At 41.5% G+C, this 144,179-nt stretch overlaps 1 protein-coding gene, 1 long non-coding RNA gene, 12 other non-coding genes and 1 pseudogene across 29 annotated transcripts in view; all 15 read right to left on the bottom strand.

Annotated features, from left to right (window-relative positions):
• Positions 1-29,178: 29,178 nt before the first annotated feature.
• Positions 29,179-84,794, bottom strand: LOC123582616 (collagen alpha-2(I) chain-like). Of its 16 annotated transcripts, none has more exons than XM_045448900.1 (20): positions 84,665-84,794; positions 82,256-82,390; positions 81,887-81,979; positions 79,478-79,612; positions 79,109-79,201; positions 76,700-76,834; positions 76,331-76,423; positions 73,922-74,056; positions 73,553-73,645; positions 71,144-71,278; positions 70,775-70,867; positions 68,365-68,499; positions 67,996-68,088; positions 43,418-43,550; positions 42,793-42,975; positions 41,216-41,333; positions 32,734-32,817; positions 32,046-32,187; positions 31,180-31,283; positions 29,179-30,517 (listed from the first exon to the last, which is right to left on the bottom strand). In XM_045448900.1, the coding sequence occupies exons 1-14, from the start codon at positions 84,731-84,733 to the stop codon at positions 43,518-43,520; spliced, it is 1,470 nt and encodes a 489-aa protein (XP_045304856.1). In that variant the 5' UTR covers positions 84,734-84,794; the 3' UTR covers positions 29,179-30,517; positions 31,180-31,283; positions 32,046-32,187; positions 32,734-32,817; positions 41,216-41,333; positions 42,793-42,975; positions 43,418-43,517. The 16 variants fall into 16 exon arrangements, with proteins under 16 accessions (XP_045304856.1, XP_045304860.1, XP_045304859.1 ...); XM_045448904.1 differs by lacking the exon at positions 42,793-42,975 and adding an exon at positions 40,763-40,835; XM_045448903.1 differs by having other exon boundaries at positions 43,436-43,550.
• Positions 57,373-57,457, bottom strand: LOC123584628 (annotated as a pseudogene).
• On the bottom strand, positions 68,020-68,113 carry LOC123584625. Its single transcript, XR_006705580.1, has one exon. It is a non-coding gene; the product is annotated as a small nucleolar RNA SNORD116 (small nucleolar RNA).
• Positions 70,799-70,892, bottom strand: LOC123584624. The gene has a single exon (XR_006705579.1). It is a non-coding gene; the product is annotated as a small nucleolar RNA SNORD116 (small nucleolar RNA).
• Positions 73,577-73,670, bottom strand: LOC123584623. Its single transcript, XR_006705578.1, has one exon. It is a non-coding gene; the product is annotated as a small nucleolar RNA SNORD116 (small nucleolar RNA).
• On the bottom strand, positions 76,355-76,448 carry LOC123584622. Its single transcript, XR_006705577.1, has one exon. It is a non-coding gene; the product is annotated as a small nucleolar RNA SNORD116 (small nucleolar RNA).
• Positions 79,133-79,226, bottom strand: LOC123584621. The gene has a single exon (XR_006705576.1). It is a non-coding gene; the product is annotated as a small nucleolar RNA SNORD116 (small nucleolar RNA).
• On the bottom strand, positions 81,911-82,004 carry LOC123584618. Its single transcript, XR_006705574.1, has one exon. It is a non-coding gene; the product is annotated as a small nucleolar RNA SNORD116 (small nucleolar RNA).
• On the bottom strand, positions 84,689-84,782 carry LOC123584626. The gene has a single exon (XR_006705581.1). It is a non-coding gene; the product is annotated as a small nucleolar RNA SNORD116 (small nucleolar RNA).
• Positions 84,795-87,340: 2,546 nt separating the features above from the next.
• Positions 87,341-87,433, bottom strand: LOC123584616. Its single transcript, XR_006705572.1, has one exon. It is a non-coding gene; the product is annotated as a small nucleolar RNA SNORD116 (small nucleolar RNA).
• A 2,543-nt stretch (positions 87,434-89,976) lies between these two features.
• LOC123584617 lies at positions 89,977-90,069 on the bottom strand. Its single transcript, XR_006705573.1, has one exon. It is a non-coding gene; the product is annotated as a small nucleolar RNA SNORD116 (small nucleolar RNA).
• Positions 90,070-92,607: 2,538 nt separating this feature from the next.
• LOC123584615 lies at positions 92,608-92,700 on the bottom strand. Its single transcript, XR_006705571.1, has one exon. It is a non-coding gene; the product is annotated as a small nucleolar RNA SNORD116 (small nucleolar RNA).
• Positions 92,701-95,241: 2,541 nt separating this feature from the next.
• On the bottom strand, positions 95,242-95,334 carry LOC123584627. The gene has a single exon (XR_006705582.1). It is a non-coding gene; the product is annotated as a small nucleolar RNA SNORD116 (small nucleolar RNA).
• Positions 95,335-105,399: 10,065 nt separating this feature from the next.
• On the bottom strand, positions 105,400-105,466 carry LOC123584733. The gene has a single exon (XR_006705678.1). It is a non-coding gene; the product is annotated as a small nucleolar RNA SNORD109A (small nucleolar RNA).
• Positions 105,467-133,791: 28,325 nt separating this feature from the next.
• LOC123582622 overlaps positions 133,792-144,179 on the bottom strand; it is a 14,355-nt gene continuing 3,967 nt past the window's right edge. Inside the window, exons 2-4 of the long non-coding RNA XR_006704485.1 lie at positions 136,553-136,681; positions 135,846-135,885; positions 133,792-135,100 (exon numbers count right to left, since the gene is read on the bottom strand). This is a non-coding gene — a long non-coding RNA (uncharacterized LOC123582622). The remainder of the gene's footprint in view (positions 135,101-135,845; positions 135,886-136,552; positions 136,682-144,179) is intronic.

The raw sequence follows: 144,179 nt of genomic DNA, 5'->3' as shown, positions 1-144,179 counted from the left end.
TTTTCCAATAATCTACAAAGACAAATAGATCATTGAGATGACTATGAACATTGTTCTGTGTTTTTTACATTTTACCAGGTTTTGATAGTGAGATGAAAATGCTACCCTTTACTAAATGACATTATACATACGTACAAAATTATCAGCAAATTCTGCTATCACCCGAAAAACAGGATTTCCCAGTACTCAGGAAGCTACTAAAAAGGTCAAAACTTGTTTTAGAAAAATCCCACCGCAATCAGCAAATACTACTTTAACTGACCTACTATATAATTGTTTCAATGATCTCCATTTGCCTTTGATGAAATAAAACCAATCCAATCAGCTCCATCCTTATTGTACCTAACCAAAATACTGCTTATTATAAATTTAACCTAAATTCCACACTTTCTCAGGATTCTATATAATATTGCTTCTTTCTTCAAGAAGCAAGAAGTTGAAATTTTTCTTGCAGTTTCTCCCTTACCTGATCAATAAATGGAACTAATTTAGCTCCTGATTTTCAAAGTTGAGTTAATTTTTATTTCTTTTGCAGAGTCAGGAAATTGGGATTCATGCAGGAAAAGTAACAGTCCAAAATCTGTATTCTCAGCATGCTTACACTCTAGTACAAGTAACCAATAAGTTAAAAATATTAAATATACTTTATACTAGATGATTAGTGTCCAAAGTCATGGAAAGACATATAAATAAACTTAGGAAATAAATAGAGGATTTAATATGCAAATAAAAACTAGAATGAAAATTTGTGACATTATCAGATCTCCTACACCTCACTAAACATATTGAAAGAGTTTTATAACACAAACAAAATCAGAGATGAAACTACACCCTCCCATTCCAGACAGTTGTAAACACTAAGTACACTGGAAAAATAATTTGTCCTGCATTAGTTGAAAATCTAAAAGAAAAAAATGAAATAGAAAATCTAGGTGCTTAAATCAAGAACTTAATTATCCATTTTATTTTAAAAGTCAAAAGAAACTTTATTATTAAAGTCAAAAGAAAACTTTCTTTAAATATTAGAGAATAAATTTACAATTTTTCCAGTTGATATGGGTGCCACAATGTTAATTTTAAAAACCCATTATTACTCTTCTTCCTCAGAAATTACAAATAATTTAGGTGGTAGATTTATCCAATAATCCTCAGCTGTTCCCCATGTCCCAGACTATCAGAAATTACCCTCAGATTTTAAATTGAATTATTTTATTATACTGTAATACCATAACTACTTACTTGATAGGTAGGTGCTTACTGTGAAAATGGAATTGCAAATTAAACACTCTGGATGGTATAGGCTTCAAGACTTTGAAGATTCCCTTCTTCATAAAAAGTCCATAGATAATTGGCAATTGATTTACTACTACTTTTGTATCTAAATCAATCCCAAAATTACGATCTCCAGGAACTGGGGTGCCTGGGTGGCTCAGTCAGCTGAGCATACGACTTCGGCTCAGGTCATGATCTCACAGTTCATGAGTTCCAGCCCCGCATCAGACTCTCTGCCTTCAGCGCAGAGCCTACTTCAGTTCCTGTCTCCTTCTCTCTCTGCCCCTTCCCCAGCTCGTGCTTTCTGTCTGTCTCAAAAGTAAATAAAAATATCAAAATAATAAAAAAATAGGGCGCCTGGGTGGCTCAGTCGGTTAAGCGGCCGACTTCGGCTCAGGTCATGATCTTGCGGTCCGTGAGTTCGAGCCCCGCATCGGGCTCTGTGCTGACCGCTCAGAGCCTGGAGCCTGTTTCAGATTCTGTGTCTCCCTCTCTCTGACCCTCCCCCATTCATGCTTTGTCTCTCTCTGTCTCAAAAATAAATAAAACGTTAAAAAATTTAAAAAAAAATAAAGAAAGAAAGAAAGAAGAAAGAAAGAAAAAAGAAGATCTCAAGGAAATACTCAATATTTTTGTGCACAAAAATTTCTAATAATATAAGTAGGGTTATCTGGAATAAACACAGTAAGGTTTAGATTTATCTATATAAACTGCTACCCAAACTTGCAAAACATCATCTATAACCTGGAACTAAAAGGGACTAAAAACAAAAGCCAAAAACTTGTACCAGTTCTTATAATACTTTTACTCTCCAATTTCAAAAACCCATTAAGTGGATACATTGTTCCAGACCTCATAGCAATGTGCAAAAATAGTCATTTCTTGTTTCCCTACATCACACCAAAATACCATTTTATTTTCAGTGACTCCTTGAGGCTGTACATGCTATAGTGGTAGATTTGTGTTCTACCTTTTTTGTTAGTTTCCCTTTGGATCAAAATAGTCTATACTTTTTGTAAATCCAGGAAAATCAACAGTATATTTGTACTCAAAGGAAAATCTTCCCAGATGGCAGAAGTCATTGTACTCAACAAATCTGGTCAGAGATAAGAATGTGATTATACACAATGATGTTAAGTATACTTTGACTGTAGTCCATGGTTTTGGAATGCTTTGTAAATAAACACTGTTTTTCTCTCAGGAGAAGATTCAATGAAGAATAGTCAGCAAATCTACAATAGCCAAATTATGGAAAGATCCCAAATGTCTATCAACTGATGAATGGATAAAATTAATGGTATACATACACACACACACACACACACACACACACACACAATGGAATACTACTCAGCGATAAAAAAAAATGAAATCTTGACATTGGCAGCAATGTGAATGGAACTAAAGTGTATTATACAAAGTAAAATAATTCAGAAAGAGAAAGTCAAATATCATGATTTCACTCATATATAATTTAAAAAACACAACAGATGAACATAGGGGAAACGAAGGAAAAATAAAAACAGGGAGGGAGGGAAACCATAATAGACTCTTGAGAACAAATTAGGAGTTGCTAGAGGGGAGCTGAGTGAGGAGATGGGCTAAATGGGTGATGGGAATTAATGAAGGCACTTGTTGGGATGATCACTGGGTGTTTATGTAAGTGATGAATCACTGGGTTCTACTCCTGAAACCAATACTACACTGTATGTTAACTAACTTTAATTTAAATAAATAAATTTTAAAAAAGAATGGTCAGCAAAATAACCTTTTAATCCTCTGAAAGTTTCTGAAGAATTGGCTATAATAAAAAGGAAAAATTCATAAAAAGGGATACCATGAAAGCTAAAAAAAAATGCCCCACCAGGTACTAAGACCCATTCTTCATTATTAAATATTTTGAGAGGCTCAAACGGGTTATTATAGAATACCATACATTGGTTCAAGTGTCAGTAAAGAGTTACCAGAGGTAAATTACATGAGAATAACTTCTGATGCTCTCAGGATGGGCGCTTAGTAGTGCCAGAGGACCTCAAACGGAAAATTGCAAAAATTTAATATAAACTTATTCCCCATAGCAAGGACAAGTTGGCTATTGTGCTCGGTCAACATTGGTGGATAAAATGTACTAAAATTACTAAAAGTGTGTGTGGTGTATGTCTCATGTGTCATTATTTATAAAACTGTAGAGGTGAGACATGGGCAAGAGCTAAATACTCCGGGTTCTTTGAACACTTCCAGATTTCATAAATACCTTCTGCAATGCATTTTGATTATATGTTGTAATTGTCTGATTCTTTGGGGGGGGGTGGATTAAAACCTTGTTGGAGACTTCTAGATTTGCTAGTAGCAATATATTACATTGGATTTTGTGTTCCCCAAATATCCCTATAATAGTGGGCACAAGCACAACCATTTTACTGAGACTATTACTAGAGAGTTCTGTACAGTTCTGCCAGTCATATAGTAACCTTATTGTCCATACCACTCAAATCTTCATGAAAGGTAGAATAAACAGAAGTCTTAAGCTCATATTCACAAAATTCTCAGAGACTCTCAAACTCCCATTGTCTAAGATTTGCTTAAATGGCAATAAATGTAACTTCTGGACTTCATTGAAGTTTTCCTTTTGAGTTAACAAGACAACCTATGAGTCTAGGAATACTACCTCTGCTTCTAGACTCTGCACTATTCTAAGTAATCTTGGCCATATATCGCAGGCAACTTAGTGAACCATCCAGTTGTAATTATAAAACTTTCTACAAATTTGTAAACGAGTAATGTGGACAAAGCTCTTGGTGTTATGACAACTTTATTAGAATCCTCAGAGACCAGCTTACTAAAGTATCTGTTTTGACTCAGTGGCAATAGCCAGAGTAACTAAAATAGTGAAAACTGCTGGCTTGATTTTAGATTAGGACCTCCTATAAAACCATGAGGTACAAATAGCCCTTCCTCAATATTCTCCTAAACAATGATTAAATTTTAAAGATCTGGTTTAAAACTTAGGAGAAAAAGCCTTCAAACTCCGAAAGGACCAATTAGGCATGGTTAAAACTAGTTCAGAAGTAAAATTTCATCAGGCTGTTACTTAGATCAATGTCTCTCATTCAAAGAGGGATACACCATCTTAAATCATTGCTGGAGGCTTCAAGCTGAGAAATCTTAGGAAGTAGATGGTCTTTGGAGGAAAATGACTTTTACCTAAGACCTTGAAATTGAGTAGATGATTGTATGAAATGTAGACAGTTTCCACTCAAGACCCACAGAACAGTATTATAAATTGACATGTTTTAATCTGCATTCTTTCATTCTTTTCTTATTTATTTTCAGGTTACACTTAACTATGTTACTTATAAAACATTTGTTATTTATACTTTTTTATTTTGCATTTTAGTTACTTTTTAGTATAAGTCTAATGATTTATGATTTATGGATGAAGTGGTTAATGCATGCAATAAATTGTTGGGTTTGTACACATTTTCCTTTGTGAGACACCTAATTTCTCTTTTTTCCCAATTCCTGAAAATAAATCAGTAACTGAGACTTAACAAATATATGGCAAGGCAAACACATCAATATGATAGACAGAAATTTAAAAATGCCTATCCTATACCTGGAAAATAAGTTTCTTGTGTCTACCTAAAAGTACTGGATGATCTCTGGTGGAAGTCAGTTTTTGTAACTAAACTTTCACAGAACTAGAACTTGCATGAGAACTTGAGAGCAGATAGTATTTGTATGGAGGTATCTAAATTTCTCAGATCTTATAAGATCCACTGCAATTTCTTTTGTTTTAGATCTACAAATGGTATTGATAAGATAAAATTTATTGTCTGGCACTAAACTTTTCTTGACAAATAATACTGAAACATTACAGCATTACAATCCATAGAAATATTTTGGTTTTAAACAGATCATTGGGTAACTCTGAAAGACTTATACTGGATTAGTGAAACAAAAGTCTTCTGGGCTATGTCCTCTACTCTAGCATATGTGCTGCTTAAGTGAGCACATGTGTCCTGTACTCTGCACTGGAGCTTGTTACCTTGGTAAATTAAAGTCTGCCTTCAGGGGTGCTTGGGTGGCTCCGTTGGTTAAATGTCTGACACTGGATTTTGACTTAGGTCATGATTTCACAGTTGTGATTTCAACTCCTGCATTAGGCTCTGCGCTGACAGCAAGGAGCCTGCCTGGGATTCTCTCTCTCTCTCTGCCTTTCTCCCACGTGCCTTCTCTTTCCCTCTCCTTTTCTATAAATAAATAAATAAATAAATAAATAAAAAGTTTTTAAAAAGTCTGCCTTCATTATAGTCTCTGACATCACCAAAGTTCTATTTTGGACAATTAATTTCTCTTTTAAGGAGAAGAGAGCCTTATATAACGTAATTCTAGAGAAGGAAAAATTAGTCCTTAATGTGAGATCTGAAGACATACCATTCAAGGGGAATTCTGTATTTTTTTCTTTTCTCTTCAAGCCCCTCCATCCCTGCACCCCAAATGAAAGACCCACCTTCAGTGAAACTTCAAAATGTGCATTCTTTTTTGATATACTGTTGGGACTCTGCCAAGGTGGACTTTCTCTTGCTATCAAAAGACAGCATTGTACTTTTGATGATATTTTTCAGGAGCCAGCATTTGAAATACATAACATAAATAATTATTTTTAAATGTATGTTTCCACAAAGAGTCACAAGTAATATTTATTGAACACATAATGTACCAGATACTGTTCTAAAATAAATCTTTCACCAACAAACCTCATTTAATTTTGGTAATTGTTAACAAATCTCACCTCTCACCACAGAGACAACAAGGAAGAGATGGTAAATGGGACTTTGAATCTAGACAATGCATTCTAGTATCCATTTCCTTAAAAGTATGCATTTGCATCTATTAATACATTTTATTTTCATGATTACAGAGAGTCTTACCCTTTTGCCCATGCTTTTTTCTCCACTGCCTAAAAAAATTTCTGTCTCATACTACAGTAACCACAAATACTTTAGGGTGAATAGATTTAAAACATATTCCACGTTGGTACACTTAGTGATATCTGAGAACAGAGATTTGAATCCAGTAGACAAAATTAGACTAATACGTATGCTACTTAGTAATTATCTTGTGTTTCTTATATTTGTAATGAAGGAAACATTTAGGTTCATGCTAAAGGTTATATGGCAGAATTACACAAATCAGCAACCACAAGTACTAGAATAGACTTGCTACCATAAAGTGTGTCGTTGATGATGATGATGATGATGATGATATTATTCTTATATCACTTTCACCCCAGTTCTTTTCTTTCCTGTATGATTTGTTAAGTGGTATATTCCCTAACTTTCTTCAGCTTGTTCCTGGTTATTTAGTAACATAAAAAAATCTGTATTATGGTTTTAGTTTTGTTTCTTTTTTTTTAATGTTGAAAGTTGTTCTCTGAGTTTCTGGAGCTTATAAATAAACACTAAGTGTTTAATACATCTTACCCAGAAGTAGAAATTAAAAGGGAAAAGGAAAAGTAGGTAGAGTTTATGAGGAATAAAATCATATTATTATTCTAATGGGAATTCTTCTCAAATGTTGGAGGTAAGCTTATCTGCCACTAGGTCAAACTACGTTCCAGATCAAATTTTTGACCTCTAAATATTGGAGTTTTTCTTTAATTAGATGAATTTAAGCCCTGGGTGTGTGTGTATGTGTGTGTGTGTGTGTGTGTGTGTGTGTGTAGATAGATAGATGATAGTAGATGATAGATAGATGCATATTAGAAAGATGACAGATGGGGATAAAGTATGTGGCTGGGACAGGACCTCAACAAATGGTAATAATAGGATAGTTAGTATTATCACATTTACCTCTGCATCTATTTGCTTATTCAATATAGAATATAAATCAAACAATAATCAAATTAATAATAATTAAACAATAGCAAAAATAAAATAATTGCGTCAGTTTAAGCACACATAGTATTATGTTTTCAACTTTCTTCCCTTATAATTGGTTAAAAAAAGATCCATTTTTGGCTTAAAAATTAAGTCTCATCATGATTTTAGCTATGGTCTCTCTCCTGATACAACTCTTTCTTTCATAAAGATAATAACTATGAGAAACTTCAGGCAGAAGGTAGGCAAAAAATTATTTTGCCCATTTATTCAATCATTTATATATTTTTGGTGATTAATTGAACAAACATTGCTGTAGCATCTCTTCTATGTCTGGTATTGTACCAGACACAGGAAGAATACAACTCTTTCTCTGGCTGCTTCCATGGAGTTTAGAATAGTGTTGATAGCCAATATGAAGCTGTTGATGCCATTTTACTCTATATATCACTTGCATCTCTGATACTCACTCCAGGTAAGTTTTTTTATTCTATCTTTTGAACTCACACTTTTATGCATACTCACTAAAACACTAAAGAATGGAATATATATATATATATAGCAATTGCACATTTATGAATTTCTATACAGCTTTTTATTTGTTTGTATGTATAATATATATATTACTGAATATATATTATATTATAAATAATTATGTATATATAATTATGTGTATGCAATTGCCCATTCCTTCAATTATTCAATAATAAATCATCCAAAGTACTAAAGTTGCATTTATTAAGAACATATCATGATCACAAAATGTGGGAAGCACTTAGAATGAAAAAAAGACTATAAAGGAAGCTTATAGATTACCTAAGATGATAAAAATGTTGACAGTAATTTAAATAAAAAAATGACAACTGGGTGAAATTACAAACAGCTCTAAAAATAATGATTTGAATTTTTGCTGAAGTTTTATTTAGAGGATATATTTCTAATTTTTTAAAAAAGTTTTATTTGCTTATTTTGAGAGAGGGAGCATAAGCAAGGGAGTGGCAGAGACAGAGGGAGAGAGAGAATCCCAAGCAGGATCCATAATGTCAGCCGGAAGCCCAACATAGGGCTCAAACTCATGAAACACGAGACTGTGACCTGAGCTGAAATTAAGAGCCACTTAACCAACTGAGTCACCCAGGTTCCCAAATATTTTTTTTAATTTATATCTTTAATTTCGTTAATAATGAATGTAATTTTTCTCCAAACCAGAGTAGAGGAAGGTTGGTCCTTCCCAGAAGAGTGTGGAACATGGTGAAGTGAGTTTCCCATGGTCTCACAACAGATATTGATGTCTTTTACATAATTTTCAGGAAAGGAACCAGAGACAAAAAATACTCAGCAATACCACTTTTAATTGTATAAATAAAACATTCAATTTATGCCATTTCCCATGTGGCCAACCCAGGACACAAGTAACTCCTTCAAGTTGAAACTTGATAATATTGCATTTATATGCCTGCCACTAAAATTTTAAAACCTATACTCTAACTACAATTAGAGAAATGGATGAGGCCCCAATATTTTTCTTTAATTGGTACTGTTTTCATTTATATGTATGAAACCCTTCCATTTGTAGTACAGGCTAATAGAATAGCCTATTTATTTTTAAAAATTTTTTAAATATTTATTTCTCTTCGAGAGAGAAAGACAGAACGTAAGTGGGGGAGGGGTAGAAAGAGAGAGGGAGACACAGAATCTGAAACAGGCTCCAGGCTCTGAGCTGTCAGCACAGAGCCTGACGTGGGGCTCAAACCCAGGAATGGAAAGATCATGACCTAGGCTGAAGTCGAATGCCCAACCGACTGAGCCACCCAAGCACCCCACTAATAACCTATTTCTATATCAGATATGTGGTTTCCTTCTCAAATTCTTTCATTTTAAGTGTTAGAATATGAAATGGTAATTTAATTTTACACACACGATTCTACAACTGCCTGAAAAGTATCACTGAAGTGGAAAATGGGGAGATATCAGGGCTCACATAATTAAATGCAAAATAATCAAAGGACAGAATAATAATTTATGTGTCTCATACACATTATTTTCTTCACTCCTCTCATTCAATTGAGGAAGTTCTACCATATTCTAATATCCTATGTCTAACTGAATAGCCTTTCCAGTGGAAAACTGGTAATTATTTTGAAATAATGCCAAGCAGTGCATTAATATAGCTTTTTGGATATTCATGGATTGGGGCCTTAGAGTCTTTATCAAAATATATAATGTTATTAAGGGTATGTTCACTATTCATGAGGGTGCTGACATGAATAAATAAGTGTCATTCCAAGTTGCTTTTCTAAATTCAGACAATAGCATACAAATTTCTGGAGAAGCCTTTTCTTTCTACAAAATGTAAGAAGCCTGAGAACCAAATGGTCATGGAGATAGAAAACTTTCAATAGACATATTCTCCCCCAAAAGTGAGATTAGAAATATTTATCAATATCTCCCTATACATGATCCTTTCTTTAATGGAAGGTATACATCACTAGCCCTTAAAACAGTCCACTTAGTAGGTTATTGCCCCAGAAATAAAGTGATGTTTAAATACTATCCTTTAGGGGCGCCTGGGTGGCGCAGTCGGTTGAGCGTCCGACTTCAGCCAGGTTACGATCTCGCAGTCTGGGAGTTCGAGCCCCGCGTCAGGCTCTGGGCTGATGGCTCAGAGCCTGGAGCCTGTTTCTGATTCTGTGTCTCCCTCTCTCTCTGCCCCTCCCCCGTTCATGCTCTGTCTCTCTCTGTCCCAAAAATAAATAAACGTTGAAAAAAAAATTTAAATAAATAAATACTATCCTTTATTACCCATTTCTACACCCTGAGTCCAAGGCAGAAAGAACCACTTTCTCTCTAAAGATGGAGTCATAATTTAAGCACCATCATTGGTAGTGGTGCCTAATGATGTTTCCTATCCCAAGGTGTTTCCTCAAACCACCCATTAGCCTGGAGCTGTAAGGGAATTGTATATACAAATTAGAAACCTAAAGCCTAACCACAAAAGAATATCAATTCCTTGATTCATTGATAAAATGAATTTCTAAGTCATTATAGTACACAAAGAAGGAACTCTCTACCACTGTCACTATACATCTTCTAAGCCCACTAGAAAACTAAGTTCTTCCCCCAAGGCAAAACAGGGACATCTAGATTAATTGACCAATTAATTCATTTCAGTTGAAATTCATTGCTGTTGTCTATCAGGTGGTATGTGGATTTGTTTGATCATGTAAGCTGGTAGTAATTATTAATGTAATGTATATGGTCACAAAGACTTGTATTGAGCACTTGGCACACTAATGGTTGGTGGTGGCACTTATACACTATAGTTGCCCTATCATGTTTACAACTCACTTCCTTTCCTTTTCTGTTAGGGAACATTCTTTTCCAGACTATGAAATAGTGCTAGAGAGCTGATAATCATGGGGTGCCATACCTGTACTGGGGTTATGACCAAACTATGCAGAGTCAGTAAATATCTTTCTGAATCAATCTAGGTCCATTCCTCCATTCTTGGACTTCTATATAGTCAAGGGAAGAGAAAAGTTCACATTTTACTATGCTTACAAAGAAGATAACTAAACCTAGAGCTTCAAATTGCTTTTCCAATAAGATAATTAAAAAAAATACTGTAGGATTAAGCAAAGCCAAGAAACATAGAACTAAGAAATGGAAAGAAAGCACTAAGCCAGATTATTCTTTAGATCAAACTCCTGTATTCCTCTGAGACTGAAGATAGACTCAGTATGGTTAGAAAAACTTATGAACTCCCTTGTCCTTCTTTAAGATATTGGATTGTATATCTTTCATTAATAACTGAGAGATATGAATGATAAAACAATTATGAGAAAAAGCAAGTGGCAATAATATTAAAGCTTAAGAATGATGTTATTTCCAGAGTTCTCCTTGAACAATTTTTCCTTAGAACATCATACTGGTAATAGAGAGAGAGAGAGAAAGAGATAAAATAGTGATATGAAGGTGGTACCATAGAGCAAGAGGATCAAATTCTCTTTGATATGTAATTAATTGCTGATCATATGGCATCTAGTGCTGCGAAACAGAATCAGATGAAATAATTTTAATAATTTAACTTTGTGTAATTTAATGTAGTTGTACAAATAACTGAATAAACTTGTACAAATATAATATGTGACCATGGGATTAAACTTTCTGTTTACGCCAACAAAGAGAAACTAGAGTGTGGACAGCATCAAGGTATAATGATTAGGTCAATAGTTCTTCAGTTAAGATATATATAGATAAAAATATTGCCTCAACCAGTTACTATAATAACTATCATTATTGCTGCCATCCCCAGCATCTGTTCGCAGCAGCATTATGTCCCAAACTTTCTAAGCTGCTTTATTTACATAAAGTAATTTACTATTTAAAAGAGCAAATGGTGGTATGAGTGTCCTCATTATTTAGCCATATATAAAAACATGTATATGGTATCAAATGTATAGTATTATAATATATATCTTCTGGGATAATTACATACACCAATATTCAATTATAAATAGTGATAATGTCGATATCTTGGTTTAGTTTTTTAGTTATTTTTACTTATTCAACTTCTGCCTAGTTATGAGTCACAAAAGATAATTATGTTTTTAAAATTATATTTAATGTCCTTTGTTCTCTAGCACTTGAAATGTACAAATGTACTCAAAACTTTCTGTAGCATCCTCATGCAAATATTTAATTTAGAAACATCTTTGTGCATTCACTTTTTTTTAAATGAAATTTATTGTCAAATTGGTTTCCATACAACACCCAGTGCTCATCCCAACAGGTGTTCTCCTCAATCCCCATCACCCACTTTTAAAATGCAAGTTTTATAAACATTTAAAAGCACAGAATCTACCAGTTTTAAGTGTGCCACAAAAACATTTATCATACTCATTATTACATAAATAAGGAATTTGTAGACATGTGCTATTTCCTTCTTTCAAACAAGGAAGCCTCTATGAAGTTGATCAACTAAAAAATTTGTACAGTGAAGGAAACAATGAACAAACTAAAATGTAGCCTATGCAATGGGAGAAAATATTCGCAAATGGCATACCTGATAAAGGGTTAGTATTCAAAATCTATAAAGAACTTATCAAACTCAACACCTCAAAACCAAACAACCCAGTTAAGAAACAGACTGAAGACATGAATAGACATTTTCCATAGAAGCCATCCAGATGGCTAACAGAGACATAAAAAGATGCTCAACGTCACTCATCATCAGGAAAACACAAATAAAAACCACAATGAGATACGACCTCACACGATTCAGAATGACTAAAATTAACAACACAGGAAAAAAAAACTGGTGTTGGAGAGGATAGAGAGAAAGAGGAGTCCTATTGCCCTGTTGGTGGGAAGCAAACAAGTGCAGTTACTCTGAAAAACAGCATGGAGTTTCCTCAAAAAAAACCCTAAAACTAGAACTACCCTATGATCCAGAAATTGCACAGTTAGGTATTTACCCCAAAGATACAAAAATACAGAGTCAAAGGGATACATGAACCACAATGTTTAAAGCAGACTTATCAATGATAGCCAAACTATAGAGAGAGCCCAAATATCCATGGACTGATGAATGGATAAAGAGGTTGTATATATATACAATGGAATATTAACCCTCACAAAGAATGAAACCTTGCCATTTGCAATGATGTGGATGGAGGTAGAATGTATAATGCTAAGCAAAATAAGTCAACTAGAGAAAGACAAATACAATATGACTTCACTCGTATATGGAATTTAAGAAACAAAACAGATGAATATATGTGAAAGGGGGACATAAAAGAGAATAGAGGGAAACAAATCACATGTGATGATTAACAATAGAGAACAAACTGAATGTTGATGGAAGGTTGTGGGTGGGGAATGGGTTAGGTGGTGATGGTTATTAAGGAGGGCATTTGTTGTGATGAGCACTGGGTATTGTATATAAGTGATGAGTCACTGAATTCTACATATGAAACCAATATTGCACTGTATTTTAAGTAAATGAAATTTAAATTAAAAATAAAATAATAAAAAAGGAGCAAACAAACATTGTTTCACCATATAATTTAAAGGCATGTAAGCAGCCTAATCAAAACACACAAGCAACATATTTTCTTTTTTTTTTTCAACGTTTATTCATTTCTGAGAGAGAGAGACAGAACGTGAGCAAGGGAGGAGCAGGGAGAGAGGTTAGACACAGAATCTGAAGCAGACTCTAGGCTCTGAGCTATCAGCACAAAGACCAATGTGGGGCCTAAGCCCACAAACCCTGAGATCATGACCTGATCTGAAGTCGGATGCTTAACTGACTGAGCCACCCAGGTGCCCCAAGGAACCTATTTTTTAAATGAATAGAATGGAGGAAACATAAGTTATATAAAAATAATCAAAGTGAAATGAAATATCACAAACCACTTAAAAATAATTATAAAATGGCAAATGCAAATAAAAATAATATCCCCTATTACATAAGAATAATAAGTTATTTAAAAATCATATTAAATAAAAAAACACAAAAAATGTTTTATTAAAAAAAGACAAGTCTGAGACTAACAGGATATTTATTTTTTTTTTTCCAACGTTTATTTATTTTTGGGACAGAGAGAGAGAGACAGAGCATGAACAGGGGAGGGGCAGAGAGAGAGGGAGACACAGAATCGGAAACAGGCTCCAGGCTCTGAGCCATCAGCCCAGAGCCCGACGCGGGGCTCAAACTCACGGACCGCGAGATCGTGACCTGGCTGAAGTTGGATGCTTAACCGACTGCGCCACCCAGGCGCCCCGACTAACAGGATATTTAAACAGAAAAATAAGGTACTCTTGATAAAAGGTATAATCAAGAGTTGCCATCTTGTGTCCCTGTAGGTGTGCACCTAATCTCAGCTAGTCTGCCGGAGACACACTGAGCATCAATCCTAGCCCCTTCCTCAGTTCCATTTCCACTCCAAGATGAAAGAAACTATCATGAACCAGGAGAAACTCCCCAAACTGCAAGCACAAGTGTGCATTGGTGGGAAGGGAACTGCTCCCCCAAAGAAGGTGGTTTGTAGAACAGCTACAGCAGATGATAAAAAACTGCAGTTCTTCTTACCTTTGTTAAGGTAAGTCATTATGTTCACAACCTAAGGATCCACTTTAACAACCCTAAAGTTCAGGCATTCCTGACAGCAAACACTTTCACCAATACATGCCATGCTGAGACAAAGCAGCTGACAGAAAAACTATTCAGTATCTTAAGCCAACTTGATGCACACATTCTGTCTAGTTTAAGAAGACTGGATGAAACTCTACTCAAAAAAAATCCATGGATGGAAAAGCAACACTTGCTGCCAGAAAGGATGTTGATGATGAAGTTCTAGATCTTGTGGAGAATTTAGATAAACCTTCTAAGAATGAAACAAACTGAATTAAGTCACCTTCTGAAGAAGATAAAAATTGAAGAAGTTACTGGGAGCTGCTATTTTATATTATGATTGATTTTTAAATTTTTATTAATGAATCTGATAAAATCTAGATCTTGAATATTTTTAAGCCCCCACCCCTTGAACACTGCAGCTCGTGGCAGTTTTTGCTTATACACATTTCATTCTTCGTAGGTACTTAAGCTGAAGAAGCCTAGAAATAAAGCTTGAATCAAGGTTAATAAAGTTCTTTGCCTAGCATATAGTTTTATTTTTTAAAATTTCATTGACACTGATTTGTGCAGAGATTGCAAAGTTGTTTATAGAAAGCTAATCACAGCATGCAATATGTCTAGTAGACTTCGGTGACATTTGATTAAAGATTTTATAACTTATTTTTAAGTTTATTTATTTGAGAGAGACAGAGAGAGTGCAAGCAGGGGATGGACACAGAGAGAAGGAGAATCCCAAACAAGTTATTCACTGTCAGCACAGAACATGCTGTGGGATTCCCTCCCATGGACCATGAGTTCATGACCTGAGCTGAAACCGAGTCAGTCACTTAACTGACTGAGTCATCCAGGTGCACCTAATTAAAGATTTTGAATGGCAGTATAATGTAACAAAGGTGGTATAAAATTCTCATATTTTAAAACTTCCCTCCAGAAGTCCGCAGGCTACTGTGGTTTATCTAATGAGTATAATTATAAAACGAGGATGGACAAAAAGGTATAATACACACACACACACACACACATACACACACAAAATTACTGACCCCATTAAAGATAAATATTACACCATCAAATTTTATAGAGCAAAAAATCCATGGGATTTAAGTAAAACAACAGAGAAAATTTAAAACACTACTCAGTTTTTGACCAATCAAGGAAATTACAAACAAGAGTATAGTTAAAGTAATTATCACTATAGTTTGCTTTAGGGCCACCATGTTGCTATTTGTTTTCTATAGATCCTTGTATATTTTGTTCCTCCCTTTATTATTTTCTGATTTAGTTTTGGTTAATAAATTATTTTTATCCTTATATTTTAATCCTGCTATTGGCTTTTTAGCTATAGTTCTGTACAATTTTTTGTATTTGTTTATGGGTATAGTATGCATATTCAGGTTATCAGGGTCCGCATAGAGTTTATGTAGTACAGCTTTATGTAAAATATGAGAAACATGCATTACTATAGTTACATCATCCTTGCTCTATCTTATGTACTATTGTGATGCAGATTGTATTTATATATGTTACAACACCCACAAGCCATTATCATAATCTTAGGTTTTAATGATAATAATAACATAGTTTTCAAATATTGAAAGAAAAGATAAAAACATGTATTTTATTAACCAACATATATCTTAAATTATTTTTCTCCTTCTTTTTCCCTTTTCCCAAGATTCCAATGACATTTATGTCAATAGAAAAATATCTAAGATGGCTCAGATGTGGTATTAACAGATAAGGACTTTAAACAACTCATTAAAATGTATTTAAATATTTGAAGGAAAAGATTCTCATAATGGATTAATATATAGGAATATAAGTAGAGAAACGGAAATTACAAAAATGAACAAAATTAATATTCTAGAACTAAAAAAGAAAAATACAGAAATAAAATATTTAAAGCAAAATTGGAAAATGGATAATAAATAGACTTTTATTTCTAGTGAAGCAGAGAATAGTGAACCAGAGGCCAGATCAATAGAAATAACTGAGTTGGAAATTTCAAAAAAATATTTAAAAAAATGAACACAACATCACTAATGTGTGCAAAAATAAAGTAGTATTCTAACATAGACATAGTTGTAGTCCACAATGAGAAGAGGGCCTGGTAAGGGGGAAAAATACTGGAAAAAACAATGGCTGAACGTATCTCAAATTTCAAGAGGAACATCAGTCTACAATCAAAAAGTTTGGCGAACACCAAACAAGATAAATACAAAGAAAACCACACTTAAATACAAAGATAAAGAAAAACCTTAAACAGATACACAGGAACACAGATACAATAAATAAACATAAATAATGATTCAAGGATGAATGAATTCTCAAAACATCGGAGGCCAGAAAGCAATAAAATGCCATGCTTAAGGTGCTAAAAGAATAAAAAAAATGTCCAACTATAATTGTATACTCAATGAAAATGATATTAAAATATTTTTCAAACAAATGGAAGGTGAGAAAATTTGTTGTTAATACACTACCACTGCAAAAATACTAAAAGAAGTTCTTCAGGCTGAAGAAAAAGAGCAGAAGATGGAAACAGAAAAAAAAGAAAAAGTAGAAATGACAATCATATAAGTAATTACAAATATATTCTCAATTTACTTAAAATACTGATTGCAGAAAGGAAAATTTTAATATATAGATTTGATAGCATATGTAGACATAAAATATGATGAGAACAAAGGACAAAGGAGTACTAAGTATAACTACTTTGCTGAAAGTTTTTTACACTTTAAATTATACACTTTAAATATTATACAATATTAACTCTAAGACTAACATAAGTTTAGCCACATATTATAATCCATATGGGAACCCCTAAACAAAAATACATAAAAGTAGAGCTAAAATATAAGAGTACCATGTCATCTATGAAGAGTGAAAGTTTGACTTATTTACCAATTTGTATGCCTTCTATTTCTTTTTGTTGTCTGATTGCTGAGTCTAGGACTTCCAGTAATATATTGAACAACAGTGGTGAGAGTGGACTTCTCTGTTATGTTCCTGCCCTGCTAGAACTAATATATGAATTCAGCAAGTTCACAGGATATAAAATCAATGTACAGAAATTGGTTACATTTCTATACACCAATAATGAAGTGGCAGTAAGAGAAATCAAGGAATCAATCCCATTTACAATAGAACTAAAAGCATAAGATACCTGGGAATAAACCTAACCAAGGAGGTAAAATATCTGTATGCTGAAAACTATAGAGAGTTTATGAAAGAAATTGAAGAAGACACAAAGAAATGGAAAAGCATTCCATGCTCATGGACTGGAAGAATAAACATTGTTAAAATGTCTATACTACCCAAAGCAATCTATACATTCAATGCAATCCTATCAAAATAATTCCAGCATTATTCACAGCTAGAACAAACAATACTAAAATTTGTATGGAAACACAAAATACCCTGAATTGTCAAAGCAATATTGAAAAAGAAAAACAAAACTGAAGGCATCCCGATTCCAGATTTCAAGTTGTATTACAAAGCTTTAATCATCAAGATAGTATGGTACTGGCACAAAAACAGACACATAGATCAATGGAACAGAATAGAAAACCCAGAAATGGACCCACAACTGTACAACCAACTAATCTTTGACAAAGCAGGAAAGAATATCTAATGGAAAAAAGTATCTTCAGCAAATGGTGCTGAGAAAAGTGGACAATGACTTGCAGAAGAATAAAAGTGGATGGCTTTCATACACCATACACAAAAATATATTCACAATGGATGAAAGACCTCAGTGTGAGAAAGGAGACTATCAAAATCCTAGAGAAGAAAATAGTCAGCAACCTCCTTGACCTCAGCTGTAGCAACTTCTTACCTGACATGTCTCCAGAGGTAATGGAACCAACAGCAAAAATCAAATATGAGACTTCATAAAGATAAAAGCTTCTGCACAACAAAGGAAACAATCAACAAAACTAAAAGCCAATCGATGGAATAGGAGAAGATATTTGCAAATGACCTATCAGATAAAGTGTTAGTATCCAAAATCTACAAAGACTTTACCAAACTCAACATGCAAAATTCCTCCAAATAATCCAGTGAAGAAATGGGCAGAAGACAAGAATAGACACTTTTCCAAAGAAGACACCCAGATAGCTAACAGACACGTGAAAAGATGCTCAACATCTTTCATCATCAGAGAAATACAAATCAAAACCACAATGAGGTACAATCTCATACCTGTCAGAATGTCAGAATGTCTAAAATTAACAACTCAGGAAACAACAGATGATGGCAAGGAGTTGGAGAAAGGGGAAACTTTTGCACTGTTGGTGGGAATGCAAACTGGTGAAGCCACTCTGGAAAACAGTATGAAAGTGCCTCAAAACATTAAAAATAGAACTAGCCTATGATCCAGCTATTGCACTACCAGGTATTTATCCGAAGTATACAAAAGTGCTGATTTGAAGGGGCACATGCACCCCAATGTGTATAGCATCACTATCAACAACAACCAAAGTATGGAAAGAGCCCAAATGTCCATCAACTGATGAATGGAGATATATATGTATATACGTATATATACATACACACACACACACACACACACACATATATATATATATATATATATATATATATATATAATGGAATATTACTTGGCTATCAAAAAGAATGAAATCATTCCATTTGCAACAATGTGGATGGAACTAGAGAGTATTATGCTATGCAAATTAAGGCAGTCAGAGAAAGTCAAATATCATATGACTTCACTCACATGTAATGAATGTAAGAAACACAACAGGTGAGCATAGGGGAAGGGAAGGGAGAGGGAGACAAACCATAAGAGACTCTTAAATACAGAGAACAAACTGAAGGTTGCCAGAGAGGAGGTGGGTGGGATGATGGGCTAAATAAATGATGGGCATTAAGGAGGGCATGACATTGGGTGTCATATGTAAGTGATGAATCACTGGGTTCTACTCCTGAAACCAGTACTACATTGTATGTTAACTAACTTGAATTCAAATAAATAAATTTTAAAAAGAGAGAAGTAACAGGTAAATAGAGATGTTGATATAGAATACTAATATACATTCAATTAGTTCAATAATTTTGTAATTATTTAATTATTTGCAAAAAGAAGGAAGCAAAGCAGGGAGAAAGGTGTAAACTAAAAGGGACAAATAGGGGAGAAAAGTAGGTAAATAATAGGCATAAATCCAAATATATCAACAGGTATATTTAATGTAAATAGACCAAAAGATTTCAAAAGATTTAAAAGGCATTGATGGTTAATTAAACTAGATAAAAATTAAGACCCAGCCATATGCACTCTACAACAGTTACACTATAAATATAAAGACACAGATTAAAATAAAAAAGGTGGAAAGACATATCAGACAAGTGATAATCATAGGAAAGTTGGTATTACTATTCTAAGACAAAGCAAACTTCAAGACAATGAATATATCTAAAATAAAGGGAAACATAATAACAGGAAAAAATACATTAAGAAGTCATGATAGTCATAAAAGTGTAATAAATAAAACGTCTTCAGATACATAAGAAGCTAATGAGACTTCTTAGTATAAAACGTCCCCTGTGCAAGGGAATTAGAACAAAAATAAACTATTGGGACTTCATCAAAATAAAAAGTGTCTGCACAGCAAAGGAAAAAATTCAACAAAACTAAAAGGCAACCTATGGAATGGGAGAAGATATTTACAAATGACATATCAGACAAAGGGTTAGCATCCAAAATATATAAAGAATGTATCAAACTCAATACCACAAAAATTAATAATCTGATTAAAAATTAACAGAAGAGATAGACATTTTTTCAATGTCTAGGAAAATAAAAATCAAAATTACAATGAAAAATCACCTCACATCTGTCAGAATGGCTAAAATTAACAACACAAGAAACAACAGGTTTTGGAAAGGATGTGGAGAAAGGGGAACACCCACACTTTTGGTGAGAATACAACCTGGTAGAGCCACTGTACCCACTGTAGAAAAAAGCATGGAGATTCCTTGAACTACCTTACGACCCAGCATTGCACTACTAGGTATTTACCCAAAGGATACAAAAACACAGATTCAACAGGACACTCTGATGTTTATAGCAGCATTATCAGCAATAACCAAACTATGGAAAGAACCCAAATGTCCATCAATGGATGAATGGGTAAAGATGTATTGTGTGTGTGTGTGTGTGTGTGTGTGTGATGGAATATTACTCAGCCATCAGAAGTAATAAAATCTTGCCATTTGCAATAACATTGATGGAGCTAAAGTATATTATACTAAGTGAAATAAGTCAGAGAAAGACAAACACCATATCATTTCACTCATATGTGGAATATAACAAACAAAACAGATGAATATAGGGAGAGGGGGAGGAGAAAGAGGGAGGCAAATAATAAGACTGTTAACTATAGAGAACAAACTTAGGGCTGATGAAGGGATGTGGGAGGGAGATGGGCTAAATGGTTGATGGGTAATAAGGAGGGCAGTTATGATGAGCACTGGGTGTTACATGTAAGTGATGAATCACTAAAATCTACTCTTGAAACCTATACTACACAATATGTTAACTAACTAGAATTTAAATACAAACTTGAAAATAAATGAATAAATATAAACAAACGTGGAAGAAAAAAATACATTAGGGGGTTAAGAAGGTGGAGGAGTAGGGAGACCCTAAGAATGTCTCATCCCTTGAACACAGCTAAATAGTTATCAAATCATTCTGAACACTTAATAAATCAATCAGATGTCTAAATGAACAAAAACTTTGAGACTACGTATAGGAAAGAGACCACCATTTGGAAGGTAGAAAGTGTAGAGAGTTTACAAGGGAATATATTGCTCTGGGTGCAGCTACCGGGAGGGAGACTGCTTACAGAGGCAAAGTAGTAAAAGCATCTGAGTACTTCTACTTTCTTCTGCATTTCTCTATTAGTGGGAAGTGCCAGGCGTAAGTGTTCAAGTGGTAAAGAGGTGTAGAATACCAGGAGTGACAGCATGGTCTGAGAATCCCTTGAGTCACAAGAAAGATGGGATATGCCAACATGCTGTGCTGTTTCCAGGGATAAGAGAGGGGACTCATTCTGGCTGACAGCAGTAAGCAAGTGTGTCGGCCTTCTTCTTTGTTTTGACATAAACTCTGAACAGCCACACAGGCCCACCACTGTTTTCACTTGGTCAGGCAAAAGTATGGCAAGACTCTTCCCAAGAGGAACAGTGTGGGTCTACACTGTGGGAATCCCTAAAATTTGGAGTTTTGAAACTCAGACATGCTCCTGAGATTAAAAAAAAAAAGCTTGGACACAGGAAAGGTGAATGTGGGGTTCTGATGAAAACTGGGAACACAAGAGGGGTAATTAATTGCTCTTCTGTGAGGACTTCCTGACTGTGGATGGTGCTAACTTCCAGCTCCAGAGATATAGAGCAGGGCACAGCCAAAGTCATTCTGCCCTTCAGAACTGAAAGCATTCAGGGAGCAAAATGGCACCACCTAGTGTAGGCAAGAGCCACTTAAGCCAAGCCCTGCCCCACCTGCACCCAGGAGGCACATTTCCACTGATACAAGACAGCCTGAAAATCAGCGTCCCACACAAATACATCCCTCCTGCAGAAGAGCAGCAGAAATAATTTGCATTCACCAAGTCTACTGATAATAGACTTCAGCTTTAGGGGAAATAGGATCTAACTTCTGTTTTACTTTTATTCTTTATTTTTTTTTTTTACTATTAGTTTTTCAATTATTTTCTTAGTTTTTTTATATTCCTTTTTTTAAATTTCTACTATTATTATTTTTATTTTATTCATTATTTTATTAATTGTACTTATATTTTATTATTTATTATTGTTAATATTGCTTGTGTTTATTATTTCATTAATATTGTTTTAATTTTAATTTAATTTAATTTAATTTAACTTTATTTTATTTATTTTTGGATCTAGAATCTTTTAACAAGCAGACCAAAACACACCAAATATGTAGTTTTGCTTCGTTTTGTTTGTTTCTTTGCTTTTTGTTTGTTTCGTTTTCCTTTTCTTTCTTTGCTCTTTTCTTTTCCCGAAAAAATGATCAGATGGAAAAACTCATTCCAAAAGAAAGAACAGACAGAAGAACTCATGGCCAGGGATCTAATGAACCCAAATATAAATAAGATTTCTGAACTAGAATTTAAAAGCACAATTATAAGAATACTAGCTGGGGTTGAAAAAAAGCATAGAAGACACCAGAGAATCTCTTCGTACAGAGATTAAGAACTAAGATCTAGTCAGGTTGAAATTAAAAATGCTATAAATGAGATGCAATCTCAAATGGATGCCATAACAGCAAGGATGGATGAAGTAGAGCAGCAAATCAGTGATATAGAAAATAAACTTATGGAAAATAATGAAGCTGAAAAGGGAAACAAAGGCACAAAGGTCACAGTACAAGGTCTAGAGAACTCAGTAACTTATTAAAGAATAACATTTGTATCATAGGAGTCTCAGAAGATAAAGAGAGAGAAAACGTGGCAGAAGGTTTATGTGAGCAAAGTAGAGCTAAAAAATTTCCCTAATCTTGGGAAGCACACAGATAATAAAATCGAAGAAGCACAGAGACCTCCCATTAAATTCAACAGCAGCTGACCATCACCAAGGCATATATCATGGTCAAATTTACAAAATACACAGACAAGGAAAGAATTGTGAATGCAACAAGGGGAAAAAAGTCTTTAACCTCCAACGGAAGACAGGTCAGCTTTGCAGCAGATCTGTCCACAGAAACTTGGCAGGCCAGAAGGGAGTCACAGCATATATTCAACGTTCTGAATGGGAAATATACAGCTAAGAATTCTTTATCCAGCAAGGCTATAATTTAGAATAAATGGAGCGGTAAAGCGTTTCCACTAAACTAGCTTTGCAAGAAATTTTAAGGGGAACTCCTTGAGTGAAGAAAAAAATAAAACAAACAAACAAAAAATACCAAAAGCAAGAAAGACAAGACCAGAAAATATTAACATTACCAGAAACACCAACTCTACAGGCAAGACAATGGCACTAAATTTATATATTTCAATATTTGCTCTGAATATAAATGGACTAAACGCTCCTATCAAAACACATAGGGTTTCTAAACTGATAAAAAAGCAAGATACATCTATATGTGGCCTACAAGAGACTCATTTTTGACCTCAGGGACCTGCAGATTGAAAAGTGGGGAGATGAGCAAACATATATCACACTAATGGATGTCAAAAGAAAGCTGTAGTAACCATACTTACATCAGACAAAGTAGACTTTAAAACAAAGATTGTAACAAGAGGTGAACAAGGGCATTATATCATAATTAAGGGGTCAATATCTAACAATTGTAAATACTTATGCCCCCAATTGGAAAAGCCAAATGTATAAATAAATTTAAAAAATAACATGAAGAAATTCATTGATAACAACACAACAATAGTAGGTGATTTTAACACCCCACTTACAGCAAGGGCAGATCATCTAAACAGAAAATAAACAAGGAAAGAATCTCTTTGAATGAAACACTGGATCAGAATAATTTAAGACATACATTCAGAGCATTTCATCCTAAAGCAGCAGATTACACATTCTTCTCAAGTACACATGGAATATTCTCCAGAAGAGATCCCATACTGGGTCACAAATCAGCCCTCAACAGGTACAAAATGATCAAGATCATACCATGCATATTTTCAGGTCACAACATTATGAAACTTGAAATAAACCACAAGAAAAAAAATTTGGAAAGCCCTAAAATACATGGAGATTAAAGAACATCCTACAAAAATGAATGGGTTAACCAGGAAATGAAAGAAATTGAAAACTCATGGAAGCAAATGAAAATAAAAACACAAAAATCCAAACACTTGGGGATGTAGCAAAGGCAGTTTTAAGAGGAAAGTATATTGAAATACAGGCCTATCTCAAGAAGTAACAAAGTTCCCAAATACACAACCTAACCTTATACCTAAATGAGGTAGAAAATGCCAGCAAATAAAACCTAAAACCAGCAGAAGAAGGGAAATAATAAAATTAGAGCAGAAATAAATGATATATAAACAAAAAATTACAGTAGAAAGTAAGAGCTTGTTCTTTAAAAGAATAAACAAAATCTATAAACTTCTAGTCAAAAAGAAAAGAGAAAGGACCCAAAAAAGAAAATAGAAAGGACCAAAATAGATATAATCATGAATGAAAAAGGAAAGATCACAACCAACACCACAGAAATACAAACAATAATAAGAGAATACTATAAAAAATTATATGCCAACAAACTGTGTATCTGGATGAAATGGACAAATTCCTAGAAACTCACAAATGACCAAAACTGAAACAGGAAGAAATAGACAATTTGAACAGAAATTCAAAATTCTAGAGAGGAAAATAGGCAGCAATCTCTTTGACCTTGCTCATAGCAATGTCTTACTATTCTTGTCTTCAGAGCCAAGGGAAACAAAAGCAAATATGAACTATTGGGACTTCAAAATAAAAAGCTTCTGCACAGCAAAGGAAACAATCAACAAAACCAAAAGGCACCCTACAGAATGGAAGAAGATATTTGCAATATATCTGATAAAGGGTTAGTATCCAAAATCTATAGAGCTTATTGGGACACCTGGGTGGCTCAGTCTTTTGCATCCAACTTCAAGTCAGGTCATGATCTCGCAGTTTGTGATTTTGAGCCCCACTTCAGGTTCTGTGTTGACAGCTCAGATCCTGGACCCTGCTTCAGATTTTGCACCTCCCTCTCTCTCTGCCCTTCCCTTGCTTTCTCTCTCTCTCTCTCAAAAATAAACATTATAACTTTTTAAAAAAGAGCTTATCAAACTCAACAACCAAAAAAACCAAAATAATCCAGTTAGGAAATGGTCAGAAGACATGAATAGACATCTTTCCATAGAAGCCATCCATATGACTAACAGACCCATGAAAATAGACTCAACATCACTCATCATCAAGGAAATACAAATCAAAACCACAATGAGAAATCACCTCATACCTGTCAGTATAGCTAAAATTAACAACACAGAAACAATGGGTGCTGTCAAGAATTAAGAGAAAGGGGAACCATCTTGCACTTTTGGTGGAAAGCAAACAGTTGCAGCCACTCTGGAGATTATTATGAAGTTTCCTCAAAAAACTAATATAGAACTACCCTATGACCCAGCAACTGCACAATTAGATATTTACCCAAAGGATGCAAAAATACAGATTTGAAGGTGTACATACACCACAATGTTTATAGACGAATTATCAACAATAACCTAACTACAGAGAGAGCTCAAATGTCCATCGACTGATAATGGATAAGGAGGATGTGGTATATATATCAATGGAATATTACTCAACCATCAAAAAGAATGAAATATTGCCATTTGCTATGACATGGATGAAGCTGGACTATATTATGTTAAGTGAAGTAAGTCAATCAGAGGAAGAAAAATACCATATGATTTCACTCATCTGAGGAATTTAAGAAACAAAACAGATGAACATATGGGAAGGAGGGAATAAAAGAGAAGAAAGGTAAACAAACCACAAGTGATGATTAAAGATAGACAAAAAACTGAGGGTTGATGGAGGGATGTGGGTGGGAGATGGGTTATATGGGTGATGGGTATTGAGGATGGTGCTTGTTATGATGAGCACCGGGTTTTGTATGTAAGTGATGAATCACTGAATTCTATTTCTGAAACCAATATTGTACTGTATATTAACTAACCAAAATATAAATAAAAAGTAAAATTTGGAAAAATAAACAGAAATTTTACCAAGAAGATTTATAACTGGCAGCTAACCTCATGAAAAATTGTTTATCTTTTTAAATGACCAAGTTGAAAATTGAAGGCACAATAAGATACCACCTCACACCCACTGAAATAGGTAAAACTTAAAAGAATAAGAATATTTAACTTTAATAGTGATGGATATTAGCTGAAAATATCACAGACTGTCTGAAAGTCTAAAATACTTCCAAATATTTAATATACATTTTGGCAGTTCCTTATGAAGTTAAACAAAATCTATCCTATAATCAATCACATTCCATTTTTAGGCAATTATGGAAGAGATCTGCTAATATATTCAAAGTAGCTAAAAACCGAAAAAAAACCCCACAAATGACCATCAACAGGAGAATGGGTATGCCCATTCAATGAATGTTTTTATGCAATTAGAAAGAAAAATTTAAAAATATGAAGAATTTGAAAAAATATGAAAAATTTGAAATATGCCCATTCAATGGAATGTTTTTATGCAATTAGAAAGAAAAATTTAAAAATATGCAAAATTTTATGCAATTAGAAAGAAAAATTTAAAAATATGAAGAATTTGAAAAAAATATGAAAAATTTGAAATATGCCCATTCAATGGAATGTTTTTATGCAATTAGAAAGAAAAATTTAAAAATCTACTGATACTGGGAATAACATGGATGAATTCCAATATAAATATGATGAGTGGATGGAGCTAGACACATACTGTGTGTTTCCATTTATATTAATCTCAAGAACAGATAAAACTAATGTATAACACTAAAAATCAAAACATTGTTTCCTATGAGAATTAAATGTGGCTAGAAGGAGGCAATAGGGAGGTTCTCAAGTAATAAAAATATTCTACCTCCTGAATAAGGTACTAATTACATGGGCATATAATTAACATGAAGACACTTTGGCAAACTATTGATAATGGTGGAACCTGGGCTCCTGGTGCAAGTTTATCATTCTTTTCTCCTTATACTCTGCATGTTTCCCTGTGTTCACAGTGAGTAGTTTTATAAAATTCACAATAGAACATATCTTCATTACAAAAGAAAACAAGTGAATAAGTGGATTATACATGTTTAAGAATTTATTTAGAAAACGCAAAGAACTACAGAAAAATATATAAATAAATTAAAACAGTTAAAAAAACACACTGATAAGTTGTACCAACAAGCTGATCGGGGGAGAAGAAAAGGATCAACTAATGATGCTAAAAATCCACGAGTCAGACTTACTTCATTTAAAAAAAAGGCACAGCAAAACAAACAAAAACTGGAATGAAAATGGGTATCAGTTGAAATGAGAAATTAAGAGAGTGATGAAAGAACCCTTTGTATAACTTCACGTTACTTTGTTGGAAAATCTGCTTGGATTGTGATGTTCTAGGATAAACCAAGTTAAATATAAGATGCAAGACATAAAACAAGCAGTCACTACAGAAAAAAGTGAGAAAATTTTATAGATAGCCTCAGTTCTACTTCAAACCACCAGAAGAAAGGACAGTTCAGATTATTTAATTGATGTTCACTTAGCCATTCATATTAATGCTAAAGGTTTTCAACCCATTCTATAGCACAGAATATCCTCAAAATTAATTTAACACAACCAGAAAATCTGATATAAAACCATGACAAAAATAGGACAGAAAATTATGGATCAACTTCATTTAATAGTATACTTGCAAAAAGTCCAAATCAAATTAAGATATTCATAATTTAGTAGTAAATTTAGATCAAAACATTTTTTACCAAAACATTTTTACCAAATTATTAATTCAATGAATAAAATAAAGTTTCAATAATATAATTATTTCACAATAATAAAAGTTTAATTGAAGAATAATACAATTTTTTTAGGAAAAAACATTTATTACATTACCACCTGGTTTTGATGAAATTTCTTAAAAATATAAAAGGTGGGAAACTTACCTAATATGATACACAAAAATATCTCAAACTTAAAATTCAAATATTGCATTAATGATTGAGACCACCTAAATAAAAATAACTTACCTATTAAGTTTAGGACCTGATACCACCCCTAGCAGAGTCCTATACACAAGATAGAACTACAAACCAATAAATACATTGACAGTTTTCCCATCTAAGCTATAGCTCTTCTATTATTGAAAATATCTTACTCATGTAGGCAAACAGCTTATTTATCGACAAAAACTTTGATTATCTACACTCCCATCAAGGACCTCATGTTACTCTTTTACCAATCTTAAACTATTGTATGCCAAATTTTGTCCATTCTTAACCATTTCCATTTTTTGAAAAACCCACCTCAAACCACATCAACCCAGACCCCAAAGCCTACTTTTGAAACACTACTAAATGTTGTCAAAGTGGTGTTTTCCCTTGCTGCAGTAAGTTTACTTAGTCACTCAGCTTTTCGTGATCATCGTTCTTTCTTGGAGTCTTTTTGGTTAATAGACCAGCAACAATATACTGGTCAAACCCAAGGTTTGATTAAATCAAGGGTGGGTAAAAGTTCCACATTTGTTTAAGTGCTCTGAAAGTACCAGTCAGTGAACATTATCAACATAATTAAATCAAGATCACTTGGAAGGAGAGAATCAAAATGATCAGTATTTGCAAATGATTTGGTATGTACTTTGACAAAATCTGAAAAGTCATGAGAAGAGTAAGGTGACCACCTTCCCCCCCAAAACAAAATTTTCAGATTTAGAAAAAATATCAAGTAAGAAAATAAACTGAAAAAAAAATCACAAATTGAAAATGTTAACAGTAATTAAAATTGCTGAATAAAAAGAAAGACATACCTTGTCCTTGGATAGGAAGACTTATATTACTAAAAACCAATTCCGCCTAAATTAATTTACTTAAGTTGATGAAATTGCAGTCTAAACTGTAATTTCTTCCAACGAGAAGACACGTGAGACAGGAGGCAGAAGAAGAGACACACATATCCACAGAAAAAAAATGGTGCCAGTCACAGATGAAATACAGCATATGTGCAAGATGGCATTACAGATAAATGGGCAATTATTGGCAAATAATCGCAAGTAATGGCAAATAACTTGGCAACTTTAAGATTTCAAATCAAAAAAATTTCTCATGATTTAAGAATTTGAATAAAAGAAACACAAAAGAATAAGAAGTTAACATAGGTGAACGGTTTTATGAAATCAGTATAAATATTTTTTCCAAAATGACATGAAACTCAGAAGCCATAAAAGCAAACATGGTTATACTTGGACATATAACAATCATACACATTCTTACAACAAAAATGAAGTATAAAAGTGCATAAAAATAGCTATAATGCTTCACAATCCAAAGCTTATTCTCCCAGTAATAAATGAGCTCTTCAAAACCAGAAATCTAAACCCCCACCCCCAAAATTGGACATAAAGAGGAAATTAAAGAATACAGATGGCTAATAAACATGAAAAAATGATCAAACTCAAAAACAAAAGAAATACAGTTTAAGACAATAGTTTGGGCTATCACATTGGAAAAAATTTAAATATTTATAAAATCCATTATCTGTGAAGTTGTGGGGAAAGCTGGCAATCTCATTCATTGCCATTTGAGGATAAAGTTGTCACCACATTTTAAGGAAATCTTGTAATAATTTGAAATGTGCATATCCTTAATCCCAGTATTTGAACTGCTAAGTAATTTATTATGATATAATAGACAAGTGCAGAATTATTGATAGGGAGTTTCATTGCACAGAAATTTGGTGCTAACATAAATATCTATGAATGAGAAATGCTTATAACATTTAATTATAGTTCACCTACAAAACAGTCGTGCAGTCATTCAACAAATGACACAGATGTGTATTACTGAAATAGAAAAGGGTATTAAAACTGTTAAATGAAAGACAATTTGCAGAAGAATGTGTACAATATGGCCGTACTTCCAGAACCCCTCAAAATAGTTTGTGTGTGTCTGTGTGACTGTATGTGTGCATCTATCCACTTAAAGAATGCACACAACTCCCTTAATAGAAGAAAACTTTGGGGGGGGGTAGAATTGGGAGGGAGGAGGGAACTTAATTTATATATTAGATATTTAGATACACTTTGAAGTTTTGAAAAAAAATTGTGTAGTTTCTTTTCAATATATCCAATATTTAAATTTTACCATATGGCAAATGGAAATTATAAATGTATATTTATGGGAGCACTGAGCAATTCCATCATTTTGAGATTCTTGTGCAATAATATTTCCTCTACTGAGGCTCCTGGGATTGAGTCAAGTGGCAGCAAGGGAAACAGTCACCATGCCCAAATTAAAGTCTCATCGATGATATCCCAACATGAGCATTTCTCAGTTAAGCATTTCTTATCTGCAGGAGGTGTCCACTGCAACACAGGAAAGAGACGAGTCTCCAAGCATAAAGAAGACTGTATCATTGTTTTGGTGAAGCTTGTAGTAGAAGTAATGGCACCCTCAGTAATAAATCCACCTCACATTTGTGGTCATCACCTGCAAGGATACAGGAGGGAAAATTGGCAAAGCTGTGGTACTTTTCTAAGGAGCTTATTGGGGGCTATGAAATTCTTATATACTCTACCTGTACATATTCTAGAATGAATCTACCCAGGGGACACACAGAAAGCCACATTTTCAGCTGCTGAGTCCACATTGACCGGACAAATTACTTTAAATCTTCCTAAATCAAACATCAGTGCTACTTTTTCTTCCTTGCTGGGCTAAAAAGTGATAGGCACCTCCAACTATCTCAGATTTTTACCTCTTTCCCTCTGTATTGGCTTCTTAAAGTTCTAGGTCACTCGTTCATTTGACCAATTATTTCAGAAGAAAATAGTTGTCTTCCCTCCAGTCTAATGGTTTTTGAGAACCACTGAATCTCATGAAACTGACTCTGTTAACACATTGGATCCAGCCAATTAGGAGCTTAGTTTATTGGATAAGAAAAGTTAAGAAAATCTTTCTTATTAACCATAACTATACTAACTGAAATGTATATAAGAAAAGCTGTATCTCTTAACTCACTATGCATTCTGGCCCTTGAAGTCAACTAGAATATAACCAGAAGTCATTAATCTTCAGAAAATTAACATCTAATTTTCTGTCCAGACATGGTTGCTCCTAGAAAGCAAGGAATATTCTGAAAAAAATCTTACCTTCAGAAGGTAGCATTTGGACAACAGCCCCTTTGTCTGAAGAGTCTTGTTTCAAGGATTTACTGGTATCATTCACTTCAAATGAATTCCCAAGAAGTGATCTTCTGAGGGGAAAAAATGAAAAAATTACACTTCCAATGAAAAAGGTAATTCAGCTGGAGGCTGGGAAGTTATTCTTTGGTACTCTTTACTGATTTTATTTGGAAGCTGCTTCTTAACTCTCACACAACTCAGAAACTATAGCTAGCTGCACCATAGCTCTATACATTTCAGTATAAGCATATTATATCAGAGACCTTATCTCTTGTGCATTTCCAAAATTGACTGGATTGCCTGAATCCCACTGAACATTATGTCTCTTTTCCCCCCATCATTTATTATTTTCTGCTTATTTGGCCAGGCTACTTACAAAATCACTCAGTATAATCTATTTATGTATCTATTCTCAGTGAAAGTTTATTAAGAACATATTCCATGCCTGGAAATCTATAATTACTTGTACCACAAAAGTAAACTAAAAATGTCAGGCCATAAGAAATTAAAAGCCCATTTGATGAATCAAGCACAGAAATAAAGACCTGAGAAGTAACTTAGTAAATGGTCTCATAGAGGTAGATACAGTTTTAGGACTGTTGAGGGTTTAGAGTTGTTGAGAAAGTCCTCCATTTAGGGATACCTGTTATTACCCACAGCTATAACTCCTAGTTACTGTAATGCCCACTATTAACTGGATATTAGATGGGCTTTTAATAATATTTAGCTACAACCAAATGTTATCAAGCTTAAGAAGAGGGAGATCTATCAGATCCTATCCATCTTGGGTTTTTTTCCAGTAAACATGATATTCCCTGATAAAACAGTCATACCTGCAAGGGTGTCCAAAAGACCACAGGTAGGAATGGAGAATCACTGACTTAAAATTAAGTTGTTATCTTACTCTCTGGAGATAGAATTCAAGAAAGGCAAAGGCATAGACAATTTCTCTTCCCTTTTAGGCCCCATCATTACCTGGCAGGGGGAAACAAGAGGAAAAATAACATTTTAAGACAAAATATGCATACATAGTATAAATTTTAAATATATGTACATATAAACTATATATATTTTTAAATATTACACAAACACATGTACATGTCATCTAATTTAACAATAAAACATGCACAAATTGTGGGTATAGTGCTATACAGACTGGAAAGAGTGGATATTGCTAAGTTCTTGTGTGTCACATGCACAACCTTCAAACATGCATTGCTCTCCCTTCCACCTGACATTGAATAGACCCAAACAATGGGTGGCTAGTAATTATTTTATCAAGGTAAAATATTCTTTTTCTATTAAGGCTAAATGTTATCAAACATTTATATATATATATATACACACACACACACACACACACACACACACACACATATATATATGTATATATGTGTGTGTGTGTGTATATATATACGTATATATGTATGTATGTATATATATATACGTATATATATACATACATATATATGTATGTGTATATATATATATATCTCAATAAAAACATGGTTTTTCTATTACCATCTCATGAAGTCCAAGAGAAGCTCCCACAGTTCCATTGGCAAAAGAAAATTGTTTCTAGCTTATCAATTTTCACAAGACCATCTTTAAAAGAAAATATGCATGTCAATAACATCTAAATATTTGGAAGGATTGGATTAAACCAAATATCTCTTTTATAATAACAGTCTAATATTTACTCCAAAGCAATAATCTCGTGAAAGGATACATTCCTGTGCAAGAATCATAAATGTTCTAACCACTCTTCATCTAAAAGAATTCATAAATACAATATTTTTATCTATGATTGTGAAGAAAGCTCATACTGTAAATCATCAGTTTTATTTATTTATTTATTTATTTATTTTTTCAACGTTTATTTATTTTTGGGACAGAGAGAGACAGAGCATGAACAGGGGAGGGGCAGACGGAGAGGGAGACACAAAATCGGAAACAGGCTCCAGGCTCCAGGCTCCAGGCTCCAGGCTCCAGGCTCCAGGCTCCAGGCTCCGAGCCATCAGCCCAGAGCCTGACGCGGGGCTCGAACTCACGGACCGCGAGATCGTGACCTGGCTGAAGTCGGACGCTTAACCGACTGCGCCACCCAGGCGCCCCAAGTTTTAAACAACTTCAATAAAACAATAAAGTATAGGTGTTATAAAATGAAGAGTACACTTCATTAATATATTCAGGGTATCCTCAAAAATGCACAGAACAATGGCTTACATTTGATTTTCTGATCTCAAATTTGCTGATTACTCAGTAAAAAATAAAGAATTGTGTGTATCCTAAAGCAATGTCCTAACAATGTCTTTCTGAAGTCATCTGCAGAACACCATATCTCAACTTTAATCAAATGTATTTAGGTTTCTTTTTCATCATGTCAACCATTAAAATATCTTTAAATACTAGCTTTATGTAAAGGTATAAAATTTTTAAATTTACATTAAAGAAAAAAGTAGGCAAAAAACATAATTGTTAAAACATGCTTTTGTCTTCAGAATATAAACATGCTGATGTAATATCGTCTTATTTCATTTCGTTTCCTGACAAGTTTAGAAACATTTATCATAATGTAGCAGCTTATATTTCTATTTTCAAACACATTTTCCCCAAAATAATCTTACCTAAATTTTCAATTACAGATATTTTAAAGATGCTATTTTTATAAGATCTACATATTTCATCATACATTGGCATACATGTTAGTAGCTCTAGATAATTTGTTTCCAATAGAACTTTGGCTCCTGCTGAACTAAGGTTTATAAATCCCGGGGCCAGAGTAATAGTATATCACTGTGCATACATAATTCTCTCGTCTAAGAGTAAATTTGGTCCCGAAAATTGCTGTTGGAAAATGCATGAATATGGACGTTAGAGTTTTCTTAAAGTCCTAATGGAAGACAAGTAGACTTTCCCTTCAAAGGAACCATAGAGACACAGTTCTTCAAAAAGTATTAATATCTAAGTACTTCAAAAAGTATTAATATCTAATGATAGGATAATGTATCATGGAAGAGAAAGATATTAGGTGAATCTAAATGGGAAAAGAAACACAATCTTCTAAAATTACTGTCTCTGCAAAGCCTGTTACTACTGAGGAAATCTTGGCAAAGTATAGCAACTGCTCTGGCTTCTATTACACTTGATTCTTACACAGTTAGATGACAGAAATATATTAATTTCTTTAGACTTGTATGACAGTGTGTCTCAACCTTTTTTTATTATCACGTGATTGGATATCCTTTTTAGACATTTTCCCCTAGTTTTCAATCCTCCCCCCCACCAATTTTAATACCACAAGTATTCTGTATATCTGCTTAAGTGTGTATGTGCATGGTGACTGTTTGGAGGGCCATAAACCACTATAATATTTAAGATTTCTTTTGCTCCCAAGAATTACTTTTCACCTCAGAAGTATGACATCAACTATGTTGAGAATCATGGGGTATAGTAATTTGAGAAAAATAACTAAACAGGTAGGAAGCATATAGAGTCTTCCAGCTTATCATGAAATGTATTTGGGGTAGTTTCCCATTCTCTTCTAATGCTCGTACTCAACAGGACACACTACTGAGGGCTCAGGGATGTTCTCTCAGTCACATATCTCACTTTGGTCCAATATAATCTTTATGCCCGAAAAAGGAACTGTGCCTTTATGCTTTGGGCTAAGCACATAAATGTCAAAAATTCTAGAATACACAGGAATGAAAATCATGGAGGACTCACCATATTATTAATGTATACATGTGATGTGATTACAAAAGTTCTCATAAAATAGATTAAATTATTGGCTAGTTAAATATTGGCTAAAAACATAGATAAATATGAATGAGTGATATTATATTGTCAAGGGAACTTCTGGAAGATTTGCAGAGATAACCATTGTTGAGATGGAAATCTAAGTATCAGTGTTTAGTTCCTGAGTCTTAAGTGCAACTAAAACCTTGGATTCCTCCATATCCATCTCCCTTCAAGAAAACACGAGACAAATAACATTTCTAATGGAGTCCACAGTCAGTAGTGATGGCCCTCTTTCATTCTTAACTAGTTATTTATGTCTTCTCACTTTGTTTCGTGTTCAGTCTAACTAAAGGCTTGTCAGTTTCATTAATCTTTGCAGAAATCCAGCTTTTGGTCTCATGGGTTTTCTTCCTAGTAATTCTGGGTTTTGTTTTTATTTCATTGATTTTTGCTCAAATATTTATTATTTACTTCCTTTCACTTGATTTTCTAGTTTAGTCTTTTTCTTATTTTTTAAAGCGGAAGTTTAGGTTATTTATTTGATGTATTTATATTTACTCTTTTCTGATAGTCATTTAAAACTATAAATTTTCTAGGGCACCTGGGTGGCTCATTTGGTTAAGCCACCAACTTCATTTTGGCTCAGGTCATGATCTCACGTTTTGTGAATTTGAGCCCTGAATCAGTCTCTGCACCAGGCTCTGCACTGATGGCACAAAGCTTGCTTCAGATTATCTTTCTCTTCCTCTCTCTTCCCCTCACTTGCTCGTGCTGTCTCTCTCAAAATAAATAAACTTAAAACAATTTTTTAATGTTTATTTTTGACAGAGAGAGAGGCACAGAGTGTGAGCAGGGGAGGGTTATTTTTGACAGAGAGACAGGGAGACACATAATCCAAAACAGGCTCCAGGCTCTGAGATGTCAGCACAGAGCCCAACGTGGGGCTCGAACTCATGAACCATGAGATCATGACCTGAGCCAAAGTCCGAAACCCAACTGACTGAGCCACCCAGGCACCCCTTAAAAATTTTTTTAAAACTATAATTTTCTTCTAAGCATCTCTTTTTATGTATCCCATTCAATTCTAAATGTTTTCTAGTTTTTTTTCATGATTTTATCTTTGACCAATTGGTTCTTTGAAGTATGTTAATTTTCAAATATTTGGTGATTTCCCAGATTTATTTGTTTTGATTTCTAACTTAATTCCCCTATGGCTATAGACCATACTTTACATGATTTTAATATTTTTAAATTCATTGAGTCTAGTTGTATGATGTAGCATATGGTCTATGCTGGAGAATACTCCAGATGTTTTTGAAAATAGTTTGTTTTCTGCTGTTGCTGAGTGTGTGTGTGTGTGTGTGTGTGTGTATCAGATCAAATTTATTGGTAAGATTGCTCAAGTATGCTATAACCACACTGATTCTCTAATTGGTCTGTCAATTATTAAGAAGAAGGTACTAAAGTGTCCAGTTATTATTACTGAACTATCTACTTATCCCTTCAACCATGTCTGTTTTTCCTTTGTTATTTGAGGCACTGTGGTTAACTGATTATGTTTTATATCTATCTATCTATCTATCTATCTATCATCTACCAATCTATCATCTATCTATCTGATTAATTAAACCATCTATCACTATATAATATTCTTTTTCATTTCTAATAATAGTTTACATTAATGTCTGTTTTCTCTGATGTCAGAATAGCCATTCCAGTTCCTTTTTGGGTATTCCTTGCGTAATACAGCTTTATCCATCATTTTAGTTTCAAACTGTTTTTGTATTTCATTCTAAATTGTATCTTTCATAAATAATATATAGCTATTTAATTTTTGATGGAATCTTTCAGTTTCTGTCTTTTAAATTTAATATAATAGTCATAGGGTGGGATTTATGTTTGCCATTTTTCTTTTTTTGATGTCTTACATCTTTTTGGTTTCTATGTTCATTCTTAGATGCTTTCTTTTGTTTTAAGTATTACACTGTTTAAATTCTTTGTACTTCTTTTAATATTTTTGAGTTATTATTGAAGACTCATCCTACTCTTTATAAAGTATATTTTAAATTATCATAATTTCAGGTTAACACTAACTTCGTTATATAGCATTTATATGTCTTGAACTCAGTTTCAGAAAAGTGCTTCTGTCACTCATGTTTTCCATATATTCCAACAGATAAATTATTGATGCTATCGTTTATCCAGGCATGTTTATAACCATGACTATGAGCATGAAATAGGTGACAGAAACTAAACACTAAGGATTCTGACATCACTGGACACTGTGATCATGTTTTGAAGTCAGAGAGACCAGCAAACACAATCAATAACTGGCTAGCATAGACAGAATCTCACTGTCATTTGGATCATTATAGTTCCTTAAAAGAATATCAGTATTCATGGGACAAAATGCATACCTACTGCTTAATTTTCATATATTTGTTATCACATAACATAGAAAAGAAAGGCAAAAATCCATAATCTCTTTTAATTTTGACCATCTAACAGCCCTCAAGGAATCAATAATCACTGAGAAAATTATGCAGCTCAGACAAATGTGTAAATGGCTCATGTGTAGGCACAACCATTTCTCAAATTTTCAGAACTACCATGAGAGTGCATCATTGCATTTCTTCTCAGATAAGAGAGCTGGTAAAAGTGACAAAATCAACTGTTCTTTGGTGAGATGTCAAGAATTCCATGAAATTACTATCTTAACCTCCAACCTACAAATCACAAGGACAATCAGAGGAGCTGAAAAAGAAAAACTTTTATATTCAGTGTTTATTGATAAGAGGTTATAAGTAATTATATACATTCATTGACCATGACAAGAAAAAAGTATACTTGTTCCATGGAATAGAATAGTATACAAAGTTATTTGTTCTAAGACCTAGTCAAAGTTTCTCCAAAGAATTCTAAGCATCATTCGTCAAAACTAGGATCTCCCTTTAAACAGAAATGAACAGACCAAAGTAATATGAATATTAACGATTAAAATTCTAAGAACTTGAAATGCAATAATTTCACCATTAAAAATATTTAATGCAGGGGCACCTGGGTGGCTCAGTTGGTTAAGCATCCAACTTCAGCTCAGGTCATAATCTCATGGTTCATGAGTTTAAGCCCCGTGTCAGGCTCTATGCTAACAGCTAGGAGCCTGGATCCTGCTTCAGATTCTGTGTCTCCCTCTCTTTCTGCCCCATTCCCTGCTTCCACTCTGTCTTTCTTTTTCAAAATATAAGTAAACATTAAAAAATTTTAAAAATATTTAATGCAGTATGTACTTGACTCCATCACTCAAATGTCTAGAAAAATTCTCTTTGGGTGACAAGAAATCAAACACTATGAATTCTTGTGACTGGATTAACAAGCAAATTAAGATACTCTCTGAGAAATTCTCATACATAGAAACCACTGTTCAGCTTCCATTATGTTTCCTTTATCTAAAAAAATAATTGGTAACTAATGACTTAATATCTTTTGAATTGACTATCTAATTTACCTCAATGGACTATGCCTTACAAGATTGCAGCATATAAGGAAATCAGGTGAATGGCTTAAGGGTAGACAAAAACATAACTCATTGGTCTCAGTACTCATGTGCTGGTCCCCCAGTGTCTGATTATCATGAGTCTATGGTTGCTGCCAGCCAAGCATTCACAGAGTACCGTGTCATTCCTAAATTAGATATTTATAGATCTCCGTACAACTCAATCAGCTTAGGTTTCAAATACCACAGACCTGGCTTGTACTACTACCTGACAAATATATGTATTTGCCTTACAGGATCCTTCAGCAGACTTCAACTCACAGAAGTGATTTTGTCACTCATTTTGTTCAGATTCCACATTTATAAAAGGGACGTTGATCCTAAGATATGTGGTAGACACTGAGTACTCTAGATTCCGTCTCCCTGGGACACACCTATACCATTTAATCATGGAGACTGGTCATCACAGTCAATGACTCAATTTCACAACTGATGAGTACAATCAGAGTTTTACTGTCATATGAATGTTAGAATGTCCTAAGAGGAATGACAGTATTTTCAGGACAAAATACTAATGTTAGAATTCCTGTTGGAATTCTTTCAAGAAAAGGGAATAAACTCATATGAGACCCAGATAGTGTTCTTGTCAACCTGTGGAAACAGAGTAAAAATATGGAAAGATGTGTATACACATCCTTTTGTCAAACATTCGTAACACAGAAAGGATTATAATACACCTTCATATCAAAAGAACTCATGTTACTTAACTAGGATGTTTCTGTTGTTATTCAAAAAGAGAAGTCATAAAAATCTTGGAAATAAAAGAGACAAAATATTGGACGGCTCACTGATAATTAAGAAGTCACATTGGATTAACAGCTACTTCACAAAACCAATTATCTACTTAATTACAGATAAGTATTTTACTTAAAAAGCCATAAAAGTACATTTATTTAAAATTGATTATAACCCTTGGAGTGCATTGGTTTGTTCCATTCCAGAGAAAAGGAACAGATAAAAATGACAAAATCAGCACTTCTTTGCTACAATGATGAGTATTCTATGACATTCATAAAATTATTCCATTCTACAAAAGCACAAAGGAAATTTAAAAAGTTGTGAAATAACCTTCCCAGATGAATGGTTACTGATAAGAGGTAGTTAAGGAATTAACCATATATTCCCTTGACTACATAACTAGAAAAATGCTTTTCCTCAGAAAAGGTGGTAGAGAAAGTCAAATTTCTAATACATCAGTCTCAAGGTATTAGATCCAGAGCACCCCCAGCATTACTCACTACGATTATAACTTATCTTTATGCATATAAACCTATTGATGGAATATAAACATTAGCCAATTATATCAACATAAAACTTCAATAATTAGAAATTTAATAATTTCATGTTAAAATGTTTAATGAAATACCTAGTTTAATCCATCATGAAATATCTAGAAAATTTCTTCCTGAGTGACAAGAAAAAGAAAAAAAAGTTCTAATCCCTGCAACTGGGCTAGCAGGCAAATTAAAACATATAAGATCATCCAATAAATATAATCTATTCTTCGATTTTCCCATAATTATTCTATTTAAGAGATAAATGACTAGCAAAAATGAATAATTTCTAATTGACTATCTAATAAGACCTAAACATGTTGATACTCACAAATGACTATGACTAAAGAAATGGTGTAAATAGCTCATGTGTAGGCACAACTATTTCTCACAGTGTTCACTACTCATGTGCTGGTTCTCCACAGTCTGTTTACTGTGGGCTTATGAGGGCTACCAGTCAAGCACTCAGAGTTGCCATGTCATTCCATAATAGTTATTTATTGCCTCTGTACAATTCATTTCCACTAGCATTCATCAGCATGCTAATTTTCCAATGCTATTGTCTTTTTTATTTGGTACTATGTCCTGACCAAATTGAATTCTCTTACACATTTTTTTCTTTTTTTTTTTTTTTTTTTTTTTTTTTTTTGTCTAGCATTATGGTCCCTGTGCTGGATCTCAGCTCACAGAAGTGATTTTGTCATTCATTTTCTTCTGATGTCAACAAGACCCATTTTTGAAGTCATCACTGATCCAAGCACATTTGCAAAAGGGATTTTGATCCTGATATAAAAAGGCAGACATTAAGAAATTAGGATTGTCTCACTAGGACACACTGAATCATACTATTCAATTATGGAGACTAGCCACTACTGTCAAGGACCCAGCCTCATGACTAACTAACTTAGCCAAATTCTTATCATTAGAGTGTTATAATTCACTGAGAGGAATGCCAGTATCTTTGGGGAAAAATGCTTACCAGCAAGAAAATTCCCACTGACGCTTGAGGATGGGAGGCAGAATTTTTCCTAACACTTTCTTTCATTTCATGTCTCAAGGGGAAGAAATAAAAGATTTTATATGAAACTGAGTTCTTAGTCCATGTTGATCTGCTAGCATAGAATAAAATTAGGGAAAAATGAGAAGCATACATATCCATCTGTATCATGTACAACACAAGAGGTTTACTATACATAAGTATATATAATACTATCTTTCAAGTAAGATCTTCTGATATTATTTAATAGAAGAAGCATACAAATTCTGGGGGTAGGGGGAAGTACACAGAATCCTCAGATGACCAAGGTTATAAAGGCCTTACATTGTTTGTATTAACAGATTCTCAAAATCATTTGTAATTTTGTTTTTTAAAGATAAATCATAGAATGTAAATAATAATAAATAATAAATTTTATTAAACATGCAATGTTACCTCTGGAGTGCACTGTTCTGATTATTCCCATAAAAGTGAGCTGGTAACAAGTAACAAAATCAGTAGCTCATTGGAGCAGTAATAGGAATTCCATCCAATTCCACTATCACCTCTAAACCTATAAAAAATATACAGGGAAATTAGAAACTTTGACAAACAAAACCACCATAATTGGAAATTTACTAATAACAAATTATAAAAAAATAAACTATAGTCACGTGACTATCTATGTAACAACAAAATTTATGCTCAGTACTTGAAACAGGGAAGCATTGAAGGTCATAAGACCTTGGTCTCAAAGTTTCCCCAAATGGCCTCCATCAGCATCAGGCATTAAAACTAGGATGTCCCCCCATCTTGCACTGTTGGTAGGAATGCAAACCGGTGCAGCCACTCTGGAAAACAGTGTAGAGGTTCCTCAAAAAATTAAAAATAGACCTACCCTATGACCCAGCAATAGCACTGCTAGGAATTTACCCAAGGGATACAGGAGTACTGATGCATAGGGGCACTTGTACCCCAATGTTTATAGCAGCACTCTCAACAATAGCCAAATTGTGGAAAGAGCCTAAATGTCCATCAACTGATGAATGGATAAAGAAATTGTGGTTTATATACAGAATGGAGTACTACATGGCAATGAGAAAGAATGAAATATGGCCCTTTGTAGCAACGTGGATGGAACTGGAGAGTGTGATGCTAAGTGAAATAAGCCATACAGAGAAAGACAGATACCATATGTTTTCACTTTTATGTGGATCCTGAGAAACTTAACAGAAACCCATGGGGGAGGGGAAGAAAAAAAAAAAAGAAAAAAAAGAGGTTAGAGTGGGAGAGAGAGCCAAAGCATAAGAGACTCTTAAAAACTGAGAACTGGGGCACCTGGGTGGCTCAGTTGGTTAAGCGTCCGACTTCGGCTCAGGTCACGATCTCACGGTCCGTGAGTTCAAGCCCCCCGTTGGGCTCTGGGATGATGGCTCAGAGCCTGGAGCCTGCTTCCGATTCTGTGTCTCCCTCTCTCTCTGCCCCTCCCCCGTTCATGCTCTGTCTCTCTCTGTCTCAAAAATAAATAAACGTTAAAAAAAAACAACAACTGAGAACTGAGGGTTGATGGGGGGGTGGGAGGGAGGGTAGTGTAGGTGATGGGTATTGAAGAGGGTATCTTTTGGGATGAGCACAGGGTGTTGCATGTATAATAATAAAAAAAGAGACCAAAAAAACCAAAAAAACCCAAAAATAAATAAATAATAAAACTGGATGTTCCCTTCAATGTTAACTATGAAGCTTACTAACAAAATATGAATATTAGGCAGTAAAATCTACCTAAAACACCAAGAATTAAAAATGTAATCATTTTATAATTAAAAATGTTTAGTGCAGCATCTACTTAAGTCCACAGCCCAAATGTCTATTAGGGTGACAGAGGGAAAATGTGTTGCAATTCTTGTGATTTCATCAGCAAGGAGATTAAAACATGCTTTAAGAAGTTTTGACAAATATAAACTACTCTTCAATTTACACATTTCTTTTACTTAAAACATAAATCAGTAAACACTCATATCCTTTACGTTAATTACCTAGTTGATCTCAATCAACTTCTCCTCACTCTGAAGATTTTGGCATGTAAGAAAAATGTTTGAATGGCTCAAGGGTAGGCATAACCACTGGTCTCTCTCCTCACATTCTGGTTCTCCAGGGTCTGGTTATTATGAATATATGGATGCTGCCAGCCAGGCACTCAAAGAGTTGTCATGTTATTCCTAAATCAGAAATTGATAGATCTCTGTATAGTTCATTATCCTTAATGTATGCAATCAGGATAGAATTCAATTACTATAGGCCTATTAGTAACATCAGCTGACCAAACTGAACCCCTTCCACATTTTTGCCTAGTATGGTGTCTTGTGATGGACTTCAGTTCACAGAAGTGACTTTCTCACTCATTTTGTTCAGATTCCAATGAGAATCATTGTTCCAGGCACACTTAAAAAAAATCTTGATCCTGACATATATGACAGACATTGAGTACCCCAGATTATTTCACCCTGAGACACAATAAACCATAGTATTTAATCATGGAGACCAGTCATCACAGTTAATGATCTGGCTTCATGGCTGACAAGCACAGGCAGAGTCATAATGTAATAGGAGTGCTACAGTGTATTGAGAGAAGTGTCAATATCTTCAGGACAAAATGCTTACTGGTGGTACAATTCCTACTGGTTCTTGAGGATGAGATGGTAGAATTATTCCCAATACTTTGTTCCTTGTCACATCTCAAGAGGAAGGAGATACTTTTTATTCATATGAAACCAAGGTTTTGTTTCACATTAACCTGTGGAAATAGAGTAAAAATATGGAAATATTAGAAGTATACATGTCCATTTGTCAACCGTGGAAAAGACTGGATGGTTCATCATGTACCTGCACGTAAAATATACTAATTGATTACTCTACTAGGATTTTTCTGATATTATTAGAAATGAGACAGAAGCCTCAGATGACTCAGCAAGTTATTAAACTTCACATTTGTTGGATTCATAGAGTTTTTGCAAAACCAATTACATTATTTATTAGTTAAAAAGTGTTATTAAAGGAGTGCACTTGCTGCAATGAGCACAGGGTGTTGTGTAGAAGTGTTGAATCACTATATTGTACACCTGAAACTAATATTACACCATATGTTAGCTAACCTAGATTTAAATCAAAAGTTAAAAATAAAAATGATTCATGAAAAATAAATTTATTAAAAATTGCAATGTTAACCCTGGAAATCAGTGTTCTGAACATTTCCAGAAGAGGAAATTTGTACAAGTAACAACATCAGCAATTCAAATGGTGTAGCAGGAACAATTTCAAGCAATTCCAATGTAATTTCCAACCTATTATGCTTGGAGTAAATTATGGAAGTTGAAAATAAAAACTTCCTAATTGAAAGTTTACTATTAACAGGTTACAAGGAATTAACCATAGATATGCACGTGACAACCTACATGACAAGAAAATTATAGTCACTCCTGAAGCAGAAGTCATCTTTTATTTAGAAGATACTGAGGTCAATGTTTCACCAATTATTTCCCTTAGGATCATTCATTATAACTATAATCCATCTTTATTTTTTAAATTTAAATTCAGGTTAGTTAACATATAATGTAGTATTGGTTTCAGGAGTAGAATTCAGTGATTCATCACTTGCATATAACACCCAGTGCTTATCGCAAGTGCCTTTCTTAATGCTCATCATCCATTTAGCCCATTCCACCACCCAACCCCCTCCAGCAACTCTACGTTTGTTCTCTGTATTCAAGGGTTTCTTATGGTTTGTCTCCTTCTCTGTTTTTACCTTATTTTTTCTTCTTTTCCCCATGTTCATCTGTTGTGTTTCTTAATTTCCACATATGAGTGAAATCATATATTTACCTCTGACTTATTTCACTTAGCATAATACACTCTAGTTCCATCCATGATGTTTCATATGGCAAGATTTCATTCTTTTTGATCACTGAGAAATATTCCATTACACACACACACACACACACACACACACACACACACACCTTTATATGTTCATAAGTCTATGGATATTTGAGCTCTTTCCATAATTCGGCTATTGTGGACAGAGTTGCTATAAATATTGGGGTGTATGGGCCCCTTCAAATCAGCATTTTTGTATCCTTGGCATAAATATGTGGTAGTGCAATTGCTAGTTTGTAGGGTAGTTCTATTTTTTGAATGTTTTAAAATTTATTTTGAGAGGGGGGAGGAGCAGAGAGAGAGGGAAAGAGAGAATTCCAAGCAGGCTCCATGTTGTCTGTATAGATCCTGATACAGGGCTTGATATTATGAACTGTGGGATGATGACCTGAGCCGAAACCAAGAGTCCTGAGCCACCCAGGTTCTCTGGGGTAGTTCTATTTTTAATTTTAATTTTAATTTTTTAATTTTTTTTTCAACGTTTATTTATTTTTGGGACAGAGAGAGACAGAGCATGAACGGGGGAGGGGCAGAGAGAAAGGGAGACACAGAATCGGAAACAGGCTCCAGGCTCTGAGCCATCAGCCCAGAGCCCGATGCGGGGCTCGAACTCACGGACCGCGAGATCGTGACCTGGCTGAAGTCGGATGCTTAACCGACTGCACCACCCAGGCGCCCCTCTATTTTTAATTTTTAAGAGAACCTCCATACTATTTTCCAGAGTGGCTGAGCCAGTTTGCATTCTCACCAACAGTGCAAAAGTTTTCCCTTTTCTCTGACTCCTCGCTATCATCTGCTATTTCCTAAGTTTGTTTTAGCCATTCTGACAGGTGTGAGGTGCTATCTCATTTTGGTTTTGATTTGTATTTCCTTGATTGATGAGTGATGTTGAGCACCTTTCCACGTGTCTGTTAGCCATCTGGATGTCTTCTTTGGATAAGTGTCTATTCATGTCTTCTGCCCATTTCTTCACTGGATTATTTGGGGGTTTGGAGGCTGATGAGTGTGATAAGCTCTTTACAGATTTTGGATACTAACCATTTATCTGATAGGTCATTTGCAAATATCTTCTCCAATTCCATCACTTGGCTTTTAGTTTTGTTGACTGCTTTGTAGTGCAGAAGCTTTTATCTTTATGAGGTCCCATTGTTGATTTTTGGTTTTGTTTTCCTTGCCTCTGAAGATATGGCTAGTAAGATGTTGCTGTGGCTGAGGTCAAAGAGGTTTCTGCCATTTTTCTCCTCTAGGATTTTGATGGTTTCCTATCTTACATTTAGGTCTTTCATCCATTTTGAGCTTATTTTTGTGTATGTGTAAGAAAGTGGTCCAGTTTCTTCTGCATGTATCTGCCCAGTTTTCCCAGCACCATTTGTTGAAGAGACTTTTTTCCACTGGATATTCTTTCCTGCTTTGTTGAAGTTGGCCATACATTTGTGAGTCCATTTGTAGGTTCTCTATTCTGTTCCTTTGGTATATGTCTGTTTTTGTTCCAGTACCACACTGTCCTGATGATTACAGCTTATGGTTTGCCTCCATATTGTGATGCCTCCAGCTTTGGTTTTCTTTTTCAACATTACTTTGGCTCTTTGGGGTCCTTTCTGGTTCCATACAAATTTTAGAATTGTTTGTTCCAGCTGTGAAGAATGCTGATGTTATTTTAACAGGGATTGCATTAAATGTGTAGATTGCTTTGGGTAGTATAGATATTTTAACAATATTTGTTCTTCCCATTCCTGAGCAAAGAATGTGTTTCCATTTCTTTGTGTCTTCTTCAATCCTTTCATAAGCTTTCTACAGTTTTCAGCATATATATCCTTTACCTCTTTGTTTGGTTTATTCCTAGATATTTTATGGCTTTTGGTGCAATTGTAAATGGGATCAATTCCTTGATTGCTCTTTATGTGGCTTCATTATTGGTGTGTAGAAATGCAGTGGATTTCTGTATATGTATTTATATCCTGTGACTTCATTGAATTTGTGTATCAGTTCTAGCAGTTTTTTGGAGTCTTTTGGGTCTTCCACATAGAATGTCATGTCAACTACGAAGAGTGAAAGTTTGACTTCTTCTTTGCCAATTTGGAAGCCTTTTATTTCTTTTTGTTGTCTGATTGATGAGACTAGGACTTCCAGTACTATCATGAACCACAGTGGTGAGAGTGGACATCCCTATTCTGTTCTTGACCTTAGGGGAAAAGCTCTCAGTTTTTTCCCTTTGAGGATGATATTAGCTGTGGATCTATAATCCACATTTAAATACATATAAAATTGGCTGGGGAAATATTAGCAAATGAAATCTACCTTGAATACCAAGAACTGGAAATTAATTATTTCACGATTTTAAAATGTTTTATGTAGCATCTATCTGAATGCTTTACTCTAATGTCTAGAAAATTGCCTCCTGGCTGATAGCAAAAAACAACTATTCCACTTCCTGTGACTGCAACATCAATCAAATTAAAACACTCTAAAACATTCACAGGAATAAAACCAACTTCAAAATTACCAATTGTTTATTTTATTTAAGAGATAAATGCCAAATAAGAGTCATAAGTTCTTCAAATAAGCTATCAAATTGACATCAATAGACTGCTTCTTATTAAGCATATTGTAGCATCTAAGTAAATAGCATGAATGTCCTACATAGGCACAACCATTTTCCACTCAGATAATTACTCATGTGCTTGTTTTACATGGTCTGTTTAGTATGAGTATATGGATGCTACCTGTGAAACAAATAGAATTTTATCATTTTACCCAACAATTAGATATTTATAGACAACTATAATTAACTGCAATTAACTTTGCTTAATATGTAGTCAGGTTAGCTTTCAAGTACCCTGTTGGTACTACTACCTGACCAACTGAATTCTTTACACAGTTTTAGCCTTGCATGGTCCCTATTCTGGAGCTCAGCTCATAGAAGTGACTTGTTATTCATTTTCTTCAGATTTATATAAGATCCACTTTTTTTTGAAGTCTTTATTGATATGGGCATATTTATAAAATAGATCTTTAGAATGGATATGTGACAGACACTCAAGAACTCAGGATTCTATCACCCTGAGAAATGCTTACCCAGCCCCATGGCTGACCAGAGTAGCCAGTATTACTGGAGTGTTACTGAAGTATTATGATTCCCTAAGAGAAATGTCAGCACTTTCAGGACAAAATGATTACTGATGTTAGAATTCCCACTGGCCCTTGAGGACGGGAGGCATAATTATTCCCAACAGTTTCTCTCATGTCATACATCAAGGAGAAGTATTAAACTCATATATATGAAACCTAGTTTTTGGCCCACACCTACCTTTGGTTAAAAAGTATAAATGTGGAAAGATGAATGGCATATATGACCATTTGTCAAAGTTGCATTAGGCAGGGGTACTCACTATGTACCTTTCTGTAAAAATACACTAATTTATTATTACTATAGGATATTTCTGGTTATTCAAAATAGAAGAAAAATCTGAAAAATAAAGGAGACTGAAACTTCACATATTCCCACAATTATTAATGCTAATAATAGTTTGTATTAACCAACTATACACTAATTGAATTAAATTTGGATTACTTAAAAAAAATAATAAGACAACAAAGATACATAAATTTGCTACAAGTTTGGTGTTAAAATTAGGAGTATATTGTTTTTTCCCTTCCCAGATAAGGGATCACTTCAAAATCAGCACTTCATTGGTGCAGTGATGAGATTCCATGGAATTCTGATACTACACTCTATCTACAAAGTATATAGGAAGTTAGAGAAGTTGCAAAACAAAATTTTCCTAATGGAATATTTAGTTATAAAAAACTATAAGAATTCTTCATGGATATTCATTGGGCCATCTGATGACAATTGTTATGCTCACAATTTTGATCTCAACAGTACAGAAATAATTTTTTCTAAGATATTTGCCTAAAAATTTCCCCAGTAAATTCACTGAGAAATGATTTATTATAACTATTGTGTTTCTCTACACACATTAGAAACCCATTTATGATAAATGAAAGAGGCTAATGTAATTCATGTAAGCATACAAGAATTTAAAATATAACTGTCTCACATATAAAAATGTTTAATCTACCATGTAGTTGAAGCCATCACTCAAAAGTATATGAAATTTCTTGCTTAGATCATAGAAAAAACAAAGAAAACAATATGTAATCAACTGTTCCAATCCTAATAGGTGGGTTGACAAGGAAATTAAAATATACTGTGAGGATTCAACATAGAGTGCCTACTCTTGAAACACACATTGTTTTACTTAATAGAAAATGATAAGTAAAATTTCATAATATCTTTGGATTTTGACAATCTAAGCTCACTAAAGACACCCATCATCACTCAGAAGTTTCCAGCAGCTCAAACATGTGAATAACTCAAGTGTAGTCACAAACATTTCTCATGGGACTCATTATTTATGTGGTGGTTCCCCAGGGTCTACTTATGACACATGTGTAAACACTGGCAGTCAAGTACACAAAGAGTAGTTATATCATCCCACAGTTGGTTATATACATCTTTTTACAACTCATTTCCTCTAGAATATGCCAGCATGTTTGTTTTACAATACCATAGCATTTTTTAAAATAACATTTGCTGACCAAACTGAATTCCTTTACACATTTTTACTCAGCATTATTCATGGACTAGACCTCAGCTCATAAAATTAATTTTTTCAACGTTTATTTATTTTTGGGACAGAGAGAGACAGAGCATGAATGGGGGAGGGGCAGAGAGAGAGGGAGACACAGAATTGGAAACAGGCTCCAGGCTCTGAGCCATCAGCCCAGAGCCCGATGTGGGGCTCGAACTCACGGACTGCGAGATCGTGACCTGGCTGAAGTCGGACGCTTAACTGACTGCGCCACCCAGGCGCCCCAAAATTAATTTTTGTTACTCACTTTGTTCATATTCCAACAAAATCCATTTGTGGAGTCATCATTTATCCAGGCACACTTATAAAAGGTACCATTATAATGAGATACATGGCATACACTAAGAATTCAGGATTCTGTTATACTAAGAGACATTGATCAACACTAAATTAATCATGGAGGCCAGAATCACTGGTGACCACATTTCTGAGTAGAATAACCAGAGGCTGATTGTCACTGAAGTGTTACAATACCCTGAGAGGTATTCCAGTATCTTCAGGACAAAATGCTTACCAATGTGAGAATTCCCACTGGCCCTTGAGGATGTTTTGGCCTAACTATGCCTGAAGTGCTTCTTCATGTCATATTTTATATGAAACCCATCTCTGTCCACCTTGAACTATATAGTAATAAAGTGTATATATATACATATATACGCATATATATATGTATATATATGAGAATAATGACTATTTTTCAACGAAGCAAAAGATGGTAAGATTCACTGTTTACCTAAATTTAAATTTAACTTTATTAATTAACTTGCTTGGATAGTTTTAAATACTATATTAAGAAGAAAAGAGAAAAAAAATTCTGGAAATAAAAAAAGACAGCATGAATGGCTCACCAGATTATTAATGCTTCACAGTATAAATAGAATGAGAACATAAAATAAACATATACCAATAAAAGATTAAAACAAGGATTTAGTTGTCTAACAAGTATTTAAAATTAGTGATGATAAACATGTTCATATTATAACTAAAAAATATGTGGAACAAAATAAAATTAAGCCAATGTCACATAAGTAATAAGAATCTTAAAAAAGAGAGAGAGAAACTTTATAAATGAAAATGATATAAAAATCTCATAGGATAGTCTCATTATTAGTCTTGACATAAGAGGAATATATTAAGTGAACTTAGTATGAATCAATAGATTTTATTCAATCTTGAAAAAAAAAGAAAATAATCTAAAAACACTTGGGGTACCTGGGTGGTTCAGTTGGTTAAGTATCCGACTTCGGCTCAGGTCATGATCTCACAGTTTGTGGGTTCAAGCCCCATGTCAGGCTGTGTCCTGTCAGCTCAGAGCCTGGAGCCTGCTTCATATTCTGTGTCTCCCTCTCTCTCTCTGCCTGTCACCCACTCATTCTCTCTCTCATTCTCTCTCTCTCTCTCTGTTTCTCTCTGTCTCAAAAGTAAATAAACGTTTTAAAAAATTTTTTTTAAAACTTATAAAATCACAGTGCAGAAGATGGTGGTGTAGTAGGGGGACCCAAATCTAGTCTCATCACTTGAACAGAGCTAGATCAACATCAAATCATATTGGACACCTAAAAAATTGATTTGAGGATTAAGAGAACATTCTGCACAATTTTAGGGAGACAATGTGGCAGGTGTATGGTGCAGAGAAGGGAATTGGGGAAGAGAAAAAGTGTGGTGCTGTAGAAGGGTAGGAGCCATTTTTGCAGAGAGGAGAAGGAAACAGAGTGAGAGAGAGCAATGCATTGAGTTTTCACAAGAAAAGCACTCCCTCAAAACCATTGATGGGGGAATAGTGAAAAACTGACTATTACAAGCTTTTATAAACAGTGGAACTCAATTTCTGAGTTCTTCAAAGTCTGCACCATTTGCTGGAGTGTATCCAGGCTGGTTGTGGTTTTCCTGGGGAGAAAAAAGGGGATGCCCAGGAGTGGATATCAGACAGTGTGGTGTGGGGATCCCTTTGGTTGAACTGGGGGAGAAACTTACCCTTCTTGGAGAGCATTTGAAAGAGGGTATAATGCCTCTCCAAGGACAAAAGACTTGGCTGGTGCCTTTAAGTGACCATTCAACCACAGGGTACACAGGTGTGTGCAGAGGGCAGATAAAGTGGCTGCAGCTTTTTACTGTGTTTCACCATAAGCTCCAGGTACCTGTGTGGCCATGCAACGGATTTTCTGAGACAGAACAGTGCCAAGCACAGTGCTGTAGGGATCTCCTCTGGAGGGTAGAGTGGGTCCATGTCTTTCTGGGTCCCATGCCTTGCTGGGTCCCAGATTGGGGTGTTGAACCCTACCACTGCAAGCAAGGAGGATATCTGCAGAGGACTGACCAGTCGGGAAGAGCAGCTAAAACACATCAGCAGAGCCCACACAGCATGCACCATAAACACTTCCTGAACTGACAGGCACTGGACAGTGTATAAGCCATTTTTAATATAGCAGTGCTCTCAGGTGCAGGAAACATAACAAGCATTAAAAACATGCAGACACAGAAATTTATAAAAAAATGACAAGACAGAGAAATTCTCCCCCAAAAGAAAGGTCAAGAAAAAAACATCCAGGGACTTGCTCAAAACAGATGTAAGTGATAAATCTGAATAATAATTTATTTATTTTATTTATTAAACAATTAATGTTTATTTTTGAGAGAGAAAGAGAAAGACAGAGTGTGAGTGTGAGAGGGACAGAGAGAGGAAGACATAGAATTCAAAGCAGGCCCAGGCTCTGAGCTGTCAGCATAGAGCCTGACATGGGGCTTGAACCCATGAGCCACAAGATCATGACATGAGCTGAAGTTGGACACTTAACCGACTGAGCCACCAAGGTGCCCCAAATCTGAACAATAATTTAGAACAACAGTCATAAGACTGCTAGCTTGGCTTGAAAAAAACATAGAGGGCACCAGAGAGTCACTTGTTACAGATATCAAAGACCTAACAACTAGTCAGGAAGAAATAAAAATTGCTAAAACTGAGATGCAAAACAAACTGAATAAAGCGACGATGAGGATTGAAGAAGCAAAAGACAGAATAGGTGATATGGAAGATACAATTATGGAAAATAATGAAGCGGAAAAAAGAGGGAATGGAAATTATTAGGTCACAAGGGGAGAATTAGAGAATTAGGTGATTCCATGAAATGAAATGATATCCATATCATAGGAGTCCCACAAGAAGAAGAGTGGGAAAAAGGGGCAGAAGTTTTATTTGAACAAATTATTGCTGAGAAGTTCCCTAATCTGAGGAAAGATACAGGCATTCAAGTCCAAGAGTCACAGAGAATTCCCATCAAAATTAACAGAAACAGGTCAACACTATGATATATCATAGAGAAACTTGCAAAATACAAAGATAAAGAGAATTCTGAAAGCAGCTAGGGACAAAAAGTTCCTTAATCTATAAAGGTAAATACCTAAGGTTACCAGCAGACCTATCTACTGAAACTTCGCAGGTCAGAAGGGAGTGGCAGGAATATTCAATGTACTGAATAGAAAAATTATGCAGCCAAGTATTTTTTACCTAGCAAGGCTGTCATTCAGAATAGGAGCGGTAAAGACTTTCCCAGACAAATGAAAACTAAAGGAATTTGTGATCACTGAAGCAGCCCTGCAAGAAATTTTAAGGAAGATTCTCAGTGGAGAAAAAAAAAAAGACAAAGGCAGCAGAGACAATAAAGAACAAGAGAAAAGCACCAGAAACACCAACTTTATGGGCAACACAATGGCACCAGCTTCATCCTTCAATAACCATTCTGAATGTAGATGGACTAAATGCTCTAGTCAAAAGACATAAAGTTTCAGAATGGATAAAAAACCAAGGTCCATCTATATTGTACCTGAAAGAGACTCATTTTAGACCTGAAGACATCTGCAGATTGAAAGTAAGGGGATGGAGAACCATCTATCATACTAATGGATGTCAAAAGAAATCATAGTAGCCATACTTATATCAGACAAACTAGACTTTAAAACAAAGACTGTAAAAAAGACAGTCTCTTTAACAAATGGTGCTGGGAGAACTGGACAGCAACATGCAGGAGGTTGAAACTAGACCACTTTCTCATACCATTCACAAAAATAAACTCAAAATGGATAAAGGACCTGAATGTGAGACAGGAAACCATCCAAACCCTAGAGGAGAAAGCAGGAAAAGACCTCTCTGACCTCAGCCGTAGCAATCTCTTACTTGACACATCCCCAAAGGCAAGGGAATTAAAAGCAAAAATGAATTACTGGGACCTTATGAAGATAAAAAGCTTCTGCACAGCAAAGGAAACAACCAACAAAACTAAAAGGCAACCAACGGAATGGGAAAAGATACTTGCAAATGACATATCGGACAAAGGGCTAGTATCCAAAATCTTTAAAGAGCTCACCAAACTCCACACCTGAAAAACAAATAACCCAGTGAAGAAATGGGCAGAAAACATGAATAGACATTTCTCTAAAGAAGACATCCGGATGGCCAACAGGCACATGAAAAGATGTTCAACGTCGCTCCTCATCAGGGAAATACAAATCAAAACCACACTCAGATACCACCTCACGCCAGTCAGAGTGGCCAAAATGAACAAATCAGGAGACTATAGATGCTGGAGAGGATGTGGAGAAACGGGAACCCTCTTGCACTGTTGGTGGGAATGCAAATTGGTGCAGCCGCTCTGGAAAGCAGTGTGGAGGTTCCTCAGAAAATTAAAAATAGACCTACCCTATGACCCAGCAATAGCACTGCTAGGAATTTATCCAAGGGATACAGGAGTACTGATGCATAGGGGCACTTGTACCCCAATGTTTATAGCAGCACTCTCAACAATAGGCAAATTATGGAAAGAGCCTAAATGTCCATCAACTGATGAATGGATAAAGAAATTGTGGTTTATATACACAATGTAATACTACTTGGCAATGAGAAAGAATGAAATATGGCCTTTTGTAGCAACGTGGATGGAACTGGAGAGTGTGATGCTAAGTGAAATAAGCCATACAGAGAAAGACAGATACCATATGGTTTCACTTTTATGTGGATCCTGAGAAACTTAACAGAAACCCATGGGGGAGGGGAAGGAAAAAAAAAAAGAGGTTAGAGTGGGAAAGAGCCAAAGCATAAGAGACTGTTAAAAACTGAGAACAAACTGAGGGTTGATGGGAGGGTGGGAGGGAGGGGAGGGTGGGTGATGGGTATTGAGGAGGGCACCTTTTGGGATGAGCACTGGGTGTTGTATGGAAACCAATTTGACAATAAATTCCATATATTGAAAAAAATAAAATAAAAAAAAATAAAACAAAGACTGTAACAAGAGATGAACAAGGGCATTATACCATAATTAAGGGGTCTATCCATCAATATCTCACAGTTGTAAATATTTATGCCCCAACTTGAAATACCCAGATATATAAATTGATTAATAATAAACATAAAAAACCCATTTATAATAATAATACCATAATAGTACAATACATTAATATCTCACTTATAGCAATGAACAGATCATCTAAGTAGAAAATAAAGAAGGAAACAATGGCTTTGAATGACATACTGGACAATATGGTCTTAACAGATACATTCAGAAATTTCATCCTAAAGCAGAATACACATTCTTCTTTTTTTAAAAAAAAATTAACGTTTATTTATTATTGAGAGACAGAGAGACAGAGCATGAGTATGGGAGGGGCAGAGAGAGGGGAAAACACAGAAACTGAAGCAGGCTCTAGGTTCTGACCTGTCAGAACAGAGCCTGATACAGGGATTGAATTCACAAACTGTGAGACCATGACCTGAGCCAAAGTCAGATACCCAACTGACTGAGCCACCCAGGCATCCCTTGAATACATATTCTTCTGGAGTACACATGGAACATTCTCAAGAATAGATCACATACTGGGTCACAAATCAGCTCTCAACAGGTACGAAAAGATCAAGATCACATCATACATATTTTCAGATCACAACAGTATGAAAGTTGAAATCATTCACATGAAAAAATTTGGTAAGCCCTCAAATATATGGAGGTTAAAGAGCATCATACTAAAAATGAATGGGTTAACTAGGAAATTAAAGAATAAATTAAAAAATACATGGAAAGCAAATGAAAATGAAAACACGACAGTCCAAACCCTTTGTGATGTATCAAAGTCAGTCTTAAGAAGAAAGTACATTGCAATCAGGCCTATCTCAAGAAGCAAGAAAGATCCCAAATATACAACTTAACATTATGCCTAAAACATTATGCCTAAAACATTATGTGAGGAAAGGAGCAGCAAATAAAGTCCAAAGCCAGCAGAAGGAAATAATAAAGATTAGATCAGAAATAAATGATACAGAAAGAAAAAACAGTAGAATCGATCAATGAAAGTAAAAGCTGGTTTTTTGAAAGAATAAAATTTATAAGCCCTTAGCCAGAATTATCATAAAGAAAACAGAGAGGACCCAAATAGATAAAATCACGAAGGAAAGAGAGATCACAACCAACACACAGAAATACAGTTATAAGAGAATACCATGAAAAAATTATATGCCAGTCAACTGGACAATCTGGAAGAAAGGGAAAAATTCCTAGACACTCACACACTACCAAAACTCGAACAGGAAGAAATATATAATTTGAACAGTCCCATAACCAGCAAATAAATGGAATCAGTTATCAAAAATCTCCCAACAAACAGAAGTCCAGGGCCAGATGGCTTCCCAGAGGAATTCTACCAACCATTTAAAGAAGAGTTAATATGTACTCTTCTCAAACTGTTCCAAAAAAAAAATGGGGGGGAAAGCTTCCAAACTCATTCTATTAAGTCGACATTAACTCGATTCCAAAACCAGAAAGCGACTCCACATAAAAGGAGAATTATGGGCTAATATCCCTGATGAACATGGATACAAAAATTCTCAACAAGATACTAGCAAAAAAAAATTCAACAGTACATTAAAAGAATTATTCACCATGATCAAGTGGAATTATTCACCATGATCAAATAGGATTAGGTCTCTCATGCCCCTATTCCATGAGCCATTCTCATGGCAATGGTTTCCCTGCTTTCCATGAGGTGGTGCCCACTGCCTTCCAGCAGAAAATCCCTTCCCTTAGGGAAGTGGATTGGGATGGCTACACAAACGAAACCCAACTCTCCCCAAAACACCTTCAGCCCCACACCAATGGGAGGCAGGTGGTAGGGAGGGAAAGGACATTTGTTCACAGAATCAACCTGCCTGTTGGATCACAGCCAGGCACCATGAAAGCAACCACCTGCTGGTGTCATCTACACCCACAATGAAACAATTCACACCCCAAGATAATAAGCATCCTGCGTGATCGTCATTGAACCTACATCAGGGATCCTTATCTATTATGGGCCTCCCATCAGGGAAAATCTGGGACAGTAGAAGAATCACCCACCCATCCTTCCCTGAGGAGCCATACAGAAACCTTCCTGAGAAGTGTCTAGCCATATCCATCTCTGCCTCAGACTGATAACATCACCCCTGGCCATAGCCTCATGATGTCACTCCCATGTCCCTGTAACCATGATCATGGCCACCTCCTATAGGACCCTCTCTCCCAAAAGGTTCAGTCAGCTTAGTTGGTGTCAACCTCCCAAGACCCAAAGCTCCCTGAGTCTGCCCAACTGACACAAGAAGCTACCTGTCCTAATCTCAGGGAGAAGCTGTGAAGGGGGAATTGTCTGGGATTGGCCTCATACCCTTCTCTTATCTATATAAACCTTCCGAGCCCTTAAAAGGACAAGGAAATAAAGCGGTGGGGATAGGCCCTCAATGGCTTAAAGGCAGCCCAAAAGCGGGCTAGTGGGTAAGCTGAACTGTCATATGTACTCTCACCAGCTCCTCTAAGGGGTGCCAAATGTGTGCACTCTGATGGCCCTGGTTCCCCCAGATAATCCCTTACAGATGGGAGCAGGGTCTCGCCCTGCCAGTGAGCCTTTCCTGCCTAAAGGGGGCCACTTGCATACATTATACACACTCGCAGCTGCCACCAAAGCTAATGAACGGCATGTGTCCCTCCTGTGTGTTCACTGTCAGACTCACTTGCTAGACATCAGTTTCAATGAGGGTGATGGTAAGGATTCCTCACTTATTTCGTTCAAATGTCCAAAGAATGCATATCATCATCAATCCAAGCACATTTAAGGGCATTGAACATTTAACATTGCTGGACTCCACCCAAGGACAGCTGAGGAGTTCAAACATGTTGGCCCTTGGGGGAACCCCAGGGCCAAGCCCCCGGGGAACAAGAGGAGTCAGGCCTAGGAATGGGTAGGCAGCTTGGTGTGCCCTGGAAAGAAAACCAGTAGGATTTGGCAGAGAAGCACTGCTTAACACCACGATGACTGTGCCCACATGACCACACAAAACATGCCGTGTGCCTACTGGGGAGTCATGGCTGGCTGGCATCACATTTTACACAGTATAGGCCTAGCTGACTATCCCTGATATCTGCATCCTGCTTATTCCACCTGGGAAGTGATAAGAAGAGACAACACAAGCTTCAGAAAGTCACACAGGTCCATAGGCATCCAGGGGAGTGACACCCACTGGGACCACTCTCTCTATCTCTCCCTATGATTCGTGGGCTCCTTCCATGCATGTGGGGCATGTGTCCAAACATGGATGTATCCAGGCATGGGTTTGGGCTGATGCACCAATCCCGGGCAAAAGTGCTGTGCATAGAATCTATTCCTATCCTCACACACCACATATCGGCTCCCGAACCCAATACCCAAGGCCCAATGTGGACCATGTCTACCTTGTCCTCCCATGGGATGTTCCCCAGACCAGAGCCCCTCTACCCAAAAGCAACTCCCCTCCAAGGAAGTACCTAGCAACTTGCATAACCAAACAGGAAACATTTAAATAGCTTCGGGACATAAAACCAGTCAGCTCTTTCCCCCAATCTGAAATTTCTCATGCCACCATTTTAAGAGCCTTTCTCATGGCACTGAACTCCCTAATTTCCACTTCCCCACTGCCTTCCAGTGGAAAATCCCTACTTTAAGGGAACTGGACAGGGACTGGCAACACAAACTAAACAATTGTCTCATCAAAACACTTTCAAGGGATTCCAGGAAGATGGCGGCGTAGGAGGACGCTGGGCTCACCGCGCGTCCTGCTGATCAATTAGATTCCACCTACACCTGCCTAAATAACCCAGAAAACCGCCAGAGGATTAGCAGAACGGAGTCGCCGGAGCCAAGCGCAGACGAGAGGCCCACGGAAGAGGGTAGGAAGGGCGGCGAGGCGGTGCACGCTCCACGGACTGGCGGGAGGGAGCCGGGGCGGAGGGGCGGCTCGCCGGCCAAGCAGAGCCCCGGAGTCGGGCTTGCAAAAGCGGAGGGGCCTGACGGACTGTGTTCCAACAGCAAGCGCGACTTAGCGTCTGGGAGGTCATAAGTTAACAGCTCTGCTAGAAAAGCGGGAAGGCTGGAGGACAAAGGGAGGGAGAGCTGCTGAGCCCCCGGACGACAGAGCTCAGTTTGGTGGGGAACAAAGGCGCTCGCCAGCGCCATCTCCCCCGCCAATCCCCCAGCCAAAATCCCAAAGAGAACCAGTTCCTGCCAGGGAACTTCCTCGCTCCGCGCAAACACCCAACTCTGTGCTTCTGCGGAGCCAAACCTCCGGCAGCGGATCTGACTCCCTCCCGCTGCCACAGGGCCCCTCCTGAAGTGGATCACCTAAGGAGAAGCGACCTAAGCCTGCCCCTCCTGCCCCTGTGCACCTTGCCTACCCACCCCAGCTAATACGCCAGATCCCCAGCATCACAAGCCTGGCAGTGTGCAAGTAGCCCAAACGGGCCACGCCACCCCACAGTGAATCCCGCCCCTAGGAGAGGGGAAGAGAAGGCACACACCAGTCGGACTGTGGCCCCAGCGGTGGGCCGGGGGCAGACATCAGGTCGGAGTGCGGCCCCGCCCACCAACTCCAGTTATACACCACAGCACAGGGGAAGTGCCCTGCAGGTCCTCACCACGCCAGGGACTATCCAAAATGACCAAGCGGAAGAATTCCCCTCAGAAGAATCTCCAGGAAATAACAACAGCTAATGAGCTGATCAAAAAGGATTTAAATAATATAACAGAAAGTGAATTTAGAATAATAGTCATAAAATTAATCGCCGGGCTTGAAAACAGTATACAGGACAGCAGAGAATCCCTTGCTACAGAGATCAAGGGACTAAGGAACAGTCATGAGGAGCTGAAAAACGCTTTAAATGAAATGCAAAACAAAATGGAGACCACCACAGCTCGGATTGAAGAGGCAGAGGAGAGAATAGGTGAACTAGAAGATAAAGTTATGGAAAAAGAGGAAGCTGAGAGAAAGAGAGATAAAAAAATCCAGGAGTATGAGGGGAAAATTAGAGAACTAAGTGATACACTAAAAAGAAATAATATACGCATAATTGGTATCCCAGAGGAGGAAGAGAGAGGGAAAGGTGCTGAAGGGGTACTTGAAGAAATAATAGCTGAGAACTTCCCTGAACTGGGGAAGGAAAAAGCCATTGAAATCCAAGAGGCACAGAGAACTCCCTTCAGACGGAACCTGAATCGATCTTCTGCACGACATATCATAGTGAAACTGGCAAAATACAAGGATAAAGAGAAAATTCTGAAAGCAGCAAGGGGTAAACGTGCCCTCACATATAAAGGGAGACCTATAAGACTCGTGACTGATCTCTCTTTTGAAACTTGGCAGGCCAGAAAGAATTGGCACGAGATTTTCAGTGTGCTAGACAGAAAAAATATGCAGCCGAGAATCCTTTATCCAGCAAGTCTGTCATTTAGAATAGAAGGAGAGATAAAGGTCTTCCCAAACAAACAAAAACTGAAGGAATTTGTCACCACTAAACCAGCCCTACAAGAGATCCTAAGGGGGACCCTGTGAGACAAAATACCAGAGACATCACTACAAGCATAAAACATACAGACATCACAATGACTCTAAACCCGTATCTTTCTATAATAACACTGAATGTAAATGGATTAAATGCGCCAACCAAAAGACATAGGGTATCAGAATGGATAAAAAAACAAGACCCATCTATTTGCTGTCTACAAGAGACTCATTTTAGACCTGAGGACACCTTTAGATTGAGAGTAAGGGGATGGAGAACTATTTATCATGCTACTGGAAGCCAAAAGAAAGCTGGAGTAGCCATACTTATATCAGACAAACTAGACTTTAAATTAAAGGCTGTAACAAGAGATGAAGAAGGACATTATATAATAGTTACAGGGTCTATCCATCAGGAAGAGCTAACAATTATAAATGTCTATGCGCCGAATATGGGAGCCCCCAAATATATAAAACAACTACTCATAAACATAAGCAACCTTATTGATAAGAATGTGGTAATTGCAGGGGACTTTAACACCCCACTTACAGAAATGGATAGATCATCTAGACACACGGTCAGTAAAGAAACAAGGGCCCTGAATGAGACATTGGATCAGATGGACTTGACAGATATATTTAGAACTCTGCATCCCAAAGCAACAGAATATACTTTCTTCTCGAGTGCACACGGAACATTCTCCAAGATAGATCATATACTGGGTCACAAAACAGCCCTCCATAAGTTTACCAGAATTGAAATTATACCATGCATACTTTCAGACCACAATGCTATGAAGCTTGAAATCAACCACAGAAAAAAGTCTGGAAAACCTCCAAAAGCATGGAGGTTAAAGAGCACCCTACTAACGAATGAGTGGGTCAACCAGGCAATTAGAGAAGAAATAAAAAAATATATGGAAACAAACGAAAATGAAAATACAACAATCCAAACGCTTTGGGACGCAGCGAAGGCAGTCCTGAGAGGAAAATACATTGCAATCCAGGCCTATCTCAAGAAACAAGAAAAATCCCAAATACAAAATCTAACAGCACACCTAAAGGAAATGGAAGCAGAACAGCAAAGGCAGCCTAAACCCAGCAGAAGAAGAGAAATAATAAAGATCAGAGCAGAAATAAACAATATAGAGTCTAAAAAAACTGTAGAGCAGATCAACGAAACCAAGAGTTGGTTTTTTGAAAAAATAAACAAAATTGACAAACCTCTAGCCAGGCTTCTCAAAAAGAAAAGGGAGATGACCCAAATAGATAAAATCATGAATGAAAATGGAATTATTACAACCAATCCCTCAGAGATACAAACAATTATCAGGGAATACTATGAAAAATTATATGCCAACAAATTGGACAACCTGGAAGAAATGGACAAATTCCTGAACACCCACACTCTTCCAAAACTCAACCAGGAGGAAATAGAAAGCTTGAACAGACCCATAACCAGCGAAGAAATTGAATCGGTTATCAAAAATCTCCCAACAAATAAGAGTCCAGGACCAGATGGCTTCCCAGGGGAGTTCTACCAGACGTTTAAAGCAGAGATAATACCTATCCTTCTCAAGCTATTCCAAGAAATAGAAAGGGAAGGAAAACTTCCAGACTCATTCTATGAAGCCAGTATTACTTTGATTCCTAAACCAGATAGAGACCCAGTAAAAAAAGAGAACTACCGGCCAATATCCCTGATGAATACGGATGCAAAAATTCTCAATAAGATACTAGCAAATCGAATTCAACGGCATATAAAAAGAATTATTCACCATGATCAAGTGGGATTCATTCCTGGGATGCAGGGCTGGTTCAACATTCGCAAATCAATCAACGTGATACATCACATTAACAAAAAAAAAGAGAAGAACCATATGATCCTGTCAATCGATGCAGAAAAGGCCTTTGACAAAATCCAGCACCCTTTCTTAATAAAAACCCTTGAGAAAGTCGGGATAGAAGGAACATACTTAAAGATCATAAAAGCCATTTATGAAAAGCCCACAGCTAACATCATCCTCAACGGGGAAAAACTGAGAGCTTTTTCCCTGAGATCAGGAACACGACAGGGATGCCCACTCTCACCGCTGTTGTTTAACATAGTGCTGGAAGTTCTAGCATCAGCAATCAGACAACAAAAGGAAATCAAAGGCATCAAAATTGGCAAAGATGAAGTCAAGCTTTCGCTCTTTGCAGATGACATGATATTATACATGGAAAATCCGATAGACTCCACCAAAAGTCTGCTAGAATTGATACATGAATTCAGCAAAGTTGCAGGATACAAAATCAATGTACAGAAATCAGTTGCATTCTTATACACTAACAATGAAGCAACAGAAAGACAAATAAAGAAACTGATCCCATTCACAATTGCACCAAGAAGCATAAAATACCTAGGAATAAATCTAACCAAAGATGTAAAGGATCTGTATGCTGAAAACTATAGAAAGCTTACGAAGGAAATTGAAGAAGATTTAAAGAAATGGAAAGACATTCCCTGCTCATGGATTGGAAAAATAAATATTGTCAAAATGTCAATACTACCCAAAGCTATCTACACATTCAATGCAATCCCAATCAAAATTGCACCAGCATTCTTCTCGAAACTAGAACAAGCAATCCTAAAATTCATATGGAACCACAAAAGGCCCCGAATAGCCAAAGGAATTTTGAAGAAGAAGACCAAAGCAGGAGGCATCACAATCCCAGACTTTAGCCTCTACTACAAAGCTGTCATCATCAAGACAGCATGGTATTGGCACAAAAACAGACACATAGACCAATGGAATAGAATAGAAACCCCAGAACTAGACCCACAAACGTATGGTCAACTCATCTTTGACAAAGCAGGAAAGAACATCCAATGGAAAAAAGACAGCCTCTTTAACAAATGGTGCTGGGAGAACTGGACAGCAACATGCAGAAGGTTGAAACTAGACCACTTTCTCACACCATTCACAAAAATAAACTCAAAATGGATAAAAGACCTGAATGTGAGACAGGAAACCATCAAAACCTTAGAGGAGAAAGCAGGAAAAGACCTCTCTGACCTCAGCCGTAGCAATCTCTTACTTGACACATCCCCAAAGGCAAGGGAATTAAAAGCAAAAGTGAATTACTGGGACCTTATGAAGATAAAAAGCTTCTGCACAGCAAAGGAAACAACCAACAAAACTAAAAGGCAACCAACGGAATGGGAAAAGATATTTGCAAATGACATATCGGACAAAGGGCTAGTATCCAGAATCTATAAAGAGCTCACCAAACTCCACACCCGAAAAACAAATAACCCAGTGAAGAAATGGGCAGAAAACATGAATAGACACTTTTCTAAAGAAGACATCCGGATGGCCAACAGGCACATGAAAAGATGTTCAGCGTCGCTCCTTATCAGGGAAATACAAATCAAAACCACACTCAGGTATCACCTCACGCCAGTCAGAGTGGCCAAAATGAACAAATCAGGAGACTATAGATGCTGGCGAGGATGTGGAGAAACGGGAACCCTCTTGCACTGTTGGTGGGAATGCAAATTGGTGCAGCCGCTCTGGAAAACAGTGTGGAGGTTCCTCAGAAAATTAAAAATAGACCTACCTTATGACCCAGCAATAGCACTGCTGGGAATTTATCCAAGGGATACAGGAGTACTGATGCATAGGGGCACTTGTACCCCAATGTTCATAGCAGCACTCTCAACAATAGCCAAATTATGGAAAGAGCCTAAATGTCCATCAACTGATGAATGGATAAAGAAATTGTGGTTTATATACACAATGGAATACTATGTGGCAATGAGAAAAAATGAAATATGGCCTTTTGTAGCAACGTGGATGGAACTGGAGAGTGTGATGCTAAGTGAAATAAGCCATACAGAGAAAGACAGATACCATATGGTTTCACTCTTATGTGGACCCTGAGAAACGTAACAGGAACCCGTGGGGGAGGGGGAGGAAAAAAGGAAAAAAAAAAAAAAGAGGTTAGAGTGGGAGAGAGCCAAAGCATAAGAGACTGTTAAAAACTGAGAACAAACTGAGGGTTGATGGGGGGTGGGAGGGAGGAGAGGGTGGGTGATGGGTATTGAGGAGGGCACCTTTTGGGATGAGCACTGGGTGTTTTATGGAAACCAATTTGGACAATAAATTTCATATATTATAAAAAATAAAAAAAATAAAAAATAAAAAAAAAAAAAAAAAAAAAAAAAAAAAACACTTTCAAGTCCATGTCAATGGTAGGCATGTGGGGGGAGAGGGGAAGAGTGGAGGAAAAGACATATGTCCATAGAATCAACACACTACTCAAACCACAACTGGGAACCATGAAGATGATCACGTCCTGGTGCGTATACCCACTGTGAAACACTGTACACCCCAAGATAACAGGCAGCCTGCATTATTTTCACTGAACACACACTAGAGATCCATGTCTATTACAGGCATCCAGCCATGGAATGCCTGGGACAGAGGCAATTCACACAACATTCCTAATAGAGGAGCAATATAGGTATATCTTACCCAGATGTGTCTAGCAGTCTCCATATATGCCAAAGTCTAATTGAATCACCACCAACAATAGCCCTGTAATATAAATCCCATATCCCTGTAACCATCAAGATGGCTAACTCCTTCAGGAACCTCTTTCAGAAAATGTGCAGGCTTCCAAAATACTCTCTGTGAGAAAAACAAAACAAAACAAAACACTACACTTGCCTAACCAAAAGCCAGGGTAAAACTCGACTGAACCCAGGGCTCATTCCACACAGGGAACTGACATGGCCATAGGAAGCAGGTTTGGGAGCCCCAACCTGGAAGGAAACATGCAAAACCTTAGCTTCTTGGTCCACAGGAGGCTGCTCATGCCTACACCACAGGTCCCGCTAGCACTCTCCTCAAAATTGACTCCTACATTGGGGGCAGGATCCTTCAGCTAAGACAGCCACCAACACTTTGGCCTTTGCAGGGATCCAGCCTGTGGCATGTGATGTGGGCTCTGTCCTGCCAATAAGTAACATCAGCATGGCCCACATAGAGCTCAAGGGCTGCAGCCCCACAGGCGAGGCACAATGATAGGAGAACACATCTCCTTCACAAGGAAATGCGGACCTTCTCCAAGTTCCTGGTACAGCTGGGGCACTGAACCTCTCAGGAGATCACTCAGGTGCCCGTCCTGCTGGTAGGCTCCCAGGAGAGATGTCTCCACCCCACCCAACAAGATGTGACACACCTGTGTCTGAGTCCAATGGACTGTCCCAGAGTAACACTTGCACCTCGCCAGATCCCTGCGTGAGGAGAAAAGATCTCCAAAGTAAAGTTTGACTGAGACACCTGGAGCAAAACCAGCCAGATATACGTTTTCAGCTAGCCCCAGTTTCAGGCATGAAGAACACCACCACTGACCACCATTCCATGGGAACACAGATGCCAGGAGCACACACAAGTCAGGGACCTCTGCTCCATACATATGCAACCAGAAGACCTGAGAATGCACCTGAGAAGGGTGGAGAAATCACATTCACGTGTGAGAAACATACCCAGGTGCTCAGCTTGCCACACCGGGAAGAACGAATTTGTCACTACACCTTGCGTCTGCCTGTCCTGTCCCTCTGTCCCTTTGGGCTGCCTTCAGATGGGCAAGATGCCACGTATACAGGGCACTATGTGAGCAGGTGCATGTGCCTGTCTGTGAGTTTGGGTGTGTGTGTGTTTGTGTGTGTGAGTATACGGGTTGTGTCTGAGTCTGTTCAGTGGTGTGGTTGAGAGAGGGTGTTTTGCTCATCTAGGGAGGTCTCCATGCATGCAAGAGCTTACTCGGTGTGCAAATCCATAACTTGATGTCCTGCCACAAAACAGCACAAGACATGTTTCCTTGTAAGTCAGAGTTCACCTTTGATCTCTAGGGATCGCTGAAACTGGCCAGTGATTCCCTGTCTTAAAGCACTGTTGCCAAGCATAGCGCACCAGTATCTACACCCCTCCTCTCCTGCCGCTAGTAACCATGACAACGTGGACTGTGGAGGCCAGCAAGCCATCACACTGGAAGCACACTTGAATGAACCTCAGCAGTCAGTGGAAAACCGAAACATCCCAAAGTAAGGCTGGCAAACCTCCAGTGCGGGCAACTAGGCAGAAGCCTAGGCATAGCCATGTGAGTCGGCCAAAGGATTATAGGCCAGGTGCCCATACTTATCCATTTTGACAAAACACCCTCTGCAGCAACGAAGCACATGCCTTCCCCACCAAATGTCAGTATACAACCCCAATGAAACCAGGGTGCAATCCCAGCCAGAGAACCGGCATGGCTAAGGCCAGTGGACTTCAGGGCCTAGAGCTGTGAAGAAATGAGCAATCTATTGGTTGCCTGGTCCACAGCAGCCTGATCAAGCCTACATGGATAGTCTCTTCAGCACTTCCAAAAAACAGACCCACACATTCGGGGCACAATTCTTCAGTGAGGAAAACCACCAATGCATTGGTCTTTGAAAGGACCCAGGCTATGGCATAAGACGTGCGCCCTCTGCCTACGACCAGGAACAGTGGAATGGCCCTCACAAAGCTCAAGTGCTGCAGCCCCGCAGGTGAGAGGTACACTGCACTTGTTGGAAGATAACATGTCTTCTTCACAGGAGGGGGGACCTCTCTGAAGATTCCCATTCATCAGGGGCATTGCGCCTAGCATCACAGAACATAAGCCCCCAGTGTGCTGGTAGGTTCCGGCAGAAAAGTGCCCACTCCACCTAAAAGTATGGGAGACACCTGTGCCCAAGTTCAACAGAAACTCCCAGAGTAACACTGTCACGTCAGCAGCATTATAACAAAGGAGACATTGTCACAAAGCAGGACTGACCAGAGATAGGTCTTCATCCAATGCCACACTTACACTCATGACGAACACCACCAATGAACGCAGATCTTTAGGGCACAAAGGGAAAGGAGAGCACACAGCAGAAGGACTACAGTACAAAAATCATGCACACTGAAGCTGGGACATTGAGCCACAGTTTGCCATCCAAATCAAAAGCCAGATATCAATCAGGAAACCAGGAAGGAACTGGGAACAAAATGTGACACTAGGGAAGAGAAAGCAGATAGAATGACCAAGAATGTGGGACCCTGCTTTCCCTACCATTAGTATCCGGGCAAAGGGCAGAACAAAGACATAACGGGAATCAGAGGCATTAAGAAGTGTAGTAATAGACACATTGTGGAGAAAATTGAAAGAGATTCCCAAGAAGTTACCAACAACAAGAGGGTCGAAAGACATGTCCAACAACCGAGACGTGAGCTGCTCCACATACGACAGGGAGAGAAAGGACTCGTCCAGGGATGGCCGCTGGTTCAGACTGGGGTTGACAGGCAACCCACGGCCTGCGAGGCTTGCCACGCTCGGCCCCTCAACACACACCGCCGCGCGCTAAGGCCCGCACAGCCGTCCGGGCCCTCGCAGGCCCCAGCCCTCGACTCCCAAGGGCCGGTGCCACAAGACACGCCGTTGAAGCCCTAGGCCTTGGGGGACCAGCTGCCCCACTCGACCCCAGTCGCCAGCCACCGCCCGCAGGCCCTGCCAGCCAGGTCCCTGCCCGCGGCTCCCAGGGCCCGTGCCACAGACACGCCTTTGAAGTCCTAGGCCTTGGGCACCAGCTGCCCCACTCGACCTCAGATGCCGCTCATTGCCCTCAGGCCCTGCGAGCCGTGGGAAGCCTGCTAAGGCGGGGAAACGGCTCCCTGACCCGGAGACACCCCGCGAGCCTCTCCCAGGCGCAGGCCGTGGGTGCTGGTGCTTGAAGCAGTGTGGCCAATGGGAAGCCTGCTGTCCCTGACGCTTACCTTCCCTGGGGCGGACAACGTGCTGGACCTCAGTTTCGATGAGAACGACGGGAGGGAGTTCTCACTCATTTTGTTCAGCTTTTCCAAGGAATGCTGTTGAGGGAGTCATCATCGATCCGAGCACATTCAGGGCCGCCTGGCCGGCTGACCCAGGCGGGCCGGGTGGCTCAGCGGGGCAAGCCGAGGGACTCAGGGTCCTCCCGGTGCCCGGGCCGTGCAGAGCCACGCCACTGAGCCAGAGGAACGGACAGGCCCCTCTGGCAGCAAAGCCCCACACGCCCAGCGGGCCACCTGCACTAGCGGCCTCTCGGGCAGCCCCGGGAAAGCCTAAAGCCAAGGGGCACTAGCGGACACCCAGGGAAGGCTTACCGTCCGGACGCTCCCGTCAGCAAGGTGCCCGTTCCGGGCCACACTTCTTCCGGCCGTACCGCAAACCACAGGCACTCGGGGGCCAGGGAGGCCTTCTTCTCTCGGCCGACCGCGAGCCTGGCGTGGCCACTGCACCTGAGAAAGGGGGAGCAATCGCCCGCGGGCGTGACCAAGCTACCCAGGGGCTCCGCTCGCCACGCCGGGCAGAACGAATCCGTGACTACGCCTTGCGTCTGTCTGCCTGTCCTGTCCCTCGGCCCCTTGGGGCCGCCTGCGGACGGGCAACAAGCCACGGGCGCAGGGCACTGTGGGAGCAGGAGCGCGTGCCTCTTCGTGCGCACGGAGGGTCGTGTGTGCTGGGAGGCTGGGCTAGGGGGTGTAGGGGGCTGCTGAGCCGGGCGGCCTGGGTGGTCCCTGCAAGGGCAAGGGCACGCGTGCCTGGTGCGCAGGTCCTGGCCCCGGCGTCGCGCCAAGCGACGGCACAGGCCCGGTGGCCTTGCACCCCACGGAGCCGCGCTGGACGCCTCTGGGCCACTGACGTTGGCCAGGCTTTCCCGCTCCCAAACCCTCTCTGGCCACGCGGTGCCCACCGACCTCCACACGCATCCGTTCCCGCCGCTGCCCACCCGTTCCACGTGCACCCTGGAAGCCAGCGCTGGATGTTCCGGAACCTCAGGGGTCCCAGGAAAACCCAAAAACTGCCCACAGGGAGTCTGGCCGCCCTGGCCCGCAGGCTACGGGGCAGAGGACGAGGCAGAGCCCTCCCAGGCGGCCACGGGACAAACGGTGCCCCCACCTCTCCACTCTGCCAGAAGGGCCGGGGCGGCTAGGCTGCACGGGCCCGGCCCCCAACTAACGCCGGCGCCAAGGCCCCGGCCCGCGAGGGAACGAGCATTCCCTGGGCTGCCCGCTCCGTGGGAGTGTGTTCCCACCTGCATGGAAATCCCCTCCCGCGAACTCTGCCAAACGGACCCCGCCGCCGACGGCCGGAAGCTGCAGGGAGGGCAGCCGCAGACGGGCTTTGACCTCTGCAAGGTTGCGGCCCGCGGCAGGCGACGCACGTGGCCCCCGCCCACGGCCCAGGAACGCCAGCGTGGCCCTCACAGGGGACGCAAGGGCTGCAGCCCCACAGGCCAGGGCCACAGCGAGAGGAGATCACGTCGCCCTCGCAAGGGGAGACGGACCTCTGCCAAGCGGCCCGCGGGGCCGAGGCACCGCGCCTGGCCTCAGGGCTGGCAGACCCGCACCTGCCTGCCAGGCCACCGCAGAGGAATCTGCGGCCCACCCGAGAGGACGGGAGACACACTGTGCCCGACTCCAAGGGACAGTCCCTCCCGGGGTGTCACTTTCGCCTCACCAGCTCCGTGCCCGAGGAGACGATGCCTCCGTGGCAGGCCCTGCCCGGGGCGGGGGGTAGCTTCTTTGGCCGGGGCCCTGTGGAAAGCCCCTGTTGAAAGGCCACCACCCCTGGGCGCCCTTCCTCCGGAGACCAGAGGCCAGGAGGGCCCTGAGGAGGGGGACCGCCGTGCCACACCGGTGCACCCTGAAGCCGGCCCTGGGAGCCCCTAGCTTTGCCATCGACGGGAGGAGGCCGCAGGCCTCCGCGTAACCCACGACTGACGTGGGAACGCAACAAGACACCAGGGCTGAGCAGGCCCGGGCACTCCCCCAGGGCGCGGTCCCCTCCGGACCGTGCCATTGCCGTTCTGGCCTTCGGCCGGCACGGCATGCCGACTTCACCCTGGGCCCGAAGCGCCGGCGCCACTCGCCGCCTTGTGTGGCCGCCGGGCAGGGCCGATGTTTCCAACCTGGCCGGTGCCGCAGCCCGGCCTCTTGCCCTGGCCCAGAAGCCCGAGCCAGGGGCCGCTCCACGTAAGTCAGGGAGAGAAAGGGCTCGTCCAGGGATGGCCGCCGCCTCGGGCTGGCTGGGGCTCCCGCGCCCCCCCACGGCCTGCCAGGCTTGCCACGCTCGGCCCCTCAACACACACCGCCGCGCGCTAAAGCCCGCACAGCCGTCCGGGCCCTCGCAGGCCCCAGCCCTCGACTCCCAAGGGCCGGTGCCACAAGACACGCCGTTGAAGCCCTAGGCCTTGGGGGACCAGCTGCCCCACTCGACCCCAGTCGCCAGCCACCGCCCGCAGGCCCTGCCAGCCAGGTCCCTGCCCGCGGCTCCCAGGGCCCGTGCCACAGACACGCCTTTGAAGTCCTAGGCCTTGGGCACCAGCTGCCCCACTCGACCTCAGATGCCGCTCATTGCCCTCAGGCCCTGCGAGCCGTGGGAAGCCTGCTAAGGCGGGGAAACGGCTCCCTGACCCGGAGACACCCCGCGAGCCTCTCCCAGGCGCAGGCCGTGGGTGCTGGTGCTTGAAGCAGTGTGGCCAATGGGAAGCCTGCTGTCCCTGACGCTTACCTTCCCTGGGGCGGACAACGTGCTGGACCTCAGTTTCGATGAGAACGACGGGAGGGAGTTCTCACTCATTTTGTTCAGCTTTTCCAAGGAATGCTGTTGAGGGAGTCATCATCGATCCGAGCACATTCAGGGCCGCCTGGCCGGCTGACCCAGGCGGGCCGGGTGGCTCAGCGGGGCAAGCCGAGGGACTCAGGGTCCTCCCGGTGCCCGGGCCGTGCAGAGCCACGCCACTGAGCCAGAGGAACGGACAGGCCCCTCTGGCAGCAAAGCCCCACACGCCCAGCGGGCCACCTGCACTAGCGGCCTCTCGGGCAGCCCCGGGAAAGCCTAAAGCCAAGGGGCACTAGCGGACACCCAGGGAAGGCTTACCGTCCGGACGCTCCCGTCAGCAAGGTGCCCGTTCCGGGCCACACTTCTTCCGGCCGTACCGCAAACCACAGGCACTCGGGGGCCAGGGAGGCCTTCTTCTCTCGGCCGACCGCGAGCCTGGCGTGGCCACTGCACCTGAGAAAGGGGGAGCAATCGCCCGCGGGCGTGACCAAGCTACCCAGGGGCTCCGCTCGCCACGCCGGGCAGAACGAATCCGTGACTACGCCTTGCGTCTGTCTGCCTGTCCTGTCCCTCGGCCCCTTGGGGCCGCCTGCGGACGGGCAACAAGCCACGGGCGCAGGGCACTGTGGGAGCAGGAGCGCGTGCCTCTTCGTGCGCACGGAGGGTCGTGTGTGCTGGGAGGCTGGGCTAGGGGGTGTAGGGGGCTGCTGAGCCGGGCGGCCTGGGTGGTCCCTGCAAGGGCAAGGGCACGCGTGCCTGGTGCGCAGGTCCTGGCCCCGGCGTCGCGCCAAGCGACGGCACAGGCCCGGTGGCCTTGCACCCCACGGAGCCGCGCTGGACGCCTCTGGGCCACTGACGTTGGCCAGGCTTTCCCGCTCCCAAACCCTCTCTGGCCACGCGGTGCCCACCGACCTCCACACGCATCCGTTCCCGCCGCTGCCCACCCGTTCCACGTGCACCCTGGAAGCCAGCGCTGGATGTTCCGGAACCTCAGGGGTCCCAGGAAAACCCAAAAACTGCCCACAGGGAGTCTGGCCGCCCTGGCCCGCAGGCTACGGGGCAGAGGACGAGGCAGAGCCCTCCCAGGCGGCCACGGGACAAACGGTGCCCCCACCTCTCCACTCTGCCAGAAGGGCCGGGGCGGCTAGGCTGCACGGGCCCGGCCCCCAACTAACGCCGGCGCCAAGGCCCCGGCCCGCGAGGGAACGAGCATTCCCTGGGCTGCCCGCTCCGTGGGAGTGTGTTCCCACCTGCATGGAAATCCCCTCCCGCGAACTCTGCCAAACGGACCCCGCCGCCGACGGCCGGAAGCTGCAGGGAGGGCAGCCGCAGACGGGCTTTGACCTCTGCAAGGTTGCGGCCCGCGGCAGGCGACGCACGTGGCCCCCGCCCACGGCCCAGGAACGCCAGCGTGGCCCTCACAGGGGACGCAAGGGCTGCAGCCCCACAGGCCAGGGCCACAGCGAGAGGAGATCACGTCGCCCTCGCAAGGGGAGACGGACCTCTGCCAAGCGGCCCGCGGGGCCGAGGCACCGCGCCTGGCCTCAGGGCTGGCAGACCCGCACCTGCCTGCCAGGCCACCGCAGAGGAATCTGCGGCCCACCCGAGAGGATGGGAGACACACTGTGCCCGACTCCAAGGGACAGTCCCTCCCGGGGTGTCACTTTCGCCTCACCAGCTCCGTGCCCGAGGAGACGATGCCTCCGTGGCAGGCCCTGCCCGGGGCGGGGGGTAGCTTCTTTGGCCGGGGCCCTGTGGAAAGCCCCTGTTGAAAGGCCACCACCCCTGGGCGCCCTTCCTCCGGAGACCAGAGGCCAGGAGGGCCCTGAGGAGGGGGACCGCCGTGCCACACCGGTGCACCCTGAAGCCGGCCCTGGGAGCCCCTAGCTTTGCCATCGACGGGAGGAGGCCGCAGGCCTCCGCGTAACCCACGACTGACGTGGGAACGCAACGAGACACCAGGGCTGAGCAGGCCCGGGCACTCCCCCAGGGCGCGGTCCCCTCCGGACCGTGCCATTGCCGTTCTGGCCTTCGGCCGGCACGGCATGCCGACTTCACCCTGGGCCCGAAGCGCCGGCGCCACTCGCCGCCTTGTGTGGCCGCCGGGCAGGGCCGATGTTTCCAACCTGGCCGGTGCCGCAGCCCGGCCTCTTGCCCTGGCCCAGAAGCCCGAGCCAGGGGCCGCTCCACGTAAGTCAGGGAGAGAAAGGGCTCGTCCAGGGATGGCCGCCGCCTCGGGCTGGCTGGGGCTCCCGCGCCCCCCACGGCCTGCCAGGCTTGCCACGCTCGGCCCCTCAACACACACCGCCGCGCGCTAAAGCCCGCACAGCCGTCCGGGCCCTCGCAGGCCCCAGCCCTCGACTCCCAAGGGCCGGTGCCACAAGACACGCCGTTGAAGCCCTAGGCCTTGGGGGACCAGCTGCCCCACTCGACCCCAGTCGCCAGCCACCGCCCGCAGGCCCTGCCAGCCAGGTCCCTGCCCGCGGCTCCCAGGGCCCGTGCCACAGACACGCCTTTGAAGTCCTAGGCCTTGGGCACCAGCTGCCCCACTCGACCTCAGATGCCGCTCATTGCCCTCAGGCCCTGCGAGCCGTGGGAAGCCTGCTAAGGCGGGGAAACGGCTCCCTGACCCGGAGACACCCCGCGAGCCTCTCCCAGGCGCAGGCCGTGGGTGCTGGTGCTTGAAGCAGTGTGGCCAATGGGAAGCCTGCTGTCCCTGACGCTTACCTTCCCTGGGGCGGACAACGTGCTGGACCTCAGTTTCGATGAGAACGACGGGAGGGAGTTCTCACTCATTTTGTTCAGCTTTTCCAAGGAATGCTGTTGAGGGAGTCATCATCGATCCGAGCACATTCAGGGCCGCCTGGCCGGCTGACCCAGGCGGGCCGGGTGGCTCAGCGGGGCAAGCCGAGGGACTCAGGGTCCTCCCGGTGCCCGGGCCGTGCAGAGCCACGCCACTGAGCCAGAGGAACGGACAGGCCCCTCTGGCAGCAAAGCCCCACACGCCCAGCGGGCCACCTGCACTAGCGGCCTCTCGGGCAGCCCCGGGAAAGCCTAAAGCCAAGGGGCACTAGCGGACACCCAGGGAAGGCTTACCGTCCGGACGCTCCCGTCAGCAAGGTGCCCGTTCCGGGCCACACTTCTTCCGGCCGTACCGCAAACCACAGGCACTCGGGGGCCAGGGAGGCCTTCTTCTCTCGGCCGACCGCGAGCCTGGCGTGGCCACTGCACCTGAGAAAGGGGGAGCAATCGCCCGCGGGCGTGACCAAGCTACCCAGGGGCTCCGCTCGCCACGCCGGGCAGAACGAATCCGTGACTACGCCTTGCGTCTGTCTGCCTGTCCTGTCCCTCGGCCCCTTGGGGCCGCCTGCGGACGGGCAACAAGCCACGGGCGCAGGGCACTGTGGGAGCAGGAGCGCGTGCCTCTTCGTGCGCACGGAGGGTCGTGTGTGCTGGGAGGCTGGGCTAGGGGGTGTAGGGGGCTGCTGAGCCGGGCGGCCTGGGTGGTCCCTGCAAGGGCAAGGGCACGCGTGCCTGGTGCGCAGGTCCTGGCCCCGGCGTCGCGCCAAGCGACGGCACAGGCCCGGTGGCCTTGCACCCCACGGAGCCGCGCTGGACGCCTCTGGGCCACTGACGTTGGCCAGGCTTTCCCGCTCCCAAACCCTCTCTGGCCACGCGGTGCCCACCGACCTCCACACGCATCCGTTCCCGCCGCTGCCCACCCGTTCCACGTGCACCCTGGAAGCCAGCGCTGGATGTTCCGGAACCTCAGGGGTCCCAGGAAAACCCAAAAACTGCCCACAGGGAGTCTGGCCGCCCTGGCCCGCAGGCTACGGGGCAGAGGACGAGGCAGAGCCCTCCCAGGCGGCCACGGGACAAACGGTGCCCCCACCTCTCCACTCTGCCAGAAGGGCCGGGGCGGCTAGGCTGCACGGGCCCGGCCCCCAACTAACGCCGGCGCCAAGGCCCCGGCCCGCGAGGGAACGAGCATTCCCTGGGCTGCCCGCTCCGTGGGAGTGTGTTCCCACCTGCATGGAAATCCCCTCCCGCGAACTCTGCCAAACGGACCCCGCCGCCGACGGCCGGAAGCTGCAGGGAGGGCAGCCGCAGACGGGCTTTGACCTCTGCAAGGTTGCGGCCCGCGGCAGGCGACGCACGTGGCCCCCGCCCACGGCCCAGGAACGCCAGCGTGGCCCTCACAGGGGACGCAAGGGCTGCAGCCCCACAGGCCAGGGCCACAGCGAGAGGAGATCACGTCGCCCTCGCAAGGGGAGACGGACCTCTGCCAAGCGGCCCGCGGGGCCGAGGCACCGCGCCTGGCCTCAGGGCTGGCAGACCCGCACCTGCCTGCCAGGCCACCGCAGAGGAATCTGCGGCCCACCCGAGAGGACGGGAGACACACTGTGCCCGACTCCAAGGGACAGTCCCTCCCGGGGTGTCACTTTCGCCTCACCAGCTCCGTGCCCGAGGAGACGATGCCTCCGTGGCAGGCCCTGCCCGGGGCGGGGGGTAGCTTCTTTGGCCGGGGCCCTGTGGAAAGCCCCTGTTGAAAGGCCACCACCCCTGGGCGCCCTTCCTCCGGAGACCAGAGGCCAGGAGGGCCCTGAGGAGGGGGACCGCCGTGCCACACCGGTGCACCCTGAAGCCGGCCCTGGGAGCCCCTAGCTTTGCCATCGACGGGAGGAGGCCGCAGGCCTCCGCGTAACCCACGACTGACGTGGGAACGCAACGAGACACCAGGGCTGAGCAGGCCCGGGCACTCCCCCAGGGCGCGGTCCCCTCCGGACCGTGCCATTGCCGTTCTGGCCTTCGGCCGGCACGGCATGCCGACTTCACCCTGGGCCCGAAGCGCCGGCGCCACTCGCCGCCTTGTGTGGCCGCCGGGCAGGGCCGATGTTTCCAACCTGGCCGGTGCCGCAGCCCGGCCTCTTGCCCTGGCCCAGAAGCCCGAGCCAGGGGCCGCTCCACGTAAGTCAGGGAGAGAAAGGGCTCGTCCAGGGATGGCCGCCGCCTCGGGCTGGCTGGGGCTCCCGCGCCCCCCACGGCCTGCCAGGCTTGCCACGCTCGGCCCCTCAACACACACCGCCGCGCGCTAAAGCCCGCACAGCCGTCCGGGCCCTCGCAGGCCCCAGCCCTCGACTCCCAAGGGCCGGTGCCACAAGACACGCCGTTGAAGCCCTAGGCCTTGGGGGACCAGCTGCCCCACTCGACCCCAGTCGCCAGCCACCGCCCGCAGGCCCTGCCAGCCAGGTCCCTGCCCGCGGCTCCCAGGGCCCGTGCCACAGACACGCCTTTGAAGTCCTAGGCCTTGGGCACCAGCTGCCCCACTCGACCTCAGATGCCGCTCATTGCCCTCAGGCCCTGCGAGCCGTGGGAAGCCTGCTAAGGCGGGGAAACGGCTCCCTGACCCGGAGACACCCCGCGAGCCTCTCCCAGGCGCAGGCCGTGGGTGCTGGTGCTTGAAGCAGTGTGGCCAATGGGAAGCCTGCTGTCCCTGACGCTTACCTTCCCTGGGGCGGACAACGTGCTGGACCTCAGTTTCGATGAGAACGACGGGAGGGAGTTCTCACTCATTTTGTTCAGCTTTTCCAAGGAATGCTGTTGAGGGAGTCATCATCGATCCGAGCACATTCAGGGCCGCCTGGCCGGCTGACCCAGGCGGGCCGGGTGGCTCAGCGGGGCAAGCCGAGGGACTCAGGGTCCTCCCGGTGCCCGGGCCGTGCAGAGCCACGCCACTGAGCCAGAGGAACGGACAGGCCCCTCTGGCAGCAAAGCCCCACACGCCCAGCGGGCCACCTGCACTAGCGGCCTCTCGGGCAGCCCCGGGAAAGCCTAAAGCCAAGGGGCACTAGCGGACACCCAGGGAAGGCTTACCGTCCGGACGCTCCCGTCAGCAAGGTGCCCGTTCCGGGCCACACTTCTTCCGGCCGTACCGCAAACCACAGGCACTCGGGGGCCAGGGAGGCCTTCTTCTCTCGGCCGACCGCGAGCCTGGCGTGGCCACTGCACCTGAGAAAGGGGGAGCAATCGCCCGCGGGCGTGACCAAGCTACCCAGGGGCTCCGCTCGCCACGCTGGGCAGAACGAATCCGTGACTACGCCTTGCGTCTGTCTGCCTGTCCTGTCCCTCGGCCCCTTGGGGCCGCCTGCGGACGGGCAACAAGCCACGGGCGCAGGGCACTGTGGGAGCAGGAGCGCGTGCCTCTTCGTGCGCACGGAGGGTCGTGTGTGCTGGGAGGCTGGGCTAGGGGGTGTAGGGGGCTGCTGAGCCGGGCGGCCTGGGTGGTCCCTGCAAGGGCAAGGGCACGCGTGCCTGGTGCGCAGGTCCTGGCCCCGGCGTCGCGCCAAGCGACGGCACAGGCCCGGTGGCCTTGCACCCCACGGAGCCGCGCTGGACGCCTCTGGGCCACTGACGTTGGCCAGGCTTTCCCGCTCCCAAACCCTCTCTGGCCACGCGGTGCCCACCGACCTCCACACGCATCCGTTCCCGCCGCTGCCCACCCGTTCCACGTGCACCCTGGAAGCCAGCGCTGGATGTTCCGGAACCTCAGGGGTCCCAGGAAAACCCAAAAACTGCCCACAGGGAGTCTGGCCGCCCTGGCCCGCAGGCTACGGGGCAGAGGACGAGGCAGAGCCCTCCCAGGCGGCCACGGGACAAACGGTGCCCCCACCTCTCCACTCTGCCAGAAGGGCCGGGGCGGCTAGGCTGCACGGGCCCGGCCCCCAACTAACGCCGGCGCCAAGGCCCCGGCCCGCGAGGGAACGAGCATTCCCTGGGCTGCCCGCTCCGTGGGAGTGTGTTCCCACCTGCATGGAAATCCCCTCCCGCGAACTCTGCCAAACGGACCCCGCCGCCGACGGCCGGAAGCTGCAGGGAGGGCAGCCGCAGACGGGCTTTGACCTCTGCAAGGTTGCGGCCCGCGGCAGGCGACGCACGTGGCCCCCGCCCACGGCCCAGGAACGCCAGCGTGGCCCTCACAGGGGACGCAAGGGCTGCAGCCCCACAGGCCAGGGCCACAGCGAGAGGAGATCACGTCGCCCTCGCAAGGGGAGACGGACCTCTGCCAAGCGGCCCGCGGGGCCGAGGCACCGCGCCTGGCCTCAGGGCTGGCAGACCCGCACCTGCCTGCCAGGCCACCGCAGAGGAATCTGCGGCCCACCCGAGAGGACGGGAGACACACTGTGCCCGACTCCAAGGGACAGTCCCTCCCGGGGTGTCACTTTCGCCTCACCAGCTCCGTGCCCGAGGAGACGATGCCTCCGTGGCAGGCCCTGCCCGGGGCGGGGGGTAGCTTCTTTGGCCGGGGCCCTGTGGAAAGCCCCTGTTGAAAGGCCACCACCCCTGGGCGCCCTTCCTCCGGAGACCAGAGGCCAGGAGGGCCCTGAGGAGGGGGACCGCCGTGCCACACCGGTGCACCCTGAAGCCGGCCCTGGGAGCCCCTAGCTTTGCCATCGACGGGAGGAGGCCGCAGGCCTCCGCGTAACCCACGACTGACGTGGGAACGCAACGAGACACCAGGGCTGAGCAGGCCCGGGCACTCCCCCAGGGCGCGGTCCCCTCCGGACCGTGCCATTGCCGTTCTGGCCTTCGGCCGGCACGGCATGCCGACTTCACCCTGGGCCCGAAGCGCCGGCGCCACTCGCCGCCTTGTGTGGCCGCCGGGCAGGGCCGATGTTTCCAACCTGGCCGGTGCCGCAGCCCGGCCTCTTGCCCTGGCCCAGAAGCCCGAGCCAGGGGCCGCTCCACGTAAGTCAGGGAGAGAAAGGGCTCGTCCAGGGATGGCCGCCGCCTCGGGCTGGCTGGGGCTCCCGCGCCCCCCACGGCCTGCCAGGCTTGCCACGCTCGGCCCCTCAACACACACCGCCGCGCGCTAAAGCCCGCACAGCCGTCCGGGCCCTCGCAGGCCCCAGCCCTCGACTCCCAAGGGCCGGTGCCACAAGACACGCCGTTGAAGCCCTAGGCCTTGGGGGACCAGCTGCCCCACTCGACCCCAGTCGCCAGCCACCGCCCGCAGGCCCTGCCAGCCAGGTCCCTGCCCGCGGCTCCCAGGGCCCGTGCCACAGACACGCCTTTGAAGTCCTAGGCCTTGGGCACCAGCTGCCCCACTCGACCTCAGATGCCGCTCATTGCCCTCAGGCCCTGCGAGCCGTGGGAAGCCTGCTAAGGCGGGGAAACGGCTCCCTGACCCGGAGACACCCCGCGAGCCTCTCCCAGGCGCAGGCCGTGGGTGCTGGTGCTTGAAGCAGTGTGGCCAATGGGAAGCCTGCTGTCCCTGACGCTTACCTTCCCTGGGGCGGACAACGTGCTGGACCTCAGTTTCGATGAGAACGACGGGAGGGAGTTCTCACTCATTTTGTTCAGCTTTTCCAAGGAATGCTGTTGAGGGAGTCATCATCGATCCGAGCACATTCAGGGCCGCCTGGCCGGCTGACCCAGGCGGGCCGGGTGGCTCAGCGGGGCAAGCCGAGGGACTCAGGGTCCTCCCGGTGCCCGGGCCGTGCAGAGCCACGCCACTGAGCCAGAGGAACGGACAGGCCCCTCTGGCAGCAAAGCCCCACACGCCCAGCGGGCCACCTGCACTAGCGGCCTCTCGGGCAGCCCCGGGAAAGCCTAAAGCCAAGGGGCACTAGCGGACACCCAGGGAAGGCTTACCGTCCGGACGCTCCCGTCAGCAAGGTGCCCGTTCCGGGCCACACTTCTTCCGGCCGTACCGCAAACCACAGGCACTCGGGGGCCAGGGAGGCCTTCTTCTCTCGGCCGACCGCGAGCCTGGCGTGGCCACTGCACCTGAGAAAGGGGGAGCAATCGCCCGCGGGCGTGACCAAGCTACCCAGGGGCTCCGCTCGCCACGCCGGGCAGAACGAATCCGTGACTACGCCTTGCGTCTGTCTGCCTGTCCTGTCCCTCGGCCCCTTGGGGCCGCCTGCGGACGGGCAACAAGCCACGGGCGCAGGGCACTGTGGGAGCAGGAGCGCGTGCCTCTTCGTGCGCACGGAGGGTCGTGTGTGCTGGGAGGCTGGGCTAGGGGGTGTAGGGGGCTGCTGAGCCGGGCGGCCTGGGTGGTCCCTGCAAGGGCAAGGGCACGCGTGCCTGGTGCGCAGGTCCTGGCCCCGGCGTCGCGCCAAGCGACGGCACAGGCCCGGTGGCCTTGCACCCCACGGAGCCGCGCTGGACGCCTCTGGGCCACTGACGTTGGCCAGGCTTTCCCGCTCCCAAACCCTCTCTGGCCACGCGGTGCCCACCGACCTCCACACGCATCCGTTCCCGCCGCTGCCCACCCGTTCCACGTGCACCCTGGAAGCCAGCGCTGGATGTTCCGGAACCTCAGGGGTCCCAGGAAAACCCAAAAACTGCCCACAGGGAGTCTGGCCGCCCTGGCCCGCAGGCTACGGGGCAGAGGACGAGGCAGAGCCCTCCCAGGCGGCCACGGGACAAACGGTGCCCCCACCTCTCCACTCTGCCAGAAGGGCCGGGGCGGCTAGGCTGCACGGGCCCGGCCCCCAACTAACGCCGGCGCCAAGGCCCCGGCCCGCGAGGGAACGAGCATTCCCTGGGCTGCCCGCTCCGTGGGAGTGTGTTCCCACCTGCATGGAAATCCCCTCCCGCGAACTCTGCCAAACGGACCCCGCCGCCGACGGCCGGAAGCTGCAGGGAGGGCAGCCGCAGACGGGCTTTGACCTCTGCAAGGTTGCGGCCCGCGGCAGGCGACGCACGTGGCCCCCGCCCACGGCCCAGGAACGCCAGCGTGGCCCTCACAGGGGACGCAAGGGCTGCAGCCCCACAGGCCAGGGCCACAGCGAGAGGAGATCACGTCGCCCTCGCAAGGGGAGACGGACCTCTGCCAAGCGGCCCGCGGGGCCGAGGCACCGCGCCTGGCCTCAGGGCTGGCAGACCCGCACCTGCCTGCCAGGCCACCGCAGAGGAATCTGCGGCCCACCCGAGAGGACGGGAGACACACTGTGCCCGACTCCAAGGGACAGTCCCTCCCGGGGTGTCACTTTCGCCTCACCAGCTCCGTGCCCGAGGAGACGATGCCTCCGTGGCAGGCCCTGCCCGGGGCGGGGGGTAGCTTCTTTGGCCGGGGCCCTGTGGAAAGCCCCTGTTGAAAGGCCACCACCCCTGGGCGCCCTTCCTCCGGAGACCAGAGGCCAGGAGGGCCCTGAGGAGGGGGACCGCCGTGCCACACCGGTGCACCCTGAAGCCGGCCCTGGGAGCCCCTAGCTTTGCCATCGACGGGAGGAGGCCGCAGGCCTCCGCGTAACCCACGACTGACGTGGGAACGCAACGAGACACCAGGGCTGAGCAGGCCCGGGCACTCCCCCAGGGCGCGGTCCCCTCCGGACCGTGCCATTGCCGTTCTGGCCTTCGGCCGGCACGGCATGCCGACTTCACCCTGGGCCCGAAGCGCCGGCGCCACTCGCCGCCTTGTGTGGCCGCCGGGCAGGGCCGATGTTTCCAACCTGGCCGGTGCCGCAGCCCGGCCTCTTGCCCTGGCCCAGAAGCCCGAGCCAGGGGCCGCTCCACGTAAGTCAGGGAGAGAAAGGGCTCGTCCAGGGATGGCCGCCGCCTCGGGCTGGCTGGGGCTCCCGCGCCCCCCACGGCCTGCCAGGCTTGCCACGCTCGGCCCCTCAACACACACCGCCGCGCGCTAAAGCCCGCACAGCCGTCCGGGCCCTCGCAGGCCCCAGCCCTCGACTCCCAAGGGCCGGTGCCACAAGACACGCCGTTGAAGCCCTAGGCCTTGGGGGACCAGCTGCCCCACTCGACCCCAGTCGCCAGCCACCGCCCGCAGGCCCTGCCAGCCAGGTCCCTGCCCGCGGCTCCCAGGGCCCGTGCCACAGACACGCCTTTGAAGTCCTAGGCCTTGGGCACCAGCTGCCCCACTCGACCTCAGATGCCGCTCATTGCCCTCAGGCCCTGCGAGCCGTGGGAAGCCTGCTAAGGCGGGGAAACGGCTCCCTGACCCGGAGACACCCCGCGAGCCTCTCCCAGGCGCAGGCCGTGGGTGCTGGTGCTTGAAGCAGTGTGGCCAATGGGAAGCCTGCTGTCCCTGACGCTTACCTTCCCTGGGGCGGACAACGTGCTGGACCTCAGTTTCGATGAGAACGACGGGAGGGAGTTCTCACTCATTTTGTTCAGCTTTTCCAAGGAATGCTGTTGAGGGAGTCATCATCGATCCGAGCACATTCAGGGCCGCCTGGCCGGCTGACCCAGGCGGGCCGGGTGGCTCAGCGGGGCAAGCCGAGGGACTCAGGGTCCTCCCGGTGCCCGGGCCGTGCAGAGCCACGCCACTGAGCCAGAGGAACGGACAGGCCCCTCTGGCAGCAAAGCCCCACACGCCCAGCGGGCCACCTGCACTAGCGGCCTCTCGGGCAGCCCCGGGAAAGCCTAAAGCCAAGGGGCACTAGCGGACACCCAGGGAAGGCTTACCGTCCGGACGCTCCCGTCAGCAAGGTGCCCGTTCCGGGCCACACTTCTTCCGGCCGTACCGCAAACCACAGGCACTCGGGGGCCAGGGAGGCCTTCTTCTCTCGGCCGACCGCGAGCCTGGCGTGGCCACTGCACCTGAGAAAGGGGGAGCAATCGCCCGCGGGCGTGACCAAGCTACCCAGGGGCTCCGCTCGCCACGCCGGGCAGAACGAATCCGTGACTACGCCTTGCGTCTGTCTGCCTGTCCTGTCCCTCGGCCCCTTGGGGCCGCCTGCGGACGGGCAACAAGCCACGGGCGCAGGGCACTGTGGGAGCAGGAGCGCGTGCCTCTTCGTGCGCACGGAGGGTCGTGTGTGCTGGGAGGCTGGGCTAGGGGGTGTAGGGGGCTGCTGAGCCGGGCGGCCTGGGTGGTCCCTGCAAGGGCAAGGGCACGCGTGCCTGGTGCGCAGGTCCTGGCCCCGGCGTCGCGCCAAGCGACGGCACAGGCCCGGTGGCCTTGCACCCCACGGAGCCGCGCTGGACGCCTCTGGGCCACTGACGTTGGCCAGGCTTTCCCGCTCCCAAACCCTCTCTGGCCACGCGGTGCCCACCGACCTCCACACGCATCCGTTCCCGCCGCTGCCCACCCGTTCCACGTGCACCCTGGAAGCCAGCGCTGGATGTTCCGGAACCTCAGGGGTCCCAGGAAAACCCAAAAACTGCCCACAGGGAGTCTGGCCGCCCTGGCCCGCAGGCTACGGGGCAGAGGACGAGGCAGAGCCCTCCCAGGCGGCCACGGGACAAACGGTGCCCCCACCTCTCCACTCTGCCAGAAGGGCCGGGGCGGCTAGGCTGCACGGGCCCGGCCCCCAACTAACGCCGGCGCCAAGGCCCCGGCCCGCGAGGGAACGAGCATTCCCTGGGCTGCCCGCTCCGTGGGAGTGTGTTCCCACCTGCATGGAAATCCCCTCCCGCGAACTCTGCCAAACGGACCCCGCCGCCGACGGCCGGAAGCTGCAGGGAGGGCAGCCGCAGACGGGCTTTGACCTCTGCAAGGTTGCGGCCCGCGGCAGGCGACGCACGTGGCCCCCGCCCACGGCCCAGGAACGCCAGCGTGGCCCTCACAGGGGACGCAAGGGCTGCAGCCCCACAGGCCAGGGCCACAGCGAGAGGAGATCACGTCGCCCTCGCAAGGGGAGACGGACCTCTGCCAAGCGGCCCGCGGGGCCGAGGCACCGCGCCTGGCCTCAGGGCTGGCAGACCCGCACCTGCCTGCCAGGCCACCGCAGAGGAATCTGCGGCCCACCCGAGAGGACGGGAGACACACTGTGCCCGACTCCAAGGGACAGTCCCTCCCGGGGTGTCACTTTCGCCTCACCAGCTCCGTGCCCGAGGAGACGATGCCTCCGTGGCAGGCCCTGCCCGGGGCGGGGGGTAGCTTCTTTGGCCGGGGCCCTGTGGAAAGCCCCTGTTGAAAGGCCACCACCCCTGGGCGCCCTTCCTCCGGAGACCAGAGGCCAGGAGGGCCCTGAGGAGGGGGACCGCCGTGCCACACCGGTGCACCCTGAAGCCGGCCCTGGGAGCCCCTAGCTTTGCCATCGACGGGAGGAGGCCGCAGGCCTCCGCGTAACCCACGACTGACGTGGGAACGCAACGAGACACCAGGGCTGAGCAGGCCCGGGCACTCCCCCAGGGCGCGGTCCCCTCCGGACCGTGCCATTGCCGTTCTGGCCTTCGGCCGGCACGGCATGCCGACTTCACCCTGGGCCCGAAGCGCCGGCGCCACTCGCCGCCTTGTGTGGCCGCCGGGCAGGGCCGATGTTTCCAACCTGGCCGGTGCCGCAGCCCGGCCTCTTGCCCTGGCCCAGAAGCCCGAGCCAGGGGCCGCTCCACGTAAGTCAGGGAGAGAAAGGGCTCGTCCAGGGATGGCCGCCGCCTCGGGCTGGCTGGGGCTCCCGCGCCCCCCACGGCCTGCCAGGCTTGCCACGCTCGGCCCCTCAACACACACCGCCGCGCGCTAAGGCCCGCACAGCCGTCCGGGCCCTCGCAGGCCCCAGCCCTCGACTCCCAAGGGCCGGTGCCACAAGACACGCCGTTGAAGCCCTAGGCCTTGGGGGACCAGCTGCCCCACTCGACCCCAGTCGCCAGCCACCGCCCGCAGGCCCTGCCAGCCAGGTCCCTGCCCGCGGCTCCCAGGGCCCGTGCCACAGACACGCCTTTGAAGTCCTAGGCCTTGGGCACCAGCTGCCCCACTCGACCTCAGATGCCGCTCATTGCCCTCAGGCCCTGCGAGCCGTGGGAAGCCTGCTAAGGCGGGGAAACGGCTCCCTGACCCGGAGACACCCCGCGAGCCTCTCCCAGGCGCAGGCCGTGGGTGCTGGTGCTTGAAGCAGTGTGGCCAATGGGAAGCCTGCTGTCCCTGACGCTTACCTTCCCTGGGGCGGACAACGTGCTGGACCTCAGTTTCGATGAGAACGACGGGAGGGAGTTCTCACTCATTTTGTTCAGCTTTTCCAAGGAATGCTGTTGAGGGAGTCATCATCGATCTGAGCACATTCAGGGCCGCCTGGCCGGCTGACCCAGGCGGGCCGGGTGGCTCAGAGGGGCAAGCCGAGGGACTCAGGGTCCTCCCGGTGCCCGGGCCATGCAGAGCCACGCCACTGGGCCGGAGGATCGGACAGGCGCCTCCGAGTTGCAAATCCTACTTGCCCTTCCGATCACGTTCATTAGCTGCCTCTCAGGCGTTTTTTGGAAAGCCTAAAGCCAGCATCACAATTGACACTATAGTAGCCTTACCGTCTCAGTGCTCCTTTCGTGAAGTTGTACATAGTGGACCACACTTCTTCCGGGAGATACGCTAGCCACGGGCAGTCAGGTGCCAGAGATGCATCTTCTCTCAGTCGATGGCGAGCTTGGCATGTCGACTGCACCTGAGAAAAGTGGAGCAATCCCCCAGGGCATGGGCAATTTACCCAGGGGTTCCAGTCTCCACACAGGGCAGAAGGAATCCATTAGCATGACTTGCACCTCTCTGCCTGTTCTTTCCCTCAGTCCCTTGGGGGCAGCCTGTAGATAGGCAAGAAGCTGTGGGTTCAGGGGACTGTAGGAGCATGAGCATGTATCTCTTCATGTGCATGGAGGGTCTGAGTGCACTGGGAGATTGGTTTAGGAGGCATGTGTTGACGCCCCGCCGTTTGAGCCTGTGGCCCCCCAAGAGCAGGCCTGGTGCACAGATCCTGGCCCTGGCGTCCCACCACACAACAGCACAGGACTGGTGGCCTTGCACACCAGGGAGCCATGTTGGATGCCTCTGGGCCACTAATGTTGGTTAGTGTTTCCCTCTCCCAAAGCCACTCTGGCCAAGCAGTGCCCTTGGCCCGGACATGCATCCTCTTCCTCCACTGGCCACCCTGTCAACGTGGACTGTGGACCCCAGCACAGGATGGAAACTCAAGGGTCCAAGGAAAACCTAACAACCACCCACAGTTAGGCCGGCCACCCTGGCTTGCAGCTACGGGGCTGAAGCCAAAGCTGAGCCCTCCGAGGCACCCACACAACAACAGGTGCATTTCTTCTCCACTCTGCCAGAATGCCCTGAATGGCTAGGCTACATGGTCCTAGCCTCCACCGAATATGGTGCCAAACGCGACCGAACCATGGGTGCTTTCTTGCCCATGGTGTCAGTAAGTCCAGGGCCAGTGCGCACCAGGGCCCTAGGCTGCAATGGAACGAGCATCCCCTGGGCTGCCCGTCCTCAGGAGTGTGTTCCTGTTTTCACAGAAAGTCCCTTCATTGCCCTTATCCCAACGGATGCTCCCATCAGTGTCAGGATGCTCCAGGGACGGCAGCTGCCCCCAGGCTTTGGCCTTTGCAAGGATGTGGCCCTCTGTAGGCGACGTGGCCCATTCCGACAGGCCAGGAACACCAGCGTGGCCGTCACAGAGAGCGCTAGGCTGTAGCCCCACAGGACAGGGTCACAATGAGAGGAGAATACATCTCCTTCCCACGGGGAGGCAGATGTCTTCCAAATAGCCCATGGGGCCGAGGTACTGGGCTTGCCCTCAGACCTCGCAGGCCCGTGCCTGACCGCAAGGCCATCGCAGAGTAGTCTGCAGCCCACCAGAGAGGACATGAGACACACTGTGCCCAAGTCCAAGTGAGACTGAGAATATCCCTTTCACCTCACCAGTACCGTGCCAAAGAGACAAGGTCTCTGGCCAGGGTAGCTTCTTTGACCAGAGCCCTGCTGAAAGCCCCGAGGAACACAACCACTGGGTATCCTTCCTCAGGAGTCAAGAAGCCAGGAGGGCCCTCAAGAGGGGGACTGCCGTGCCACACCCGTGCACCCTGAAGCCAGCCATGGGAGCCACACTTTGCCATCGTCAAGAGGAGGCCTGAGGCCTCTGCAGAACCCATGAAAGACCTTGGAACGCTATGACACACTTGAGCTGAGCAGGCTCATGCGGTCTCCCAGGGCACAGCCCTCTCTGGACTGTGCCATTACTATCCAGGCAAATGGCCAGCACAGAAACTTGTATTCTGCCCTGGGCATGAAGTGCTGGCACTGTTTGCCACCTTGTTTGTCGCCTGGTAGGGCTGAGGATGCCACACTGGCAGGTACTGCAGCCTGGCTTCCTGCTTTAGCCCACCAGCCAGAGTAGGTGCCTGCTCCACATACGTCAGGCAAAGAAAGGGCTCGTCCGGGGATCGCTGCTGCCTCGGGTTGGGCCTCTGCACCCCCACCCACAGGCCAGGCAAGCTTGCCATGCTTGGCCTCTCAACACACAGTGCCACGAGCTTATGCCTGTGGGGCCATCCTGGCCTACACAGGTCCCAGCCCTCGACACCCCAGGCTGGTGCCACAGACACGCCTTTCAAGTCCAAGGCCTTGGGGACCAGCTGCTCCAGTGACCCCAGTCACCGGCCATTCCCCTCAGGACCTGCATGCCTTGGAAACCCTGCTCAGGTGGTAAATGCCTCCCTGACCATGAGTCCCCTGTGAGGCTCTCCTAGGCAGAGGCTGTGGGTGCTGGTGCTTGAAGGAGTGTGACCAAGGGGAAGCCTGCTGTCCCTGACGCTTACCTTCCCTGGGGTAGACAACATGCTGGACCTCAGTTTCGATGAGAAAGACGGTAGGGAGTTCTCACTCATTTTGTTCAGCTTTCCAAGGAATGCTGTTGAGGGAGTCATCATCGATCCGAGCACATTCGGGGCCACCTGCACAGCCGACCCTGGTGGGCCAGATGGCTCAGCGGGACAAGCTGAAGGACTCAGGGTCTTCCCGTGGCCCAGGACGTGCAGAGCCATTAAAGGACAGGGCCCTCTGGGTTCAAAACCCCACATGTCCTGCCAGCAACTTTCCTTAGTGGCCTTCTGGACAGGCTTGCGAAAGCCTAAAGCCAGCGGCACAACTGATACGGAGATGGCTTACCATCTTCTCGCTCCAGTCAGCAAGGTGCCCGTCGCGGGCAACACCTCTTCCGGCAGTCCTGCCAACCACAGGCACTCGGAGACCAGGGAGGCCTTCTTCTCTCGGCCGATGGCGAGCCTGGTGTGTCCACTGCACCTGAGAAAGGGGGAGCAATCGCCCGCAGGCGTGACCAAGCTACCCAGGGGCTCCGCTCGCCACACAGGTCAGAAGGAATCTGTGACTATGCCTTGTGTCTGTCTGCCTGTCCTGTCCCTCGGCCCCTTGGGGCTGCCTGCAGATGGGCAACAAGCCACGGGCACAGGGCACTGTGGGAGCAGGAGCATGTGCCTCTTCGTGTACATGGAGGGTCATGTGTGCTGGGAGGCTGGGCTAGGGGGTGTATGGGGCTGCTGAGCTGGGAGGCCTGAGTCCCTGCAAGGGCATGCATGCCTGGTGTGCAGATCCTGGCCCCGGTGTCCTGCCAAACAATGGCACACACTCAGTGGCCTTGCACACCAGGGAGCCATGTTGGATGCCTCTGGGCCACTAACGTTGGGCAGGTTTTCCCTCTCCCAAAGACACTCTGGCCAAGCAGAGCCCTCTGGCCCAGACACGCATCCTCTCCCACCACTAGCCACCCTGTCAACGTGGACCGTGGACGCCAGGACGGGATGGAAACTCAGGAGTCAAGGGAAAACCCAACAACCACCCGCAGGGAGTCTGGCCGCCCTGGTCCTCAGGCTACGGGGCAGAAGCCAATGCAGAGCCCTCCAAGACAGCCACACAACAACAGCTGCCCACTTCTCTTCACTCTGCCAGTATGCCCTGAGTGGCTAGGCTACACCGGTCTTGTCCCCACTGAATCCAGTGCCAATCCTGACCAAACCACAGGCGCTTTCTCACCCAGGGTGTGGGCGAGGCCAGGTCCAGTGTGTGCCAGGGTCCCAGGCACAAGGGAAATAGCATCCCATGGGCTGCCCGGTCCAGGGGAGTGTTTCCTGATTGCACAGAAAGTCCCTCTGGTGCCCTCCGCCCAACACAGGCCCCTGTCAGTGGCAGGATGCTCTAGGGAGGGCAGCTGCCCACAGGCTTTGGCCTTTGCAAGGATGTGGCCCTCTGCAGGTGACGTGGCACCTTCCCACGGCCCAGGAACACCATCATGGCCCTCACAGAGAGCGCTAGGCTACAGCCCCACAGCCCAGGGGCACACTGAGAGGAGAGCACATCTTGTTCCCAAGGGGAGGCTGACCTTTTCCAAGCGGCCCATGGGGCCAAGGTACTACACCTGGCCTCAGGACTCTCATGCCCACCTGGCTGCCAGGCCACCACAGAGGAATCTGTGGCCCACCCAAGAGGACGTGAAACACACTGTGCCCGACTCCAAGGGAGAGACCATCAAAGAGTATCACTTTTGCCTTACCAGCAAGGTGCCAAGGAGACAAGGTCTCTGTGGCAGGCCCAGCCAGAGTAGCTTCTTTGGCCAGGGCCCCGCTGAAATCCCTGAGGAACACCACCACTGGGCACCCTTCCTCTGGAGCCCAGCAGCCAGGAGGGCCCTCAGGACGGAGACCGCCATGCCACACCAGTGCACCCCTGAAGCTGGCCCTGGGAGCTACACTTTGCCATCCAAAGCTACACTTTGCCAACCCACAACTGACCTGGGAACGCAACAAGACAGCAGGGCTGAGCAGGACCAGGCACTCCTCCAGGGCGTGGTCCCCTTTGGACCGTGCCATTACCTTCCAGGCCTTTGGCCGGCACGGTAGCCTGACTTCCACCCTGGGCCCGAAGCACTGGCACTGTTTGCTGCCTTGTGTGGCACCTGGCAGGGCCGATGTTCCCAACGTGGTAGGTGCCACAGCCTGGCCTCTTGCCTTGGCCCAGAAGCCCAAGCCAGGGGCCGCTTCACATACGTCAGTGAGAGAAGGACTCGTCCAGGGATTGCTGCTGCCTCGGGCTGGGGCTCCCGCACCCCCCATGGCCTGCCAAACTTGCCATGTTTGGCCTCTCAACACACCCTGCCATGAGCTTATGCCATGGGGCCATCCTGGCCCACACAGGACCCAGCCCTCAACACCCTGGGCCGGTGCCACAGACATGCCTTTCAAGTCCAACGCCTTGGGGACCAGCTGTTCCAGTGACCCCAGTCGCCAGCCATTGCCCTCAGGACCTGCATGCCTTGGAAACCCTGCTCAGGTGGTAAATGCCTCCCTGACCATGAGCCACCAGCGAGGCTCTCCCAGGCGGAGGCCATGGGTGCTGGTGCTTGAAGGAGTGTGACCAAGGGGAAGCTGTCCCTGATGCTTACCTTCCCTGGGGTAGACAACGTGCTGGACCTCAGTTTTGATGAGAAAGACGGTAGGGAGTTCTCACTCATTTTGTTCAGCTTTCCAAGGAATGCTGTTGAGGGAGTCATCATCGATCCAAGCACATTCGGGGCCACCTGCACAGCCGACCCTGGTGGGCCGGATGGCTCAGTGGGACAAGCCGAAGAACTCAGGGTCTGCCCACCGCCCGGGTCATGCAGAGCCTTGACACTGAGCCAGAGGAATAGTCAGGCCCCTCTGGGATCAAAACCCCACACGCTCTGGGGGCAACCTTCATTAGCGGTCTCTTCGACAAGTTCCCGAAGTCTAAAGCCAGCAGCACAGCTGACGCTGGAGATGGCTTACCGTCTGGGTGCTCCTGTCGGTAAGATTCCCATAGCAGGGCACACCTTTTCCAGCGGTCCCGCCAATCACAGGCACTTGGGGGCCAGGGAGGCCTTCTCTCAACCGACGGCAAGCGTGGCCTGTCCAATGCACCTGAGAATAGAGGAACAATCGCCCGTGGGAGTGAGCAAAGTACCCAGGGGCTCCCCTCACCACACAGGATGGAATGAATCCATGACCAAGCCTTGTGCCTCTCTGCCTGTCCTGTCCTTCAGTCTTTTGGGGCTGCCCGCGGATGGGCAAGAAGCCACAGGCGCAGGGGACTGTGAGAGCAGGAGCGTGTGCCTGTTCCTGTGCATGGAGTGTGTGTGCTGGGAGTTTCGGCTAGGGGGCATGTGTGGCCGCTCTACCGTGAGGGCCTGGGGCCTTGCAAGAGCACCCGTGGTGCACAGATCTTAGTCCCAGTGTCCCGCCAGGCAACGGCACAGGACCAGTGGCCTTGCACTCCAGGGAGCCATGTTGGACGCCTCTGGGCCACTAACATTGGGCAGGGTTTCCCTCTCCCAAAGCCACTCTGGCCAAGCAGCACCCGCCAGTCCAGACACGCATCCTCTTCCGCCACTAGCCACCCTGTCAATGTGGACCATGGACACCAGCACGGGATGGAAAAACCACCCACAGGGAAGCTGGCTGCCCTGGCCCACAGGCTACAGGGCCGAAGCCAACAGAGCCCTCTGAAGTCGCCACACGACAAGAGCTGCCCGCTCCTCTCCACTCTGCCAGAATGCCCTCAGCGTCTAGGCTACACGGGCCTAGCCCCCACCGAATCAGGTGCCAAACCCAACTGAACCACAGGCACTTTCTTGCCCGAGGTATTGGTGAGGCCAGGGCCAGTGGGCACCCAGGCCCTGGCCCACAAGGGAGTGAGCATTCCCTGGGCTGCCTGGTCCATGGGAGTGTGTCCCCACCTGCATGGAAAGTCCCTCCAGCGCCCTCCATCCAATGGACGCCCCCATCAGCAGAAGGATACTCCAGGAAGGGCAGCCTCCCATGGACTTTGGCCTTTGCAAGGATGTGGCCCTCTGCAGGCGATGTGGCCCCTTCCCACAGCCCAGAAACACCAGCGTGGCCCTCACAGAGAGCCCTAGGCTGCAGCTCTGCAGGCCAGGGACACACTGAGAGGAGAACACATCTCCTTCCCAAAGGGAGGCAGACGACTGCCAAGCAGCCCATGGGGCCGAGGCAAAGCGCCTGGCTTCAGAGCTAGCAGGCCAGTGCCTGGCTGCCAGGCCACCACAGAGGGGTCTGTGGCCCACCCGAGAGGATGTAAGACACACTGTGCCAAATAAGGGACAGAATATCCCAGAGTATCACTTTCACCTCACCAGCTCTGTGCCGAGCAGACAAGGTCTCCGTGGCACACCCAGCCAGGGTAGCTTCTTTGGCCAGGACCCCACTGAAGGGCCCAAGGAACACCACAAATGGGTGCCCTTCCTTGGGAACCCAGGGGCCAGGATTGCCCGCAGGAAGGGGAACGCCATGCCTCACCTGTGCACTTTGAATCTGGCCCTGGGAGCCACGTGTTGCCCTCTGCAATAGGAGGACTGATGCCTCTGTGGAAACCATGAATGACCTGGGAACTCAACAAGACACCTGAGCTGAGCAGGCCCGTGCGGTCTCCCAGGGCGCAGCCCTCTCTGGACTGTGCCATTACCATCCAGGCAAATGGCCAGCACAGCAACTTGTATTCCGCCCTGGGCATGGAGTGCTGGCACTGCTTGCTGCCTTGTTTATTGCCGGGTAGGGCCAAGGATGCCAAGCTGGCAGGTGCCACAGCCTGGCTTCCTGCCTTAGCCCACCAGCCCAAGCCAGGAGCCCACTCCATGTATGTCAGTGAGAGAAAGGACTCATCCAGGGATCGCCATTGCCTCAGGCTGGGGCTCCACGCCCCCACCCTTGGACCAGGTAAGCTTGACATGCTTGGCCTCTCAACCCACACCTCCACAAGCTTATGCCCCAGGGTCTGTTCTGGCCTAGTCTCCAGCCCTTGACTCCCCGTTCTGGTGCCACAGACATGCCTTTGAGTCCGAGGCCTTGGGGTCCAGCAGCCCCACTGACCCCAGACACCAGTCATTGCCCTCAGGACCTCTGTGCCTTGGAAACCCTGCTCAGGTGGTAAATGCCTCCCTGACCATGAGTCCCCTGTGAGGCTCACCTAGGCAGAGGCCATGGGTGCTGGTGCTTGAAGGAGTGTGACCAAGGGGAAGCCTGCTATTCCTGACGCTTACCTTCCCTGGGACAGACAACGTGCTGGACCTCAGTTTCGATGAGAAAGACGGTAGGGAGTTCTCACTCATTTTGTTCAGCTTTCCAAGGAATGCTGTTGAGGGAGTCATCATCGATCCGAGCACATTCGGGGCCACCTGCACAGCCGACCCATGTGGGCCGGGTAGCTCAGCGGGACAAGCCGAGGGACTCAGGGTCCACCCGCAGCCCGGGTCATGCAGAGCCACGCCACTGAGCCAGAGGAACGGGCAGGCCCCTCTGGCATCAAAACCCCACACGCCCTGCTGGCAACCTTCACTGGTGGCCTCTCGGGCAGGCCCGCGAAAGCCACGGTACAAGCTTAAACTGGGGAAGGCTTACCGTCTGGTCACTCCCATCGGCAAGGTGCCCATAGTGGGGCACACTTCTTCTGGTGGTCCCGCCAACCACAGGCACTCAGGGGCCAGGAAGGCCTTCTTCTCTTGGCCGATGGCAAGCCTGACATGTCCACTGCACCTGAGAAAAGGGGAACAGTCACCCGTGGGAGTGAGCAAGGTACCCAGGGCCTCCACTCGCCACACAGTGCAGAAGGAATCCATGACCAAGCCTTGCGCCTCTCTGCCTGTCCTGTCCCACGGCCCCTTGGGGCTGCGTGCGAATAGGCAAGAAGCTGTGGGCACAGGGGACTGTAGGAGCAGGAATGTGTGCCTCTTCTTGTGTGTGGAGGGTCAGTGTGCGCTGGGAGGTTGGGCCAGGGGTGTGTGTGGCTGCTCCGCCGTGCAGGCCTGGGGCCCTCCTCGGACACACCTGGTGCGCAGATCCTGGCCCCGGAGTCCTGCCACGCAACAGCACAGGACCGGTGGCCTTGCACACCACGGAGCCTCCTTGGACAATTCTGGGCCACTAACGTTGGGCAGGGTTTCCCTCTCCCAAAGCCACTCTGGCCAAGAAGTGCCCACCGGCCCAGACATCCATCCACTCCCACAGCTGGCCACCCTGGCAACTTGGACGCCAGCACGGGATGGAAACTCAGGGGTCAAAGGAAAACCCAAAAACTGCCTGCAGGGAGGCTGGCCATCCTGGCCTCCAGGCTATGGGGCAGAGGCCAACGCAGAGCCCTCTGAGGTGGCCACATGACAACAGGTGCCCACTCTTGTCCACTCTGCCAGAATGACCTGAGCAGCATGGGCCTTGCCCCCACCAAACACCAGTGAAAATCCCGACGGAACCACAGCCGCATTCTAGCCCAGCGTGTCAGCAAGGCTAGGGCCAATGGGTGCCAGGGCCCTGGCCTCCAAGGGAATGAGCATCCCCTGGGCTGCCCGGTCCATGGGAGCATGTTCCTGCCCGCATGGAATTACTCTCTGGCACCCTCTGCCCAACGGACTCCCCTGTTGGCCACAGGATGCTGCAGCATGGGCATCCGCAGACAGGCTTTGGCCTTTGCAAGGATGCGGCCCGCTGCAGGCAACATGTCCCCTTCCCATGGTCCAGGAACACCAGTGTGGTCCTCACAGTGAGCACAAGGGCTGCAGCCCCACAGGCCAAGGGCACAGTGAGAGAAGACATCTCTGTCACAAAGGGAGGCCAACCCCTTCCCAATTCCATGTGCTGCCATGGCACTGTGCCTGGCCTTGTAGCTCTCAGGCCCCCGCCCGGCTGCGAGGCCACCACAGAGGAGTCTCCAACCCACCAGAACAGACATGGAACAATTGTGTCAAGTCCAACAGACAGAACCTCGTAGAGTAACTCTTTCACCTCCCCAGCTCTGTGACCGCAGAGACAAGGTCTCCATGGCAGGACTGGCTGGCAATAAGTTCTTCATGCAGGGCCCATTGAAAGGCATGATGAACACCGCTGCTGGGTGCCCTTCCTTGGGAGCCCCAGGGCCAGGAGTGCACACAGGAGTGGGACCGCAGTGGCTAATCTGTGCACCCTGAGGCCAGCCCTGGTAGACATGTTTCACCCCCTGAGAGGAGGCCTGAGCCTTCCCAGGAGCCCACAACTGACCTGGGAACACCATGAGACACTAGATCTGAGCAGGCCTCTGGAATCACCCAGGGTGCAGTCCTTTGCAGACCGTGCCTTTACCGTCCAGTCCAACGGTCAGCACAGCATCTTGACTTCCACCCTGGGCCCAAAACACAGCCATTGCTTGCCGATTTGTGTGTGGACCGGGATTTATTCCCAAGGTGGCACGTGTTGCAAACCAGACTTATGCCTTGGCCCACCACCCCAAGCCATGGGCCACTCCACATACGCCAGCGAGGGAAGGCGCTCATCCAGGAATCCCATCTGGCTCGAGCTGGGGTTCCCCGCAAGGCTAGGCAAGCTGCCACACTTGGCAACTCAACACTCTCGGCCATGAGCTATGCCCGAGGTGCCATCCTGGCCCACACAGGTCCCTGCCCTCGGCTTCCAGGGCTGGCATCAAAGTCATGCCATTGAAATCCTAGTAGGCCTTGGGGACCAGTTGCCCCACACGACCCCAGACACTGGCCATCCCCCTCAGGACCTGCGAGCCCTGGATGTCCCAGTAAGCTGGGGAAACAGTTCCTGGACCGTGAGGCCTCAGGAAACCTCTCCCATGTTGAGGTCCTCGGTGATGGTAGTTGAAGGAGTGTGACCCAGGGGAAGCTGCTGTCCCTCACGCTTATGTTCCCTGGGGCAGATAACGTGCTGGACCTCAATTTCGATGAGAATGACTATAGTGAGTTCTCACTCTTTTTGTTCAGCTTTCCACGGAATGGTGTTGATGGAGGCATCATCAATCTGAGCACATTTGGGGCTGCCTGGCTAGCTGAACCAGGCAGGCTGGGAAGCTCAGAGAGATAAGACTATGGCCTCAGAGTCTTCCAGAGACATGAGCCAGGCAGAGCCACACCACTGAGCCAGTAGGACTATCAAGCCCCTCTAGGAGCCAACTCTACACACGTGGAGAAAAATCCTTCAGATTCTCTCTCTCCCTTTCCTCTTTCCCTTCTCATGTGCATTCTCTGTTACTTTCACAAAATAAATAAATCAAGTTTAAAAAAATGAAAGACGCCCTAAATAAATGTAAAAGAGATATCATATTTATAGACTGGCAGATTCAACATAGGAAAATTGTTCATTATACCCACAGTTTTCTAAAGATCTTAAGCAATAGCTATTAAGATTAGAGCAGAATTTTTTGTAGATATAGGCTGATTTAAAAAAAAATATATATATATGCAAAAGTATAACCAAAGCAGTTTTTGATAAGGAAGAATTATGTTAGAGAAATCAAACTATAGTTAAAAAAAATATTATAAATATACATTAATCAAGGAGTAGGCACAGAGATGTATAGGACAGATTTCAGAAACGGATCCATATAAAATGTCCATTTGTTTTTTCACAAAGATATAAGAAGAACTCAATTTGCTTATCAGCAAATGGTATTAGAATAATTATCATACAACACCAAGGACAAAACAAAAACAAAAAATCAAAACAAAGCCTCAAACTAATCCTCACACCATATACAAAAATTAACTCAAGATAGGCATGCCTGAGTAGCTTGGTAAGCTAAGCATCCAACTTTGGTTCAAATCATGATTTCAAGGTTCATGGGATCAAGCACCACATCAGGGTCTATACTGACAGCTCAGAACCTAGAGCCTGATTCAGATTCTGTGTCTCCCTCTCTCTCTGTCCCTTCTCCACTTGTACTCTGTCTCTCTCTCACACACACAAATAAATAAACACTGAAAAATCAATTCAAAATGAATATAGGTCTAAATTATACATCTTTATGAAACACTAAACTATAGGAGATATCCTAAGAGAAAATCCTTATGACCTGGAGTTAGCTATTAAACATGCAACCAAAAATATAAACCTTTCCTGTGAGAAATACACTGTTAGAGGATGAAAACAATAAGCCGCAGACTATGAAAAAATACTTAGAAATCACGTATCTAACACAAACAACTTTCATGGTATATGGCGAACTCTCTAATTTCAACATAAGAAAATAACAATCCTGTTAGAAAAAGAGCAAAAATATAAACTGAAACTTAAAGAAGATACATGGGTGAGAAGCACAAAATCAATGTCCAATATCATTATTCATTAGAATGGTGCAGTTTTTATTTTATTCTCAAATTATTATCTAAATTCTAGTTAACATGCACTGAAGTACTGGTTTCAGGAGATTTCAGTAATTCCTCACTTACATACAACAGCATAATAAGTGCCCTCCTTAATACCCATCACCCATCTGGCCCATCCTCCTCAACTTCTCTCCATTAACACTCAGTTTGCTCTCTAAGAGTCTCTTGCAGTTTCTTTACCTCTCTCTTTTTTCTTCACCTCACCTCCCAAATGTTTATCTGCTTTGTTTCTTAAATATCACATGAGTGAAATCCTGTGATACCCGTCTTTCTCTGACTTATTTCACTTGCATAATACACTAGTTCCATCCACATTTTTGCAAATGGCAAGATTTCTTTCTTTTTGATGGCAGAGTAATATTCCATTTTACACACGCACGCGCGCGCACACACACACACACACACACACTCATTCATCTTTGGGCTCTTTCCATAGTTTGACTATTGTTGAAAATGCTGCTATAAACATCAGAGTGTATGTACATTTTTAAATCTGTATTTTTGTATACTTTGGGTAAATAGTAATGCAATTGCTATGTTGTAGGGTGGTTCTATTTTTTTTGAGGAACCTCCCTGTTTGAAAGTGGCTGCACCAGTTGGCATTACCACCAACAGTGTGATAGGGTTCCCCTTTCTCCTCATCCTCGCCAACATCTGTGGTTTCTTGTGTGGTTAATTGTGGCCGTTCTGACATGTGTGAGGTGGTATTGCATTATGGTTTTGATTTGTATTTCCCTGATGAGCATCTTTTCATTTGTCTGTTAGTCATCTGGATGTCTTCTTTGGAAAAATGTCTATTCATGTCTTCTGCCCATTTCTTAACTGGATTGTTTTTTAGGCTCTGAGTTTGATAAGCACATTATAGATTTTGCATACTAGCCTTTATAAGATAGGTCATTTACAAATGTCTTGTCCCATTCTGTAGGCTGCCTTTTATTTTTGTTGATTTTTTTCCTTCACTGTGTAGAAGCTTTTAATCTTGATGAAGTCCCAACAGTTTATTTCTCCTTTTGTCTCCATTGCATCTAGTGATGTGTCTAGGAAGAAGTTGCTATGGCTGAGGTCAAAGACGTTGGTGTCTATGTTCTCCTCTTGATTTTCATGCTTTACGGTCTCACATTTAGCTTTCACCCATCTCGAATTTATTTTTGTGTACGGTATAAGAAAACAGTCCAGTTTCATTCTTCTGCTTGTTGCTGTCCAGTTTTCCCAAAACCATTTGTTGAAGAGACTGTCTTTTTTTTCCATTGGATATTCTTTCCTGCTTTGTCGAAGATTACTTGAAAATATAGCTGTGGGTCCATTTCTGGGTTTTCTATTCTGTTCCATTGATGTATATGTGCCTATTTTTGTGCTAGTACCATACTGTCTTGATGACTACAGCTTTGTAATATAGCTTGAAGTCCAGAATCATGATGCCTCCAGCTTTTCTTTACCTTTTCAGGATTGCTTTGGAAATTTGTGCTGTGTGTGTGTGTGTGTGTGTGTGTGTGTGATTCCACACAAATTTTAGGATTATCTGTTCTAGATCTGTGAAAAAATGTTGGTGGTATTTTAATAGGGATTGCATTAAACGTGTAGATTGCTTTTGGTAGTATAGATATTTTAACAATGATTGTTCTTCCAACCCATGAACACAGAATGTTTTCCATTTCTTGATCTTCAGAGAGTGTGGGTAGCTCAGTCAGTAGAGCATCCAACTCTTGACTTTGGCTCTGGTCATCATCTCAGTTCATGAGTTCAGGCCCTACATCAGACTCTGCACTGATAGTGTGGAGTCTGCTTGGGATTCTTTCCCACACCAGCCCCCACTCTCTGCCTCTTCCTTTCTTTCTCTATTAATTAATTAAAAAAATACAAAGTACAGATCTTCTACCTATTTGGTTAGGTTTATTCTTAAGTACCTTATGGGTTTTGATGTCATTGTAACTGGGATTGATTCTTTTATTTCTTTTTCTGCTGCTTCATTATTTGTGTATAAAATTCAACATATTTTTTTCTTTCTTTAACATTTATTCATTTTTGAAAGGCAGAAGAGAGACAGAGCGTGAATGGGGAAGGGGCAGGGAGAGAGGGAGACACAGAAACAGAAGCAGGTTCCAGGCTCCGAGCTATCAGCACAGAGCCCAACGCGGGGCTCGAACTCACAGACCACAAGATCATGACCTGAGCCGAAGTCAGCCACTTAACCGACTGACCCACCCAGGCGCCCCTAAAATTCAACATATTTCTGTATGTTGATTCTATATCCTGTGACTTTGCTGAATTCAAGTGTTAGTTCTATCAATTTTTTTGATGGAGCCTTTTGGGTTTGAGCATCACATCATCTGCAAATAGTGAAAGTTTGACTTCCTCCTTGCCAATGTGCATCTCTTTTATTTCTTTTTGTTTGAGTACTGAGGCTAAAACTTCCAGGACTATGTTAAATAGTACTGGTGAGACTGGACATCCCTGCCTTTTTCCTGACCATAGGGATCTTATCCTTTATTTTATCAATGTGGTGTATTACACTGATTGATTTGTGAATATTGAACCAGCCCTGAAAGCCCAGGAATAAACCCCACTTGACTGTGATGAATAATTCCTCTAATGTACTGTTGTATTTGATTTTATAGTATCTTGTTGAGAATTTTTGCATCCATGTTCATCAGGGATATTGGCCTGTAATTCTCCTTTTTAGTGGGGTCTTTGGTTTTGGGATCAAGGTAATGCTAACTTCATAGAAGACTTTTGGATGTTTTTCTTCCATTTATATTTTTTGGAACAATATGAGAAGAAAGGTATTACCTATTCATTACTTTTTATTAATTTATTTTTTTATATTTACATCCAAGTCAATTAGCATATAGTGCAACAATGATTTGAGGAGTAGATTCCTTAATGCCCCTTACCCATTTAGTCTATCCCCCTTCCCACAACCCCTCCAATGACCCTCAGTTTGTTCTCCACATTTCAGAGTCTCTTATGTTTTGTCCCAGGTATTACATCTTCTTTAAATGTCTGGTAAAACTGCCTTGGGAAGTCATTGGGCCCTGGCCTTTTGTTTATGAGGAGATTTTTTTTTTTAACATTTTATTTATTTTTGAGAGAGAAGAATACAAACAGGGGAGGGGCCGAGAGACAGGGAGACAGAAGATCTGAAGCAGGCTCTGCACTGACAGCAGCAAGCCTGATGTGGGGCTCAAACTCACAAACTGTGAGATCATGACTTGAGCCGAAGTCGATACTCAACCAACTGAGCCACCCAAGGGCCCCTATTGGGGGATTTTTTTATTACTGATTCAATTTATTTGCTGTTTATGGGTCTGTTACAATTTTCTATTTCTCCTATTTCAATTTTGGTAGTTTGTATTTTTTATAGAAATTTTCCTATTTCTTCCAAATTGCCCTTCCAAAGTTTATTTGTATATAATTTTTTATAATATTCCCTTATGATCATTTGTATTTCTGTGGTATTTGTTGTAATATCTCCCCTTTCATTTGTGATTTTATGTATTCGGGTCCTTTCTCTTTCCTTTTTGAAAATTCTGGCAAGGGGTTTATCAATTTTATTAATTCTTCATAGAACCAGCTCTTAGTTTCATTGATCTGTTCTGTTTTTTGTTTGTTTCTATATCTTTTATTTCTGCTCTAATCTTTATTATTTCACTTCTTTGGCTGCCTTTAAGCTTTATTTGCTGTTCCTTTTCTAGCTCTTTTAGGTATAAAGTTAGATTGTATATTTGATACTTTTCTTCCTTATTGAGGCAGGCCTGTATTGCAATATACTTTCCTTTTAGGACTGCCTTTACTGCATTCCAAAGATTCTGGACTGCCATGTTTTCATTTTTATTTGCTTCCATGTACTTTAATTGCTTCTTTAATTTCCTGATTGGCCCATTCATTCTTTAGTAGGATGCTATTTTTTATGTTATTTATTTATTTATTTTGAGAGGTGGGGGGGGGGTTGCATAGGGAAGAGACAGATAATCCCAAGCAGTCTCCACACTGTCGGCACAGAGCCCAACATAGGGCTTGGTCCCAAAAATCACTAGTTCATGACCGGAGCCAAAATCAAGAGTTAGGCACTTAACTGACTAAGCCATTTTAGCCCCTAGCTTCCATGTATTTGTGGTCTTTCCAATTTTTTTCCTTGTGGTTGACTTCCAGTTTCATAGTGTTGTGGTCTGAAAATATGCAGAGAATGATCTTGATCTCTTTGTACTGGTTGAGGGCTGATTTGTGACCCATTGTGTGATCTATTGTGGAGAATGTTCCATGTGCACTGGAAAAGAATGTGTAAGAATCTGTTTCTTAGGATAAATTGACTGTAGGGGAAAAGCTCTTATTTTTTCCCCACTGAGGATGATATTACCTGTGGGTCTCTCATATATGGCCTTTATGATGTTGAGGTACCTTCCCTCTATCCCTACTTTGTTGAGGGTGATTATCAAGAATGGATGCTGTATGTTGTCAAATGCTTTTCTTGAATTTTCTTGTATCTGTTAAGTACATCTGGTCCAGTGTGTCATTCAAAGTCACTGGTTTCTTGTTAATTTTCTGGTTAGATTATGCACACACATTTTAAAATGGCTAAAGTAAGGGGTGCCTGGGTGGTTCAGTCAGGTAAGCATTTGACTTCCACTCAGGTCATGATCTCACAGTTCATGGGTTTGGGCCCCACATCAGGCTCTGAGCCATCAGCACAGCCTGCTTCAGATTCTGTCTCTCCCTCTCTCTCTGCCCCTCCCCTCACTTGCACTCTGTCTCTCTTTCAAAAATAAATAAATATTAAAAAATTTTTAAATGGCTAAAGTAAAACATATTGACTATACCAAGTGCTCATAAAGATGCAGAGCAACAGGATGTCCTATGCATTTCTGTCAGGAATATAAAATGATCCCTAAACTTAGGAAAATATTTAGGCAGTTTCTATTAAATTAAACATACTCACCACACAATATAGCAAAACTCAATAATGAATAATGAATAATGAATATTTACTGTATAGAAAGTGTTGGCAAAATATGTCCCAATGGCCAACTGCCACTTTTGTAAGTAAAGTTTCATGGGAACACAGCCACACTCATTAATTTAAGCTGCAGTAACTGATATGTGTACTCTGTGACAGGGACTTCACAGAAGTCTGACACTTCAAGAAAAAGTTTGCTGATCCCTGCTATTGAAAACAACTTAGGTTTGCAGAGAAACCTATAGATGAATTTTCATAGCAGTTTTACTCATAATAGACCCAAACTGGAAACAACGCGAATGCCATTCAATGGATGAATGGATAAATAAATGATGTACATCCACATAATGGAATATTATTCTACAATAAAAAAGAGACTATTGATTCAAACTATAGCTTCAATGTATCTCAGGGGAATGATGCTTAGTGAAATATCCTAAAAGTTACATTAGGTATGATTTCATTTATCTAACATTCCCAAAAGACAAAACCATAGGAATAGAGAAAATTAGTGTATACCAGGAGTAGGATATAACTGTAAAGGGATAAGGAAATTTGGGGAGTTAAAGGACAAAATACACAACAGTTCTGTCTACTGATTTTGGTCATCAATACAAAAATCCACACATGTTAAAACTCAAAGAAATATACACCAAAATAAAAAAAACCAGAAGTTATAACAACTTAAAAAAGATTTTGATGTCAAAAGTAACAAGAATAAAATACCTTCAATATTAAGACTTCTGAATACCTAAGCACATTATCATAAGAGAAAAATGGATATGTAAATAAACACATGAAAAAATACTCAATTATATAAAAAATGTGAATAAATAAATACTACCTGATATTATTTGCTGAAATGCCTGTGTTAAAGAGATAACACTCTTTTTGTAAAAGCTAGCTCTATGCCCAATGTGGGGCTTGAACTCACAACCCCAAAAATCAAGAGTAGTAAACTCTAGTGACTGAGCCAGCCAGGTGCCCCAAAGAGAGACTCTTGACACACCCTAAGAAAATCAATCATCAGACCCCAGGTAACACACAATCTATAGGACAATATTCCTAGAAGTGTATTAACCAATATTTAGACTAGTTTTATTTGATATTTCAAACTTTCAATTGAAGTATAATATACATACAGCAAAGTGCATGCATTAAACTATAGAAATCAATAAATTTGCATCTTCCAAAAACAGCAGGTAATCAATAAACATATCCAGAAACAAACACTACCAGCATTTCAGAAACCACCCAGGTATCTTTCTCCATGACTATCTTTAACAGATATTATCTTCTTTGACCTATGTGTTAATTTTTACTATAGTTTTTTAGTAAGCCTTAAAATAACATAGTGTAAAGTCTCTGACTTTATAAGTTTTTCAGAATATCTTTTGCTATTATAGTTGTTTTACTTTTGACATTAATTTTAGAATGACCTTGTTGATATCTACAAAGAAACTGCAATATTTTTTATTTGGATTATATTGAATCTACAAATGAAATTGGGGTAACTGACAGTTCCACTATTTTGAAACTTCTGAACCATAAACAGAATATATCTCTATTTTTATTTAGGTCTTCTTTGATAACTTGATCAGTGTTTTGCAAAGATACTGTACATATTTTATTGCATTACAGAAGTCCCTCATTTTTTGTGCTATTATAAATGGGATTTATCTCAAAGTCCAATTGTTTGTTGCTATTATATAGTAATATAATTGACTTTTGTATATTGGCCTTGTATCTTGCAAACTTGCTAAACTAAGTTTTCATTTCTGGGAGTGTTATTGTAGGCTCTTTGGGATTTTCTAACATAAGTAATTGAGTTTTCGGCAAAGAAATCTTTGTTTCTTACTTTGTGATCTTTATGTCTTTATTTACATTTCTTGCCCTGTTGCATGGTCATTACTGTACAGAACAATATAAATAGAAGTGATGGGAGAGGACATTGTTGTCTTGTTCCCAGTCTTGGAAGAAAGTACTTAGAAAAAAACACATTGGGTAGCACACTTTTAATACCCACCCTTAACAGCATAAATATTATATGTTGATATACTTCGGTACCTGGAGATAGCAGCTATGCACTGCAAACATACATTAATGTAAGTATTATATAAATATACAGATAGTAAAATATAAAAGTGGGTATTTGTAGGATCATATTTATTAGACCAAATTATGTGCTAGTATTCCTTTCATTTACATTCATTCTCAATTTTTTTCTAAAAAAAAATTTTTTTTTTAATAATGGAAGTTTTAGAGTCCATTTCAGTATCTGGTAGGGCTTTTTTATTTTCTGATTTTACAATTATTAGTGTTCATGGCTATTTTATTCATTATTATTGAGTTCATTTGAATTGTCTTGCTAGATTCTGCAGAAATAAATACACACATTAAAATACAAACATACATAAACACATATATAAGCATAAGAGAACACAAAAACAATTTCTCATTGAAACAATGTATGACAAGAACTTTATCAAGAAAAAAACCATTTACCTATTCCCAAAGTATGAACACCAAGCTCAAGGTAACATAAAACCTTCTATGTAATCATGCCAAGGAAGATACAGACTATTTCCCTTATTGATGTATGTTTCAAATTTAACAGAAAATAATGATTAATAATTTAATATATGAAATTTCATTATCTATCCACCTGATTAATTCAACCTAATATCTTTTATGAGACAAATATTATATGGAAAATTGAACTGTTTTGTGTTTTAGAAAAACTTTATTGTGTTCGGGTATTTATCATTTAAATGAAGGCCTTAGAAAGAGCTCATAAAATTTAGCATATAATTGTCCACATCAAAAATATCTAATTAATGTAAAATCTCAATGATGAAAAAAGTAGCAATAATGATCCATAATGATCTTATAAATCTGACCAAAATGATCTGACTATGATAATCTTAATCATGGGGTCAACATTACAAAACCATTGTAATTTTTAAGGGAACTTCCAAGCATACCTTAATTCATAAAATAGTATTTCACTGCAATACAAAACAAAACAAATAAACAATTTTCCAAAGTTCTTCACTTGTTAATCCACACAAAACTCTGATAAAGTAAAATTTACAATTTGGAAATGAGGGTGGATACACTCACCAAATAAAAGGACACATAATGAAGATATTCTCCAGAAAGTCATTGAAAAGATGAACACAGAGACCTTAGGGTATGGCACAGATCACATGACATATGAATTTAAAGAAAGCTGGTATAGTTACTCACTGCTCTTCTTAGAAGTGGAGGACTTCATTCCACCCCGTCTAACTCAGAAAAACATGACAGAAAGAAAAGCAAAGACACAGTCTCTGAAAAATTTCTACAGTGAAAAATAACAAACACTAATATTGATTCTATTGTCAATATTTAATATAGGTATGCAGTGTTCCCTTCTTTCAGCCAACACGAGTGAAACTTTCAGTACTCATCACAGTTGCTTGACCTCTTAATTCAACCTTTCTTTTGTTTCCTCATTTATTACTTAAGAACATATTTCCTATATATTAATACCTACGTACAACTCTCCATTCAAAGTGAACAAAATGAAGCAAGTTTTGGGTCATACAGTATATCTAAAGTTTCATACTGCTTTGTGAGATAGAAGGCTAATGCCTTGCACCAAAAGAAATAAAAGGCATGCTCACAGTGGTATTGTGTTGTCACTTAGGATCATCAAATACAGCCAGGCTCTGAGAGTCTTATTTGTCCTATTAGAGGGCCACTCATCTGGACCTCAGATTGACATCTGGAATGAGTCCCTCAGCATCCTCAGACAATTGTGCTCATCATTGATCCAGACAAACATCCTCCCAAACAAATAAGCATTTCCATAGCCAGGCTTATTTTCTTCAGTCTTATCTACTGAATTATAAAGTAAATGTGTAATGGATAGTTTATTTAGTATCTAAATAATGGAACCCTAATGTACATAGGGCAAAAAAAGCATATGATTTTTCTAATAAAATTACATAAAATCTATTGGGAAAATAAAAAAAAATTGTCAACTGAAATTTCAAGGAGTAATGGGGAAGTATTTACAAATGTGGTAGCAAAAAAGGTGTGATTATAGTAGAATATGAGTAGAAACATTTGGAAAATACTCTTGATTTTCCAGTAATAAAAAGATAAATAAATATTTGGCACATTTAATTATCTCTACAAGATAATTTGCGTATATATCAATGATTCCCTGAGATTATTCAGGTTACTTCAAAGAGATTTTTTTACTAAATGAAGGAAATTAATAATAATGAATATTTAAGAAACTAGGCACTTGTGGGGGAGAAACCTATTATAAAAATATTCTACCTTGGGCCTCTGAAATAATTTGCCTAGAATCCCGAATTTCTGACATCACTGGCCACAAATCCTGTGTGATTTCAAAAGCATCAGAATAGCTCTTCATCTCTTCCCCGAAGTATGGTAAGTTGTTCCAGTCTTTGACCTGTAGCAAAACACCACAAATAATATAAATAAGATCATAAAATACATGAAATTCATTGATTCTGTAGTGATCACCATACATGCATCCCCACACTTCTAACACTTGCCACATAAATCACAGCTGCTTGGTCCTTTGCCATCTTTGCCATCTCATTTCTTCATTTATTTCCTCTTTGAATTATTCACTCTGTAAATAGTCAACAATCCTCTCTACTATGGAAATTAGTGCCACGGCAATTTTCTCTTTGAGAAATTCTAAAATTATATTCTACCAAATAAAGACCTGATGAAAATGCTCTTTGGTGGGTAAAATGAAGAGCACATGACAAGGGTGTTGTCAGCCTTATATTTGGGAAGTAATAGATAAGAACTTTGAAAATCTATTACAAACAACATAAAACTGATGAAACAATGGTAAGAATAAAAATAACAGATGGAAAATTTCATAAGATAATGGAAATTATAAAAAACAAATGGAAAAGAACATTATAAAGGCAAGACATAAGAGGACTAATATGGAATAAGCACGGCTGATCCTTATTTAACAGAGAATGCAATCCTGGGAATTCGTGGATAGGCTAGCAGAGGTCTTTGAAGGATAAATTCAAGTGAACTGGGGAACTCGAAATGTTAGGAACAGGAGCTGGACTTCAGAGGCTATACAACGTTTCATTCCATTTAATTAAAAACATTTTTTTTCAACGTTTATTTATTTTTGGGACAGAGAGAGACAGAGCATGAACGGGGGAGGGGCAGAGAGAGAGGGAGACACAGAATCGGAAACAGGCTCCAGGCTCTGAGCCATCAGCCCAGAGCCCGACACGGGGCTCGAACTCACAGACCGCGAGATCGTGACCTGGCTGAAGTCGGACGCTTAACCGACTGCGCCACCCAGGCGCCCCTAAAAACATTTTTTTAATGTTTATTTACTTTTGAGGGAAAGACAGAGAGAGACAGAGGCAAGAGCAGGGGAGGGTCAGAGAGAGGGATACATAGAATCCGAAGCAGGCTCCAGGCTCTGAGCTGTTAGCACAGAGCCTGATGCAGGGCTTGAACTCACAGACCCCAAGATCATGACCTGAACTGAAGTCAGATGCTTACCTGACTAGGCCACCGAGGTGTCCCTGTTTCATTCTACTTGAGTGACATTTTGTTAAAGGCAAAACTATAAAAACAGTGTTGTAAGAGATTATGGAGTCGAATGAGGGTTGACTACAGAGTGTCCACAAAGAGGATTTTAGGGGCAATGGAACCCCTCCATATCAAAATTATGGTGTTTTATATACTATTCATTTGTCACAACCCATATAACTGCACATGACAAAAAATGAAATTTAATGTAGGTAAAATAAAAATAAATTATATAACAAGTAGAAACATAAACTTGAAAACAGTCTGGGACAGAACACTGGGACTAGTGTTCATAATACCCACTGCACACTCCTGTGTGTTAAACCTGTATATTTATTAGCAGGCACATATGCACAGGAACACCATTTAAACAACGAACAAGATATTCGTAGGTTAAATGTTTAATACATACAAGAGTGGTATAATTCAAACACATCGAATTGCAGGCTAGCTCTAAAATAATAAGTAAAAGACCACCCTCATTTGTTTAGAAAAGAAACAGTGTACTCTTCACCAACAGTGACTTTGTTTTTCATTTTCTTCAGATTTTTCACAATGTATGAATGTACAATCCAAGCATTATCATTCAAAAGGACACTTTTCACTTGCTGCTTGTGAGAAGGGATAGACCCTGAAGTCATTCATGAAATCACACTAAAAAACATACATAATGTAACATAAAATAACCCTAAAACATACTGAACCACTTGGTTGATGTACCACATTAACCATGAAGCCCACAAGAGGAAGTTTTTCATTGCAGATCTACATGAATATTATGAAGAAAACCAGTATAATTTCTGTGGCAAAATTCTACTCTTCTGAACAATCCCTACTATCCTTGAGTATTATTTAATTCATTTTTTCTAGATACCTGTTCTATATATTAATGTTATAAGGCAAGGAAATGCTTTTTATTCAAACCTACATTGATTCCATAACATTTAAACCTGAGAATACAAAAGCAAAAATGTGCAACGATGAAAAACATATACACCCATTGAATCAACAAGGTGTGAGGAAATAGACTTCAACTGTGTATATCACACTTATTCAATTTAATTAATGATGTCTACAATAAGAATTTCCACCAATATTCAACAGAATATTAACTGTGCACAGATGCAACAAATATGATACTAAAAGTCCTGGTCAGGCAATTCCTCAAAATAGTAACATAGATTTACCATATTCTCACCCCTAAAAAATAATTTTAAAAAATACATATATACAAAAGCCTCTATACAAATGTTCATAGCAAAGTTGTTCATAATAAACAAAAAGTGGAAACGCAAATATCCACTAAATGATAAATAGATAAGCAAAATCTGATATATCCATACAATGGGATATTGCTCATCCATAAAAAAGGAATGGGGATCTGATACCTGATCAACATGGCTGAACTATGCTAAGTAATACCTGTATGCACCTGCATTTGAACCAAATACATTGCAAGCTATGATTCTCTTTTATCCCCTAAATCATTTTAATTTCTTCAAAACAAGGATTTTCTACTACATAGCTTCAGTATTGTTACCAAAGTTGGTAATTAATATCTGCCTTATATAATACTATAATTTATTTATGAACTTTTTTAGAATTTTTCCAGTTTTCCCTTTTAAATTTTTTTTTTTTTTTTTTTTTTTTTTTTTTTTTTTTTTTTTTTTTTTCAACGTTTATTTATTTTTGGGACAGAGAGAGACAGAGCATGAACGGGGGAGGGGCAGAGAGAGAGGGAGACACAGAATCGGAAACAGGCTCCAGGTTCTGAGCCATCAGCCCAGAGCCCGACGCGGGGCTCGAACTCACGGACCGCGAGATCGTGACCTGGCTGAAGTCGGACGCTTAACCGACTGCGCCACCCAGGCGCCCCTCCAGTTTTCCCTTTAATGTCTTTTATAGAAATCCTGAATCAATATTGTATTCGGTTTTCATATCTATTTAGTCTAACTTAATCTAGAATACTTCCTCAGTGATATTATGTTTAAAGACTAAATCCCAGTGTTTTTGTGGAGGGGTTTTTTGTTTTGTATAATGTCATGCCAGCTGAATCTAATATTTTTTCCAGAGTTGATTCACATTTATTCACTTTTGTCTGAGATACTACAGAAATAAGGCTAGGTTCTTCTAGGTGCTTCCTATAGTGATGCCAGATGATTCCATCACTGATGGTATTATCTTTTATCTCTTACTTAATTCAGGTAGTGTCTACCAGGTTCTCCACCACTAAGTTATCTTTTCTTTGTAAATAATAAGTATATCATGGAGGAGATAATAACAATCTATAAAAGTATCTTGTTTCTCCTCAAACTTTCTCCAAGAAGTTTTAGCATCCTTTGATGTTTCCTGGTTGAAACAATTATTATGATCATTCCCAAATATCTTATATCATTTCTACCACATTTATTACAACTTTATGTCTAATGGGACTTCAGTTTCTACACTACTTATCCATTCATTCACTCGTTCATTCACAGATTAATGTTATAAACATCATTATTATTAACCAGTTCTTTTCATTCTTAAAGAGATTTTACATGTTCACACATCTCTGAATTTTATCAGTCAAAACCAGAGATGGCTCACTGCTCAGTGTCCAGCAGTCCTCTCCAACAGACGCAGCCTTACCCATCTATGAAAGCTTTCTCCTTCTGTACTTCTACTCCTCCTTCGGTTTCCACGATGTTCCAGAGCCCCAACTGGGAGTATCTTAAGTAGTCCATTTCCCCTTAAAATACCAGAAGATAAAAAGGCAAAGTTAGAAACTATAAACCAATTTTTCTAAACATAATCTAGCCACTGTTGTGGCATAGTCAGGCAGAATTTGTCACAATTCTCTTTATTATTTTGGCCAACATTTTAGCTATTAGCTATGAGTTGATAATTATTTATACTTGCAAAACACGAAGTGTGCACTTTAGAAAAGGGTTAGAATGAATGGAGATAACTGGGGGAAAGTGAACTGATTATGAAACATATAGTCAAAGGAGATAGTTTAGAATCCAGACTATATGGTCATAAATTACACACACAAAATATTCCAATATGAGATTATAACATTTAAGTTTCTATCAGTTGGGGATTGTTTCTTCACTCTGAGATCCTCACTGGCTTTCCCCCTACTATCTGCAGTATTTATGTTTGGATATTGCCTATCATTATATCTCTTCCAAAGGTGGTTTCTTCCATTTAGTGACACTCTTCCTGTTGGTACTTTGAACTGTGCTCCCATGGGATCCCAGAGCTCTATGAAGTGGTTTCTGCTGAGGAAGACAGTATCCCATCTCCTAAGCACTGCCTCCCCATATTTCCAGAAATCATGGTCTGTAGCTTTACACCATGGAATTTTCCACAAACCAATATCTTGGCATAATTTTCTCCTATTCTTACAATATCTCAATACTTATACTTTTTAGCATGAGGAATTGCACTGGAAAATTCTTATGGCTCTGACCTTAAAAACACAGGGAAAATGAATATAACCTCAGAAATATGCATTCTTCCCCAAAACATTGTTTTACTCAATGGATTAGGCAAAATACAAGCATTTTTAATTATCTTCCAATGGCTGTTATACCATAGGGTTGTGGGTTTTTTTTTTTTAAGTTGAAAGTAATAGTATGAATCACATAATCAAACACAGCCTATTTACACAATCAGCCTCAGTTTCTAGCACAGACTGTTTCTATTTTATTTTTTAAAAAGTAATAAATATCTGTACAATTACTATTAGCATTGAGATAGTTCATGAAAGCATTTATCTTGGCATTTGGTACCTACACTAACAACTCAATAAATGCTATTTGTAATTGTAATACATGTATTTGAAACCACACACACGCACACACACAAACACAAAAATGAAATAGCAAAATAATGACCAGAACTCATTATCAACATTTTAAAATATTCTTCCTATAAAATTGGTTTATTGACCATATCTGCACAATCACATTTGTATATCATTTTACAAGAATGAAATACAATGTTATTGCCTCAAACATACTTGGTACTCAATAATGGGTATATAAAGCCTGGGTTTTCAAACCAATTAATTTAAACATACATTGCCAGATAGAATAGAATATAAACAAGTTGAATAAATGTATCAAGATTAATTTACTTAAAATCATGACTTTAGATAAACAGGTTACTAACAATTTTACAAGTACAACTAAGGCTGTAATGATTATCCTTGAGTTTACATACATCTTTGAACACTTACGTAAATTTTAAAAATAAAATTGTTAGTCAAAATGTGCTAATTTCCATCTATTTTCCACTGTCTTCTGGAAAGATTATAAAACACCAGGACTGCCAAATTTTCCATGGTTGGTTAACAGATATAACTTTTAATCTGATAGGTGAAAAAAGACAATTGTTGATTTATTGCATTATGGGTGTGTGTGTGTGTATGTGCAAAAATACATTTAATTTTATTATATATTTATAATACTGTATAATTACTTCATATATATTTGTTATAAAGATTGGTATGGTTGAGCATATTATATGCTCTTGGCCATTCACAATGCTTATGTTTTCTGAATTATTCCTATCTATATCCCAATTATGTACTGGGATGCTTATCTGAGTGAGGCTTTCATAGAATATTAACACAAAATTGGTCATATAAATTTTAAGTAAATATATATTTTATTTGACTTCAAAAACAGAAATAGCCCAACTGTAATTTTGAGTTACCAGATTTTAGAGATTTTTTCTCGTCCAACCCCTCCATGCAATTAACATGAGAAAACAAGAGTAAACTTGGAAAACGTGTACTGTTGACTATTTCAAGTTTTTATAAACTAGGTTAAATAACAGATTTAGAATATATGAATCCTGTTCTGGGATGCTGAAACAATTACAACTGCTCAGATGAAATCAGAATAGACTAAAGTCATTGCATAAGGAGGCTGGATACAATGAAGGAAGCTCAGAGATACTATTTTGATTCAAACTATGCTGAAGGAGAAAAGAAATCAGGCAAGATTTTGGTCACAAATTCCTTGGCAACCTTACAGATGGAATATGAGAGAAATACATTCAATTTTGAAATATAATTTATTGGTTATAACAGGAAAGGAGTTCATGTCACTCTAATTCTTTATACAGTGCTGGTTTTACATTGTTTAGATTATGGTGGAATGTAGCACTCATAGGACTCTCTTGTGAAGAAAATATGGCAAAGGAGGGAAAATAATTTTAATGAAAATAAAATGGAGAAGTAATTCTTAGATATTTTTACTATGTGTCTGAGTTAATCTGATCATAGTTCAGGTTCTTGTTTAACCAATGCTATAGTTCAGGAATTGGTAATTCAAGCCCATAGGCTGCTGTTGTAAACAGTTTTACTGGAATACGGCAACACTTATTCAATTACACACTGTGTTTATCTGCTTTCATACTACAACAGCAGGATGGATTAATTGCAACAGAGATTATACAGCCTGAAAAAATAAAACTGTCATTTGCTCCTTTACAAAAAAGATTTGCCAATTCATGGTCTAGTATAATACAGACTGAGGCATTAATTCCAAGTAATTAAAACTTGATTATTAAAATATGGAAGGCTGGAAAAGCAGAGTCATTATATTTAGTTTAAATTTTCCCATTTCCAGCTTATAGGATGAGGAAGCTTTGTTCTGATTTTCTGAAATCAAGTATAGTAATAAGGCCAGAATTCTTTCTGGGTAGGTCTCTGACTTAATGGCCCTCAGTAATCATGCTCTCTTTTTGCTTTCTCTTTCTATACATCATCACCAAAGAGACCACTGTTACCACTGTCCACACACATGCAAAGTAACTCCCTTGGTCCTCCATTTCTATGTTCTTCTGCCTCTTATAACTATATATCCATCCTGCCATTAGATACATAGACAGGCAGGGGTGCCCAGGTGGCTCAGTGGGTTGAGTGTCTGACTTCAGCTCAGGTTAGCATCTCACAGTTCATGAGTTAGATCCCTGGATCAGGCTCTGTGCTGACAACTTAGAGCCTAGATTCTGTGTCTCCCTCTCTCCCTGCCCCTCCACCACTCACACTATCTCTCTGTCTCTCTCTCAAAATAAATAAACATTTAAAAAAAGATATATAGACAGGCAGATACATAGATAGATGATAGGTAAACAAGTAAGATGGAGTAAGATGGATGATAGATTATTGATAGGTCGAGATATACTACAGACAGATTATGGAAAATAAATCGATAGGTAGATAGATGGATGAGAGATAAAAGTAGAATTGGACAGAATTTAAGTATCATTAACATAAGACATAACAACATCATAGTGTTTCTCAAGCCTGAGCATTTGTTTCCACAAAAACATGGAATATTTATCTTACATGTCCACTGGAATTTTATTTCTAAATTTCTCATAACATCATAGAATAATCATATGTTTTGATGGTATGCATGGCAAAAACTGCAACAGCTTTACTTTCTTGAATGATTGACATGGGGTTGACATGTTGGAGTCATGCCAAAGTGACAAAAAAATGCCATTCAAATAAAATTTTATATTTCCCAAATTCACAAGTTGTAACATGCCTATGTCCCACTTATCTTCAATAAAAAGATGGTATTTCAAGAGTAGATTAATTCTACAGTAAGAGAAGTCACATAAAATGTTAATAATAGTGTACACTACACAATATATTCCATATTTCTACTCTCTGACCATAATGGTAGGGTTACCAATTAATTAAATGAAATATTTCTATCATCAATTCACCCTAATTATTTTCTCTTGGTTTTTCTCCTTAACATAATCATCCACACACTCTTACTTTTTCACTGTAAATATGAAAGCTAAACCAGTCATTTAAAAACATGGTATGATTATATTATATAAAACGTTGTGTATAAGAATATATATATATATATATATATATATATATATATATATTCCCTGCCAAAGGAGCTCAATTTATCAAAACTGTGAAAGAGAAACAGAGAGGAAGACAAATAAAACTGTTAAGAGCTCTTCAGAAATAACCTTTGTTAAAGTATCAAATCCTGCTTTGTTAGCCAAAGTTTTGTTTCTGCAATCCAAAGAAAGTGGTTATATTCAATGAAAAAATTATGCAACGGGCACCTAGGTGGCTCATTGGTTAAGCATCTGACTTCAGCTCAGGTCATGATCTCACAGTTTGTGAGTTTGAGCCCATCGGCTGGCTCCACACTGAAAGCTCAGAGCCTGGACCCCGCTTCATATTCTGTCTTCCTCTGTCTGCCCCTCCCCCACCTATGCTCACTCTCTTTCTCTCTCTCAAAAATACACAAACATTAAAAAAAAACAGGGGTGCCTGCGTGGCTCAGTTGGTTAAGGGTCTGACTTTGGATCAGGTCATGACCTCACAGTTCATGGGTTTGAGCCCCATGTTGGGCTCTGTGCTGACAGCTCAGAGCCTGGAGCCTGCTTTCAATTCTGCAACTGGACTCTCTCTCTGCCCCTCCCCCACACATGCTCTGTCTCTCTCTCAAAAGTGAATGTTAAAAAACAAATAAGGGGCGCCTGGGTGGCGCAGTCGGTTAAGCGTACGACTTCAGCCAGGTCACGATCTCGCGGTCCGTGAGTTCGAGCCCCGCGTCAGGCTCTGGGCTGATGGCTCAGAGCCTGGAGACTGTTTCCGATTCTGTGTCTCCCTCTCTCTCTGCCCCTCCTCCGTTCATGCTCTGTCTCTCTCTGTCCCAAAAATGAATAAACGTTGAAAAAAAAAATTAAAAAAAAAACAAATAAATAAAAAATTTAAAAAATATGCAATATTGTCTTTAATATTACCTTTAAAATTCTAGGGATAAAAATGTCAAACCATAATTCTATATTCAGTAACAATATACCTCACTAAAGAATGCTTTAAAAATGCTAAATAAAGGGGCACCTGGGTGGTTCAGTCAATTGAGCATCCGACTTTGGTTCAGGTTATGATCTTCCAGTTCTTGAGTTCAAGCCCTGCATTGGGCTCTGTGCTGAGAGCACAGAGCCTGGAGCCTGCTTCAGATTCTGTGTTTCCCCCTCTCTCTGCCCCTCCCGGCTCACTGTCTCTCAAAACTAAACAAACTTAAAAAAATTTTTTTAATGCTAAATAAAGACATTCTCAGATAGAAGAAACCTATGAGATAGAAGAAAACAGAGAAAAATTATCACCAGTAGTGCTAGTGCTAAAGAAAGTTCATTGGGAAGGCAGATAATAATAACAGCAGGCAACATGGATCTTCAGGATAGAAGACCACTGGAACTGGTTAATAAACAAATAGAATTTTTGTTTTGAAAATGTTTTGAATTTTGTTTGAAAATGATGTTTTCAAAAATATACCTACTTAGAACAATTTTACCATCGGCTGTAGGATTAATGGCGCATGTGATATCTGACAACTAGCATAAAAAGGGTCAGAGACTAGGAAAATGGACATATATGGTTGCAAGATTCTTGTGTTTTGTAAAGTGATATAAGATTTAGTCTCAAAATATTGCAAACAATTAAATATCTATATCTTAATCATTAGAATACTCCCTAAAATAATATATAAAGAGGTAGAGCTAAAAAGGTAAAAGAAGATGGAATTCTGAAAAAGAAATTCAAACGACCAAATAACATAGCAAAGAGGAAACAAAAGAACAACAACAACAACAACAACAAAAACAAACAGGAGAGAGACAATGCAGGAGAGTTCAGACTTAAAAATAAATGATAAAAATGGTAGATATTAATCTATTGTTTCAAAAATTAAATGTAAATTTAATAACTAATCCAACTGCTAAAGCTTAAAACATATACCAACTATATGCCATCTAAAATGACAAAGCTTTACATATAAACATAGAGGCTAAAAAAAAAAAAGATAAGATTTCCATACAAACAGGAAGCATAAGAAGGCTAGAGAGGCTGTATTGATTTCAGAAGACTATGTTACCAGAGATAGAGACATTTTATAATATAAGAGGGTCAAATTATAAGGAATACATTAATAATCATGAATGTTTGTGACTAATAAAAGTTTCAAATTATGTGAAATGAAACCAAAAGAAATGAAGTAGAACACAAATTCACAATCATAACTGATGAATTTAACTTCAACTCTTTCAGTAATTTATAGTACAAGATAAAATATCAGTCATGGAAGATGTGAACACGACCAACCCTCTCCTAATGGACATTTATAAAACACTATAGCCAAGGATTTTAGAACAACTGTGATTCGTTCAAATTTTCTATGGTATATTTACCAAGATCAACCACATATTAGGCCAAAAACCAAGTCTCAAAAATCATTCAACTAATAGATAATATGTTTAATAACCATAATAAAAATTGGAAATCAATAAAGTAAAATATATTTAAAGAAAAAAAACAGTGAAGGACATATGAATTTGTGTAGCTAATGAAATTTTCTCTGATATTCCACTATTGTATGTTCTTAATTTAGTTCTGTTTTAAAGTTAAGCAATCCTTATATGAAAGACTAAGTCCACAAAGAACTAAAATACAACTCCTGAATAATGATTTCACACCTGAGGAAAAGATCTGGCAGAAGTAAATATTTTTACTGTCATTAAAGTAAGGCATTTTACCAAGGTCAAATAAACTTGCATTATTAAAAATACTATTGAAGAAAATACTTTGAATTTGGAAAAAAATAATGTTAGAGCAAAGGCAAAAATGTTGATTGAGAACCACAATTCAAACTATTGAGAACCAGTCAAGATTGTGACTCAGGAGACTCCTGAGCTTATCTCCTTTCTCAGACAGACTGAATGTATAGCTATATATTGGGCAATTTCCTCTGAAAGAGATCTAGAAACTAGCTAGCTACTCCTACACGTTGGACAAATGAGAAACTCGCCACACGGAAACAGGTAGTACAGGCAGAGACACACTGTCACCATAAACAAACCCCAAGGATAACACTACACAATCAATCATTAAGCAACCCCCAACTTCTAGCTTCTTCCTGAATAGCAAAGGGCTTGAACCTTATATCTAGCACCCCAACTTTGAAGACTCCCACCAGAGAGAGGGTTGGGTTTACAAAACCCCTAGCTCTAAAAGCCAAGGAAGCTTGCATCCAAAAACCTCACAAGAGTATAGCAAACAAAGAAGTAATTCTTACCAGGCATGCAAGCATTCATCAGGGCTATCAATCCAGGAATCAGCCCAGGAGAGAAAAGGCTAAATTGCCCATCTCACAGTTTTTCTCTGAAAAAAGACTTCCCTGCATTATTTGAAAGCTGCTGCCTAAAGGCCAGTCATCTAATTTAGTATGCTCTAGGGGTTGGCCATCAACTTTCCCACAGACTGGGAAGTAGACACCACTGCCTCCTCTCACTAGTCTAGTGAGCTTTCATAGCTGTGAACTAAGGAAGGGTCAGTCTGACTCCATAGCTAAAAGGGCTTCCATTCACAAGTCCCACAGGCCTGTAGCAAACAAATAAGCAATTTCTAAGAGGCTATCCCATCAGAGATCAGTTCATAAGGAGAAAATAAAATTGCCCATTTCCCTAGCTTTCCCATAAGAGGTTTATCTGAATACTATAAAAGTTGCTGCCTGAGGGCCAGGCTTCTAATCTGGCAAATATCTAGGATCTGGCTGAAATCTTCCACAGAGGACAAGGAAGTGGGTGGACATGTCTCACACCTTCTCCCTTTATCCCACTCCAATAATAAAACCAAATTACCATTATATCCCTGGAAGAACTTTCTACAGATATCTGGTGTCCCAGTTTTTGTAGCAGTCACCTGAGGGACAGGCCGCAAGATCACCTGGCTCTAACAGCCAAGAGGGCTTGCATTCACAAGTTCCACAGGACTTTAGCAAAGTAGTTTTTAATGGTTTAGGAGCACACTCCAATGGCCATATATCCAGGCCCACATCCAAGGGAACAGACAAAAAAGTCCATATCACAGGTTAACCTCTGGAAGTTGTTTAACTATATAGTTTCCCACCTGCTGCCTAAGATGCAAGGTTCTAATCAGCCTGTAATTAGGTGCTGATTGTGATCCTCCCCTTTGGTACAGACACTGATGAGTCTTGCTACATCCACGACTAATGAGAGCCACAAAGAAGGCTTGGACATCACAAAGCTTTGAAAGATAACTAGGAACTTAGGCTGAATTGATCAATGAGGTTCATCTAGAAGAGACTATTCTGTCTAATAAATCTAATTAATGTTAACAAATCTAATTAAAAGGTAAGTTATTTATCTGATAAGAGAGTTCAAAATAATGATCACAGACATATTCACCAAGGTCAGGAGAGCAATGCATAAACAAAGTGAAAATTTTAACAGAGATAGTAAAAGTTTTTAAAAGATTTTATTCTTAAGTAATCTCTACACCTAATGTGTGGTTTGTACCTACAACCTGAGATCGGTAGTCTCACTCTCTACTGACTGAGCCAGCCAGAGGCCCCTAATTTTTTTTTTCTTTAATGTATCAAGCAGATTAATGGATAACGATGATGTGTCATGCATATACAATAGAATGTTACTCAGTTGTAAAAAAGAATGAAATCTAGCCATTCACAACAACACAGATGTACCTAGAGGGTATTATAAGTGAAATAAATCAAAGGAAGAAAAATACCATATGATTTCACTTATATGTGTGATCCAAAAAGCAAAAGAAATGAACACACATACACACACACCCCACACACATAGACAGAAATAGTCTCATAAATACAGAGAACTGATGATTGCCAGAGGAGAGGGTTGGGGGATGAGCTAAACAGGTCAGAGATTAAAAGGTACAAATATTCAGTTATAAAATAAGTCACTCACTAGTAAAAGTACAGCATAGGAAATATATAGTCAATAATCTTGCAATAATTTTGTATGGTGATAGATGGTTAACTACACTTCCTGTAGTGGGCACTACATAATGTACAGCATTGTCAAATCACTCTGTTGTACATCTAAAACTAATGTAACATTGTATGTAGGTATACCTCAAAAACTGTAAACAAAAAAGTAGCAAACTAAATTCACAAAGCTAAAGAATACAACAACTAAACTAAAAAACTACATATAGAAGGGTCTAAAAGTAGACTAAACAAGTGAAAGAAAAATTAGCAAAATTGAGGAAACGGTAATTTATCCAGTCAGAGTAGAAAATTATTGAAAAAGTGAAGATAGCTTAACGGACGTAGGAAACACCAGCAATGTGACCAATAATACACATTATAGATGTCTCAGAAAAAGAAGAGATAGAAACAAGGATCAGAAGGTTTTTTTCAAAGAAATAATGCTTGAAAACTTCCCTAAAATGGGGAAAGAAACAGATATCCAGATCCACAAATTCCAGAAAATACTACATAAGAGAAACCCAAAAAGATTCATAAAAAACACATTCTAATTACATTTTCAAAGACTAGGAATAAAATCTTAAAAGCAGCAAGAGAAAGGAACTTGTTACATACAAGGCAACCTCCATAAGACTATCAATAAATCTTTCAACAGAAACCTTACTGACAAGAGAGAGTATAAGGATATATTCAAACTGCTTAAAAAAAAAAAAAAAAAAAAAAGCAAGAATACTCTGCCCAGCAAAGTAGTTCCTCAGACCTCAGAATTAAAAGAGATTAAGAACTTTCCAGGAAAACAAAAGATCAAAGAGTTTATCACCACCAGAACAGCCCTATAATAAAAGTTCAAGGGTGTTCTTCAGGCTGAAACCAAAAGGATATTAATTCATCATAAGAAACCATATTAAAGTATAAAAATTACTAGTAAACATGAAAATATAAATTGAGAATAGTCTAAGGTTGTAATAGTAATGAGTAAATCACTTATAACTACAATAAAGATTAAAAGAAACAATTAAACAACTATAATAACAATAATTTGTTGATGGATAGACAATGTAAAAAAGATGCCAACTGTGACATCAAAAACGTAATATGTTGTGTTAGGGGCACATTGGTATACATTTAAAGTTATTAGCTTAAAATAGACTGCTGTACATAAAGACATTTTATGTAATCCTCATGGTAACCACAAAGGACAAGTCTATACTAGATACACATAAGATAAAAATAAAGGTGTCAAAGCATGCTGCTATAAAAAATTATCACATTACAAAATAATAGATTAAGAGAGGAGAAATGAAACAAAGGCATTACAAAACAACAATTTAGAAAACAATTAAATTGGCACCATTAAGTCCAAACCTATCAATAAGTACATTAACCTTTTGTGTTTTTTTTTTATAATTTTAATTTATTTTTGAGAGAGAGAGACAGAGCACGAGTTGGGGAGGGACAGAGAGAGAGGGAGACACAAAATCTGAAGCAGTCTCTAGGCTCTGAGCTGTCAGCACAGAGCCCAGTGCAATGCTCACACTCACCCCTCAATAAGTACATTAAATGCAAATGGATTAATATGTCAAATCAAAAGACAAAGTGGCTTAACTGATATTTTAATTAAAAATAAAATTAAATAAACAAACGAGACCCAACTATATATTGCCTAGAAGAGATTCAAGTAAGCTTTAAAGGCACACACAGAATGAAAATGAATGAATGGAAAGAGATATTCCCTGCAAATAAAAACCAAAATAATGAAGGGGTAGCTATACTTATATTAGAAAAAAATATACTTCAAGCCAAAGTTTGTAAGAAGAGACATAGAAAGTCATTATATAAGGATAAAGGGATCAACTCATTAAGAGGATATGACAATTGTCAATACTTATACACCCAACATTAACACCTAAATATATAAATATTTACAGATCCAAAAGGAAAAATACACAATACAATAAATAGCAGGGAACTTCAATAACACACTTTCAACAATGATGAGATCACTCAGATGGAAAATCAATAAGGAAACACTGAACTTCAACTATGTATTAGACAAGATATACTTAACAGATATACACAGAAAATTCTATTCAAAAACAGCAGAATACAAATTGTTGTTCTATGAGACAGATACTAGACTGCAAAACAATTCTTAATAATTAAGAAGATTGAACTCCTATTAAACAGCTTTTCTTAGCACAATGGTATTAAACTAGAAATCAATTACAAGCAAACTGTAAAATTTACAAATATATCCAAAAAAACAAAAGAAAAAAATCAAAAGAGAAATAAAGAAATATCCTGAGACAAACTAAAATGGAAATACAACATAAAAAAACTTAAGTATGCAGCAAAAGCAGTGTTAAGAGGGCAATTTATTGTGGTAAACACCTACAATCAGAAAAAAAAATGATTTCAAATAAACAAACTTTACACTTCAAGGAACAAGGAAAAGAACAAACTAGGCCAAAAGTTAGTAAAAGGAAAGAAATAAAAAATATCAGAGCAGAAATTCATAGAGACTAAAGACAATAGAAAATGCCAGTGAAACTTAGAGCAAGTTTTTGTGAAAGATAATCAAAACAGAAAAAACCTTCCACTAGACTTACCAAGAAAAAGGCAGACTCAAATAAATAAAATTATAAAAGAAGAGACATAATAGCTGAGACACAGAAATACAAAGAATCATAAGAGTATTATAAACAATGTATGCCAACAAACTGGATAATCTAGAAGAAATAGACAAAGTTCTAAAAAACATAAAACTTCAAGACTGAATCATGGAAAAAGAAAACATCTGAACAGATTAATTACTCATAAGGAGTCTCAATCAGTAGTCAAAAACATCCCAACAAAGAAAAGTCCAGGACCAGATGGCTTCACTAGTAAATTCTACCAAACATTTGAGTAAGAACTAATATCAACCCTTCTTAAAATCTTCCAAAACCTAGAGAAGGGAACACTCCCAAACTCATTTTATGAGGCCAGCATTACCCTTATACCAAAACTACACAAGGACATGCAAGAAAATTACAGGCTGATATCCCTGATGGATACAGATGTAAAACTTTTCAACAAAGTATCAGCAAACCAAATTCAACAAAACATTACAAAGATCACAGACCATGATCAAATGAGATTTATTCCAGGGATGCAAGTATGGTTCAGCATCTGCAAATCAATAAATATACCATAAAAACAAAATGAAAGTAAGAAGTCATAGAATCAGCTCAGATGCAGAAAAGCATTTGAAAAAAAAATCATCATCTCTTCATGATAAAAACTCTCATAAAAGTGGGTTTACAGGAAATATACTGCAATATTTAAAAAAAGCCATGTATGGCACACCCACAGCTAACATAATACTCAATAGTAAAAAGCAGAAAGCTTTTCCTCTAAGAAACAAGACAAAAATGCCACTCTTGCCACTTTTATTCAGCACAGTACTAGAAATCCCAGACAATGCAATTAGGTAAGAAAAATAAATAAAAGGAATACAGATCAGAAAGAAAAAGGAAAACTGTCACTATTTGCAGATGACATGATATTATATATAAAAAATTGCAAAGAATCCAACAAAAAACCTTTAAAACTAGTAAACAATTTCAGTAAAATTGCAGGATACAAAAATCAATATACAGGAATCAGTCCTGTTTCTATATACTGACAATAAACTATCAAAAGGAGAAATTAGATACCTGGGAGGTTCAGACAGTTAAGTGTCCAACTCTTGGTTTCTGCTCAGGTTGTGATCTTGTGGTTTGAGTTCAATCCCCACATCAGGCTCTGTGCTGGCAGTGCAGAGCCCGCTTGGGATCCTCGCTCTCCCTCTCTCTCTCTCTCTCTCTCTCTGCCTCTCTCCTGCTCACACTCTCTCTCTCTCAAAATAAATAAACTTTAAAAAAGTTAAAAAGGAGAAATTAATCATCTAATTTACAATAGCATCAAAAATAATAAAATACTTGGAAATAAATTGAAACAAGGTGAAAATCTGCTCACTGAAAACTGCACAACATTAATGAAAGAAAATGAAAATGAAACAAATAAATGAGAAGATACTGTTTTCATCGATTGGAAGAATAGTTAAAATGTCCATACACTCAAATCAATCCACAGATTAAATGCAATCTCTATAATAACACCAATTGAATGTTTCACAAAAGTAGGGAAATTATTAAATTTTTATGAAACCAGAAAAGACTCTGGATAGCCAAAGGCATCTTGATAAACAACAAAGCCAGAAGTATCACACTTCCTAATTTTAAACTATATTGCAAAGCTATAATAATCAAAACAGGACAGTATTGACATAAAAACAGACACACAGATCAAGAGAACAATATACAGGGTTGCCTGGGTAGCTCAGTCAGTAAAGCATCCCACTCTTGGTTTTGGTTCAGGTCATGATCTCACAGTTTGTGAGTTTGAGCTCCACATCAGTCCCTGCGCTGACAGAATGGAGCCTTCTTGGGATTCTCTCTTTCTTATCTCTCTGCCCCTATCTCACTTGTGCTCTCTCTCATAACAAATAAATAAACATAAAAAAATAGAACAATATACAGAGACCAGACACAAAACCATGCATCTTTGGTCAATTAATTTTCAACAAAGAAGCCAAGAATACACAACAGGGAAAAGATAGTCTATTCAATAAATGGTGTTGGAAACCATGGACAGCCACATGTAAAAAATAATAAAATGAAATAAAATTAAATCCCTATCTTACACCATACACAAAAAAGCAATTCAAAATGTACTAAAGACTTGAATGTAAGACCTGAAATCATAAAACTCCATAGGAATAAACTCTGACACTGATCGTGGCAATAACTTTTTGGATGAGACACCAAAAGCAAAAATAAATAAGTGAGGATACATCACACTAAACAGCTTCTGCTCAACAAAGGAGGCCATCAGAAAAATGAAAAGACAACCTATATAATGGGAGAAAAATATTTGAAAACCACGTATCTGATAAGAGGTTAATAGCCAAAATATAAAAGGAACTCCTGTAACTAAATAACAAAACAAACAAAAAAGATAACCCAATTTAAAAATGGGCAAGGACCTGTATTCCAAAGAGATACAAATGTCTAACAGGTACATAAGAAAGTGTTTAACATCACAAATCATGAGGGAAGTGCAAATCAAAACCACAGTGTGATATTACCTCACAATTGTTAGGATGTCTATTATAAACAAGACATGAGATAAATGCTGTTGACAATGTAGAGAAAGGGAAATCCTGTACACTATTAATACAAATGTAAATTAATATACCCACTATGGAAAACAGTATGTAGGTTTCTCAAGAGACTAAAATGGAAATACCAGATCAACCAGCAATCCCACTTCTAAGTATATATCCAAAGGAAATAAAATTACCTTGACAAGGCAGCTGTACACAAATGTTCACAGCAGCATTACACATAATAGCCAATGTATGGAAAGAATCCACATGTCCATTAACAAAGGACTCAAAAACAAAAAACCCCAAATGACTCAATAAGGAAAAATGAGGTGTGTGTATACATAAGATGGATATAGAAAAAATATTATATAATTTAAAACATGTAATTGTAATTATTATTTCAATTATAAAACTATGTGTGTATATACACATATACATTTGTGTATATAATATATATATATTAAATTATCTTTAAATATCACTTTACAGATATACTTTAAAGATCTTATAACTATGTATGTCAGTTATATCTCAATTAAAAAAATTTTAGGAATAAAGTAGTTTTTAAGCAGTATCAAACAAAAGTCACAGCAAATGACACAATTGAGCCCTTATATTTCCACAGGGAGCAGAGAGCATTTCCCTTGCATCACAATAAACCTGAAGATAGGCCCAAAGTGGTTATCAGTGGTGGTCCTCTCCCTTCCCTGAAAAAATTAAAGAGTTAGCCAAGTGCCATGGCTAAATGAGAATTATAAAACATTCACAAGGAACATATACTTAGAAGGGAGTCTGCAAGAACAATCCTATTTGAATTTCCCAAATTCAGACATTTTAATGGGTTTTACCCATTATTTGAAAATACAGACAGTCCCTATCTTATAATGGTTCAACTTATGATTTTTTTAAATTTTATGTTGGTCTAAAAAAGTACATATGCAGTAGAACTGAAGCTCAAATTTTGAATTTTGGCCTTTTCCCAGGCTAGTGATATACAGCATGATACTCTCTTGTGATGCTAGGGAGAGACAGCAAGTAGCAGCTCCCAGGCAGCCAGACAGTAATTAGTGCAAACGGGTGATGAACTTATAACCACTCTATACCCATACAACCACTCCGCTTTTCACTTTCAGTAATCAATAAATTACATGAGATATTCAACATTTTATTATAAAATAAGCTTCATGTTAGATGATTTCTCCCAATTGTAGGCTAATGTAAATGTTCTGAACATATTTAAAATACGATAGACTAAGCTATAATGTTTGGTATGTTGGGTTTATTAAATGCATTTCCAACTCATGACATTTTTTTAAAACGTTTATTTATTTCTGAGAGAGACAGAGTGCGAGCAGGGTGGTGGTGCAGAGAGGGAGAGGGAGACAAAATCTGAAGCAGGCTCCAGGCTCTGAGCTGTCAAAACAGAGCCCTCCAATATGGGGGTTGAACCCACGGACCATGATATCATGACCAGAGTTGAAGTCAGATGCTCAACTGAGTGAGCCACCCAAGCACCCCTAAACTCATGACATTTTCAACTTACAATATGTTTATCAGGACATAACCCCAATGTAAGTTGAGGAAGATGTGCAAACCACTTTACTCTCAGAGTTAGTATCTACATGTCTACGTCTCAGGAAAAGAAAATCATCAAATTTTATGTTCTTCTCTTTCAACATTGTTAAACAGGAGAGATTCCCAAAATACTCAAATAACATCATTTGTCTATCTGAATCACACTATCACTCCATTATTGTTATATTCGTTCTCTCATCATTTATGACCTCATTTATGACTCATTCTTTTATACATGTTTATTTCACAAGTTTTAATGAAATTCTTACTTTCAGACATTGCAGCATAAGACAAGATAATAGAAAAAATCCCTGTCAAGTAGGAGCTCAATATATATATATATATATATATATATATATATATATATATATATATATAAAATTGATATAAATGTATATAATTGATATAAATATATATATATAATTGATATAAATATATATATATCTTATATTGAGTATTTTTTGTGGGGGCAAAAAGACACAACACAAGGCATAAAATGAATCAAAACTGGTATGTACATTGATAAGGATATAAACACATTTAAGAGTTTGAAGTAGGGAGCCAAAGCAAATAGGATTCAATGAATGCAGCTATTTACATTAAGGCGTACTGACCATCCTGAGACACTTCAGATCTGGGTGCCATTCAACAATGATCTTATCCCAAATTTACCATTTTATTAATAGATGCATTCAGATGCTCGTTCTCCCGTAACAGAAAGGAGGTATGAAGGTGTGGGGGTCCAGGTTGAGCCAAAGATTTCTAGACTTGGGGCACCTGGCTGAGTCAGTTGTTCAAGCCTATGACTCAGGATCATGATCTCACAGTCATGAGTTCTAGCCCCATGTTGACTGTAGAGATTACTTAAAAAAAAAAGTGATTTCTAAACCATTAGTTAGGGAATGACAATGTACATACAATATTATGAAGGAAATCATGATACAGTGACACAATTTAACAAGGAATTGGTTGGATCTACAACTACTCCAAATTGAAACTTTTCTAAAGTTATTGAAGGTATGAAGTCTAAGGGTAATGAGTCAGAAGATGTCTTAACCTTACTTGGAACAGCTGACTAAAAGCCAGAAGGAAAGCAAGGAGTACAGATCCTATTTGTTTCATTGTCTTTCTAGAAATCAACACACTATGACAACTTAGTCAACTCCTGTTGAAAGGGCAGTTTTCACCTTTTAATGGTCTCAACAAAGGAGAGTGTTCTTACTCTTCTAGACTTTCCAAACCTAAGAACAAGAAAAGCTCACATACAATTAGTTTCTTGTTTTCTTCACTGTTTCTCTCCTGGACTATCATTAGAAACAAATACATAACCTGATACATCACTAGTCAGTAAACTTTTCTCCAACACGCCTGAATCTCAATACTAAACAAGTGCACTGGGTCAAAGAGATGATTAAAACTATCATACTTTTGGGAAATAACCATATTTAGCATGGTAGAATGGCATATAGATACGCAAAAGAATAATTTTCAAAAGTTAAAATTCAAAAACAGCAATATTAATATAGTATTATAAGGACACTGAATTGTCTCACTGATGTCAGCCATATAAAGTGTACAATATTGTTCCTTTTAATAATTAAATGCCATTAGTAAGTGACTACATGCTACAATTTAATGTCTTATCATTGACCTGTCCACAACAGAGAAGTGTTGGGGCGCCTGGGTGGCTCAGTCAGTTGAGTGTCTGACTTCGGCTCAGGTCATGATCTCGTGGTCTGTGAGTTTGAGCCAGCTCAGAGCCTGGAGCCTGCTTCGGGTTCTGTATCTCCCTCTCTCTCTGCCCCTCCCCCGATCACATTCTGTCTCTCACTCTCTCTGTCAAAAATAAACATTAAAATTTTTTTAAAAAAGAGAAATACTAAAAAAATATATTCATTCTATCCGTAAAGCTTCCTATTTGGGTTATTTATTTTTTTGTATGAGGGAACACTGTAGAAAAAAAGGACACCAATGCTACATGCCTTATCAGCAGGAAAGAGAACAAGGTTCGCATTCTACTCCTTCACAATTATCAATGGGAATTTATAACTCAACCCATTTTTTTTATCATAAAAAATCTAATCCAGCAGATATTCAATTTCTCTATACTAAAATCTACACTTGCAAATTCCAACATAGCAGAGTCCGAAGAATCTATGATTTCCTCAGTCATGGACAAAACACCCCCAAAAAACATCATACAGGAGCTACCTTGTACTGGGTCTCTTAAATTTTACTTTCCTAGCCTTTTAAGTGATTGACTAATTCACCAAAAACTCACTCATCCACACACTAAACAAGAAGCTAGTCAACACAATTACAAAATAAAATTACGTATCTGCTATATACTAGGCTCTGTAATGGAAAGTCAAATATGAATAGGAAAATATCCCTGTCAAAAGGAGCTCATTATTTCTAGTCTATTAAGACGCAGAAATAAAACAAATTTTGTCAAGTGAAATGTTGGAGGAATAAAGCGTGTTATAAATTAAATGGTTCTAACTTAGACTGGTTAGACAAAAATTTCCAGACTCCTTTCTAAAACATTAGGGAATGACAATGCTTAATAAATTTCTGGAACTATCCCAGACTCCATTAAGAAAGATTACCCATGGGGCGCCTGGGTGGCTCAGTCCATTAAGTATCCAACCCTTGATTTCAGCTCAGGTTATGATTGCACAGTTCATGGGTTTGAGCCCCACATCAGGCTCTGCTCTGGCACTGTGGAGCCTGCTTTGGATTCTCTTTCTCCCTCTCTCTGCCCCTTCCCAGCTCATGCTCATGCTCTCACTTTCTCTCAATATAAACAAACTAAAAAAAAAAAAAAGATCACTGTCCAAATTCTTATCTTCTCCTTGACATTAGTGATATTATTTAGTATCCTATAGAACTAGTATCTAAAATGTACCTTCAGGACAGTTTGACCTTGTTCTAATAGCTCCATTCTTCAAAATTCTACCTTCTGTACATTCTGTCTTGCTTTACTCACTTGATTCCCAGCACCATCCTTTCCTCATGCTCCTTTCATCTGTCCACCATTAGGTTGTAAATTTTTCTTTCACTTGGCCCCTTACCTGTTCCTTTCTTCAACAGTCTGTTCAACACCTCACAAATGCCAAGATCTCTGGAACTAGTGAGGAATCTTGCCTTAATGAGATAGTCTACTGTGGCCAATGGATGTAGGAGAAGATCAACACAATGCAACTGGAAACTCAAAGGATAAAGTTGCACAAAGGTTATTACTGAAAAACTGAGGAGTTGTAATGAAGACAGCCATTCTATCCTGTATGCATAGAATATGGAATACTGAAGAGGATTTGAAACTATGCAATTGAGATGCATCTTTATTTTATTATGATTCATGCAAGCGACTCACAAGATATCAGCATGTGTATGTGTCAGGTTGACACTGGTAACAATATTACAAGGTGCTTTATGGACTTACAGTGCTCCTTTGATTAAAAGTACTACCTACCATCCCCCACCATATAGCGTTTTTATTTAAAATCAATGACATTCTCTTTATTTCCAAAATTAACTGTGCATTTCAATGTCATGTGAAAGCCAACTGCTACCCCATTATTTTTTGAAATGCATTCATTTCCCTTCAAGTACAACAAAATCCTTTAGTGTTTACTCAAAGACGCTAGCTACTCTTGACAATGTTGACAATGGATTCTCATTTACTCATATCTAAATTCTAAAGCATCCATGAGACAATCCTAAGGTGAATATATTCTTACTCCCAAATATATGCCATCTCTAGATCTCATGATCTCACATGTCCATAAGTAAGTCTTGTACTGATTCATCCAAAGTAATATCTAAATCCCCAATTTGGCTCCTGTGCCCAAGTCATATTTCTATACAAAAATATTAACCCTTAAGTTTAATATAAATATAAAACAGGCAAAACAGATCTCTTTCTTACGCATTTTGAGAAACTCAATTTTGCCCAACATAGTAAATGGTATCACCATTAGTCAATTGTTGAGGTCCTGATCATATATCCTATATGAATCTTCTTGTCTCCCCCAGTATCATTCAATACTTTATCAAATAGGACAATACTTTCAGAATACATCCTAAATCCCATTGCATCTCAATGATTCTATGCCATCAACCTAGTACACCTATCATATGACTATTAAATAACCATGTAACTTGCCTTCTTACTTCCTCTCTTGCTACCTTATTAATACTTTATCCAGTAACCCTTATCTTATCTAACTTGTTTGAATATACAAAAATATAGAAAATTTAATAATGGTAGAAGCCAAAAATTGAAATTAAAAAAAAAAGTAGTTGTCATGTTAGTAATGAATAAAATACAGTCATTGAACAGAGCAATAATTCTTGCCCCAAGCACTAAATTAAAACACTCTAACTTGGAAAATGTTGAATGAGAAATTGTGGGAGGAAAGACTTTTTAGGGTCTATAATTCTTGAATATGAAGGATATACCAATTTTTGAATTTATTTTGTGGTAAAATTAAAGATAATATAGTTGTTATATGATCTAATATGATTAACTATGTAGAACAACATAGTACAGAATTATCTGAAACTGTCAAACAAATACAAAGCTGGTATTTTAAATCAATTGCATAGTTTTGCCTCGGAACTAACCTAACGTGCTCGCCTATTAAACCAATTATCAGAATAGCTACAGGCCTGGATTTTTGTGCAAATTATTTACCAGAGTAGTAAAACTCTTAATATAGGAAGAGATAGGAGGCTATAATCTTCTCCTTAACTTTTTTCTTAGTCTACCTCACACTGCTCTCTCTGGGAGGAAGAAGCTTCACCTGATTACAGAGACTTCACTATAATTCCTGGGCCTTTTTTTTAAGGGGAAGTCAGTGTTTTGGGCTCAGCCATGTGTTTACTGTCATCTGCATTCTCACTTCAACTTCATGGACTGCTACACTTTGAAAATGCCTTTCTTCATGAAAAAGATACAGCTATGTTGTTCCTTTACATATTCTCCAGGATAAGGACATATGGATTCCATTTAGATTTGACATTTGAAAGGCTGAGTTCTCTTTTGGACTTCTCTACACTTCTTCCTGTATGAAAAAGGTTTTGGCAGCACAGTTTCTATCATAATCACAGAGAATAAATAGTAACAGGCTCTCCTGTTGTGATCTCCATTTATTTTTTAAAAACTCCCTTCACATCATGGAGATTATAAAATTTGAGGCTCAATTTTTGAACCTGGTAATAAAACTGTCTTAATAAAAATATAAAAACAACAATTTGATACATGTGGCCTCATAAAAAAGAGGAAAGTGTTTTAGCCAGGAAAATGCCAAGATACCCTTATTATGTTATGTATGAAAGAAACTATATTAATATAATAACAGACTTTCCCTGGTCCCTGGCTTCCTACTTATTTTTTTTTCTCCTTCACCTGGAAAGTTTCTTCACTGATTACTTTTTACCTATTTATTTGCACATTCATTTAATTAATATTCCATTTGAATACAATCAGTAATTTTGGCCTACTTCCATTTTCTCCATTATATACTTAATGATAATATTTGCTGAGCCTCTGCTAATGAACTTGTTATTAAAGACTAAATGCAAAGTTGGATACAGAGGCCATGAGTATTCAGATCACCATTTTGATCCAAAGCCTTAGATATAGCCCCTGTAAATACACTGCATTAGTTTATAATTTATAAATTTGTAGGACAGTTCTATTCGTATCAGATGGCCTGTACCTCTGACAATCATATTCAGATGACTAAGAACATTTCAGGCTGAGTGTTTATCTTTAGAAAGCACCTTAAATACAGTCATTTGCCATCAATCTCAGATCTCTAAAGGGTTATAGAAACAAAGCAATGACAAACAAAACAGGAACACTATTGATTTACCACCTAAATAGAGTATCAAGTGCATCTGAACCTGGACTCTACTGCTATGCCTCACAGTCAGTTCAAAAAAATTGTTGAACACCTTCCCAATAATAATAATGGCACTGTCACATTCTCTAGCTGGAACTCATGACTCAAAACATGCTTTTCTCCCTCTGCCATGTGAATGCATTGCATAAACCATGTATGAGAGAGTTCTATGTGCCATCCGCATTTTACTCCATAGTTTAGACGTAAACTTCATTAAACCCTTCAATTAACCCTTCCCCTACTTTTTTCTGTCCATCACCATCTCATTTTTTTTTTGCTAAGTATTTTCAGTAAATAGTTTAGTAAATATTTCTCACAAACCATGATACATAAATTCCTCCTAACTACCAACTAATATGCATAACCAAGAACAGAGATTTTGGAAAATCACCAGTGATACTGTTAAGAATCACCTGTAACTACTAAAATTACTAATGTAAAAGTTTGATGACAAATAGGAAATTTATACTCTCAAATGATCTTCCCACAGAAAAGCTATTAATTACAAAGGAATGTTAACTTTAAAATAGATACTGGACATCAACTAAACCAAGTAATCAAAATTAATGTCACCAATAATAGGATAAAGTGATATCATTTTCCAGTTGATAAGAGGTAGACACACATCAGTTATTCTTGTCAAAAATGCATAACCTAAACTTATTCAGGATGAAACAAAACAAATCAAAATTTTAGGGATATTTAAAAAACTATTATCCAATACTTTTTCAAAAATACAATCATCATTAAAGGACAAAAATTAATGAGAAACTGCTCCAGATTAAATAAGACTAGACAAACATGACGCTTGAACACAATACAAGATCTTTTTTTCCGAGGTCCTGAAGGATGAAAGAAATTGCCATAAAGAACAGTATTAGACTGGTGAACTTAATGATAGACTGTTATTAATGTAGTATGCTTATACTACTAACAAATTTCATGATTCAAAAAATTGCACCAAAATTAATATAAGAGGATTTGCAGGTTCTCAGAGAGTGAATGCTGAGGCATTTGGGTTAAAGAGACATTAATATCTCTACCTTACTCAAAAATATTTAATAAAGGAGTGCCTCGGTGGCTCAGTCGGTTGAGCATCCGACTTTGGCTCAGGTCATCATCTGGTGGTTCCTGAGTTCGAGTCCCACGTTGGGCTCTTTGCTGACAACTCAGAGCCTGGAGCCTGCTTCAGATTTGGTATTTTCCTCCCTCTCTGCCCCTTCACCACTCACACTCTCTCTCACTCTATCTCTCCCAAAAAAAAAATGAATAAAATAAAAACAATATGGGATTGTGGAGACAGAGAAAAGAGAATAAAGAGGGAAAAATAGACAAAGGAGGAGAGCAGTAAAGAAGAGAAAGAACAAACAATGTAGAAAAAGTTTCAGTAAGAGTACATGGGGGGCACCTCTGTAAGATTCTTACAATTCTAAATATAAAATTATTTCAAAAATAAAACGTAAAAAAAAACTGGAATAAGGTATTCATAAACTTCCAAGAAGCATTATACTTAGAAAAGATCATTGGTTTCTAACTAAAAAATAGGAGGACTCTTGTGATTGGAAGAAATGTGTACTACCATTGTTTTTTGTCTTAAATAAGTAATTCATCACTATTTGTCTTTTTTTAATCCATGGCCATTTACTGTTTAAATTAGGCTTACGTTAAAAATATGACTTTCACCTAATTAGATTGATTAAAAATTTAAAGAATTGATAATATCTATCCAGCGTAAGTTTTTCATGAAAATTATCACTGCCAATACACCACAGCTGTGTTCTGGCCTAGAAAACATTTCAAGGGCAATTTCATAATACCTACTGAAATCACAAGTATGCAGAACTGATGATCCAACAATGCCACAACTAGAAATCTATCTTACAGAATTAGGAGCCCAAGTGCATCAACTGCATAATATATATGCATAAAATGTTATGTATTAAAAAAAAAAAAAATATATATATATATATATATATATATAATTTAATCTGAATTTCCCAAGATGGAGAAATGGATAAACCCACATTAGGATATGTACTTTCCATCAAATGAAAAGTCTGTAGAGAAACTACATTTATTGGGTTAGAAATACATCCAGAGTATATTTAATAAAAAAATATAGCTGCAAAAACCATAATGTCTTATTTGTAAAATAAATTGTGCATAAACTGTATGAGCTTAGAAATATTAACTGTAGCATAACTGATTAATGCTTGTTACACCTAGGAAGTAGGAATGAAAGATGAAGGATGAATGACCAAATTTTGCTTTAAACTGTTTAATAATCCTATTATTGGCCCTATTTCAGTGTGCCATGTGTCAAACCTGTCTACTAAGACAAGTTGGGCAATGCAGATAGTAGTTCCCTGATTACAATACAGTTTATATTTTAGAAGTAGTCAATTAAAACTTCCAATAAACACAGCCATCTGTATTAAGCCTATTTAGATTAAACAGAAAACAAATAAAAGTCAGGATAATGCGAATAAAAGTGAAATATCTTGGTTGCCTTGAGTTCTTTACTCCAATTTCAAAATTCCAGTGATACCAATAAAATCATAGAACCATGTGTTCTACAGGATGGCATTGCCAAGGCTAAAAATGTCAGTTAAAGAGTCTGGTTCTACCTTAAACAACCAGAGTTGTGACAGCATCCAAGTCTTAAATTTGGGTACTAAGGAAGAGGTCAACTATGGTCAGGCTCTGATCGTGTTCTAGAGTGAGATCTACTAGGTTGAATAAAAACTAAAACTACAGAATATCTATTTGCATGTAACACAAATGTTTTAAGAGGCTATTGTTTTGGACCAACCACTCTAACAACTGAGGGTTCATGATTCAAATGACGTAACAACGCATTTTACAAATGGTATCCAAACTGGCACATAGGAGGTACTCAGTTTGTGAGATAGCCTGGTTATAATCTTTGGTATGACCAAGGTGTCCATGGGGTTGCATTAATTACATTTACCACATGCAAATCTCATTCCCACTTGTAAAGTAAAACATAGAGAAAAAAAAAAAATCAATGAAGTAAATAACAATAGAGAAAAGCTCAAGATATAGTCAGAGAACAAAGAAGTACTTAACATTCTTGACCATTACTTGCCAAAAAGCAGACCACTTCTATTCCTGGGGAGATTTATGTTTATATTTATATTTATATTTATATTTATATATTTATATTTATATTTATATCTATATATTTACATTTGTATCTATATTTATATTTATAACTTGTGCCCTTTGAGATACAATGATGCAATGAGCTTCAAAAATAGGGAAATAACAACATCAATTTGGCGATGCTGTGGATGGAACCACTGCAGGAAGGTATCTATGATCCTCTTGTATACTTGTTCACCACCTAGGATAGTACAGAGGGAGAGATTGCAAATGAAAATAAACAACAGGTTATCACAAAGCCATTCATCAGGACAAATGGATATCATCTTCTAGCATTTTAGTGATATTTCATGAAAAACAATTCCTATGATCCTAATGCTAAATATCTCCAAACTACAAAAACCAGGTATATTTACTGTAGGAAAATGATGAAACTATAATTTTACTTCTTCAATCATTCTACTAGATTTTTGAGTACCAATCTTATATTCCAAATTATTTTCATGTCATTTAACCTTATTTCATTCTTTGAACATTTCTCGTGTAACTACTTAGTGCTAATATATATTATCCATTCAGGGTTAAAAAATAAAAGATAAAGGTACAAAGAAATACTACAAATGTGCTCTGTAAATTTCATAGTGTTTCACAGAAACCTTTCCGAAAAACAAAACCCATTATCAGAGTACCCACATATACATTATCCCTGCTTTCCCGAAAGCTTATTGTGCAGTGTCTGATGATCCTAATGGAAGATGGCCCTAAGAGAAGAACACTTCTATTTCAGTTTCATTAAGTGTTGCTTACTAACAAGATATAACAACAAAACCCTAGGTTTAACTATTACATCAAAATAATCAGTTATGCCAACATAAAAAGTTTGATGAAAAAAAAAGGTACTGTCCAATAACTCAAATAAGAATGTATTCCATCAATACACCCAAAAAGATCAGTTAAAATCAGGGTATTGGTGTTAATGCTCTTACCTGTGGTCAAAGTCTCTTTGGTCCTTGCTTATGAAACATGCTTGTGAAAGAAAGAAAAAAATGCTTGAAAATATCTGAAAAAAAATCTTCATTCACTCATCAAATGAAAGGGTGTTAAGAAGGTACTTCTTTAGAGTAATAGTGGAATATTCCTCAACTCTTGTCTATCCGTCTTATCTGATATTAGGAATACCCTAAATCATGCATCTGGAAATAAAAGTCAGCTTCCTGCTATCATTAAGACCCATATTATTAGCAGCAAATTATACTTCCTAATATATTTTCTTTCTGATGCCCTTCTATCCTTTTACTTTTTACCCCTACCTGCCTGACTTCCTTGACTCCCTTTATCCATCCATTACTAATGTATTTATTTCAAAACATTTAATATTTAAATGAATTTAAAATTTACTGAGTATACTGACAGAGATTATAGTCCCTGGATAACATCACATTTTATGGCAAGAGTAGGTAAGAGTAGTAAGTAAAAATCTACATAATCTATATATCAACATTGCCTCAATATTTATTTAATAGCTTTTTAAAAATCTCTTATATTCCATCTAATTGGCAATCATTCCACAATTTGACAATCCTATGCTTTATCGAATTCATAAATGGTTTGGGATCTTAAAATATGAAAAACTGATTCCACATCAAACTGGTCAAATATAAACAAATAGTATACCAGTGTTACTGATTCTTACCAGCACTGTTGAAGAATGAAGTCCACAGAAATGATAAACAAGTATAAGAATTTGGATTGATATGGAAATGTCAGGTAGTGAAGCATCTAAAATATCTCACTTCTTAAGCTGGTAACACCTCAGTTAAAACTGTGGAAAATATGGGGAAATTGTCATATATACAATGACCACCATAAAATACATAAGGTAAAGCTGACTCTGATCAACCTCACAAAAGACCTCAAGTTATTAAATAATATACAAAAGTCGGTATAATAGAAACTACTCTCATAAACTCACTACAATTCTTTTTTCATTTCTTTTTGTTTTGCTCTTTTTAAAAATTTAGGGATACCTGTGAGGCTCAGTTGGTTAAGCCTCTGACTTCAGCTCAGGTCATGATCTCACAGTTCCTGAGTTTGAGCCCTGCGTCGGGCTTTGTGCTGACACTTCGAGCCTGGAACCTGCTTTGGATTCTGTGTCTCCCTCTCTCTCTGCCCCTCCCCTGCTTGTGCTCTCTCTCTCTCGAAAATAAATAAATATTAAAAAAATAAAAAATAAATAAAAATTTATTATTGCAACAGTATGAGAAAGCAACCACTAATTTTTTTCTTATTTTTAAATAATTAGCCTATTCCCTCAATAGTCCCTCCATTTTTTCCATTCAACTTTACACGGTGATTTTATTATATTGGTCTATTCTTCCAATGATAAAATTTCTGTACTACCGCTTCTTGAATCAAACCGTCTATCCATCAATGCATCTATCAAGTCACTCTGAAAACATCAACAATGCTAGCACACTCATGCAATCCATTTATCTGTGCATTGATTACTATATTGATCCATTACTCTAGTCATCCATGTCTATACCTATTAATCTAAACATATATCCGTACGTGACACATGCACCCAACATTCCAGTCTGAAATCCAAATTCTAACCTCTAAGTATCTAACTATCTACACCTTCACTGAATATCAAGTCCACCAATCCACATATATCTCCAGTATTTTTTTGAAAATTTTTTGAAAACATTAATTCTTGATTCTTGCATCTAGTCATCCACTTAATATTCTAGTTTCCATCCATTCTTTCAGTCACCCAATGTTGAACTAATTCATATATTGCTCTGCCCTCAATTACATAAAGAAATAGTTCCTTACACACACTTTTCCAGCCTTCTATTAAAATACCCTTCTTGGAGCACCTGCGTGGCTCAGTCTCTAGATTTTGGTTCAGGCCATGACTCCAGGGTGGTAGGATGGAGCTCTGCATTAAGGCTCAGTGCAGAGTGTGGAGCCTGCATAACATTCTCTCTCTCTCTCTGCCCTTCTCCCCTACACATGCTCTATTTCTAAAACAAACAAACAAAAATATGCCATCTTGCATCCACTAATTTTTAAATCTACCTAAGTGGACACTATGCAAAAATTTCATTCCTCATTCTCACATTCTTTATTCTATCTATCCACCCCTATAAACAAGTTTTAAACCGTCAATCCATCCCTCCATTCTATGTATTCATTCACCAATCCTTGAATTATTGCACGTAACTTATCCATTTATATTAGTCACTTTTGAGTTACAGCAATTTCAAAATCTTACTGGCTTAATAAAACAAACATTAACTTCTTACTCATGAAAAGACCTTTGTGGGTCTGATCCATAAAAGTAGCTTTCCCCCATATGACACCTCATTGTTACAGGTCATTCTCTTTTGTGGCATCTCTAATTCAAAACATTATTCTATGATCATCACAAGTAAGAGATTAAGGAGAATCTCATAAAAGCTACTCAAGTCTTCTCCCAAGACTTAATTTGACTGAGTTTTAGTACCTAAGGAACTAAAAAATCTGACTGTTTACAACTTAAAATGACCTTTAGGCCCCAACTCTCTCTGAATAGAAAAGCTCTGCACCTCCCTTAGAGAACATATCTCACACCACCTATCTTAAAAATAATTATGCAGGGAATAGGTATGGACAATATGTCAGAAGGCGGATACAGTGTCAGGAAGAACAAAGGACAAGTGAGCATCTTCCAAGTACTAATAAATGTTCTCCCTCCTCACAATATCATAATAGATAATATCTTCCAATGAATACGTATCTTGCATTCTATCCTTTATATTTTGCAGCTTTTATTATGGTTGCCTTATCCTTGCTCCATACTTGAACACTGGGAAGTTAGGTACAAATAACTTCTTTTTTTAAAGTTCCTATATCTCTGGACCAGGAATAGGCAAACTGACACACAGATCAGTGCAAATAACCTGATTCCAGTGCACAACGGAGAGATATTGGACTGTTAGCCAGGTGATTCCTTATTTTTGTTCCCACTGAGAAGGGTGTAAAATTTAATGTGTATGTAGAAAGTAAAACCAATATGTGAAGCCAGAGAGGTGTCATTTGGTAGATGTTACTATTGTTTAATATGTTCTTTCTACTCTCTTTGAAAACATGGAGGAAATACAGTTTGTAAACCTTCTAAGTTTACCTTCTAAAACGTGTATATGATTGATTTCTTTTATCTAAGAAAAAACTTGTAAAGAAATTATTTCATGAGTTACTTGCAATTTTCCATGTTATCTCTCAAAGTGACAAAAAAACAAAATTTTATGCTGTGATGGAAGCGACAGGAGATTATCACTGTTTGTGACATTTGGCCTACCAATAATTGCCATGAACCTATGACCCCTAAAAAATTCCTGTCACTGTGAGAAATTTATCTTTGTGATTTAAAGTAACTCAGATCTAGGAATTAACCTTCCCTGAATCCACCTACCTATATATTCTTTTAGGCCCATATCCATCAAATCATTCATTCTTGTGTCCATCTATTAATCAGTTCATTTTGCATTATCACTTTATATCCACAGTATCTTATCCACACTCCCTTCCACTCTTGCATTAACCTATATATACACGATAAAGAAGATATAATATATATACATATATATATATATATATATATATATATATATATATATAATTACTCAGCCATCAAAAAGAATTAAATCTTGCTATTTACAATGATATGGATGGAGCCAGAGTGTATATAAGTCAGAGAAAAATACCATATGATTTCACTCATGTGTAATTTAAGAAGCAAAACAGATTAACATATTGGAAGGGAAAAATAAAAGATAGGGACGCAAACCATAAGACTCTTAACTCATGAGAACAAACGGAGGGTTTATGGAGGGAGGTGGGCAGGGGATGGGCTAAATGGATGATAAACACTGGACGTTATATTTAAATATTTAAGTGATGAATCACTAAATTCTATTCCTGAGACCAATATTACCCTATATATTAATTAACTAGAATTTAAATAAAAACTTGAAAATCAAAAATAACCCTATATATACACTAACACATTTATACATGTATTCCATCCCTGAATATTATACATATCCTTGTTTCTTTTTAATTTTTTAAGCTTATTTACTTTGATGGGGGTGGGCAGAGGAAAGGGAGACAGATTGATGAGGGGCTCAAACTCATGCACCATGAGATCATGAGCTGAGCAGGAACCAAGAGTCGGTCGCTTAATTGACTGAGCCACACAGGTGCCCCTATATCCTTGTTTCTTATCCAGAAGGCATTTCTGAATTCATCCATCAATCCATGCATGAAGTTGTCCATTTAAATAGAGAGAGAGAGAGAGAGAGAGGGAGAGCGCAAGCACCAAGCAGGGGTGGAGCAGAGAGAGAAATGTAGTGAGAGAATCCCAAGCAACCTGTATGCTCAGAATGTAGCCTGACACAGGGATAGATCTCAGAGTTCATGAGATCAAGACCTGAGACAAAAATCAAGAGTCGGATGCTTAACCAACTGAGCCACCCAGCTGCCCCAGTATCATCTATTCTTTATTCCATCCATCTTCCTGACCTAATGACATCAGTATATCCTTCATGCATCTGTTACTTAACCAGTTCTCACATTTATGCAATCATCCCATGAAGGATTCTTAGTTTTGCCAATTCCACTCAGTGATCAACCAGCCAGGTAGGCATAACTCACTACAGTGGAGAGTACTAAATAGGCCCTCAAATATTTGATTAAATCAACTTATTTTTCACTAATGGACATCAAAATAGCCTCACCACAGGATTAACCTCAAATGACCTATTTTAAAGTCTTTGCATAGTTGTGATGAGCACCAGATGTTAAATGTGTCCAATCACTAACTTGTACAAATGAAACTAATACTGCATTGTATGTTAACTGGAATTTAAATTAAAAACTAAATCAATCAATTAATAAAATTTTCACATAGAATCTCAGGTATCTCTATTAGGACTTTGCAATATTGACCAAATCCTTTAAGAGCTACCTCAAATCATTCTGAAAGATAATGAAAGTAGAAAGCTCAGGATTTGGGAAATGTTCATTACACACATACACACACACACACACACACACACACACACACACACACAATACCACCCTTACCCTTATACGACTTTTAAAGGAATACCTATTCTTTTCTCAGGATACTGACAAAATCACCAAAACCTTGAATTCCTACCTAAATTGAAATTTAACCAATACTTTTATTTCTAACTCTATTCCATAAAACACCATTACATAACTAATTCTCACATCCAATGTCCTATTTATCAAAATTATGTTGAAAGCCCTGTACTGTTTTCAGATAGCACCTATGTACCAGAAACAAAGGCCATTAACAGTTGTGATAAAATCACCAGAAATACCATTTTGCTCTCATCACTTCCTGTAGCCCAATATTATTTTATACTTACATCCCCAAAATTATACAGTAACTTACATATATTCATCAATCCATTATAAGGTTGTATGTAACTATAAGATGACTAAATACTTAATTCCTATCCATAAAAGTTTTACATTTTATAATCCCAACATCATATGATTTTGCCAGATTCCCCTTCTTTCAGATTGCTGAAAGAGACTGCTGTCAAACGTCTTGACTTACTATAAATCTTACAGTTGAGAAGATCATGATATCCTGGTTGTATTTTCCACTGTAATTATAAGAATATCCAAGAGTACTTCTACATGATTAATAACAATTTACATTTCTTCTATAAACTATCTGTTAAAATAACTTACTTATATTTTATTGGTAGTTTTCTTCCCTCTATTAGAATATCTTATATTAATTAGGGATTTCAGCATTCTTATTAAATATATCTCTTTAATTATCAATTGGTATTTACTTTGCCCATTGCTATTTAACATCAAATTTATCACTTTCTTTCTGAACAATTCCAGAATTTGAATAATCTGAAATAAAATTTTCCTCCCTCCTAGGATAAACAGAAATTAAGTTTACCATGTTCTGTAATTCTGATATTTCTTTAGTTTTAATTAAAACCCCTGAATCACTTAAAGTTCCTCCTGTTCTATATCAGTAGAAATAGGTCACATTTTATGTTTCTGCATTTGGCTAACAATTTCCAATGATTTCAGGTAACCCCACTGCAATATCTTCTAATGCTACTGTCAACATCTGGATTTTCTATACTTTTGTATTACTGTGCATTCAAGTGCCTTCCAATAACAGTTTTCTAATTGCATTGCTAGCCATTTCATCTTTCATTTCTATTCTATATACAGTTTTCCTCATATTTATCCCTCAAATTTATAACCAAAATGTCTAATTCAAAAAATGAATTTTTAAAAAATCAAAATTGTATTTTAAATTCCCTCATAAGTTACTTCTTAATTTATGATATTAAAACTTAAGATAAACTCAATTATCATTGCCAATTTTAAAAATTCAACTCTGAAAAATATTAGGTACATCCTGCCTTTTGCAGTGATAGATATGAGGAACAGATGTATTGAGAACAAGATTCTTTCTTCTTTGACATATTTACTGCATATAAAAATATCTGAATCACCTTAGAGGAACCAGATAGCCTGTCTTTATACACATTCTCATAAATATAATGCCATTCTTAGTCTGGAAAAGAGCCTTTTATTTGAAGTACTGGACCATAGTGAATTTCATAAATAATACTTCTGGCTTGCAATCACCTTAGTATTAAAAAATATGCCTTTGATGTTTACAAAAAAAGTGATATAACTGGAGCAAGAAGGTGGATAAGAGAGAAGGAAACAATAAGCAAAGAAATGGTATTGGTACTTTAAAAAGCTAACCAAATGCCATATTATTTCATTCATATGTGTAATTTAAGAAACAAAACAAAGAAGAGACAAACGGGAAAACAAAATGGACCCTTAAATATAGAGAACAGATGGTTAACAGAGGGGAGGTGGGTAGGGGGATTGGTGAAATAAATGAAGGTGACTAAGAATACACTCAGTGTAATGAGCAGTAAGTAACGTATAGAATTCTGCAATCATTATATTTTACATCTTAATTAACATAACACTGTACGTTAACTAGAATAAAAAATCATATTTAAAAGGAAACAAATTGAGAGTATAAATATATCTCCAGATTCTTTTCTGTCCACTGTTCCTGTTTCTAACTTATCCACATTAGAAATAGTCATTTCTTCATGGAAAATGATAGAAAAACAAAGTGCTCCTGTACTTTCCCCTAATCAGAAATCTTTCCTCTATTTTCTACTCATGAAGGCAAAGAAGTGGGGTTGAACATGTAAGACAAAATGTAAATAGACTTAAAGATGGCAGGGGATAGCACTGAACATTCAATGTAGAATATTCTGTGACTTCTACTCTGAAACAAACATAAAAAAGTGCTATCATTGATAACTAAATGAAAGAAATTAAACACTCCCTTCTGGGTGTCTCTTGATAAAGCTTATTGTCTTCCCAACAGACCACAGAAAAATAGAAAATAACAAAATAAGATCTTCCATTGAGTGAAGACGGAAGACCACATGTGAGCATACAGAAAGCAGTAAAAATAATTATTTCTGTAAAAATTAGTCATGGGATTCATAAAACAAAAGGATGTAAAATAGGATATCAAATATATGAAACCTGGAGGGGAGAGGAGTAAATAATGAGTTTAACATTAAGCGACCATGAGGCTTAATGTAGACTGCTATAGGCAGAAGATGGCATATATAAACCAACGGTAACCACACATTTAAAACATAAAAGTAATAGATATGAAAAACATAAATGTAACAAACCCAGGAACATCTTAAAACCAAAAAACCAAAGAAAAAGATGAGAATAAACCTACAGCAACTATTAAAATCTTGAGAAAAAGCAGTAACCTCTTTGACATAAGTCTTAGTAACTTCTTATTAGATATGTCTCCTGAGGAAAAGGAAACAAATGCAAAAATAAATTGAGACTAAACCAAAACAAAAAGCTCTGCACAGTGAAGGAAACAGCAAAACTAAAAGGCATCCTACAGAATGGGAGAAGATATTTGCAAATAACATATCTGACAAAATGGTTAATATCCAAAATCTATACAGAACTCATGAAATTCAACACCCAAAAAGTGAAAAGTCCAATTAAAAAATGGACAGAAGATATGAATAGACATCCTCAAAAAATTAAAAATAGAACTTCGCTACAATTCAGCAATTACACTACTGGGTATTTTCCCAAGAATACAAAAATACAATTTAAGGGATACATATGCCACAATGTTTATAGCAGCATTATGAACAATAGCTAAACTATGGAAAAAGCCCAAGTGCCCA

This window comes from Leopardus geoffroyi, chromosome B3 (assembly GCF_018350155.1).
Source record: "Leopardus geoffroyi isolate Oge1 chromosome B3, O.geoffroyi_Oge1_pat1.0, whole genome shotgun sequence".
Taxonomy (NCBI): domain Eukaryota; kingdom Metazoa; phylum Chordata; class Mammalia; order Carnivora; family Felidae; genus Leopardus; species Leopardus geoffroyi.
Note: the sequence above shows the minus strand (reverse complement) of the source record. Positions and strands in the feature narration are given on the sequence as shown.

Bases quoted from the DNA above. Each gene is read 5' to 3' on its own strand.
- LOC123582616 (XM_045448898.1), bottom strand. From the start codon at position 84,733: ATGAGTGAGAACTCCCTCCCGTCGTTCTCATCGAAACTGAGGTCCAGC. The intron at 79,202-79,477 runs GTAAGCCTTCCC...CTCCCTCAACAG, and splicing joins CTGACGGGAGCGTCCGGACG to CATTCCTTGGAAAAGCTGAA. The intron at 73,646-73,921 runs GTAAGCCTTCCC...CTCCCTCAACAG, and splicing joins CTGACGGGAGCGTCCGGACG to CATTCCTTGGAAAAGCTGAA.